Here is a 144179-nt window from a genome sequence, read left to right on the forward strand (position 1 = left end):
CCTCATAGCTTGCAATATTTACGTAAAATGAATGCTACTTGCAGTTTTTTTTGTGTGCTTTTAACCAAGAATCGAGACTGTTTTACATCTATATAAAGAATTCAGGAATTTAAGCATTTATTCACAAGAATTTTCAAAGGTAAACATGCCCATTAGTAGCATTAACTAAAGTAAATGCCATTGGAAATGAATGGGAAATTTGGACCTCCATGGCCGTCAATGGCAGCGCCCTCCATAAGCGTCAATGGAAACGGGGACATTTGAGGGACACGTCCCATTGATATCTGGTCATTTCTTTTTGATTTGGGGACATTGGATTTTTTGCCATTGAAAATGAATGGGAAAAAAATTGGCATTTATACATCACCTTCTGTTGAATTTTTGGGTCACCTACAGGTCACTTCCTGTTGATCGTTCGTTCATTTATAGGTCACTTTTTGTTGAGTTTTGGGGGGAATTACAGGTCACCTCCTATTGGATTTGGGGGCCATTTACTGATCACTTCCTGTTGAGTTGTGGGGAATTTACAGGTCACTTCCTGTTGCTTGTTGGGGCATTTATAGTTCACTATCTGTTGAGTTTTGGGGCAATTACAGATCACTTCCTATTGGATTTGGGGGGCATTTACAGGTCACTTCCTGTTGATTTTGGGGACACATACAGGTCACTTCCTGTTGATTTTTTTTTTGGGCATATACAGATCACTTCCTGTAGGATTTTTGGGCCATTTACAGGTCACTTTCTGTTGGATTTTTGGGGCACTTACAGGTCACTTCTTGTTGGATTTTTTTTTTGGTCATGTACAGGTCACTTTCTGTTGATTTTTTTGGGGTCATATACAGGTCACTTCCTGTTGATTTTTTGTACATATACAGGTCACCTCCTGTTGGATTTTAGGGCCATTTACAAGTCACTTCCTGTTGATTTTTCGGTCATTTTCACGTCACTTTCCGTTGATTTTTTTTGGCCATGTACAGGTCACTTTCTGTTGTTTACACATGGCGGCTGCTAATTTCCTTACTGACTAGCCTCATAGTTTGCGATATTTACGTAAAATAAATGCTACCTGCACGTTTTTTTCTTCTTTCAACCAAGAATCGAGACTGTTTTACGTCTATATCTATAAAGAATTCAGGAATTTAAGCATTTATTCACAAGAATTTTCAACGGTAAAAGCTCTTTGTTTACACTTGGCGGACGCTAATTTCCATACAGACTAGCCTCATAGTTTGCAAGATCTACGTAAAATAAATGCTACCTGCACGTTTTTTTCTTTCTTTTAACCAAGAATCGAGACTGTTTTATGTCTAAATCCATAAAGAATTCAGGAATTTAAGCATTTATTCACAAGAATTTTCAACGCAAAAAGCTCTTTGTGTTTCCACTCGGTCAGCTTTGACGGAGATAGCCCCCCCCCCCACCCCCCTATGAATCGGGCCCCCGTCCTGTCAATACGTTATGAAGTCTATGGTGAAAACTTCAGACCCCTCCATGATTTTGAAGTTGGACAACATGCAAAATAGCAGTTTTCTTCAGGCAGTCATCTTTGTAAATCTCACTGGAACAGCACCAAACAAATGTTCCAGCCTTGTCCGATGCAGATATTTGACTCTTGACACCTTTTCCAATGCAGAATCTTGACTCTTGACAAGGAGATGATGCTGGAACTTTTGTTTGGTGCTGTTCCAGTGAGATTTACAACGATGACTGCCTGAAGAAAACATCAAAATTCCCCCAGTCCTTGATGATATGGGTCTGCATGTCAGGCAAAGGTACTGGGGAGGTGGCTGTGGTTAAATCTTCAATAAATGCACAAGTTTACGTTGAAATTTTAGACAGCTTTCTTATCCCTTCAATTGAAAATATGTTTTCCGAGATGACAATGCATCATGCCACAGGGCTAAAACTGGTAAAGCATTCCTTGGAGAAAGACTCATCCAATCAGTGTCATGGCCTGCAAATAGCTCAGCTCTCACCGCTATTGAAAATCTGTGGTGGAAATTGAAAAAAATGATGATGAAAAATGATCTGGCAACTGGAATCAAAGAGAGATGGAACCAAATTGATGAAAAATACTAATCAAGTTGATGGGGGAAAATATTACATTATGCCTTGGTGATGTACGATTGCTTCTGTGACCTAGATTGTAACAACTTCTATTGTTTTTTCGTCATTGGACGGGGCCGCGCCACCTGGGAGCGGAGGTTGGCTGTCTCCGCCCCCGTGTGCCGCGTTCCTACAAAAACCGGGCATTTCCGGGCGACCAGTGATGTCCGCCAGCCGGTCACGTACGGATCGCCTGGCTTTGTTCCTTCGCCGCCTTACCGGGGCGTTGGCTCCCGCTTATTTGTCACGGTAAGCGATTTTCATTGCTAAGGGACACCTGGTTGTGCTGTAACGTAGCGCGGGGAATCTGGGATTGACAAACTCAAATCTAGCGTCATCGTTACCCTTGTTATGCTTGTTGCTTGCTCTTGTGGGATTTATTCTGCATTTTCTAATCAATAAACATTTTCTATTGAGCAAAAGTGTGCCTATTACTAATTCACCGCGAACCTAGAAATTTCGGAAAACATAAGTCCATGCCCCAGAGACTTCAAGCTGTCATAAAAGCCAGAGGTGACGCTACTAAATACTAGAAATATGCTTTGATTATTATTTGTTTGTTTCTCATGATTCCATATTTTTTTCCTCAGAATGGAGTGATTCCATATATACGGGTGACCCAAAAAAAACGGGCCCCACTCTCTCCTTTATTTATTCACCGATTGCCCTTATTTTACAGGACATGGCAGAATCAACGACCGTGAGTACACCAAGACCCCAGTGGGAGCTGGGACAAAGAACACACTGTGTTAAATTTTACTACAAGACAGGCTCGTTTAATAAAACCCAGGACAGTTTCATGCGTCAGTTCGAATGTGAAAAGGCCCCATCCAAAAGCAGAATTCAGAACTGGGTGGACCACTTCGAGAAGTATGGGACCGTGGAGAACCTCAACGCTGCCAGTGAGAACCGTCCAAGCCACTAAGGACGTCCCAAGAAGTGAACAGCCTAGCTGGTTGAAAGAGTGAGAGAGTCTCTCCAGCAGAGTCCGAAACGCTCTGTGCGTAAGCGAAGTCAGTCCCTCGGTATGAGACTTGCAGGAGAGTGCTGGTGAACGATATCAGGGCTTACCCATACAGAATACAGACGCTGCAGACCCTTACAGCCTCAGACAAGAAGCAGAGGAGGGCTATGGCAGTCAAGATCCTCGAGAAGATCGAGGAGACACCAAGTTTCCTTAACCTCCTTTGGACCTCAGATGAAGCCCACTTCCATCTTGATGGAAAGGCGAACTCCAAGACAAATGTCTTCTGGGGGTCCTCCAGATCCAATGAAGTAGCCACCAAGCCCCTGCACTCTCCTAAGTGCACAGTGTGGGCTGCAATCTTGGCCAGAGGCATCATTGGACCAATCTTCATCGAAGAATCTGGCGCAGCAGTGACAGTCACCAAGGAGCGGTATGTGGAGGTCCTCAAAACCTTCAAGAATGAGCTCCAGACCATCTACCCGTCGCTCATGAGCAAGTTCTGGTTCCAGCAAGACGGAGCAAGTTCTCACACCTCAAACCTGTCCCGAGATTGGCTGAAAGAGAACTTCGGAGGCTGAGTGATCAGTCTCAAGACTGATTTTTATGGGGCACCCCATAGCCCGGACCTAAGCCCCCCAGATTTTTTTCTTTGGGGCTATCTTAAGGACAGAGTATGTGCAGGGAAACCCAGAACCATCACGGAACTCAAGAAAGCCATCAGGGAGGAGATGAGAGCCATTACCAATTCAGTCTGTAAGAATGTCATGGACAACTTCGTGCTGCGCCTCAAGAAATGCATGGAGCTAAATGGAGGTCATCTAGAACATATGCTGTAGAACGGAGATTAAAAAAAGGCCAAAGATCCTAGTGTTTTGATATGATGTTTTGAATATAATAAACTAGTTATGACCAAAGTTTCATTTCATTCGGACAAAACACTAAGAAACGGGGCCTAATTAGAGTTGGGTCCCATTTTTTTTGTGTCACCCCATATTTCCCTGCACTTGCTTTATAAAGCTAACATTTACTGACCACCACAATATTTTGTATTCATTTCTTTTAGTGTTCCCGAATGCTAAAGAGTTGCACTTTTGAACTAATTCATTATTTTTTCAAGCTTTTTATCTGAGTTTGTTCTACATAACAAAATCTCTCGTCCGAGATTGGTAATTCCATACTTTTTGCTCGTGCTTGTAGCCGCACAAACGAAACTTTTTATAGCACAAACCTAGCACAAACAATTGACGTCATTTTAATACAAATCGGCGTCTGATTAGGGGGCCAACTTCACGGAGGTATATTCACAGTATTACTCCTATAAATTCCTGGGATTTTAACATCTGTGTACTTTGTGTGCTAGCTTGCGTAAATCGAGGATGATTTACAGCAGTTTTTTCCTTCATAAGCAACATGTAATTAGATTTCTGTTTTTGAACTTTTGGGCAAGTACCAGTACTCCTATCGTAACCTGCACTCCATTTTTTTTTTTTTTTTTTTTTTTTTTTAATACAAGTAACAACACGTGTGCTGAATGATGTTATTCTCACAAATACATTTTTGTACATGACTAAAACTTTTAGCGGACATTAGCTTATTAGCTTAATCTCCTATGTTACCACAGCCATCCGTCACTTCCTCTCAATTCTTCTTCTTCTCAACGCACACCGCGAGCTCTTCTGCCGCCATTTCTCCCGCCGAGCAAGAAAATAAAACACACTTATTGCTGCGTTTCGGACTTCTCTCTGCTTCTAGAAAATATATATGTATATTATATATATAGTATATATATGAATGTATCTGTAACAACCGCTCGCTTTTTTCCACTTGACCTCCCGAGGCGGCGCACAGAGAGAACGACGTCACGATAGAAACCGAAAAGAAAGAACACGAGACACGCGAGACGAGGCGCCTCATTGGCTCGCCGGCTGTCCAGCAGTGGCGCACGCACACAGAAACGGGGGTGTCGGGGGTCACCGGTGCGGTTCAATGCCAACACAATGTTAGCTCGCCGCGCCGGTGCCCGAATTTCACTCGAGCCGAAAAGACACGGTCGCGTGAGTTTCGTACCCGCGCCGGGACCGTCTAACTTCAGTTTTTTTAGGGAGTCCCCACTAGAGGGCGACTACGGAAAGCTCTCTGTGGTCACTGGTAAGACAATTCCGTCAAAGACTAGTAAGCTGGATATGAAGGACATGAAATAAATGCTCAACTGGATCTCCAAACAAACGTAGAGAAGAGAAACATGCGTCCAACACACACGATTTATGGCGCTAACGTGTTAATATTTTATAGCGTCGGCTCTAACGGCGTCTTTTTACGGTTTGTGTATGTTTTCATTCGAGAATGACGTTTCCCTACGAGTTTTACGCGACGCCGATCACAAGATTCGCGGTGCCGAGCGGTCGTTGGAGACGGTTTTGCGGAGTCGAACTCCTCTTCTGATGGTGGTCAGCATGTCGCCGGATGATCCCTCCGCACCCTCGAGGGCGTCGCCCGGCCCCGCGCCGGAAGGCGTCGGATCATCCGAGAGGGTGGGGAAAGGGAACTGGCCTTCGCCCAGGGCGTGGGCGCCGGCCACCAGCTCGCCGATCTTTTCCACCAGGCTGTGCCGGTTAGCGGCGATCATCTTTTCCTCTTCGGTCCCGTGTTGCTGGGCGTAGACCTCCAGAGCCGCCCCTGAACCCCATGCGGTGTTGGGGAGGCTGAGGCGTTTGGGCGACGCCTTCACGTAATCCAGTGCACCCTGGGCGTCGTCCACCATGAAGACGCACTCCTCGCTTCCCACTCGAACCGGCGCCCCGGCAGCCCCGAGCGAGTGGGAGTCCCCAGGAATGGTGGGCGTCTTGACAGGCACAATGGGGGGTCGGATAGGAATTGGGCCGGCGCTGGAAAGGGTGCGCCTCACGCCCGGTTTGGTGGACGGCGTTCTACGGATGGTGGCGGTTCCCGGGGTGCCTGATGCTCCGGGGGTTAGGACGTGACCCCCGGGGCCCAGGACCCCGCTCGGTAAACCGGCCGTGCTGGCGGGCCGCTTGGTCTGAATCATGCGACGGTAATTCTGGGCGATGTTGGAGTGGCGGGGGATGGTGGACGACTTGTCAAAGTCCGCCTGACCGTCAGGGCCTTCCGTGTCGCCGTTCACTGAGTAGCAGTCATAATCAGAACCTGATGTAACACAAACAAAAGGTATTGGAAACAGCATGTTTTGAGTAATACTACGAAAGGTAATCTTGCAATTTGATCCATGCAATTTGAGAACATTTTGTTTTTTGTAAAAGTATGAGATTTGTCATCCTGTTTTATTGAATACAACTTTGTAACTAAGGGTTCCATTTTTTGCTTGGAAACTTTGGGTGCTGTCACGGAGATAGACGTTGTGGCTTCCCAGTGCTACATGGGTTCAGCACCATGGACAGCGACACACCTGGGAAGTGACCACCACACCGGCAGGCAATCGCCACCTGATGGGCCACAACTGCGCAGCGTGTTGTTAAACTGGTCTGCCTGTCCTCCTTGGGAAACAGGTATTTTACAACTTCCATGTCACTATACGTTCATTTGCCCCTCCCAGATCGAACGCATTGGAGAGATTGCGCTGTCAATGGTGGTCAATGAGTTAACAAGGACATTTTCATTGGCATGATTTTGGCGTTCAGGGGAGATGTGTCCTGATGACGGTGTCCTGCATGTGTTTTGCGGACAAGTCAACAGCGCTGGCACAAGACGTTTTGTCGCGCTGCCGCAAGTCGGGACATGCAAACCCTCAACCCTTTCGGCTGGCACTGGCTGGCCGGGTTGACAGGATAGGACACCGAGCAAGTAGGCCCTTGGTTTCAGGTGGCTGACTGGCAAGTGGGATGCGTGTTTGGCCAGGTGCGGCACAGGCACGCCGGAAAACGAGGTAACATGCGCGCTGTAGCGGCGCAATGGCTCTTTGACGCCACCAGGTGTTGACCATTTTTCTCGTAAAATTGCAAAGATAAAATACTACCAATAGTCCCTCAAAAGCATGATCAGTAAAATCTAGGATATTTAAAAATCCCTCATAAATATTGTAGTGAGACTTGATTAAGAATACCAAAAAACTGAATTCACAGTCATTGATTTTTTTCTTTTTAGAGTCAGACAACCAGACAATTGAACTGTGATCCAAGTGACAAGGAAGTTGGGCAGGTCGAGTCGAGTCCAGTCTTAAGGTTATGTCGAGTCAAGTTGAGTCTCGAGGTCGGGTCGGGTCTCATGTTCCGGTCGAGTCGGGTTTGAGGTCTGGTCAGGTCGAGTCTCGATGTCGGGTTTTGAGGTTTCGAGGTTGACTCTTAAGGTCTGGTCGAGTCGGGTCGAATCTGGCTGGGTCTCAAGGTCGGATCTCGAGGTCTGGTAGAGTCGGGTCAAATCTTGCTAGGTCTCATGCTGGGGTCAGGTCTCGAGGTCCGGTTGAGTCTTAAGGTTATATCGAGTCAAGTTGAGTCTCGGGGTCGGGTCTCGAGGTCCAGTCGAGTCAGGTTTGAGGTCGGCTCGGGTCTCCAGGTCGGGTATTGAGGTCGGGTCGAGTTTTGAGGCTGGGTTTCAAGGTCGGGTCGTGTTGGGTGTCAAGGTCGGGCAGAGTCGGGTCGTGTCTCGAGGTCCGGTCGAGTCAGGTCGAATCTGGCTGGGTCTCAAGGTCGGGTCTCGAGGTCTGGTCGAGTCGGGTCGAATCTTGCTGGGTCTCAAGGTAAGGTCAGGTCTCGAGGTCCGGTTGAGTCTTAAGGTTATATCGAGTCAAGTTGAGTCTCGGGGTCGGGTCTCGAGGTCCAGTCGAGTCGGGTTTGAGGTCGGGTCGGGTCTCGAGGTCGGGTTTTGAGGTCGGGTCGAGTTTTGAGGCTGGGTTTCAGGGTCGGATCGTGTTGGGTCTCAAGGTCGGGCCGAGTCGGGTCGTGTTTCGAGGTCCAGTCGAGTTGGGGCTCGAGGTCAGGTCGAGTCTGATCTTGAGGTCGAGGTCGAGTCGGGTCGAGTTGAGTCTCGAGGTCGGGTCACGGGTCAAGTCTCAGGTCTCAAGGTTGGGTCGTGTTGGGTCTCAAGGTCGGGCCGAGTCGGATCGTGTCTCGAGGTTGTGTCGGGTCTCGAGGTCCGGTCGAGTTGGTTCTCGAGGTCAGGTCGAGTCTGATCTTGAGGTCATGTCTCGAGGTCAAGTCGGCTCGAGTCGAGTCTTGGGGTCGGGTCAGGTCTTGAGGTCGAGTCTAGAGGTCGAGTCAGGTCGAGTCGAGTCTCGAGGTTGGGTTACGGGTCAAGTCTCGGGTCTCAAGGTCGGGTCTCGAGGTCGGGTTAAGTCTCGAGGTCGGGTCGAGTCTCAAGGTCCGGTCGAGTCGGGTTTGAGGTCTGGTCAAGTCGGGTCGAATCTGGCTGGGTCTCAAGGGTGGGTCTCGAGGTCTGGTCGAGTCGGGTCGAATCTTGCTGGGTCTCAAGGTGGGGTCAGGTCTCGAGGTCCGGTTGAGTTTTCAGGTTATATCGAGTCAAGTTGAGTCTCGGGGTCGGGTCTCGAGGTCCAGTCGAGTCGGGTTTGAGGTCGAGTCTCGAGGTCGGGTTTTGAGGTCGGGTCGAGTTTTGAGGCTGGGTTTCAGGGTCGGGTCGTGTTGGGTCTCAAGGTCGGGTCGTGTTGGGTCTCAAGGTCGGGCCGAGTCGGCTCGTGTCTCGAGGCCCGGTCGAGTTGGGTCTCGAGGTCAGGTCGAGTCTGATTTTGAGGTTGAGTCTCGAGGTCAAGTCGGCTTGAGTCGAGTCTCGAGGTCGGGTCAGGTCTTGAGGTCAGGTCAAGTTTAGTCTCGAGGTCAGGTCGAGTCCGATCTTGAGGTCGAGTCCAGAGGTCGAGTCGGGTCGAGTTGAGTCTCGAGGTTGGGTCATGGGTCAAGTCTCAGGTCTCAAGGTTGGGTCGTGTTGTGTCTCAAGGTCGGGCCGAGTCGGGTCGTGTCTCGAGGTTGGGTCGGGTCTCGAGGTCCGGTCGAGTTGGTTCTCGAGGTCAGGTCGAGTCTAATCTTGAGGTCAAGTCTCGAGGTCGAGTCGGCTCGAGTCGAGTCTCGGGGTCGGGTCAGGTCTTGAGGTCGAGTCTAGAGGTCGAGTCAGGTCGAGTCGAGTCTCGAGGTTGGGTTACGGCTCGAGGTTGGGTTACGGGTCAAGTCGCGGGTCTCAAGGTCGGGTCTCGAGGTCGGGTTAAGTCTCGAGGTCGGGTCGAGTCCTGAGGTTGGATCGAGTCAGGTGGAGGGTCCATTCTCGAGGTTGGGTTGAATCTCGAGGTCGTGTTGAGTCTTGAGGTCAGGTCACAAGGTTGTAAAGATGAGTTGTGTCAAGTCGAGTCAAGTATCGAGGTCATGTCGAGCTGAGCCAAGTCACAAGGTTGTAAAGATGAGTCGTGTCGAGTCGAGACTCGAGTTATTGCCTGTTGAGTCGAGTCCCTCCTAGCTCAAGCAAGTTGACTAAAGTCCAAGTTCCTGTAACTCGAGTCCAATTGTCTGCAGATGACACCTTAAAATGATCATCACTAAGTCCCGGGACAAGAAATATACAGGTCATCCATACCTTTTGTGCGTTCATATTTGGTGATGTGCGGTGAGATTTTTATAAACTAAACCTTAGGAAACACTGTTTTAGGATCAAGGCCCACCCTGAGAAGGAATGGTGTCCTCAGAGCAGGAAGGAGTGGTGGTCTCGGTGCTGTAGCCGCTGGAGTACTGCAGACTGTCCCTGCTGCTTTTCTGCTGCTCGTTGCTCAGGCCTCGGGTCAGAACCATGGCCAGGTCGCTCGCGGCCGGAGTCGCCTCGTCTCCGTACTGCGCATTTCAGAAAATATGAACAAACGTTAAATTCTGCCGGAATGCCCCATTGAGACCATGTTCTCCGTTACCTTGGCAGTAGAAGACACCCTGGCTCTGGCGTCGTCGCCGTGGGACGGGCCGGCGTACCCTTGCGCGACGGGCGAACCCTCGCTTTCCCTTAGCCTATCGAGCGGCGGCTCCTTCCTCCTCTGGACGACCGCGCCGGAACTCGCGGGACCCACGGCGGCCGCCGCGGGCTGCTCGTAAGAACCTGCTTTGGACCAATCCTGAAGAGTGCGCATTGTTATTATTAGCATACATTCATGTAAAACGTTTGCGGTTATCCAGCAGTTTGACTTCTCGACTGGTCAGTTCGCCTGTATTCTATTGGGATTTACACAACCTCCAGGCGGGGGCGGACACTTTGGGTGCGTTCACACTCGAGTGGGTTTACCCTCTTATACCGCTTTTCCACCAAATGAACTAGATTTTCCATTCAGTGCTAGTGCTCGTGCTTTGGTAATTCTAATAATCACAAGAACGGATTTGGTTTTTCCAAGTTCAAGCCCTTTTGTCACTGTAAAGTTTCAGTACGCCATTACATAAGCTATATGTAGCAGTTAGGGTTGTTCCGATCATGTTTTTTTACTCCCGATTGTTTTAGTTTGAGTATCTGCCGATCCCGATATTTCCCGATTTTTTTCCCGCTCCCGATTCAATTCCAATCATTCCCGATAATTTTTCCCGATCATATACATTTTGGCAATGCATTTAGAAAAAAATGAATAAAACTCGGACGAATAATAAGTACTTTATTTGTGTATTATGACAATAAATCCTCAAGATGGCATTTACATTATTAACATTCTTTCTGTCAGAGGGATCCACGGACAGAAAGACTTGTAATTCTTAAAGGATAAATGTGACTTTGTATATTGTGACTAAATATTGCGTTCAGTGTATTTGTTGAGCTTTCAGTAAATGATACTGTAGCCATTTAACTTCTCCCCAAATGCATGATGGGAAGTGCAACCATGACTGTGCGTAGTGGTACCAATTGATATATCTTCTCTGCGTTGGGAAAGAACATAGGGTGTTAAGAAAATGATCAACTACCACCTTTCTTCCACACATTGCCTCCCACGTTAATTTCAATTGCTGAGAAAGTGAATGAAAGGCTTTAGCCAAATAAAAAAAGGTTCCAAAGGCTGTCAAAATTTTCTCTACTCATTATACGCTGCGTTTAGTTCTATATATTGGTAAAACGGCACCTTTATAGATTGAACGCGACAATGCGTGAGTGAGCCGTGCAGTGCATGCATTAATTATTTAACGTGATTAATTACGAAAAAATAATTACCGCCGTTAACGCAATAAATTTGATAGCCCTACTTTAAGCCAAAACTACTCTGGATGAGTGTAAGACATTTTGCATTTTGTCTGTAGCGTTATATACAATTAGAAAACGATTTAAATAAAAGAATTGGGGCTGTCAAAATTACCGTGTAATTAATTTTTTTAATTAAACACGTTAAAATATTTGACGCAATTAACGCACATGTCCCGCTCAGACAGTATTCTGCCTTTCGGTAAGTTTTACAGCAAGGCTTTTTGTGTTTCGCTGTTAGACATAACAGCGAACTCTTGTGGTCGCTTTGCGAAATGGTTTATTGTTTTCTTGCTAGTTCAATATGGCTGCACGATGTCTCAGGCTGACGCCTACATTGTAATGTTGTGCTTATATGATCCTTGGACAAGATTTGTCCGCAAGTATGGTTGTTGTAAAGAATGTACATATTATGTCAGTAAGCGAAATGTTATGTTTTTTGTATGAGACGCTTTTTATGTTTAGTGAACCTGTATAGCGTGTTAAGCTAACGTTGTTGCTAATGCAATGCTTGTGTACTTTTTTTTGTAGTTTTACGACGGTCTAAAGAAGACAATGGTTTGAGGCCATTTTATTAATAAATCAGATGAAAAAGGAAGAAGTCTGATTATTAAGGCGTCGTTCACTAGCTGCCTAGCTTTGGAAAAAGTAGACGCTTCAGAGTGAGGACAGCATAGACAGATTTAAATGACAGGAGAGTGAAATGCCCACTACGGTCCTTATGTACCGTATGTTGAATGTAAATATCCATCTTGTGTCTTATCTTTCCATTCCAACAATTTATTTTACAGAATATATATATAATTTACAGAAAAATATGGCATATTTTATAGATGGTTTGAATTGCGATGAATTGCGATTAATTATGATTAATTAATTTTTAAGCTGTAATTAACTCGATTAAAAATTTTAATCGTTTGACAGCCCTAAAAAGAATGTATATATAAATTAAAAAAAAAGGCATGTCCGATATTTTTATGCCGATTCCGATACTTTGAAAATGACGTGATCGGACCCCATCGATCGGCATCTCGATCGATTGGGACATCTTTAGTAGCAGTATGGGTTAGGGTTTATTATTAGTCTTTATTATTGTTTATTGTCATCATCATCGGTATCATTGACAGTTACAAGATAGCATTGTGATACGAGTGATAAACCCAATATTTTTTTTTTACACATGAATTATCTTCCCAGTAGTCATTGATTTGATGTGGCACTAGGGTAATTCAGTCAATCATCCGTTAGCTCATTGATTTGGTAAGAATCGATCGGTTATGAAATCTTCCAGTTGATGGAGGACAGCCAAGGGAGACACGGAAGCCCTCGTCACTCCTCGTCAGTCCTAGCCTGATTCACACGAACAAGCCTCTCTTGGTCCCGAATCTCCGTGATGATTTTCGTCACCATTTGAGCTGTGGTCCATCTTCAGCCTTGTTGAGGCTGGCTTGCCCCGCATTGATAGCATCGCCGATATTGCGAGCAAGCTCCATTGCTTCTCTATGGTGTCGCACCACTTTCACTGAGAAACGGAGCATCCAAAGGGCACCAAGACCCAGCAGGGGAGCGAGAACCAACAGTGTGCTGAACACGTAAATATCTTCGACATCCTCAATGTCAAGCGCGGTCAAACATACAGTGCCTTGCAAAAGTATTCGGCCCCCTTGAATCTTGCAACCTTTCGCCACATTTCAGGCTTCAAACATAAAGATATGAAATTTAATTTTTTTGTCAAGAATCAACAACAAGTGGGACACAATCGTGAAGTGGAACAACATTTATTGGATAATTTAAACTTTTTTAACAAATAAAAAACTGAAAAGTGGGGCGTGCAATATTATTTGGCCCCTTTACTTTCAGTGCAGTAAACTCACTCCAGAAGTTCAGTGAGGATCTCTGAATGATCCAATGTTGTCCTAAATGACCGATGATGATAAACAGAATCCACCTGTGTGTAATCAAGTCTCCGTATAAATGCACCTGCTCTGTGATAGTCTCAGGGTTCTGTTTAAAGTGCAGAGAGCATTATGTAAACCGAGGAACACACCAGGCAGGTCCGAGATACTGTTGTGGAGAAGATTAAAGCCGGATTTGGATACAAAAAGATTTCCCAAGCTTTAAACATCTCAAGGAGCACTGTGCAAGCCATCATATTGAAATGGAAGGAGCATCAGACCACTGCAAATCTACCAAGACCCGGCCGTCCTTCCAAACTTTCTTCTCAAACAAGGAGAAAACTGATCAGAGATGCAGCCAAGAGGCCCATGATCACTCTGGATGAACTGCAGAGATCTACAGCTGAGGTGGGAGAGTCTGTCCATAGGACAACAATCAGTCGTACACTGCACAAATCTGGCCTTTATGGACGAGTGGCAAGAAGAAAGCCATTTCTCAAAGATATCCATAAAAAGTCTCGTTTAAAGTTTGCCACAAGCCACCTGGGAGACACACCAAACATGTGGAAGAAGGTGCTCTGGTCAGATGAAACCAAATTTGAACTTTTTGGCCACAATGCAAAACGATATGTTTGGCGTAAAAGCAACACAGCTCATCACCCTGAACACACCATCCCCACTGTCAAACATGGTGGTGGCAGCATCATGGTTTGGGCCTGCTTTTCTTCAGCAGGGACAGGGAAGATGGTTAAAATTGACGGGAAGATGGATGCAGCTAAATACAGGAACATTCTGGAAGAAAACCTGTTGGTATCTGCACAAGACCTGAGACTGGGACGGAGATTTATCTTCCAACAGGACAATGATCCAAAACATAAAGCCAAATCTACAATGGAATAGTTAAAAAATAAACGTATCCAGGTGTTAGAATGGCCAAGTCAAAGTCCAGACCTGAATCCAATCGAGAATCTGTGGAAAGAGCTGAAGACTGCTATTCACAAACACTCTCCATCCAACCTCACTGAGCTCGAGCTGTTTTGCAAGGAAGAATGGGCAAGAATGTCAGTCTCTCGATGTGCAAAACTGATAGAAACATACCCCGAGCGACTTGCAGCTGTAATTGGAGCAAAAGGTGGCGCTACAAAATATTAACGCAAGGGGGCCGAATAATATTGCACGCCCCACTTTTCAGTTTTTTATTCGTTAAAAAAGTTTAAATTATCCAATAAATTTTGTTCCACTTCACGATTGTGTCCCATTTGTTGTTGATTCTTGACAAAAAATTAAAATTTTATATCTTTATGTTTGAAGCCTGAAATGTGGCGAAAGGTTGCAAGGTTCAAGGGGGCCGTATACTTTTGCAAGGCACTGTATGGGCCTCCGTCTCCCCCAGCTATCCTCCTTAAATCCAGACGTGAAAGTGTTGGCCGGAAATGGGCGTTGGCTCGATGTAGGTCGCATTGTTGAGAAGATCTTGACCAAGGTACTTAGAGACCAATTGACCAGTTCCATGACGCAAAAGATTGGTACAGAATTAGGGTTAGGAGGTAGTTCGGGGTAGTTGGTAGTGCAGCGTAAGAATTTGATATCAACACTTCGGATCAGCCATGACGAAAATGTGACTAGAGTGTTACTGCTGTGAGGTAGACATGTCTTACGTGACAGCAATTATTCACTTGGACTGGTGGCTGCAAGTGGAGTTGGAGTCGGGGAGCACTTCTGCGTTTGTGCTCATCACAATATCTCCGCCCCCTGACATAGTTAGTGCTTCGCTAGTCCTTGCTTGGGCCAGAAAGGTTGGTGTCTGCTAAGCATATGTTCTCTTGGACGTCAGTTGGAGCTAGTTCTTGGTTTGTTGAAACGGAAAGAACCAGTGCTAACATAAGCATAAGCCCATAACGAGCGCGAGCACCAGCTCTAGTGGAAAAGGGACCCTGGGTGCGGTTGAATTGGACCACTACGACTTTTCGCTTAGTCATAAATCGGTGTGAAGGCACTCTCGGGAAGCAAAATGATGGAGAAATGAAGTGAGTTGAAATCAAAGAAAGAATGATGTTTTGAAGCCAGTGGGGGTGAACAAACCGAGGCAGAGATGAGCAGGCAACGATGGGGAACAAACCTTCCAGACGGGAACCTTGTAGGAGGTAGGAGAAGAGGAGCAGGAGCCGGACGGCCGGCTAAAGGGTGGGGGCGCGGTGACAGGAAGTGTGACAGAGTGAGGCCTGGGCGAGCCTGAGTGAGAGAGAGCGGGGCGGAAGGTAGCGAAGGAGGAGCCAAACTGCGGGGCGAGAGACAAGGTCACATGATCATCGGCCAAGGAGGAAGAGGAGGAGAACGGCGGGGCCTGGGTGGGTTGGGGGCAACAGGCTCCTCGCCCCACATGAAGACAGCATACTATTTACTGATCATGCACTACAATGAAACAAAGTAGCAGCTACTTTGTGTAAGCATGACATGAGTTAAAGCAGCCCCGCACATTGAAATTAATACTCTGTTGCTTTCATAGTATTGTTCATACTTCCTTCTAATACAGAATTTAACTCTTTCAGTGCCAGCTACATGAAAAGTCGTCAACTCGAACCCCGACTTCACGTACTAACAACGTGGCAAATATCGAGAAAATTATAGATTGATTGATTGATTTTTGTCCTGCAAAACGATGGAAGTGTGTTGCTGCCACCCAAAACAAAACAAAAAAAAAGTCCAACATCAAGTTTTTACATGATAGTATGTAAATATGTGATAACTATCATGTAAAAATGCTATAATTATCATTCATAAGCATAATACTATCATTTATAAACATTACTACAGTATCATCTAAAAACGTGATAATTATCACGAAAAAATTTGGAAGCTATCGTGTAAAAATGTGCGAATTATCATGTAAAAACCTGAAACTATCACAAAGAAACGTGATAATTGTCATTTATAAATGTGATAACCACTATGTATAAACTGATAATGATCATTTAAAAACTTGATCCTATCATGCAAAAACGTCACACGATCATGAAAAGTGTGATAATTATTAAATTGAAATGTGATAACTATAATGTAAAAGTGTGATACTACCATATAAAAATGTGATACTATCATGTAGAAACATAATCATCATTTAAAAACATGATATGTAAAAATGTGATACTACAACATACAATATTCTAAAAATGTGATAACTATCATGTAAAATCGTGATACTACCATATAAAAATTTGATAATATCATGTAAAAACATAATTATCATTTAAAAACGTGATACTATCATGTAAAAACATGATACTATCGTTTGAGAAAGTGATTCTATAATGTAAAAACATGATTCTATTAAGTAAAACCTTATATCATTTAAAAACGTGATATTCATCACATAAAACCGTGATAATTATCATGTAAAATTGTGATAATTATCATGTAAAAATATGATAATGATCATGTCAAAAAGTAATACTATAATGTAAAAACATGATAACTATCATGTAAATACGTGACATGTAAAAACGTCATACAATCATGTAAAACGTGATAATTAACATGTAAAATTATCGTGACAATTACAGGTAAACGTGATAATTATCATGTCTAACCATAATACTGTCAAGTAAAAATCTGGTGGCTGTCATGTAAATAAATGAGATGTAAAAATGTCACGCTATCATGAAAAAACGTGTACTTATTATTTAAAAATGTGATAATTATCATATAGAATTGTGATAATTATCAATATGTAATATTATCATGTAAAGAAGTAATACGACAAATGTGATAATTATCATGCAAAGGTATGATACTACCGTGTCAAAACATGACACTATCATCTAAAAACATGTTACTATTATGTAAAAACATGATACTATCATGTTAGTTAGTTAGTTAGTCGTTAGTTAGTGAAAATACAGTGTAAAATTGTGATAATTATCATGTAAATATATGATGATTATCATGTAAAGAAGTTATACAAATGGGATAATTATCATAATAATGTGATAACTAACATGTAAAAGTGATATGACCAATTAATTATTAATTTATAATTATGTAAAACACATGATAATTATCATGTAAATACATAACTATAATGTAAAAAGAAATATTTAAAATGTTACATAATCATGTAAAAAACGTGATAATTATTATGTAAAAATATGATAATTATCATGTAAACAAGTTACGCTATAAACATGATCATTATCATAACATAATACATGATAATTGATAACTGTTAATTAGCATGTATAAGTGTGATACGTTTAAAATGTCCTACTATCGTGTAAAAACGTCATAATTATGATGTAAAAATATGATAAAATGTAAATACATAACTATCATGTAAAAAGAATTTTTTTACCTAAAAACACACTATCATGTAAATACGTGACACGTTTAAAACGTCACACTATCATGTAAAAAAAAACGTGATAATTATGTAAAAATATGTTAATGATCATGTAAAGTTATGCTATAAACATGATCATTATCATAATATAATACATGATAATTGGTAACTGATAACTATCATGTAAAAGTGTGATACGTTTAAAACGTCACACTATCATGTAAAAACATGATAATTATCATGTAAAAATATGATAAAAATATGATTAATAATTATCATGTAAATACATAACTCATATAAATAGAAATTTTGTCATCTAAAAATGCACTACCATGTAAACATGCGACACGTTTAAAACGTCACACTATCATGTAAAAAACGTGATAATTATGTAAAAATATGATAATTATCATGTAAATAAGTTATGCTATAAACATGATCATTATCATAATATAATACATGATAATTGGTAACAGATAACTATCATGTAAAAGTGTGAAATGTTTAAAACGTCACACTATCATGTAAAAACGTGATAATTATCATGTAAAAAATGATAAAAATATGATTAATAATTATCATGTAAATACATAACTATCATGAAAATAGAAATGTTGTCATCTAAAAATGCACTCTCATGTAAACACGCGACACGTTTAAAACGTCACACTATCATGTAAAAAACGTGATAATTATGAAAAAATATGATAATTATCATGTAAATAAGTTATGCTATAAACATGATCATTATCATAATATAATACATGATAATTGGTAACTGATAACTATCATGTAAAAGTGTGAAATGTTTAAAACGTCACACTATCATGTAAAAACGTGATAATTATCATGTAAAAAATGATAAAAATATGATTAATAATTATCATGTAAATACATAACTATCATGAAAATAGAAATGTTGTCATCTAAAAATGCACTCTCATATAAACACGCGACACGTTTAAAACGTCACACTATCATGTAAAAAACGTGATAATTATGAAAAAATATGATAATTATCATGTAAACAAGTTATGCTATAAACATGATCATTATCATAATATAATACATGCTCATTGATCATTGATAACTATCATGTAAAAGTGATACTACCACGTAAAAACATGACACTGTCATGTAAAAACATGTTCACTATCATGTAAAAACATGATGTTGATCATGTAAAAATGTGATAAATATCATTTAAAAACTTCAAACGTATCATGTAAAAATGTGATGCTATCATGTAACAATATGAAAATTACCTTTTAAAAACATGATAATGATCATGTAAAACGAATGATTATCATGTAAAATTCTGATAATTATCATGTATAAACATAATACTATGATGTAAAAACAAAAGCTATCATATGAAAACGGACACTGGACTTTTTTGCAGGTGGTGGGGGTGGCAGCAATATGCTTCCGTACAGAACATTTTATATTGTATAATTATCCTTAATTTTTAATGTACGCCATTGCCATTGACAGCAATGTACGTCGATTGTATCGATGCTAATGTACGTGGATTCCATTGACAGCTATGTACGTCCATGCCATTGACGCTCCTGTATGTGGATTCTATTGTTGCCAATGTATAATAAGTCTCCATGTTAACATTGTAGAATAATCAATCAAAATGCTGAACATCCTGTGGCTCTGTTTGACACTGAAAGAGTTAAACACTGCTTTTTACGTTCCATAACAATAATTTTTTATTCCGGTTGCCTGATACTAAATATTAATTAATTTGCTGCAATTGACATCGCCGTCAATGTCACTGAAACATTCAGGAAATCATATTGTGTGAGCAATAAGGACTTACAGTAGTGGGCGAGTTGCATTCGCTGACCGACTGACACGTTTCGGAGGCCTCCGACGACGCCGAACTGGACGATTTCTGACGTCCGAAAGAACAAAAACGGAAATTTACAAACTAGCAAAGAAGCGGGTTTTCGGACGTGGAGTCCTACCTGACTGGTGATGTCTGAGGGCATGGGCGAGGGCGGCTTGGAGTAGATGTTAGCGTCCTGAGACACGAAGCCCGAGTCGTGCGAGGAGACGCTGCTGAGGCGGTGGGCGGCGATCCCCGCCGCCGGCTGGCACGGCGGCCCGCTGCGGTAGCGATACGAGGACGAGGAAGAGGAAGTGGGTGAGTGGGGCAGCGAGCCCCCTCCGCCGCCCGGGCCCCCGGACGAGCGGGAGGCGCTACTGTGGGCGCTGTTGACGCTGCTGCGCGTCGGTTGAAGACGATGAGGTTAGAGAGCGGTCGGGCGCCGTTTTAGAAGGGTAACGAGCCAGAAAGAGGGCGACGCACACAATAGAGACGCCAAGCAAAAACACGTGGAATGGAGAGAGTTGAAGGTTGCGTGGGGAGGGGGAAGGAGAGGGGAGAAAACAAGACGGAGAGTATCAGGACGGGGTCACGCACAGCACCTCTTTCAACAAATCGAGATGTGGATATTCATTTAGGCTCAATTGGTTCAGAACTATTTCAAATTTGAGTTACATAGCCTAATCCACCGTCAAATTAAAATAAATATAATAAATAAATGATAAAATAAATATATGATAATGATCATGTCAAAAAGTAATACAATAATGTAAAAACATGATAACTATCATGTAAATACGTGACATATAAAAACGTCATACAATCATGTAAAACGTGATAATTAACATGCAAAATCATGACAATTCTCAGGTAAACATGTGATATTATCATGTAAAGAAGTAATACAACAAATGTGATAATTATCATGCAAAATGATACTACCATGTCAAAACATGACACTATCATCTAAAAACATGTTACTATTATGTAAAAACATGATGTTATCATGTTAGTCAGTTAGTGATTAATACCATGTAAAATTGTGATAATCATAATGTAAATGTATGATGATTATCATGTAAAGAAGTGATACTATAAATAGGATAATTATCATAATATAATGTGATAACTAACATGTAAAAGTGTGATACAACCAATTAATTATTAATAATTATGTAAAACACATGATAATTATCATGTAAATACATGATAACTATCATGTAAAAATAAATGTTATCATCTAAAATCGCGCTATAATGTAAATACGTGACACATTTAAAATGTCACACTATCATGTAAAAACGATAATTATCATGTAAAAATATAATTATGTAAAGATTATGCTATAAACATCATAATATATAATATATATAATATAATGATAATTGATAACTGATAACTATCATGTAAAAGTGTGATACTACCATGTAAAAACATGACACTATCATCTAAAAACATGATACTATTATGTAAAAACATAATTACCATGTAAAGAACTTCTATAAAAATTACCATAATACATAATAATTGATAACCGATAACTATCATGTAAAAGTGTGATACGACCATGTACAGTAAAAACATGAAACTATCATCTAAAAACATGATACTATTATGTAAAAACATGACACTATAATGTAAAATAGTGATGAATATCATGTACAATTGTGATAATTATCATGTAAATATGGGATGATTTTCGTGTAAATAAATTATACTATAAATGGCATAATTATCATAATATAATGTGATAACATGTAAAAGTGTGACACGACCAATTAATTATTAAATAATCATAAAACACATGATAATTATCATGTAAATATATGATACTATCATTTAAAAGAAATTCTATCATCTAAAAACGCACTATCATGTAAATACGTGACACGTTTAAAACGTCACACTATCATGTAAAAAACGTGACAATTATTATATAAAAATATGATAATGATCATGTAAACAAGTTATGCTATAAACATGATCATTATGATAATATAATACATGATAATTGATAACTGATAACTATCATGTAAAAGTGTGATACGTTTAAAACGTCTCACTATCATGTAAAAACGTGATAATTATCATGTAAAAATATATAATTATCACGTAAATAAGTTATGCGATAAACATGATCATTATCATAATATAATACATGATAATTTATCATTGATAACTATCATGTAAAAGTGTGATACTACCACGTAAAAACATGACAGTCATGTAAAAACATGTTCACTATCATGTTAAATGGGATAATTATCATGTAAAATGTGATAATTATCATGTAAAAGTGTGACACGACCAATTAATTATTAAATAATTATATAAAACACATGATAATTATCATGTAAATACATAACTATCATGTAAAAAGAATTTTTATCTAAAAACGCAGCATCATGTAAATACATGACACATTTAAAACGTCACACTATCATGTAAAATACGTGATAATTATTATGTAAAAATATGATAATTATCATGTAAACAAGTTATGCCATAAACATGATCATTATCTTAATATAATACGTGATAACTGATAACTAGTTAACTCATTTAGCCTGGATTGGTTCAGAACTATTTCAAATTTGAGTTACATAGCCTAATCTGCCATCAAATTATCACAAAATTCTTTTCTGACCTGTGTCACCTTTGACCTCTTGACCCCAAAATGTAATCAACTCTTCTGTTTCATATTAGAAACTGTGTCAGAAAAAAAAATACTCCTCCATGTGTGTTTTTGTACCTGCACATGCTGCTCTTGCGTGAGCTAGAACTGCTGGGCGAGGAGGGCGGAGTCTGATAGGACCAACTGTAATCGGACCCTTTAAGGTCTTTGATGACCTGGAAACACATTAGGGGTGGGACAAAATATCCAAATGACGATATATCAACATGTTCCGCGAGAATAGCCAATATGTATGTTTACGGTTTGTGCTGTAAAATTTATTTAGACTGGATTGGACATCTGGCGCTGTCAATGGCACAATGTAAAATAAATAGCACTTATACCATAGTTTAAGGAAACCAAGCAGAATATATTTGCCGTTGAGCATAAGAGATACATGACACCTTATTATCACGGAAACCCTACGTGTGCGTGATGCAACTGACTGAGCAAGATTGACACTGACGAGGCAAGACATCTACAAGCCCACGTCTGCACAACTAATTCCCGCAATCAGTTCTCCCGGGCTGTCCAGAAAATTTGGCGGGACGTCCTGCCCCAACACTAGGAACTCCGAAGAATGCCCGATATCAAACTGAAAACACGACTGATAAGACTCCAAGAGACCCTTTGACGCTGAGGTGGCAAAATCCACAACCCTAGCTGCCCTGTCAACAGTAACTCCCGAATCCTCCTGTCCAATCCACAAACAGAATATAATCCTAAAGAACGCCCAAGCACATCCTTCTTCTGCCCACAGCCCGCCCCGCGAGAGCCTTGAAAAAAATGTTTAACTAATTGTTGTCATTTTTCTCAAGAACCTTTTGTTGACTTGTGATATGGTGACCTTAGAACGAGTCTGCCATTTGATCGCTGTCGACCTGATTAAATTGTCATTTGTGCTTGGAAGCCTTTTTCCAGTTTTCAAAATGGAGTCAGTACAAAGGGTTAAGACTACAGATGTCCCGATCATGCCCCGATCATGCCGCTCGATCGGGTCCGATCACGTCATTTTCAAAGTATCGGAATTGGCAAAAAAATATCCGACATGCCTTTTCTTTGATATATATATCTTTTAAATAAATTGTTTTCTAATTGTATTTAACGTTAAAAACATAATATGTTACACTCATCCAGAGTCTTTAGTTTTGGCTTAAGGTAGGGTTATCAAATTTATCCTGATAATGGCGGTAATTAATTTTTCAAAAATTGTATCACGTTAAAATATTTAACGCAATTAATGCATGCGCTGCACGACCCACTCACGCATTGTCGTGCTCAACCTGTAATGGCACCGTTTTACGTATATATAGAGCTAAAAGGCAACGTAAAATGAGCAGAGAGAATTTTGGCAGCCTTTGAAGCCTTTTTTAATTGGATAAAGCCTCACAATCCCTCTCTCAACAATTAGAAATATTGTGGGAAGCAAAGTGGGGAAGAAAGGTAGTGGTTGATATTTTTCTTAACACCCTATGTTATTTCCCAACGCAGAGAAGATATATCAATTGGTAGCACTACGCACAGTCATGGTTCCACTTCCCATCATGCATTTGGGCATGGCTACAGTATCATTTACTGAAAGCTCAACAAATCCACTAGATGACAATATTTAGTCACGATATACAAAGTCACATTTGTCCTTTAAGAATTATAAGTCTTTCAAGCCGTGGATCCCTCTCACAGAAAGAATGTTAACAATGTAAATGCCATCTTGAGGATTTATTGTCATAATAAACAAATACAGTACTTATGTACTGTATGCTGAATGTATATTTTCGTCCGAGTTTTATTCATTTTTTTCTTAATGCATTGCCAAAATGTATATGATGGGGGAAAATTATCGGGAATGATTGGAATTGAATCGGGAGCAAAAAAAAAAGAAAAAAAAAAAAGTAATCGGATCGGGAAATATCGGGATCGGCAGATACTCAAACTAAAATGATCGGGATCGGATCGGGAGCAAAAAAACATGATCGGAACAACCCTAGTTAAGACTAAGGTGAACCCTAGAGTTTGGCCTTTTGGCCGGGTTGTCGAGTCTCGCCAGCCCGGGTGAGTGGAGCTGCACCAGTGAGGGTCCTGCGGTTCAGATTCCTTCTTTACCCGGAAATTCCCCAAAAGGACTCAAAATGCACAGGAAGTAAGGCGAAATAGGAAGTGACCAACAAATAGGAAGTGACATGAAAATGCTCCAAAATAAACAGCAAATTACCTAAAATGTACAGGAAGTGAGCTGAAATCAACAGGAAGTGACTCGTAAATACCCTGAACTCAACAGGAAGTGACCAATGAAAAGGAAGTGTCATGGAAATGCCCCAAAATCCAAAGCAAATGACCTAAAATGTACAGGAAGTGAGCTGAAATCAATAGGAAGTGACTCATAAATACCATGAACTCAACAGGAAGTGACCGATGAACAGGGAGTGACCTGGAAATGCCTCACATCAATAGAAATCAACAGAAAATGTACAGAAAGTGAGCCAAAATCAATAGGAAGTGACTAATAAATACCCCAAAATCAATGGGAAGTGATCGCTGAACAGGAAGTGACCCGGAAATGCCCCAAAATCAAACGGAAATGACCTAAAATGTACAGGAAATGAGCCGAAATCACTAGGGAGTGACTCCTATATACCGAAATATAAAAAAGAAGTGGCCGATCAACAGGAATTGACCCGGAAATGCCGAAAATCAACAGAAAGTTACCAAAGATGTACAAGAAGGGAGCCAAAATCAATAGGAAGTGGCTCGTAAATATACCAAAATAAACAGGAAGTGACTTATAAACAGGAAGTGACCTGAAAATGCTTCAAAACAAACAGGAAATGATCTAAAATGTACAGGAAGTGAGCCGAAATCAATAGGAAGTGACTTGTAAATATCCCCTAATCAATAGGAAGTGACTGATGAACAGGAAGTGACCTGGAAATGCTCCAAAACAAACAGGAAATGATCTAAAATGTACACGAATTGAGCCGAAATCAATAGGAAGTGACTTGTAAATATTCCAAAATCAACAGGAAGTGATCGATGAACAGGAAGTGACCTGGAAATGCTCCAAAATAAACAGGAAATGACCTAACATGTACAAGAAGTTAGTTGAAATCAATAGGAAGTGACACATAAATATTGTGGATTCAACAGGAAGTGACCAATGAACAGGAAGTGATATGGAAATGCCCCAAAATAAACAGGAAACGACCTGAAATGTACAGGAAGTGAGCCGAAATCAATAGGAAGTGACGTGTAAATACACTGAACTCAACAGGAACTGACCGATGAACAGGAAGTGACCCGGAAATGCTCCAAAATAAACAGGAAATGACCTAAATTATACAGGAAGTGAGCCAAAATGAATAGGAAGTGACTCGTAAATACCCTGAACTCAACATGAAGTGACCCAATGAACAGGAAGAGACCTGAAAATGCCCCAAAATCAACAGGAAGTGACTGAAAATCAACAGAAAATGACCTGAAATGCCCCAAAATTAAACTTATTGGTTGCCTGTGACTACAATAGACATCAAAAACATACAGGAAACATACAGTATCTTCACTGTTCTGTAAGGGTGCGCCATTGACGGCAATAGACGTCAAATCCGCCTGGATGCGCGTCTGTCACCTGTTCACTGGCGGCGGGCAGCTTGTGCGGGTCCGTGGTGAGCACGGTGAGGTCGTCGATGATGGCCTGCAGGTGTGTTATCTCGCCCAACATGGCGATTTCGCCGTTCTGACAACCCAAACATTGCAGTTTCCATGACAACACACTGAGAGCGATGTAAACAAATCAAAAATTCTGACCACAACAGGCTGTAGGAATGCGCTAAAGGTGCAGAATCTTCCCCGTTCCTCCACCAGCGCCCGCCGCACGGCCTGCTTCTCCATCTCCTCCATGAGCAGGCACATGTCGGTCACGTCCTGCATGGCGCTGTCCAGCTGAGGCTGAAGATCACCGCGCCCTGACAAACGCATGTAAAGATGACAACCAATCACATTAGAGCGCAGGGACTTTGAGGCTAAAGTGGAAATGCTAATGGTTGCCACTAACAGTGGAAGCTCCAAAGTTAAAACCGATTCAAACCGGTTGAAAGTGTCATCAACGCTTGAGATTTTAGGAACTTTGGAGGTCCCAACGTACTGGATGATGATGTTTCAGTGCCATTGGCAGTGGCAGACAATGAGTTAAGATGGCAGAGATCCATGCATAGGGGAAATTGTGTTATTCGACGTGAACGTGTTTGTGCGTGCATGTGTGAGAGAGGGTGCTTGAACGTGTATTAGGGCTGGCTGATATTAGGAGTGGGAACCTCTGGGTAGGCCATCACTGGCAGCAAATGAGTTCATTGAACATCATTTCCTGTTGATTTTTAGGTCACTTCCTGTTGATCTGGGGCTTTTAACAAGTCACTTCATGTTGATTTGGGGGCATTTACAGGTCAATTCCTGTGGAATTTGGTGCATATTTAGGTTGCTTCCTTTTGATTTGGGGAATCAACAGGTCACTTCCTGTTGATTTGGGGGCATTTAAATGTCCATTCCTGTTGCTTTTGGGACATTTACAAGTCACTTCCTATTGATTTACAGTATGTATCAGTTACTTCCTGACGATTTTGAGCATTTATTGTCCTTTTTGTTGATTTTGTTGCATTTACAGGTCACTTCCTGTTGATTTGGGGGCATTTATAGGTCACTTCCTGTTGATTTGGGGCATATACTGGTCACTTACTGTTGTTTTGTGCATTTACAGGTCACTTCCTGTTGATTTTGAGCATTTACAGGTCACTTCCTGTTGGTTTTGGGCATTTATAAGTTACTTCCTGTTGATTTGGGGCATTTACAGGTCACTTCCTCTTGATTTTCAGCATTTACAGGTCACTTCCTGTTGTTTTTGCGCATTTGCAGGTCACTTCCTGTTGATTTTGTGCATTTACTGGTCACTTCCTGTTGATTTTGGGGAATATACATGTCATTTCCAATTGATTTGGGGCATTTACAGGTCACTTCCTGTTGATTTTGAGCATTTACAGGTCACTTCCTGTTGATTTTTAGGAATTTACAGATCACTTCTTTTTGATTTTGGGAATTTACAGATAAATCCCTTTTTATTTGGGGCATATACTGGTCACTTTCCTGTTGATTTTGAGCATTTACAGGTCACTTCCTGTTGTTTTTGCGCATTTGCAGGTCACTTCCTGTTGATTTTGGGGAATATACATGTCATTTCCAATTGATTTGGGGCATTTACAGGTCACTTCCTGTTGATTTTGAGCATTTACAGGTCACTTCCTGTTGATTTTTGGGAATTTACAAATCACTTCCTTTTGATTTTGGGGAATTTACAGATCAATCCCTGTTTATTTGGGGCATGTACTGGTCACTTTCTGTTGATTTTGAGCATTTACAGGTCACTTCCTGTTGTGTTTGCGCATTTACAGGTCACTTCCTGTTGATTTTGCGCATTTACTGGTCACTTCCTGTTGATTTTGGGGAATATACATGTCACTTCCAATTGATTTGGGGCATTTACAGGTCACTTCCTGTTGATTTTTGGGAATTTACAGATCATTTCCTTTTGATTTTGGGGAATTTACAGATCAATCCCTGTTTATTTGGGGCATGTACTGGTCACTTTCTGTTGATTTTGAGCAGTTACAGGTCACTTCCTGTTGTTTTTGTGCATTTACAGGTCACTTCCTGTTGATTTTGCGCATTTACTGGTCACTTCCTGTTGATTTTGGGGAATATACATGTCACTTCCAATTGATTTGGGGCATTTACAGGTAGGTTCTTGTTGGTTTTTTTAGCATTTACAGGTCACTTCCTGTTGATATTTGTTGCATATACAGGTCATTTCCTGTTAATCTTGGCGCAGTTTCAGGTCATTTTGGGGCATATATAGGGTCAACTGCTGTTTATATCGGGTTACTTCCTGTTGATATTGGGTAATTTACAGGTCACTTCCTATTGATTTTGGTCATGTACAAGTGGCTTTCTGTTGCTTCAGGGTATATACTGGTCACTTTCTTTTGAATTTACGGCATTTACAGGTCACTTCCTGTTGATATGGGGCATATACTGGTCACTTCCTGTTTATATGGGGCTATGTTTATATGACTGGTCACTTCCTGTTGATTTTGGCGCATTTACAGGTAGCTTCCTGTTGATTCAGAGCATTTACAGTTTACTTCCTGTTGATTTGGGGGCATTTTACGGGTCACCTCCTGTTGATTTGGTGCATATACTGGTCACTTCCTGTTGATTTTGGCACATTTACAGGTCGCTTCCTGTGGATTTTGAGCATTTACATTTCACTTCCTGTTGATTTTGGGCATTCATGGGTCACTTCCTGTCGACTTTGCGGCATTTTAGGTGACTTCCTATGCAGCATTTTAGGTGACTTCCTGTTGATTTAGGGCATTTAATAGTCGCTTCCGGTTGATTTTGGCCATTTATGGGTCACTTCCTGTTGATTTGGGGCATATACTTGTCACTTCCTGTTGATTTTGGCACATTTACAGGTAGCTTCCCGTTGATTTTCAACATTTACGGTTCACTTCCCTTTCGATTTTGGGCATTCACGGTTCACTTCCTGTCGACTTTGCGGCATTTGAGGTGACTTCCTGTTTATTTAGGGCATTTAGTTGTCACTTCCGGTTGATTTTGGGCATTTACGGGTTACTTCTTGTTGATTTGGGAGCATTTCCAGGTCACTTTCTGTTAGTTTTGGGGCCCCAGTGTAAATATTTTCTGATCTATCCTAATATTCTTTTCTTTTCCTCTAATTTTTTTTTCTTTTTAATTCATTCTTACATGTTTATCCTAATTCCGTTGTTTTACAATGTTTACGTGACTATTCTATTCTGTTCCTGATGATTTGGGGTAATTTACAGGTCACTTCCTGTTTATATGGGGCTATGTTTATATGACTCGTCACTTCCTGTTGATTTTGTCGCATTTACAGGTAGCTTCCTGTTGATTCAGAGCATTTACAGTTTACTTCCTGTTGATCTGGGGCATATACTGGTCACTTCCTGTTAATTTTGGCACATTTACAGGTCGCTTCCTGTGGATTTTAAGCATTTACATTCCACTTCCTGTTGATTTTGGGCATTCACGGGTCATTTCCTATTGACTTTGTGGCATTTTAGGTGACTTCCTGTTCATTTAGGGCATTTAGTTGTCACTTCCTGTTGATTTTGGGCATTTACGGGTTACTTCTTGTTGATTTGGGGGCATTTCCAGGTCACTTTCTGTATATTTTGGGGCCCCAGTGTAAATATTTTCTAATCAATCGTAATATTCCTTTTTTTTCCTCTAATATTTATATTTTTTTAATTCATTCTTATATGTTTATACTAATTTCGTTGTTTTACAATGTTTACGTGACTATTCTATTCTGTTCCTTATGATTTGGGGTAATTTACAGGTCATTTCCTGTTTATATGGGGCTATGTTTATATTACTGGTCACTTACTGTTATTTTTGGCGCATTTACAGGCAGCTTCCTGTTGATTCAGAGCATTTACAGTTGACTTCCTGTTGATTTGGGGACATTTACGGGTCACCTCCTGTTGATTTGGGGTAATTTACAGGTCACTTCCTGTTGATTTTGGCACATTTACAGGTCGCTTCCTGTGGATTTTGAGCATTTACATTTCACTTCCTGTTGAGTTTGGGCATTCATGGATCACTTCCTGTCGACTTTGCGGCATTTTAGGTGACTTCCTGTTGATTTAGGGCATTTAATTGTCGCTTCCAGTTGATTTTGGGCATTTACGGGTTACTTCTTGTTGTTTTGGGGGCACTTCCAGGTCACTTTCTGTATATTTTGAAGCCCCATTGTAAAAAATTTGTAATCTATCCTAATATTCCTTTGTTTTTCTGTAATATTTAGTCTTTTTAATTGATTGTTATATGTTCATCTTAATTTCATTGTTTCACAATGTTTACGTGACTATTCAATTCTGTTCCTGATGATATGGGGTTATTTACAGGTCACTTCCTGTTGATTTACAGGTAGCTTCCTGTGGATTTTGAGCATTTACAATTCACTTCCTGTTGATTTTGGGCATTCACGGGTCATTTCCTATTGACTTTGTGGCATTTTAGCTGACTTCCATTTCATTTAGGGCATCTAGTTGTCACTTCCTTTTGATTTGGGGCATATACTGGTCACTTCCTGTTGATTTTGGCACATTTACAGATAGCTTGGTGTGGATTTTGAGCATTTACAGTTTACTTCCTGTTGATTTTGGGGCTTTTACAGCTAGCTTCCTGTGGATTTTGAACATTTACATTTCACTTCCTGTTGATTTTGGGCATTCACGGGTCACTTCCTCTTGATTTGGGGCATGTACTGGTCACTTCCATTTTGATTTTGGCTCATTTACAGGTAGCTTCCTTTTGGTTTTAAGCATTTGCAGCTCACTTCCTGTTGATTTTTGGGGCATTTCCAGTTCACTTTCTGTATATTTTGGGGCCACAGTGTAAATATTTTCTAATGAAACCTAATGTTCCTTTTTTCTGTCTTATCCTTCCCTTTTGAAATAATTCTTATTTGTTTATCTTGGAGAGCCACGTCAAATTTCGTTGTTTCACAATGTTTACTTATTCTATTCTATTGTATTCCTGTTGATTTTGGGTAATTTACAGGTCACTTCCTGTTGATTTTGGGGTGACTGAACAGGAATTGACTAAAAATTGTCCCAAAACAGACTCAAAATCAACAGAAACTAACCTTCAAATGCCAAAAAATGAACAGAAAATAACCTGTTAATGGCCACAAAAGACAGGAAATCATTCTATGATATTCTACAGCTTCGGTTTGTTCGTTTGCTGACATCCCAAGGTCAATGAGTTTATTTGGTGGCATGAAAAAATTGAATTTTTGTGTTCAAAATGCTGAATTTCTTTTAACCGTGATTGACTTGGGAATGCAATAAAAGGGGAAAACATCCAAGGGGGTGAATGCTTATGATCGGCAATGTATGAAAGTATCTTGGTGTGAACGTGTCAGTATTTGTGAGAGAATGTGATGGTTAGAGAGTAGAGTCAGTAAGTGTCTTCATTATGAATTGACTATTGTGAGAGAGTATGTGCATGAATGTTTTGCTTGTGAATGTGTGAAAGGAGGCCCACGGACTTACCCTGGATCTCTATTAGAGGCCAGCCACAAGGGGTGTGAGTGTGTTTTGGGGTTGGGGGAGAAGCAAAGTGAGAGAAAACGTGAGCAAAAACTGTCATTAAGGGTTAGTTAGCCATAAGTGCAAGTAAGAGATAGCAAAAATCCAAAATCCATCATTCAAATAACATAATTTACATGTGTATCAATTTGGTAGGTGTTGTTTTCTGCCTGGCAACCGACAACAGTACTAAAGAGAAACAGCACCTAAAATGGCCAGCAGATGTCGCCATTGACCTTCGTCTTCCAATACGTCTCAGACAACTCGGATGACTCATGCTACCCAAGGGCATTGTTTGATAGAGGGAAGGCCTTCTTAACATGTTTTTATTTAATCAGGTTTTAGCCAATGATATGTTTAATCAATGAAAAACACGATTTGGCTTTTGCATCCTCACCTTTGCGAGCTTTCTTCTGGAGCTTGATGGTGTCTGACGACTTCTTCTTGATCTCGTGTCGCGAACGCTTGTACTCTGGCCAACATGTCAGTCACATTCCTTGCAAAACACCAGTTCGGGTACTCTATGCTTGAACCTACCTTTGGCGTGGTCCTTATCCAGCTGGTTGGCCGTCTTCTTCCAGTCCTCGATCTTGTCCTGCAGAGGCGTGATCAGGCTCTCCATCAACGCGCTGCGAGCAAGAAGAACATAGGCGGTCTGGTTTCAAGTAAGCATTGGTTAACTTGGGACGGGGCGGGAAGTCGTCAACTTACTTGGTGAACTGTCGCAGTTTGGCCTCGATGCTGCGATGCCTCATGCACATCCTGGTCAAGGCCGAGCCGATGTCTCGGGTCGCCCCTGGAGAACGTAGTCATATAAATTGTGTGCAAAGTCACAAGAGCCGCTTTGGCACTGTAGGAATTATCAGCAGTTCGTAAAACCTTTTTGGGGATGTCATTTGAGTACTCGCACATGTACGAACTAGGGACCTTAGTTTCTATAGTTATAGGAACTACAGTGGGGCAAATAAGTATTTAGTCAACCACTAATTGTGCAAGTTCTCCCACTTAAAATATTGGAGAGGCCTGTAATTGGCAACATGGGTAAATCTCAACCATGAGAGACAGAATGTGGGTAAAAAAAAACAGAAAATCACATTGTTTGATTTTTAAAGAATTTATTTGCAAATCATGGTGGAAAATAAGTATTTGGTCTGTACCAAAAGTTCATCTCGATACTTTGTTATGTACCCTGTGTTGCCAATAACAGAGGCCAAACGTTTTCTGTAACTCTTCATAAGCTTTTCACACACTGTTGCTAGTATTTTGGCCCATTCCTCCATGCAGATCTCCTCTAGAGAATGTGATATTTTGGGGCTGTCGTTGGACAACACCGACTTTCAACTCCCTCTTCACCCCGTGGCGTCAAAATGATAAGAACGGGGAGCAAAAATCCCAGAACCACACGGGGGGGGATCTAGTGAATGACCTACAGAGAGGTGAGACCACAGTAACAAAGGCTACTATCAGTAACACAATGCGCCACCAGGAACTCAAATCCTGCACTGCCAGACATGTCCCCCTGCTGAAGAAAGTACATGTCCAGGCCCGTCTGCGGTTCACCAGAGAGCATTTGGATGATCCAGAACAGGACTGGGAGAATGTGTTATGGTCAGATGAAACCAAAATAGAACTCTTTGGTAGAAACACAGGTTGTTTTGTTTGGAGGAAAAAGAATACTGAATTGCACCATACCCACTGTGAAGCATGGGGGTGGAAACATCATGCTTTGGGGCTGTTTTTCTGCAAAGGGACCAGGACGACTGATCTGTGTAAAGGAAAGAATTAATGGGGCCATGTATCGAGAGATTTTGAGTGAAAATCTCCTTGCGTCAGCAAGGGCATTGAAGATGAGACGTGGCTGGGTTTTTCAGCATGACAATGATCCCAAACACACAGCGAGGGCAACAAAGGAGTGGCTTCATAAGAAGCATTTCAAGGTCCTGGAGTGGCCTAGCCAGTCTTCAGATCTCAACCCCATAGAAAATCCGCGGAGGGAGTTGAAAGTCCTTGTTGGCCAACTACAGCCCCAAAACATCACTGCTCTAGAGGAGATCTGCATGGAGGAATGGGCCAAAAAACCAGCAACAGTGTGTGAAAAGCTTGTGAAGAGTTACAGAAAACGTTTGGCCTCCATTATTGCCAACAAAGGGTACATAACAAAGTAATGAGAAGAACTTTTGGTATTGACCAAATACTTATTTTCCACCATGATTTGCAAATAAATTCTTCAAAAATCAAACAATGTGATTTTCTGGATTTTTTTTTCCACATTCTGTCTCTCATGGTTGAGGTTTAACCATGTTGACAATTACAGGCCTCTGTAATATTTTCAAGTGGGAGAACTTGCACAATTAGTGGTGGACTAAATACTTATTTGCCCCACTGTGGGTCATTTTTTTTTCTTCCGGAAATACACTAAATTTCCTCATTAAAAGAAGGGCAAAGAAAAGCTTTTTTGACGGGAAACAATGTTTTTGCTCATATGAGAAACGATACGTCAAACTGTAGCTTCATGTGGATTGATCACTTTCTGATGGAGAGCCAATCAGGTGAAAGACGTGAATACTATGTCAGAGTGCAAAGTGGCTCATGTCGAAAGTAGGGAGTGGAACTCATGGAGGTGCTTGGGGATCAACCATATCCGGGCCCAAGGGCAAACAGTGGGCATGGTTGTTGGATGAAGTGAGCGTCAAACAGAAAGGTAAGATGATAATCTGTCGGACGGTCCAATTTGGGGTCCCATTTGTGCTAAATTGATGCGTAGAGCAGAGGGGTCCGCAAAAGTGTCCCGCCACTAATTGTCCGTTTGCAACCGTTTTGACTGATTTTGCAAGGCCCACAGAAGATTCTGTTCTATTGCTATATAAACATGGAACACACCAAAAGAATAGACTCTCTTCTTTCAGCGGGAAAAAAAAAGTTAGTTCATGTCTTCATAGGCAAATATACTATTCAGGCGAAGTAGGCGATCGCCTAGGCCCCCAACCAGTAGGGGCCCCCAACAAGCTGCCCTTGCCCCAACGAGCAAGAGCTTGGGCTGCCGGAGCCAGCAGCACCCCCAACTGTTCGTCATGTGTAATTATTAGGGATGTTCCGATCATGTTTTTTTGCTCCCGATCCGATCCCGATCGTTTTAGTTTGAGTATCTGCCGATCCCAATATTTCCCAATCCGATTGCTTTTTTTTGCTCCCGATTCAATTCCAATCATTCCCGATAATTTTTCCCAATCATATACATTTTGGCAATGCATTAAGAAAAAAATGAATAAAACTCGGACAAATATATACATTCAACATACAGTACATAAGTACTATATTTGTTTATTATGACAATAAATCCTCAAGATGGCATTTACATTATTAACATTCTTTCTGTGAGAGGGATCCACGGATAGAAAGACTTGTAATTCTTAAAGGATAAATATGACTTTGTATATTGTGACTAAATATTGCCATCTAGTGTATTTGTTGAGCTTTCAGTAAATGATACTGTAGCCATTTAACTTCTGCCCAAATGCATGATGGGAAGTGCAACGTAGTGGTACCAATTGATATATCTTCTCTGCGTTGGGAAATAACATAGGGTGTTAAGAAAAATATCAACCACTGCCTTTCTTCCCCACTTTGCTTCCCACAATATTTCTAATTGTTGAGAGAGGGATTTTAAGGCTTTAGCCAATTAAAAAGAGGCTCCAAAGACTGCCAAAATTCTCTCTGCTCATTTTACGTTGCCTTTTAGCTCTATATATACGTAAAACGGTGCCATTATAGATTGAACGCGACAATACGTGAATGGGAAGTGCAGCGCATGCGTTAATTGCGTTAAATATTATAATGTTATTACCGCCGTTAAGGTGATATAATTGATAGCCCTACTTTGAGCCAAATCTAAACACTCTGGATGAGTGTAAGACATTTTGTCTGTAACGTTCAATACAATTAGAAAACGATTTAATTAAAAAATATATATATATATATGTATATATTAAAAAAGGCATTTTTTGCCGATTCCGATACCCTGAAAATGACGTGATCGGACCCGATGTTATAGTATTTAATATTGAAGCAGAAGTCGTAAAGTAAAAGCAGTAGTACAAGAGTGAGTAGTATAAACTATCATTACACATTTATTTCCTACAAAGCTAGCTTCAATGCTACCATTCTGCTAGGCTAACAATAATTGATAGGACACACAACCACCCCCCTCAAAAACAGCTATTCCAACCACAGTGGAAGTGGAAGTCAAGTGTCCTGCAATGCTCCATGAGGTTCACTTGTAATTTTGTCTGTTAGCATCTAACCTGCTAACATAAACACAGCGCTCTATTTCTGGAAGCAGCCTGGAAAAAGTGGACCGTCGCGCTTTGAGCGATGGCTGGCAAGTGCGCGCTTTTGCCAAACAAGCTGCTGCGAGTCCATAAAAGGCCTAGCAGAACTGAGTCATTGCTACCACTGCTGCTAATGTACAAAGTGGGGAGGGAAATCAGGTTTCAATTAAGGGTGGGAAAACCTGGGTAGCTCACGATACAATACGATTTGCAATAAAAGGCTAACCATACAGGTGATCTCACGATATGGTGATACAACAATTACCAATATATGGGTCAGGAAATCGTTCTTAAATATATTGTAATGCCAAGCAATGAGTCACTTCTTGCAGATTTTGGGCATTTACAAGACACAAGGTTGTTAAGACGAGTCGAGTCAGAGGTTGAGTCGAGTCGAGTTGAGTCAAGAGGTTATGTCGAATCAAGTCACGTCAAGTCACGGCGTTATGCCCAGTCGACCCGAGACACGAGGTTGTAAAGACGAGTCGAGTCACAAGGTTATGTCGAGTCGAGTTAAGTCAAGAGGTTATCTCGAGTCCAGTCGAGTCTAGTAACGCTGTTATGTCGGGTCAGGTCAGCAGGTTTTGTCGAGTCGAGTCACGATTTTATGTCGAGTCAGGAAGTTCTGTCGAGTCAAGTCGAGGAGAGTCCCGAGGTCATGTCGAGTCGACCCGTGACACAAGGTTTTAAAGATGAGTGAAAGTAATGGGTTTATGTCGAGTCGAGTCGAGTCGAGGCGATACTGGAGGCTATGTTGAGTCGAGTCACGTGGTGCATGTACAGACACAAGGTTGTTAAGACGAGTCGAATCACGAGGTTAAGTCAAGTTCAGTTGAGTCAAGAGGGGATGTCGAGTCGAGTCGAGTAATGAGGTTATGTCAAATCAAGTCGAGTTGAGTCACAGCGTTATGCCCAGTCGACCTGAGACACAAGGTTGTAAAGACGAGTCGAGTCACGAGGTTATGTCGGGTCAAGTCAAGAGGTTTTGTCGAGTCGAGTCACGAGTCTATGTCAAGTCAAGTCGGGTTTTGTCACGAGGTTATGTCGAGTCGACCCGAGACACAAGGTTGTAAAGACCAGTCCAGTCACGGGTTATGTCGAGTCCAGTCACGAGGTTCTGTCAAGTCGAGTCGAGTCGAGCCGTAACACAAGGTTTTAAAGACAAGTCAAGTCACGGATTTATGTCGAGTCAGGAGGTTCTGTCAAGTCGAGTCACGGGTTTATGTCGAGTCAGGAGGTTCTGTCGAGTCAAGTCGAGGAGAGTCCTGAGGTCATGTCGAGTCGACCCGTGACACAAGGTTTTAAAGACAAGTTAAAGTCACGAGTCAAGTCGAGGCGAGTCTGGAGTCTATGTTGGGTCGAGTCACGTGGCACATGTACAGACACCAGGTTGTTAAGACGAGTCGAGTCACGAGGTTAAGTCAAGTTGAGTTGAGTCAAGAGGTTATGTCGAGTCAAATCACCAGGTTATGTCAAATCAAGTCACGTCAAGTCATGGCGTTATGCCCAGTAAACCCGAGACACAAGGTTGTAAAGACGAGTCGAGTCATAAGGTTATGTCGAGTCGAGTTGAGTCAAGAGGTAATGTCGAGTCGAGTCCCGCTGTTATGTCGGGTCAAGTCAGGAGGTTTTGTCAAGTTGAGTCAGGTCACGAGTTTATGTCGAGTTTTGTCACGAGGTTATGTCGAGTCGACCCGAGAAACAAGGTTTTAAAAACCAGTCCAGTCACAGGTTATGTCGAGTCGAGTCATGAGGTCACTTCGAGTGAGCCGTGACACAAGGTTTTAAAGACGAGTCGAGTCACAGGTTTATGTCGAGTCAGGAGGTTCTGTCGAGTCAAGCCGAGGAGAGTCCCGAGGTCATGTCGAGTCGACCCGTGACACAAGGTTTTAAAGATGAGTGAAAATCATGGGTTTATGTCGAGTTGAGGCGAAGCGAGTCTGGAGGCTATGTCGAGTCGAGTCACGAGGTGCATGAACAGGTCACTTCCCGCAGATTTTTGGCATTTACGAGACACAAGGTTGTTAAGACAATCAAGTCAAGAGGTTTTGATGAGTCGAGTCGAGTCCAGTCACAGGTTTATGTCGAGTCCAGTCACGAGGTTCTGTCAAGTCGAGCCGTGACGCAAGGTTTTAAAGAAGAGTCAAGTCGAGGGTTTATGTCGAGTCAAGTCGAGGCAAGTCTGGAGGATATGTTGAGTCGAGTCACAAGGCGCATGTACAGGTCACTTCCTGCAGATTTTGGGCATTTACCAGACACAAGGTTGTTAAGTTGAGGGAAGAGGTGATGTCGAGTCCAGTCAAGTCGAGTCACGAGGTTATATCAAATCAAGTCGAGTCGAGTCACGGCGTTATGCCCATTTGACCCGAGTCACAGGTTTATGTCGAGTCAGGAGGTTCTGTCGAGTCAAGCCGAGGAGAGTCCCGAGGTCATGTCGAGTCCACCCGTGACACAAGGTTTTAAAGATGAGTGAAAATCATGGGTTTATGTCGAGTCGAGTCCAGTCGAGTCACGCTGTTACGTTGTGAGTTGAGTCACGAGGTCATGTCAAGTCGAGCCATGACACAAGGTTTTAAAGACGAGTTGAGTCACGGGTTTATGTCGAGTCGAGAGGTTATGTCGAGTCCAGTCGAGTCAAGTCACGCTGTTATGTCGGGTCAAGTCAGGAGGTTTTGTCGAGTTGAGTCAGGTCACGAGTTTATGTCAAGTCAAGTCGAGTTTTGTAACGAGGTTATGTCGATTTGACCCGAGACACAAGCTTGTAAAGACCAGTCCAGTCACGGGTTTATGTCGAGTCCAGTCACGAGGTTCTGTCAAGTCGAGTCGAGTCAAGCCGTGACACAAGGTTTTAAGGACGAGTCGAGTCACGGGTTTATGTCGAGTCACAAAGTTCTTTCGAGTCAAGTCAAGGCGAGTCCCAAGGTCATGTCGAGTCGACCCGTGACACAAGGTTTTAAAGACAAGTCAGGTCATTGGTTTATGTCAAGTCGAGTGAAGTCAAGTTTTGGCGAGTCTGGAGGCTATGTTGAGTCGAGTCACGAGGCGCATGTACAAGTCACTTCCTGCAGATTTTGGGCTTTTACAGGTCACCTCATGTTGATTTTGGCTGTGAATGCTATGGTTTCAGTGCCTTTGACGGTGCTTAATGTTCATTCTCGTCAAAATGAACTGGATGTCTAGCACCATCCATGGTAGCCAGTGAGCTAACATTGTCACTATACTAATGGACGATTTTGGTAAGAACCTGTTTGTTCCTTTTGTTTTTTAAACAGTGTCACCTTTTTTAAAACGGTAAATAGATTCCTGGTGGGAACATATTGATAACCTTTTGTGCTCGAAAGTATCGCGATATGTCACCTTTTCGATATTGTCACACCCCAAGGTTTAAGTGAGCTTTCTTGACTGAGCAATAAACAGCGTTTTACTTCATTGTTAACTAAAAACAACATTTGTGTGTTATTGATTCATTGACGCTGTGTATCAGTATCACTTTAACACACACCCACACACACACAGCGTTGTGATCTCCAGAAAAGTGCTCCATTCATAATTAACAAATTCCTCCCTCGCGCCTCTCGTTCTACCCGGCAACCATTCAATAAAGTCGAGCCACCTTCTCACACACATGCATGCCAATCAGGCTTGTTCAAGTATTTGCTATGGAAGCCGGACCGTAATAACGATGATCATAATGATGATGATGTCAGCGTACATTTAAAAAAAGGGTAACTGGGAAAGAAGAAAACAACCAACAGCAAAAAAAAAGGAGAAATGAAGACGGAGCGGAAACCACTGAGGAGGAAACGAGAGGGCTTGTCTCACACATTTTAATGAGCTCGGGAAAAAAAAAACAAGCATGGCACTGCAGCGACTGCCAAGTGCGTGCGCGTTCGTGCGGGTGCGTTTGATCTCGCTCTCGTTTATGATGGTCCTCTTCCTGTTTGGCTGCCATTAACATGCCTTTCAAAGTCAGCAGGAGATCAACAACAAGATGAAGAAACACACAAATCGACACATTACATCTGGAATACAGGACTGTGTGGATGTGTGTAGACTCTATGAGTGACAAGATGAATCAGAAGTGCTTTAAATAATACTTCTATCTTGACTTGACTTTATATAAGACAGTCACACTCCAATCTCCACTATGGCCAAGACCAAAGAGCTTTCAAAGGATCCCAGGACCAAAATTGTAAACCTGCAACAGGCTGGGAAGACGTCATTTGCGATAGGGAAGCAGCTTGGTGTGAAGAAATCTACTGTGTTAGCAATTATTAGAAAATAGAAAACATACAAGACCGCTGATAATCTCCTTCGATCTGGTTCTCCGCGCAAGAGCTCACTCCATGAGGTCAAAATGATCATGAGAACAGTGCACAAAAAAGGCTATTGTCAGGGAAGCTCAAGTTTGAACTCCAAGACAAGTGTCAACTCGATAGCTCGATGAGGAATGAATCAGACCCCAACCATGGATTGCTTTGCTTCGAAGGCTTTATGAACAAGAGCCCTCGGGTACAGACGCGGAGCCACGCAGAAAGCGTCCTCTCCGCATGTGGACAAAAGAGAAATGCAGGGCATGCCTCTATTTATGGGTTGACATCATCGAAACAAAACCGAAACTAACTATAGCATATCTTGGTAAAAACACCTCAAGTTATGATCTTGAATACCGACCCTGGCTAGAACGATGATAAGCTCAGTCTGATAAGCCACATATTGGAAAACACAGGAACATAACAGTCCATATTTGGGCACATTGTGATATAGTCTACAATAGTCAAGGCTATGGGAAGGCACACTCAAACAGGTTAATATAACAATGATGCTCTATGCTACAATGTTCTCATGCAAGCATAACAAAAGCATACAAAATATAATGTATAATAGTTGTGTTTTAAGCATGAATAAATTTCTCTCACAGCTACTATCAGTAATTCACAACGGCACCAGGGACTCAAAGCCTGCAGTTTCAGACGTCAAAGTAAAGGTCAGCTTTATTGTCATCGTCTTCATATGCACTGGTAATACAAAGAAAGCAAAATTGTGTTTTTCTCTTTCGATCCCATATCACACAACACAGGACAAACATAAGTGAGACATACATATGTCCCCCTGCTTATGCCAGTACATGTCCAGGCCCGTCTGAAGTTTGTCAGAGAGCATTTGAATGATCCAGAAGAGGACTCTGAGAATGTCACAAAAAATTGCACGGGTCACTATGATCAGAGTCACAAGTAAGTCCCGAGTCTGACCTAAGCGGGCGAGTTGAGTTGAGGCATGAGGGTGTGTCGAGTCGAGTCGAATCACGAGGTTATGTCAAAGTCAAGTTGAGTTGAGTCATGAGGGTATGTCGAGCCACGAGGTTATGTCGAGTCACAAGGTTAGGTGGAGTCGAGTCACGAGGTTGTGTTGAGTCCAGAGGTTATGTCAAGTCAGATCGAGTTGAGTCACAAGGTTATGTCGAGTCAAGTCACAAGGTTACGTCAATTTGCAAGTTTTTCGAGTCAAATCGAGTCGAGTCACAACGTTATGCCAAGTCGACCCGAGACACAAGTTTGAAAAGACGAGTCGAGTCAAGGTTTTATGTCGAGTCAAGTCGAATCACGGGGTTATGTCGAATCAAGTTGAGTCTGCTCACGAGGTTTTGTCAAAGTCAGGTTATGCAGAGTCACGAGGTTTTGTCGTGTCATGAGGTTATGATGAGTCCAGAGGTTATGTCAAGTCAAATCGAGTCGAGTCAAGATGTTATGTCGGGTCGACCCCAGACGCAAGGTTGAAAAGACGAGTCGAGTCAAGGGTTTATGTTGAGTCAAGTCGAATCACGAGGTTATGTCGAGTCAAGTCAGGAGGTTATGTCAAGTCACAAGGTTAGGTGGATTCGAGTCGAGTCACGAGGTTATGTCGAGTCAAGTTGAGTCTACTCACGGGGTTATGTCAAAGTCAGTTTATGCAGAGTCACGAGGTTTTGTGGAGTCATGAGGTTATGATGAGTCCAGAGGTTATGTCAAGTCAAATCGAGTCGAGTTACGAAGTTATATCGAGTCGACTCATGAAGTTATGTCAAAATCAAGTCGCGTCACGAGGTTATGTCAAGTCGAATCACGAGGTTATATCAAGTTGAGTCACAAGGTTGTGTTGAGTCCAGAGGTTATGTCAAGTCAAATCGAGTTGAGTCACAAGGTTATGTCGAGTCAAGTCACAAGGTTACGTCAATCCGCAAGTTTATGTCCAGTCAAATCGAGTTGAGTCACGAGGTTATGTCAAGTCGCGAGGTTATGTTGAGTCAAATCGAGTCGAGTCACAACGTTATGCCAAGTCGATCCGAGACACAAGGTTGAAAAGACGAGTCGTGTCAAGGTTTTATGTCGAGTCAAGTCGAATCACGAGGTTATGTCGAGTCAAGTCAGGAGGTTATCTCGAGTTACAAGGTTAGGTGGAGTCGAGTTGAGTCACGAGGTTATGTCAAGTCGAGTCGACTCACGAGGTTATGTCAAAGTCAGGTTATGCAGAGTCACGAGGTTTTCTCGAGTCATGGGGTTATGATGAGTCCAGAGGTTATGTCAAGTCAAATCGAGTCGAGTCACGAGGTTATGTCAAGTCGAGTCACAACATTATGTGGAGTTAAGACTAGTCGAGTTATTAGGTTATGTTGAGTTAAGTCGAGTCAAGTCACGAGGTTATATGGAATTAAGGTGAGTCACGAAGCTTTGTCGAGTCACGAGGTTATTGGAGTTAAGCCGAGTCATGAGGTTATGTGGAGTTAAGTCAAGTCGAGTCCCGAGGTTATGTCGTGTCACGAGGTTATGTCGAGTCAGGGGGTTATGTCAAGTCAAATTGAGTTGAGTCACGATGTTATGTCGAGTCGAGTCACAAGGTTATATGGAGTTAAGACGAGTCGAGTCATTAGGTTATGTCGAGTCAAGTTGAGTTGACTCACGAGGTTATGTCAAAGTCAAGTTGAGTCACGAGGTTATGTCGAGTCAGGGGGTTATGTCAAGTCAAATTGAGTCGAGTCACGAGGTTATGTCGAGTCAAGTCACAAGGTTATGTCGAGTCAAGTCACGAAGTTATGTGGAGTTAAGACGAGTCAAGTCACGGGGTTATACGGAGTTAAGTCGAGTCACGAGGTTATGTGGAGTCAAGCCGAGTCGAGTCCCGAGGTTATATCGTGTCACGAGGTTATGTCGAGTCAGGGGGTTATGTCAAGTCAAATTGAGTCGAGTCGCGAGGTTATGTCGAGTCGAGTCACGAGGTTATGTGGAGTTAAGACGAGTCGAGTCATTAGGTTATGTGGAGTTGAGTCGAGTCACGAGGTTATGTGGAGTTGAGTCGGGTCACGAGGTTATGTCGAGTTGAGTCGAGTCACGAGGTTATGTGGAGTCAAGCCGAGTCATGAGGTTATGTTGAGTCAAATCGAGTCAAGTCATGACGTTATGCCAAGTTGACCCGAGACACGAGGTTGTAAAGACGAGTCAAGTCAAGGGTTTATGTCGAGTCAAGTCATGAGGCTACGTCGAGTCGAGGCGAGTCTCGAGGTCATGTCGAGTCGACCCATGACACAAGGTTTTAAAGACGAGTCGCGACAAATCAAAGGTTGTAAAGAGGGGTCTTGACAAGTCAAAAGGTTGTCGAGTCGAGTCAAGTCAAGTCACAGGTTTGTCAATGCCTTCACCACTGTTCCCCAGCCCACGCACAAGCCACTCAGGTTTATCTCTGAGGGAAACCTGACTGTCAATGTTGAAACAAAAAATCTATGCGTGGAATAAACCAGCATTAAGGTGTTCCAAGCGGATCATTGGCAAGTGGGAACAAATCTACGATCCAAGTTTCCGCGTGAGCTTGTCGAGTCTCGAGTCATTGTCTCACAAGTCAAATCGGAGGCTGCATTTTTTTTTTCTCTGAGTCCGATTTGGGTTGCGAGTCAACAAATTTGCAACTCAAGTCCGAGTCCCTGTCACTCCAGTCCAATTGCCTGGAATCACCTCCTTGAAAATGGCCCCCCAATTTATGTAAAAATGATTTAGATGTTCGTGCTACGTTTGTGCTGTAAAAAGTTTCGTTTGTGCTGCTATCGTTTTATGGATATTGAGATATTCATAGTGTACCAACTCTCCCAAGAACAAAAGGGTGTCCCAACAACTAGTGCAAACCCAATTTAATTCCATATTATTATTGTGTGTCAAATCAAATTCTATTTTATTCTATTATAATTTAATCTAACTTTGATAGATTCTTTAAAACTGGTTTCTATTTCAGTTTTGCTTAGCTGATTGACAGCAGCAACTAGAGCCAAAACAATGAAATAACGCAACATTTCATAACATCATAGTTCTAATTGACCATGTTGGCATAAAATCCCGATGTGAATCATGCTGTGCTGCCCTCTTACATGCACACACTGAAACACTGACTCCAGGCTGAGGGGTCATGGCGCGGTCACTTCCTGTCACTTCGCATCCCTCCACCCAAGCTGCTGTTGCCATGGTAACGAGAAGCCCGCCCACTCCGCGCCCAAAAACACAATCGTCCCATTCCTAGTGTGTCATTGAGGTTGCTTCATTACAGCCTCGATAAGAACAAAAAGGCCAACCAATCAACTTGTAATGATGCTAAATACAGTATTTAAAATTTATTTGATTTGGTAAATTAGCATTAGCGTGTACATATATATATATATGTATATATACAGTATATATATATATATATATATATATATATATATATATATATATATATATATATATATATATATGTATATATATATATATATATGTATATTAGGACTCTCAAAATTATCGCGTTAACGGGCGGTAATTAATTTTTTAAATTAATCACGTTAAAATATTTGACGCAATTAACGCACAAATGCCCCGCTCAAACAGATTAAAATGAAAGCAAAGTGAAATGTGTACTTGTTGTGTTTTTTGGAGTTTTATCGCCCTCTGTTGGCGCTTGGGTGCGACTGATTTTATAGGCTTCAGCACCCATGAGCATTGTGTAAGTAATTATTGACATCAACAATGGCGGGCTACTAGTTTATTTTTTGATTGAAAATTTTACAAATTTTGTTAAAACGAAAACATGAAGAGGGGTTTTGATATAAAATTTCTATAACTTGTACTAACATTTATCTTTTAAGAACTACAAGTCTTTCTATCCATGGATCGCTTTAACAGAATGTTAATAATGGTAATGCCATCTTGTTGATTTATTGCTATAATAAACAAATACAGTCCTTATGTACCGTATGTTGAATGTATATATCCATCTTGTGTCTTATCTTTCCATTCCAACAATAATTTACAGAAAAATGTGGCATATTTTATAGATGGTTTGAATTGCGATTAATTACGATTAATTAATTTTTAAGCTGTAATTAACTCGATTAAAAATTTTAATCGTTTGACACCCCTAATATACGGTTGTGGTCAAAAGTTTACATAAACTTGTGAAGAACATAATGTCATGGCTCTCATGAGTTTCCAGTTATTTCTACAACTCTGATTTTTCTCCGATAGAGTGATTGGAACAAATGCTTCTTTGTCACAAAAACATTCATGAAGTTTGGTTCTTTTATGACTTTATTATGGGTTAACAGAAAAAGTGATCAAATATGCTGGGTCAAAAATATACATACAGCAACACGAATTAGCAATTTCTAGTGAGTGATTATTGACTTAAACAATCATTGACTTGAACAAGTCAGGAAAGTCACTTCAAAAAGCCATTTCAAAGCAGCTGCAGGTCCCAAGAGCAACAGTGCAAACAATTGTTTGTAAGTATGAAGTGCATGGCACTGTTTTGTCACTGCCACGATCAGGAAGAAAACGCAAGCTATCACCTGCTACTGAGAGAAAATTGGTCAGGAGGGTGAACCGAGAATCACCAAAAAGCAGATCTGCCAAGAATTAGAAGCTGCTGGAACACAGGTGTCAGTGTCCACAGTCAAGCGGGTTAGGGTTATCTCCATGGACTGAGAGGCTCCCGTGCAAGAAGGAAGCCCTTGCTCCAAAAGCGGCACCTTAAGGCTCGACTGAAGTTTGCTGCTGATCACATGGACAAAGATAAGACCTTCTGGAGGAAAGTTCTGTGGTCAGACGAAACAAAAATTGAGCTGTTTGGCCACAATGCCCAGCAATATGTTGGAGGAGAAAAGGTGAGGCCTTTAACCCCAAGTACACCATGCCTACCGTGAAGCACGGTGGTGGTAGTAATGTGCTGTGGGGCTGTTTTGCTGCCAATGGAACTGGTGCTTTACAGAGAGTAAATGGGATAATGAAGAAGGAGGATTACCTTCAAATTCTTCAAGATAACCTAACGTCATCAGTCCGAAGATTGGGTCTTGGGCGCAGTTGGGTGTTCCAACAGGACAATGACCCCAAATCCACATCAAAAGTGGTAATGGAATGGCTAAATCAGGCTAGAATTAAGGTTCCCAAAGTCCTGACTTAAACCCCATTGAGAACTTGTGGACAATGCTGAAGAAACAAGTCCATGTCAGAAAGCCATCAAATTTAACTGAACTGCACCAATTCTGTCAAGAGTCCGTCACTTCTTCACAAGTGTATGCAAACTTTTGACCACAACTGTATATACATATACATATATATCATTCCAAGCCCTCCAAAATTCAGACATAAATCTTTTATAATGCATAAAAAACGCATCAAAACATGTAAAAACAATTTTTTTAAACATATAAACATATTACAGTTATAGCACAATAAACATAAAGGCACTGTGCCTCCACAATGACACACACAAAAAGCACACCATACTAAACGTATACTCAAACACACACATACACACCATCAGTGTACATACTACAACACAGATACATGATCAGACACACACGTAAAATCAAAGATAGTCACACAAACACACACCAATTTGATCTCTTTTCACACGCACACACATACATGATCGCACACATACATGCGAATTTGACCTACTCATTGTGAGGAATCGCACAGACGGGCAATAATGCTGACATCATCATCGGCCTCCAGCGAGGCAGCGCTGAGTCACACTGCAGTGCTCTAAATATAGAATTGTGGGTAACGTAGTCTGGGCTAAACAAGACTCTGTACGTGACACACAAACGCATGGTCAACTCCCTCAATCTATGAACTTGTCGGCTGCCATTGACGGAGATAGACATCCAATCCATTTGAATGGACATTGCTGGTATTGAATCACATTTACTACAGAGCCCCTAAAGGGACATCGACAGAAATGAAATAAATTTAAACCATCTGGTGTGCATGAGAAAGAATCTGGTGCGCACCAGATAGTGTGAGGTATGCACAAGATCGTATGTCGTGCGCACAAGAAAAAAATCTGGCGTGCACCAGATTGTTTCTCGTGCACACCAGATAGTTTCTGGTACGCACCACATATTACCCGAGACGCACAGTTAATTTTTTGTGCGCACCAGATAGTTTCTAGTACGCACCATATACAATCTGGTGCGTACCAGATAGTATATGGTGCACACTAGAAACAATGTGGTGCGCACCAGATTGTTTCACGTGCACACCAGAGGGTTTCTAGTGCTGGTGCGCACCAGATAATATGTTGTGCGCACTAGAAACTATCTGGTAAGCAGTAGACACCCTTTGGTGCGCACCAGAAACTATCTGTAGTATGTGGTGCGAACTATAAACTATCTGGTGTGCACTTGATTGTTTCTAGTGGATACAACATACTATCTGGTGCGCACCAGATAGTTTATAGTTCGCACCACATACCACAAATAGTTTCTGGTGCGCACCAGAGGGTTTCTAGTGCTCATCAGATAGTTTCAAGTGTGCAGCAGATACTATCTTGTGCGCCCCAGATTGTTTCTAGTACGCACCACATATTAACTGGGGCGCACCGAGTTGTTTTTCGTGCGCACCAGATAGTTTCTAGTGTGCATCACATAGTATCTGGTGTGCACCAGATTGTTTCTAGTGGATACAACATACTATCTGGTGCGCACCAGATAGTTTATAGTTCGCACCATATACCACAAATAGTTTTTGGTGCGCACCAGAGAGTTTCTAGAGCTCATCAGATAGTTTCAAGTGTGCAGCACATACTAACTTGTGCGCCCCAGATTGTTTCTAGTACGCACCACATATTATCTGGGGCGCACCAAGTTGTTTTTCGTGCGCACCAGATAGTTTCTAATGTGCACCACATAGTTTCCAGTGTGCATCACATAGTATCTGCTCCGCACCAAGTTGTTTCTCGTGCCTACCAGAGGGTTTTTAGTGCTAGTGCGCACCAGATAATATGTCGTGCGCACTAGAAACTATCTGGTAGGCAATAGAAACTCTCTGGTGCACACCAGAAACTATCTGTAGTATGTGGTACGAACTATAGACTATATGGTGCGCACCAGATTGTTTCTAGTTCTCATCAGATAGTTTCAAGTGTGCAGCACATACTATCTGGTGCACCCCAGATTGTTTCTAGTGCGCACGACACACTATGTGGTGTGCATCAGAGATTTTCTAGTTCACACCACATACTACAGATAGTTTCTGGTGCGCAACAGATAGTTTATAATGTGCACCACATACTATCAGCTGCGCAACAGAGTTTCTAGTGTGCATATAAACTATATGGTGCGCACCAGCTGGTTTCTAGTGCACACCAGATAGTGTCTAGTGTGCACCACATACTATCTGGTGCGTAACAGATCGTTTCTAGTGTGCTCAATATACTATCTGGTGCGCATCAGAGGGTTTCTAGTTCTGGTGCGCACCAGATAATCTGGCGTGCTTACCAGATACTATCTGGTAAGCAATAGAAACCCTCTGGTGCGCACTAAACTATCTGTAGTATGTGGTGCGAACTATAATTTATCTGGTGTGCACCAGATTGTTTCTAGTGGATACAACATACTATCTGGTGCGCACCAGATAGTTTATAGTTCGCACCACATACTACAGATAGTTTCTGGTGCGCACCAGAAACTATTTGTAGTATGTGGTGCAAACTATAAACTATCTGGTGTGCACCAGATTGTTTCTAGTGGATACAACATACTATCTGGTGCACACCAGATAGTTTATAGTTTTCACCACATACTACAAATAGTTTCTGGTGCGCACCAAAGTGTTTCTAGTGCTCATCAGATAGTTTCAAGTGTGTAGCACATACTATCTGGAGCGCCCCCGATTGTTTTTCGTGCACACCACATACAACCTGGTGTGCACTAGATTGTTTCTGGTGCGCACAACACACTATCTGGTGTGCATCAGATAGTTTATAGTTTGCACCACATACTACAGATAGTTTCTGCTGCGCACCAAAGGGTTTCTATTGCACATCAGATAGTTTCTAGCGTGCACCACATACTATCTGGTGTACACCAGATAGTTTCTAGCGTGCACCACATACTATCTGGTGTGCAACAGATAGTTTCTAGTGTGCACCACATACTATCTGGTGCGCATGAGAGGGTTTCTAGTGATTACCAGATAGTTTCTAGTGCGCACAGCATATTATCTGGTGCGCACCAGCACTAGAAACCCTCCGTTAAGCAATAGAAACCCCTCTGGTGCGCACCAGAAACTATCTGTAGTATGTGGTGCGAACTACAAACTATCTGGTGCGCATCAGATAGTATGTTGTATGTACTTTAAACAATCTGGTGCACACCAGAAACTATCGGTAGGATGTGGTGCGAACTATAAACTATCTGGTGCGCACCAGATTGTTTATAGTGCATACAACACATTATCTGGTGCGCACCAGATAGTTTCTAGTTCGCACCACCTACTACAAATAGTTTCTGGTCTGCACCAGAGGGTTTCTAGTGCTCACAAGATAGTTTCAAGTGTGCAGCACATGCTATCTGGTGCACCCCAGATTGTTTTTTGTGCGCACCAGATAGTTTCTAGTGCGCACGACACACTATCTGGTGTGCATCAGATAGTTTGTAGTTCGCACCACATAATACAGATAGTATCTGATGGGCACCAGAGGGTTTCTAGTGCACACCATATAGTTTCTAGCGTGCACACTATCTGCTTCACAACAGATTTTTTCTGTTGTGCACCAGATAGTTTCTGGTGCGCACCAGAGGGTTTCTAGCAGTGACGTGCGGTCATGTGAGGCAGGTGAGGCTCTCATCATGACAAAAAAATAATTATAGCATCAAATTTATATTAATATTTGTCCATTGCTCTTAATGTATGACTCATTTCAAACAGTTTTTCAGTCAAAATCGCTGAATTTGCCCATTTCCTGTTCAAATAACGAAATGAAACGAGAAGTGCGGCAGCAACGAGTAAAGCCTCACCTCTGATTGCGCAATCCATAACAAACTGGGTTGATACATGGAATTGGAGCGTGCTGGTTGCAGTGCATCTGCATGTCGCCATTATAATGTTTCCAGATATGTTTATTTGACCTGATTTTCCACAGTCTGGCTAATGTCTTTAACCATTAAAGTTTAATGTTTGCTAGCGACATATTTAGTTTTGCTGATGGGAAATAAAACCGCAGTGAAAAGGCACAGGTTGCGGCAGATAGTACTCTGCCGCACTGAAAGGGGGCGTACGTGAAACTGGACTTTCCGTCAAAAGTGGACGCGATTAACAACACCGGAGCTAAAAGGTTTGCTTCAAACTACGGGACAGAAGATAACTCGCGCTTTTCAAACGGACTGGTACACCCGAAAAGACTGGCTATGTGGCTGTCCTTCGAAAAATCGCCCTTGCTGCTTTCCCTGCCTTTTCTTCTCAACTTGTGCCAATGTCTGGATTAACACGAGATATTGTGACATTAAAAAACTACCACGAAGGCTTAGCAAACATGAGAGCTCGACCACTCACATTTAAAGCCTGATTGCTTTAAAAACTTTTGGAAGCTCAAGGATCGATTTGGCTTTGACGAACAGCGGAAGCTCAACGGTAGCATCCAGAAAGCTAAGGTAAAGAGTTTGAAATACCTCATTAATGCAACCTGCATCCTAGCTAAACAGGAGTTAACATTTCGTGGTAATGATGAGCGTGTAAGCTCTTCTAAACGTGGCATATATGTAGAACGATTACATGGTTTTGCTGAGAAAGATGAAAGGTTAGCTAGATATTTGGACACATCCACTGTGTTTTCTAGCTTGTCAAATAGAACACAGAACCATCTAATTGAAGCAATCCTCTCCATTGAGGCGGAGAGATTTTTTTTTAAAGTAAAGGAAAATAAGGAGGACTTTTACAAAAAGGGCGTAGGTTTGCATAGGGACGGTAGGGACATAACACTACCAACTTTTCAGGAAGCTAAAATTGTCCCCACCAACTTTTAAGCAACCTTACCGTTTTTTGCTTGATATAATGTTCAGTTATATAGAGCAGGGGTTCCCAACCTATTCCACTAAGGCACACTGTGGGTGCAGGATTTCATTCTTACCAAACAAGATGACAACACTTTTTCCCCAATCTGGTGTTTTACAAGTGCAATCAGTTGATTGCAGTCAGGTGTGGCTTGTTTTAGCAGAAGCCTCATTGGTTCAACTGTCTCTGCTGGATCGGCTGGAACAAAAACCAGGACCCACAGTGTGCCTTGAGGACTGGGTTGAAAACCCCTGATATAGAGAATTTAGATCTTTCAATAGTTCCATATGTTGTAAGGATAGAATTGACCCTACTATTATTAAGTGAATTATTTTCATTATGTTTATGTTTGCTATTAAAAACCAGACATTTATTCAGGAAGTTTTCAAAATGTTTCTTTAGTATTTTTTGAAAACAAAGGTTTGAATCGAACATCTGAACCAATGCACGTAAAAGTTATTATCAGTAGATAAGGATTTATTTTGCATTGATCATTTTTGCCTATTAAATAATTAGGTTCATATACATGAGAAAGGTGGCCCTTTGCCCCCTTCATCCAATCTGTTTGGTCTTATTAATGTCCCGTCCCCCGCAAAAAGTGTACCTACATGCAGGTTATGTTGTTATATCGTCCCTACGAATGTTGAGACCAAACCTATGCCCTTCCAAAGTAACGGCGGTTTTTGTGGTGAAGGACAGGCGCAAGACCACAAACAGTTTTCATTTCAATCTAATTTAAAAAAAAAAAAAAAAAAAAAAAAAAAAAAGCTTAGACTAAGAAAAATACAATAGAATATTTAAAAACTAAATTTTGGACTTAAATAAAATATCCTTTGTTTTTGTTTTCACACTTTTTGTTTAGAAATCTGTAATAAATTGATTAAATTATCAGAATTAAAAGTTTTGAAAACAACTGAATATTTCACTAAAGGTCAGAATTGAATTCTGTGGTTTTGTACACCACTCTTTACTCTCATTTATGTTGCATGAATTATAGAATTGCGACGGCCAACACATTGAGGGTGTAGAGCAAATGCATGTTATTTTCTTACTTTTACGTATCGATAATATGTACCGTGTGCGCGTGTTTTGTGAAGAATGCTGATGAGATATGAAATAACCAGTAGCCAATTGAATAAGCTACCCTTTTTGGTTTATATATTAGGAAATCTGACACTAAAGGAGTCAGTGCCTCACCAACCATGAACCTTACCGTACGTCACTGGTTTCTAGTGCACACCATATAGTTTCTTGTGTACACAACATACTGTCTGGTGCGCACCAGATAGTTTCTAGTGCCCACCACATACTAGCTGATGCACATCAGATTGTTTCTGGTGCACACCAGGTAGTTTTTAGCGTGCACCACACACTATCTGGTGCGCACCAGATGGTTTAAATTTATTTTATTTCTGTCGAGGTACCTTTACAGGATTGGATGTCTATCTCCATCAATGAATTCTGGACATGAAGGAAGGGACGTGTTTTTTTTTTCTTCATTACCAAATAAATCCACCATTTTATGTTTACGTGGGTTCTATTTGTTTGTTATTTCTTCCTTTTTGATGGTCATTAATGTACTAAAATGTTGATGTGAAAGTAAAGTATTTGAAGGGTTGGTTCCGTTTCTACATGCTCTCGTGTTTCCACCGAATTGGTACAAGTTGATCAACACGCGTGCAGTCACGCAGCCTCTCAACTCAGTGAACGCAACTGGTCCTCGGAGCAGAACAACTCGCTCAGCTTTCCCCTTCCCATACTCACTAAATGCCCTGGATGTACTGTATGCTGGCGTGTGTGTAACAGAGCACGTCTTGTGCGGTTACCCCGCAGGACAATGCGGGATTGTGACACTGGGAAATGTCCTTCCAGCGCTACGAGTTTTTAAGTGACTGTTGCTTTTTCAAAGGAGAGTACTTATTATTCGTTGAACACTTTCTTTACAGTAAAACTTGTTGGGAAGCAGTGACGTCACTAGACGTCCAATCCATTATGTCCGGAAGCATTAATCGGCAGTATTGTCAATGTCACTAAAACATGAAAATACACAGCCATTCCTCCCAGTTTGAGTTGATTGGACATCTATTGTTGTCAATGGCAGGCAATGAGTTAAATACTATAAAATAGAAAAAAAAAATATGACTGAACGAATAAATTTTATAGTATTAATAATAAAGAATTGGAGGACATATCCAGAGCTGATTTCTGTTTCTTTATATTTTTTAATAAATATTTATTAATAATTTAAATTGTTATTTTTATTTATTTATTTTTTCATTTATTTTATTTTTATTTCATTGTTATTTTTAATGTTATTTTAGCAACATTTTATTCATTTATGGATTTATTTACTCATTAAAAATATAGATTTAAAACATAAATATAATGTTAAAAATTAAATTTTAAAAAATCCAAAACATTTAGATTTTAAAATTACATTTGAAAAAATGATATGCATAAACATAACTGAAATTAAAACTGAAACAAAAATAAAACTACCGAAAAAAGTGTACATGTTTTTATATATTATTAATAAATATTTATTAAAAATGTATTTTGCTTTCTTTTAATGTTGTTAATTTTGTTTGATTACCATTTCATGTATGTGTAGTTATATTTATTCATTAAAAAAAAGATTCAAATATATAAATGCAATGTTAAAAATTCAATTCGAAAAATAAAAAATAAAATAACTTTAAAAATAATATACATAAATGTACATCATTTATATATCTTTTTAAAAAAGTATAACTGAAAACCTAATCAAAACTACTAAAAAAATACATTTATTTCTTTTCAGACATAACCAAAGTGTATTTCCATTTTTATATATTATGAATAAATATTTATTCATAATTTAATTATTATTATTTGTCATTTTTAATGTAATTGATTTTGTGGTTACATTTATGGTTGCATTTATACATAAAATATATAGATTCAAATATATTTACAACAGTAAAAATTAAATTTAAAAAATTTAAAATATGTAAAAATACATTTTAAAAAAGGATATGCATATATTTAACTGAAATTAGAACTGAAACGAAACTAAATAAAATCAGGGGGAAAAAATATGAAAAATGATTTAAATATATAAATAAATAAATATATATATATTTTTTTAAATAGTAAAAATTTTAAAAAATGAATTTAAATGTGTACATTTTATTCCAGATAATGGCTGTGCACTAATATTTTTAAAAATAATAATAATAAAAAAGAAATTAAAATTATGAATAAATATGAGAAACGCATCTACAGATTCTGGAGAAAATAATCATAATAAAAAAAATAAATAAAGCAACACGATCAAAGATTCTTAAATGGATTTCTTTTAAACATGTGCTTAGAATAATAAAGATATAAAAATTGAAATCACCCTTAGCGAACCAAAACAGCAGCACCTACAGAAACACTCCCCTGGCCAGCTTGCGTGTGTGTACTATGCGTGTTGGCGTTCACACGTGTGTGTCATCCGTGTCCAAACAGCTGAGTGAATCGACACGGGACCTCTCGCACGTCTTTCCTGCTCCGCTCTCAGCAACAAGGCTATTTTTTTCCTCACTTCACTTGTTGCCCGGCAACCGGGCAGGCGCGTGATTGGCCTAGGCCGCCGTGTCGTTTCAGATGCAGAGACGTGTCTTCTTTTATATTACGAATCAAGGATGCTCGCTGTATGTACTAAATGTAAACTGCAAAATCCACACAGTAAAAATAATGTGGCACCTCTAGTGTTGGTCGCCATGTCCGCCACCTTCTGGAAAGCATCCAGGAAAGCCACCGCTGCCAAAACCGTAGTTCTGCAAAGAGACATGTTCATATTTTAACACGATAGTGAACATTAAATGAGGTTGAAGTGCATTTTCTTTGACAGTGGGTTTGTAAGACTTCGTAAGAACGTCATAATTATGACATGACATTGTCATGAGTAGTCATGAATGCCTTGTCACTTTTGGTGTCAGTGTCATGACGCCAGTTGTCATGACAACTTGACATATGTCACTTTAGATGCAAAGTTGACACTGTTTCTGTGATGACAAACTGACATACTAATATGTAACTACCCCATGAAATAAAGTTATGACCAGTGTTGTTAATTTTACTTTAAAAAAGTAATTAATTACAGTTACAAATTACTTCTCCCAAAAAGTAATTGCGTTAGTAACTCAGTTACCTGAATGTAAGAGTAATTAGTTACTTGGCAAAGTAACTAGTGATATGTTTTTTTCTTTCTCAAAAAAAAAAAACACACACACAGGTCACACAATGTGAAGCTTAAAGTGTTTGGGGGACAATTGGCCCTAGCCCAATTCTTTACCCTCCACTTAACTAGACACAAGGGTATTGCGATAACTAGCTAGTAACCTTTGCTATGTGTGGAAGTCATTTAAAGTTGTGAATCAATCGTTAAAGTTGTTAAAAATTTCTCCCGTTATTGCATTAGTTCCCTTCTGTCTACTTTAAACATGTGTAAGTTTTAAAACTGTTTCATCATTTAAAGATAGATTTAAGTTAAGATTTTGCCGATTTAGGAGCATTTTAGATTTTAAAAAATTACTTAGGTTCGCTAGGAAGGATCTCTACATCAGGGCCTTCCTGAGAGGTCTACTGCTTTAAGATGGCGGCTGTTTACAAACGCATGTAGTCCTTAAAACATGTTGGCAGTGCAGCAGTGTCTATCATTTGCATCTAGTTCTATAATATGATATCTACCGTGTCATGTGGGCGTAGTTTGTCGGCTATGGCTGCAGTCAGGTATTATTGGAGCCACCTAGCATCGCGGTTGCAACGGCGTCTTCCCCACTCCTGCTCTGCTCTCGTCCACGTGAGTCCGTTTCTCTCAGACTTTTTTTTATTCAACCAACTTAGTAACGCATAGTAACGCACGCCTTTCCCGCCTCAGTAACGGTAACGGCGTTGCCAAGATGAGAAAAGTAATTAATTAGATTACTCATTACTGAAAAAAATAACGCCGTTAGTAACGCCGTTATATTGTAACGCCGTTATTAACAACACTGGTTATGACAGTGTCACGACTGAATTCTCTGAGTTCAAATCACGTGGAAACATTTAAACCCTTCATTAAGATGGCATTAAGTGAAATTATACCGTCATATGAGTTAATGACAGTGTCACGACTGTCTGTCATGATGTCACGGTCTGCTAATTCATGCTAACGACAAGTTGTCATGACAGATGTCAGCTAAGATTCAAAACTGACATAATTTGTATGTCAACTTGTCATGACAGATGTCATAAGGTGTCATTCGGCAAATTATGTCACTTTTGGTGTCATTGTTATGACAACTTAACGTATAAATGTGTAATTACACCATTATATCAGTTCATGACAGTGACATGACTGTCTGTCATAATGTCACGGTCTGCTATTTCATGCTAATGACAAGTTGTCATGACAGGTGTCAAATTGGCATCAAAAGTGACACAATTTGTATGTTAAGTTGTCATTACATATGTTAGTAAGTTTCATCCAGTGAATTACGTCGATTTTTGGGTCACTTTTATGACATTTAAATGTGTAATTACACCGTCAAATCAGGTTATAACTGTGTTATGACTGTTTTCCAGGAGTAAGGGTTTCAAATCAAGTGGAAATATTTGAACTTTTCATTAAGATGCCATTAAGTGTCATTTCACTCTAAATTCAGTTTATGACAGTGTCATGACAGTCTGTCATGATGTCACGGTCTGCTATGTCATTCTTACGACAGGTCATTTTGTCATGGCCTTTGTCAAGTTGTCATGGCAGAAATATTGTATACATCATCAAATTTGCAAAAAGTGACATAATTTGTATGTCAAGTTGACATAACAGATGTAATGAAATGTCATCCACTGATTTTGGCAACACCTTTATTTGACAGTGTCATAAGACCGTCATAATTATGACATGACTCTGCCATGAGCATTAATGAATGCTTACGACAGATGTCATTAAGTGTCATCCAGCGAATTATGTCATTTTTGTTGTCATTCTCATGACAACTTGACGTATGTCACTTATTGCAAACCTGAAATTATTTCTGTCATGACATGACGTAAAAGTGGTGTCATTTTTTATGCAAATTGACACGCTTTTGGTCATGACAACTTGACTTACTAATGTGTAATTACACTGTCAAATCAAGTTATGACCAAGTCACAACGGATTTCTCAGAGTTCAAAGTTAAATCTTTCATTAAGGTGTCATCAGGTGGAATTACACCGTCATATTAGTTCATGACAGTCTCATGACTGTCCGTCATAATGTCACGGTCTGCTATTTCATGCTAACGACAAGTTGTCATGACAGATGTCATCTTAGCAACAAAAGTGACATAATTTGTATGTAAACTTGTCATGACAGATGTCATTAGGTGTCATTCGGCGAATTATGTCACTTTTGGTGTCATTGTTATTACAACTTGACATGTAAATGTGTAATTACACCATTAGATCAGTTTATGACAGTGTCATGACTGTCTGTCATGATTTCACAGTCATGCTAACGACAAGTTGTCATGACAGATTTCAACTTGCCATCAAAGGTAACATAATTTGTAATGCAAGTGTCATGACAGATGTCATTAAGTGTCATTCGATAAATTATGTCGTTTTGGTGTCATTGTCATGACAACTGGTACTGTCATGAGAACTTGTCCTTTGAATTTGGTCACTTTTGATGCAAAGTGAACACCGTTTCTGTCATTGGAATGTGACTTACCAATGTGAAATTACACCAGGTTATGACGGTGTCATAACTGATTTTTCTGAGTTCCAATCAAGTGGAAACATTTGAACCTTACTTTAAAATTTCATGAAGTGTAATTACACCGTCACATCAGTTTATGACAGTGTCATGACTGTCATGATTTCTTGTTCTGCTATGTCATGCTGACAACAGGTCATTTTGTCTTGGCTTTTGTTGTTGTTATAACAGATGTCAACTTAGCATCAAAGTGACATAACTTGTATGTCAGGTTGTCATGACAGATGTCATTAAGTGTAATTCGATAAATTATGTCCCTTTTTGGTGTCATTGTCATGCAATTTGACTTACAAATATGTAATTACACAGTCAAATCAGGTTATGACCGTGTCATGACTGATTCTTCCGAGTTCAAATCAAATGGAAATCTTTCATTCAGATGTGATTAAATGGAATTACACCGTCATATTAGTTTATGACAGTGTCATGACTTTCTGTCATGATTTCTTGGCCTGATATGTCATGCTAACAACAGGTCATTTTGTCTTGTCTTTTGTCACGTTGTCATAACTGATGTCAACTTGGCATCAAAGTGACATAATTTGTTTGTCAAGTTGTCAAGACGGACGCAGGGTGAATTTTGCATCAAAAATGATATATGTCAAGTTGTCATGACACTAGTTACGACAATGACAATAAAAGTGGTGCCATTTGTTGGATGACACTTAATGACATCTGTCATAAGCACTCATTGATGCTCATGACAGTGTCATGTCATAGTTATGACGGTCTTATGACAGTGTTATGACGCCACTGTCAAATGAAACGTTATCCTGATTTAGAAAATATATATATCATGATATATAATAAACAACTAATCGATAATCAAATGAACCCATTGACTGCCATTGAAGTGGGAGGGTTTGGCTAGCCCTCCCGGTTCAGATACAGTGCCTTGCAAAAGTATTCGGCCCCCTTGAACCTTGCAACCTTTCGCCACATTTCAGGCTTCAAACATAAAGATATAAAATTTTAATTTTTTGTCAAGAATCAACAACTAGTGTGACACAATCGTGAAGTGCAACAAAATCTATTGTATAAATTAAACTTTTTTAACAAATAAAAAACTGAAAAGTGGGGCGTGCAATATTATTCGGCCCCCTTGCGTTAATACTTTGTAGCGCCACCTTTTGCTCCAGTTACAGCTGCAAGTTGCTTGGGGTATGTTTCTATCAGTTTCGCACATCGAGAGACTGACATTCTTGCCCATTCTTCCTTGCAAAACAGCTGGAGCTCAGTGAGGTTGGATGGAGAGTGTTTGTGAACAGCAGTCTTCAGCTCTTTCCACAGATTCTCCATTGGGTTCAGGTCTGGACTTTGACTTGGCCATTCTAACACCTGGATACGTTTATTTTTGAACCATTCTATTGTAGATTTGGCTTTATGTTTTGGATCATTGTCCTGTTGGAAGATAAATCTCCATCCCAGTCTCAGGTCTTGTGCAGATACCAACAGGTTTTCTTCCAGAATGTTCCTGTATTTGGCTGCATCCATCTTCCCGTCAATTTGAACCATCTTCCCTGTCCCTGCTGAAGAAAAGCAGGCCCAAACCATGATGCTGCCACCACCATGTTTGACAGTGGGGATGGTGTGCTCAGGGTGATGAGCTGTGTTGCTTTTACGCCAAACATATCGTTTTGCATTGTGGCCAAAAAGTTCAATTTTGGTTTCATCTGACCAGAGCACCTTCTTCCACATATTTGGTGGCTTGTGGCAAACTTTAAACGAGACTTTTTATGGATATCTTTGAGAAATGGCTTTCTTCTTGCCACTCTTCCATAAAGGCCAGATTTGTGCAGTGTACGACTGATTGTTGTCCTATGGACAGACTCTCCCACCTCAGCTGTAGATCTCTGCAGTTCATCAAGAGTGATCATGGGCCTCTTGGCTGCATCTCTGATCAGTTTTCTCCTTGTTTGAGAAGAAAGTTTGGAAGGACGGCCGGGTCTTGGTAGATTTGCAATGGTCTGATGCTCCTTCCATTTCAATATGATGGCTTGCACAGTGCTCCTTGAGATGTTTAAAGCTTAGGAAATCTTTTTGTATCCAAATCCGGCTTTAAACTTCTCCACAACAGTATCTCGGACCTGCCTGGTGTGTTCCTTGGTTTTCATAATGCTCTCTGCACTTTAAACAGAACCCTGAGACTATCACAGAGCAGGTGCATTTATACGGAGACTTGATTACACACAGGTGGATTCTATTTATCATCATTGGTCATTTAGGACAACATTGGATCATTCAGAGATCCTCACTGAACTTCTGGAGTGAGTTTGCTGCACTGAAAGTAAAGGGGCCGAATAATATTGCATGCCGCACATTTCAGTTTTTTATTTGTTAAAAAAGTTGAAATTATCCAATAAATGTTGTTCCACTTCACGATTGTGTCCCACTCGTTGTTGATTCTTGACAAAAAAATTCAATTTCATATCTTTATGTTTGAAGCCTGAAATGTGGCGAAAGGTTGCAAGATTCAAGGGGGCCGAATACTTTTGCAAGGCACTGTATATCGGACGTCTTCTCGTGACAAACTCATTAAAATTTGACTGAACACGATTGAACATCTGTCAATGTCATTGGCCCCAAAGTTGTTAATCGTCAACATTTCTGATAGACCAGTGATCGTTTTTATCGTTAATCTAAAACTATTCAAATCCAATTTTTCGAGCCTCTTAATAGAAAATTTTAACATATTTGATCAAACTGTAGTTGACAGTGGGTTCATAACACTGTCATAACACCGTCATAATCACGATATCATTAAGTGTCATCAGGCAATTATATCACTAACTCCATTAATGTCTAGTCCGCTTCTTTTTACAGCCATTCAAAAGTGAGATAAAGTGGCATAATCAACAGTTTTCCGACTTGATCTGTAAACTGACCTGAGCTGTGAATGGAGCTTGGTGGCCTTTGCACTGAAGTCCTCCCACACTGGATAGGAACACTGGTAACACACAAACAGAGCCATGTTAATATCATGTGAAGTAGCTGCTCTACGTAAAAAAAAATGTGTAAAACTGAATATTGTTTTCATTGTCTGCCATTGATGGAGCTAGACATCCAATCCATTTAAAGTGGGTGGGTTAGACACAGTTAACTCAAACTAACACACCCCAACTCGTATATAACGTCCAAATAACACACCTCGGGGCCGGATGTATGGGTGGGCCGAGGTGGGCACGGCCCACCCAGACGTGAGTCGTGCCCACCCAATCAAAATGTCGGGAATATCTATTGTAGCGTCGCACTGGATATAGAGAACGCACGGAGAGTTGGTCTCAGCTACTTTTTTACAGCAGGATTAACGGTTACTGTTGGCCGCAACAACGCCGAACAAGCAATCACCTAAACAAGCTGTTTTTCCAACCTCGTTTGTTATCCGCGCGCTTCCTCTCTCTCCTCCAGGCACCTACCTCCGCTCGCCCCACCCACTCCTACTCATCCAACCACACACACCCATCCGTACCAGAGGCGTTCGCTGACGGTAGGAAGCTGATAGAACAGCAATAATACTGTGGGGTCGTTACACTAAATATTCGGTCAAAGAAAGTAAAAAGATATCACAATATCTCTACCAATACCATATTATTGGGTGGGCAGCCGTTTTCCTCCCGACAGAACATAAAAAAGTGTTTTTGCCAGCGATGCAGAGTCGCTGTAAAAGCTGTAGTAGTACCAAGTAGCTCTACCGATTTCACCAATGAGACGTCGCAAAAATAATCACATGACTCCATTATACAAATCAGACGCAAGCTTGCCGTCCTAGCTTCACGCCAGCCTGCTCAATCATGTGGTCTTTAGTCCCGTAAAAAAATGAAGTATTTTATATTGAGCGCTGCTCTCAACAGGACTCAAAAGTGCGGATTTCAACCTCTATACCAGTTTTTATTTGGCATTGATTGACCAAGGATAACCGGATATATGCTCCTTTTAATTTCTAAATAGTAATATGGAAGAAACTCTTCACTATTCAAACGAGGAACTATTTTTTTCCACCAGAGGGCACTCATGCTCTTTGGACGAAGAATGCCTCGTTTATGTTTTTTTTTCTCTCATTGGAATACATTTTTATTGTATTTCTTTGGCTTTATGCGGTTATGTAATGTGTTATTGTCCAGTATCATTATAACAACGGTTCATATACCATTGTAAAAAAAAAAAATAAGCAGCTACTCAAAATGTCACTCTTAATTGAGTATTCTTTTCACTGCATACTTTTTTATTTGTACTTGAGTATATTTTTTGGATGACTACTTTTACTTGAGTAATATTAGTTTGAAGTAACACTACTCTTAGTTGAGTAAAAATGTTGGCTGCTCTACCTACCTCTGCGTTTAAATATTGCAATTTAAATTTGCTTATAAAATCCAGACACTTATTCTGGAAGTTTTCAAAATGTTTCTTAAGTAGTTTTTAAAAACAAAGGTTTAATCAAACAGTGTACCAATGAAACCATTACATATGCACTGCAAAACCCAAACCAAAAAAAAAAAAAAAGAAAAGCTTCCCTTGTTTTCAGTGTAAATATACTAGAAATAAGTGAAATTATCTGCGAGTGCTTCAATTAAATTTACTCATTTAGATTTCTTGAAATAAGAAAAAGCTAGCTGAAAATAAGCTTAAAAACTTGTCAGAAATGTTTTTAAATTCAAGAATAGATATTGTTCAAAACATTATTTTAAAGCATTTTTCTCTTGATTTAGGTGAAAAATGACCAACTTGTAGTTGTATGGCCTTAATAAGAACAAATACCGTAGCAATAGTAATATTTACTTAAAGTAAGTGGAAGAATCTGATGCATTAATCTGTTAACCAGCCGTTAACACTCAGAACAAGATGGAGAAAATTATTCGACTAAATTTAAGAAAAATTAAAGAAATGCAGAGGGTAAAAAAAAGCCTGCATTGGGGGTGCCCCCTCAAGATTTCTTAGTGCCCACTCAGGTGGGTAAACCTAGATCTGGGCCTGACACACCTCCGTGAACATTTAACACACACACATTTATGTAACGCACACACATGGCCCAATATCACCAACAAACACATGCACAAATAACACAAAAATGTACACAAAACCAGTGGCGGAACAAAAATAAATAGGCCCCGGGTGCAATAAGTGTAAATGGGCCCCACGAGGTGAACATCCGGCGTCTGTTTGAACCCCCCCCCCCCCATGCCGCCCCGCCTCGTGGCCAAAAAACGTCATTTATTTTCCGATACAAGTAGTCCCGGGTTACGAACGAGTTCCGTTCCTATGCTGGCAACGTAACCCGAATTTCCGCGAAAGTCGATTTTAACCCAATAAAATTTCAAAATAACTACCCAAAAAGTCCAAAAGTATGGAAGGATACACTTCCCTCTAGTGGAGTGGTTCTTAACCTGGGTTCGATCAAACCCCAGGGGTTCGGTGAGCCAGTCTAAGAGGTTCGGTGAAGGTTAGGGAACGCAGAGCGTTATTTTTGGAGGCTGACCAAATCCAGTGTCATTTTCAACCAGGTTTTGGACTGGTTAGTCCCCAATTTACAGGCTTTATTCCGATTCTTTTAACTGCTAGTCCTCTATCTGATTGGAGGAGAAACTGGTTTGCTAAGTGGAATGTAGACTCTCACTTGTTAGGGGGAAGTACAGCAGAGCTACTATTTATCTAATAGGTGCCAATTTGTCAATGTAACTCAGCAATCATCACCGTATTCCAGAGTCAGTTATGGTGTACCACTTGGGTCGGTCCTCGTGCCCATCTTGTTTGCACTGTATAGGCTGCCTTTAGGCAATATCATCAGAAAACATAGCATTAATTTTCACTCTTATGCTGACGACACACAATTGTATTTATCAATTAAACCTGATCAGATCAGGCAAGTGGATAAACTAAGTACCTGCGTCCGAGATGTAAATACATATTTATGTAAAATAAACGCTTTTTTTTTTTTAAACGTTTATATCTACAGAATAAAGAATTTGGGGATTTAAGCATTTATTCACAAGAATTTTCAACAAAAAAAGCTCTTTGTCTGTGATTCCACTCGGTCAGCTTTGACTGGCTCGCCAACAATGCAGGCCCCCTATTTATCGACCCTGCGCACCGTGTCCTGTCAATAGATTATGAAGTCTACAGTGGAAATATATCAATAATTTTTTAGGCTACAAAGCATCGCGATGTATCACTTTTTCAAAAACTTTTTACGTGACATGTTTTTCGCACTAAAACCTGAGCTTTGATGTCAGAAAAACTGCCCCCTCCTTTGCCATTTTCTTGTACACCAGTATTATCAACATACAGTGGGGCAAATAAGTATTTAGTCAACCACTAATTTTGCAAATTCTCCCACTTGAAAATATTAGCGATGCCTGTAATTGTCAACATGGGTAAACCTCAACCATGAGAGACAGAATGAGGTAAAAAAAAACAGAAAATCACATTGTTTGATTTTTATAGAATTTATTTGCAGATCATAGTAGAAAATAAGTGTTTGGTCAATACCAAAAGTTCATCTCAATACATATGTACCCTTTGTTGGCAATAACGGAGGCCAAACGTTTTCTGTAACTCTTCACAAGCTTTTCACACACTGTTGCTGGTATTTTGGCCCATTCCTCCATGCAGATCTCCTCTAGAGCAGTGAAGTTTTGGGGCTGTCGTTAGTAGTTTTAACTCCTTCCATGGATTTTCTATGGAGTTCAGATCTGGAGAGTGGCTAGGCCACTCCAGGACCTTGAAATGCTTCTTACGAAGCCACTCCTTTGTTGCCCTGGCTGTGTGTTTGGGATCATTGTCATGCTGAAAGACCCAGCCACGTCTCATCTTCAATGCCCTTGCTGATGGAACATTTCCACTCAAAATCTCTCGATACGTGGCCCCATTCATTCTTTCCTTTACACAAATCAGTCGTCCTGGTCCCTTTGCAGAAAAACAGACCCAAAGCATGATGTTTCCACCCCCATGCTTCACAGTGGGTATGGTGCAATTCAGAATTCTTTTTCCTCCAAACACGAGGACCTGTGTTTCTACCAAAAAGTTCTATTTTGGTTTCATCTGACCATAACACGTTCTCCCAGTCCTCTTCTGGATCATCCAAATGATCTCTAGTGAACCGCAGATGGACCTGGACGTGTACTTTCTTCAGCAGGGGGACACGTCTGGCTGTGCAGGATTTGAGTCCCTGGCGGCGCATTGTGTTACTGATAGTAGCCTTTGTTACTGTGGTCCCAGCTCTCTGTAGGTCATTCTCTAGCTCCCCCAGTTTGGTTCTGGGATTTTTGCCCCCCCCCCCTCCGTTCTTGTTATAATTTTGACACCACGGGGTGATGAGGGAGTTGAAAGTCCATGTTGCCCAACGACAGCCCCAAAACATCACTGCTCTAGAGGAGATCTGCATGGAAGAATGGGCCACAATACCAGCAACAGTGTGTGAAAAGCTTGTGAAGAGTTACAGAAAACGTTTGGCCACCGTTAATGCCAACAAATGGTACGTAACAAAGTATTGAGATGAACTATTGGTATTGACTAAATACTTATTTTCCACCATGATTTGCAAATAAATTCTTTAAAAATCAAACAATGTAATTTTCTGTTTTTTTCCACATTCTGTCTCTCATGGTTGAGGTTTACCATTGTTGTCTAATATTTTCAAGTGGGAGAACTTGCACAACTAGCGGATGACTAAATACTTATTTGCCCCACTGTACACTTAGAACATATGTGCACATGTACTTTACATACGGAACACATATTCAAACATGTATACATAGACATTAACACTAAGATATAAGCCACTGAAACACACACACATAGGCTGCCTGCAGGATCAAAGCGTCGCTAATGAAATCCGCCCCCCGCCCTATGCTGCTATCTCAGCCCTCAGCTGCATCACAGATTACATTACACTTGATCCAAGTTGACCTGTGAACTCCCATAAAACGCCTGCAAATTGACTGTGTGTGCGTGCGCATCAGACGGTGTCATCCACCTCCATCCCCCCCCACAAAAAAAGACCCAAACAATGCGATGGAACAATGTTGAGAGGGGTTGAATGATGATGTCACAGACAGCAAAACACTTTGATCAGGCCCATTTGATGTGGCATCATTTGGGCTGGAATCCGAGATCTCCCTCGGTAGCATAACGCACGCCTCCTCCCCCACTTCTGCTCGTTTGAAGTGCAAGCTCGAGATGAAGTCGTGTAGACGGGAGATAACGTACAGCGACGCCCTCGTCTTGGGACATACACACATGCACAAACGCCTCCCTGCATCTCGTTGGCTTAGTTCACCATACAATACAATAAAACTTGATTTTTAACTCATTATATCCACCACGAATATGTTGCACATAACAATGTGGTAAAGATCTAATTGAGACCTTTTTCGTGGGAGGAACCTTCAAAAAAATACATTGCTGCTGATTGGACGACTTTCATTTTTTAATGCAGACTTCAAATTTTTGGTGGACCTCCTCCCTTCCTGCTTTCGTCTCTCAAGGACACTTGACTTACTTCCTGTGAACATTTTGCACCAACCCTGAGCCTTTGCTGACTGTTTCACACCATGATTTTGAAATACGCTAGATCGAAGCAGCTCACTTGATTTAAATGGAACCATTGATAGAAAGATATGTCGTTCTTAAAAGATAAATGTTAGCGCATAGACTTCATAATCTGGGGTGAAAGTGGCTAGAATTTCTTGCCGGAACGCCCTGACTCCATTTTTTATTTTTATTTTTTTATGGGGGGGATCAAACCTCGTAAAACCACCGAAATGCAAAAAATCAAGGGTTCAATCCCGGGCTCCGGCCTTCCTGTGTGGTGTTTGCATGCTAACCCTGTGCCTGCGTGGGTTTTCTCGGGGTACTCCGTTTTCCCTCCACATCACAAAAACATTCGTGGTAAGCTGATCGAACGCTCTAAATTGTCCCTAAAGTATGACTGTGTGCACGAATGGTTGTTCGTCTCCTTGTGCCCTGCGATTGGCTGGCAACCGATTCAGGGTGTACCCCGCATATTGCCCATAGTTAGCTGGGATTGGCTCCAGCGCCCCCGTGACCCTCGTGAGGATTAGCGGCTCAGAAAATGAATGAATGAAAGGATTCAGGAAATACATCAACATCTTTCCACGCTTGCTCCCACCTGCTCATTTAGTGATTCTCATATCAAGTGCCATTGCCTCTACATAGTTATGCCTGTTGCCAAGTTGTATTAAAAGTGGAAAAGACCAACTCCACTCCTTGTGTTCTAACTGACACCCCGAGGCGAATGAACCATGCTTAACCATGACAAAGCAGCGAACAGGAAGGGATTATGGGGGGACAGAAGAAAAGAAATACAAGAGAAGAAAGAAAAGAAACACATACACAAACAAAAACAAGAAATACATTGAACATCTAAACTAGTTACTAATATGCTGGTGCTATCGTCAGCGAGCTGTATTTCTGGTTTACACCATGTGGGGGCCTATTGGCCAGTGAAAGAGGGGGATAGGGGTGTCTATAAGCCTATAAGCCAAGTGATTGAAAGGGGTAGACTGTACACAAATCAGTTTTGTGATCTAGAACCCAGTAATCGTGTGAATCTCTTATGAGTGTGAGCCCGTTGGCGACCAACCCTACGCCGCCGCATCGCCGATCCCGGCACCCCCAACCCGAGCATGCCCTACCACATCCAGCAGCACGCAAGCCCCACCGGGCGCGCGACAGGCGGAGAAGCCGCGCAAGCGCCAACCCAGGGCCACGGCCCCCACCCAGCCAGCCCGGGGACGGAGGGCGCACGGGGGTGTGGGGGGCCAAGCGCAGCCCATCCCTCCTCCCGCAGCCCAGCAGAGGAGCCATCGTCCCCCCCCCCGCCCCCCCGGGACCCAGGGTGGTCCCCCGGGCCATCCGCGCACCCATCAACCGGCCTTCAGGGATGGCCGGAGGGGACGCACCACCAACCCCACGCCTACCCCCACCCCCGTCCGCCCACCCGGGCCACGAGCCGCAGCCCCCCAACTGGCACGGCACACCACGGGACCCCCAGCGGCCCACCAAGCCCCAGGCAAGGCAGGGTCCCCCGCCGGTGCAGGCGACACCCCGCTGATACACCGGCGTCCAGCCAGCGACCCGCGACAGAGCGCAGGGCGGATGCCCAGCCAGAGAAGAGAGGGGAAGGCAGAGGCAGGAGAACGCCCAGGAACTGCCACGGGGCGATTCAAGATCGGAGCCCCGAACCCCCAACCCACTCCCGCGGCTGGCAGCCCAGGCAGAGGGGAGGCCACACCCCAGGAGCCATGCCATATGGAAAAAGTGTGGGACCCACCTACCACCCTATAACCATAAAACATATTGAACCCAGAACCTCATACAGTCCATTAGTCCAAATTAGAATCAATAAAGAATCGAATCGTTAAGCAATATCGATTATGGAATTGGAATTGTAAAAATCTTATCAATTCCCACCCCTATATACAACTACAGGATAGGAGGTCGTCATAGAAATGCATTGACTGGACAGTTAGCACTACATCTTGTTTTGTATATCTATGTGCGCTTGTCCTCGATAATATTGCATGACGTAGGCGCGGGCGCATCACATTTGTTTCTGGAAATAATTAGCCTCTATACGAGAATGACAGAAAAACAGACGTCTTTTGACAGTTTTTTTTACGGGGAAAAGGGCACCTGAAGAGCCAGAAGATGAGCCTACAACCTCGAAGAAAATGAACTACTACTAAATGAAGCTACTTCCCAATCACTAAAGACCCACGAACTGCGACGGAGTGGATTCGTGACCCATTTGTGAATAAACCGAGTGATTCGAGCATGTCTGTGCAACAGGAGGATCAACTTGTAGAGATGGCAAATGACGGCGACCTTAAACGTTGTAAGATATGCTTGATTGTATGACCATTATACTCTGCGGGTTATACAAGTTTGCTCTCCCACAGCTATTATACGCGCTCTTCCAAGCTATTATGAAGAATACAGTTTTAACCCATAATCATGTGCTTACATTTTTATCACCGGCAATTGCTCACATTCTGCTGATAAATAGATACACACACATATGTTGATTCATCACACAACATCTCAGTACTTTTCCACCAAGCTACTTCAAGTGCAAATGTATGTTCAAAATAAAGTTATCTTGCTCGCTCAAGAGTGTGACTGTTAATTTAATCAATGAGTGTGACTGTTAATTTAATCAATGACTAAAATAAGGAACTTGCCCGATCGAAACTGTGTTGTAACCATATTCTGCCCAGCAACAAGCCTTCAATAAAAGTCAGCAGCGCGGGGAGCTCTAAGAGAGACTTGGATGAGACGCTCTTAGTCACGTTGCCCGATCTCAGACCTCTCCCCAAACTGCAGTTGGTAAAAAAGTCTACTTTCTGACTCCTGCCTCCTTGTGTCCTGCCTTTGTCACCTCGCTCTGGGTCAACAGCTAAATTGAAGGTGTTTTAGACCCAACAAACGTACATTTGAGACAACAGCTCTACCGGAGTTCTGGATTAAATTCATTCCTGAATATCCTGACATTGCTAGGAGAGCACTGAAAACCCTGCTACAATTTCCAACATCGCATCTTTGTGAAGCAGGTTTCTCGCACTCTCCCAAAACAAGCTCAGGCCCCCCACTGATTCAGCGGGTTAGTTATATTTTCCCAGCACCTAACATTTGTTTTTAGCCCCGTCGTGTTATTTTATATTTGCTGTATTTTTCTGCCGCACATTGCTCGACCGTGAGAAATGTACTGAATTCTGCTGGAAACTATAGAACTAAAAAACATGAGCAGGAAGCTGCTTAGAGAGAGAGGGTTGCTGCATAACCTCATATGTTGCTAAAACAACACAACCATAGTTAGCTATATACTCTAATTTTCGCACTATAAGGCGCAGCCCACCAAATTTGGCACGAAAACGGCATTTGTTCATAGATAAGCCGCACTGGACTATAAACCGCAGCCGTCCTCACTGTATCATGGGATATTTACACCAAAAGATATTAACCGGTACAACCTTATTTGACAGTGGCATCATACGACCAACTGTCATAAAACCAAATGAACCATCATTAAACTTTGAACTAATTAGTGCAAAGCTTTATTGCATCAAGAAGCTTCATTTGGCCATCACTGCTCACTTGGGGGAGACAGTCAACCTCTGCTGCCACTTGCTGTTAACTGTTGTCATCCAACATGCCTCTTAGCATGCATTGCGGCACCACAGATGTAAATAATCAAAAATTATGTTCTGTGCTACATGTTTCTTCAGTTACTGTTCCAATTGTTTCATCAATTGCTAGTTATGGTATTTGCTAAAACTTTATTTGACAGTGGTGCCATAAGACTGTCATTACACAATCATAATTTTGACATGTCTCTGTCCTGAGCATTCATGAATGCTTATAACAGATGTCATTAAGTGTTATCCGGCAAATGATCTCACTTTTGAATGCATGCAAAAGATCCACGATGGACAAAAATTGAGTTAGTGACATAATTTGCCAAATGACACTTAATGACATAAGCATTCAGTAATGTCCATGATAGTGTAATGTCATAATTTTGATGATCTTATGACAGTCTTATGACATCGCTGTCACATAAAGTGTTACCTAAAAAAAAATCAACAAATAAGCCGCACTGGACTATAAGCCACAGGTATCAAAATGAAGGAAAAAAGTAGCGGTTTATAGTCCGAAAATTACTGTACATTTTTTTTTTTTTGATGCCGTGAGCTACCCACACTAGCATTGCGATCGACTAATCGATCGTGATCGAAGTAATGAGCACCCCTGATTTAGATTATCAAATAATTAGGTTCATATTCGTAAGAAATGTAGTCCTGATCCCTGTTCACCCAATCTGTTTGGTCTTATTAATGTCCCATCCCGAGCGTCATAGTTTACCTATCAATGTTGATACCGAACCTACGCCCTTGGATTGCGAATAAGGGTTTATTGAATACACACAAAAAACACGCGATCGTGAAAAGGGAGACAAAGAAAGGGTCCGTGACTGCAAATCAGGGGGCGGCGAACAAATGAAGAAACCAAGGCAAGAATGCAAGGAGCAACGAAGACAACAAACTGTCAAATGGCAGCAAGTCAATATCTCGGCAAGCCGCCTAGGATCGGTTTAAAGATACAGTTGGAATTGAATGCAAGTACGATATCAGTTGATAACTCATTCCACAGCTTTGTGACAAAAAAAAAATCTGACTAGCAGCAGAATGTGACAAAATCATGCCAGTCGTCTTTCTAGCTTCGCTAGTATAGAGCACAGCTATTATGCCAGATCACCCCCATCATGCATTGCACGTGTAAAACATGGCATTTTTGTTTGCAGCCAATGCAGACATTTTTTTTTTTTCAGATAATCATACATTAGTCATAATTGAGGTAAAAATTTTAATTAGTCCCAATTTAGATGTTTTTCACCCAATTTGTTTGGTCTTATTTTAATGTCCCATCCCCTGCAAAAAGTGTACATGCAGGTTATGCTGTTATTTCGTCCCTACCAATGTTGAGACCAAACCTACGGCCTTGGTGTCAACTGATGTCCGGAGTTGTTTTCTCCTTCAGATTTTGAATTGCGCATGCTAAAATGAATGATCAAGCGACCGGAGTCTGGAAGTTCGCCACGTTCTCCATCTCACGCCACCGAAAGCAACATTTTTTGATAAACGGGATTAAAATTCAAGTCAGTTTCCTGAGAAGTATTTGTGAGAAGAGCTTTTTTTTTCTTGGACCTGCGACACAAAAGCTCAGCAAGCGGAAGTAAGAGAAGATCACGGTCATCATCGGCTCGTTAAAATGTTTGGCTCGTTAAGAGCAGAGGATGCTGGGAGCCGGCCAAGATGGCCTCTTCTTCTCCCCCTCTGACCGCCTTTGTGCGGCCTGTCAAAGCTTCTCGCATCAATATTGCTTTTGTTTGTCTCCACAAGGAAGGGACTTCCGGACCGACGTCAACATTCGGGGCTCTTAGCATGATTACCATTGACAGATACAGATCCAATCTGTCTGAACTGGAAAGTGCTGGGAGAAGAATTTTGTAATAATAAATAATAATAAATTTAATTTGTTGTTAATTCAGTTGTTATGTATTTCATGAATACATAGATAGCTAGATAGACATGCAGATGATAGATAAAGACACTGCTAGCTAGATAGATATACAGATGATAAAGAGAGATGACTAGCTAAATATACAGATGATAAATAAAGAGACAGATAGCTAGCTAGATATACAGATGATAGATTAAAAAATATAGCTAGCTAGATATAAAGATGATAGCACGTTAGCTATACAGGTGATATCTAGCTAGCAAGATAGAAACACAGATGGTAGCTAGCTAGTTAGAGATACATATGATAGCTAGCTAGATAGATATAGAGATGACAAAGAGACAGATAGCTAGCTAGCTAGCTAGATATATATATATATATATATATATATATATATATATATATAGATGATAGCTAGCTAGCAAGATATAGACGTGATAGCTAGCTAACAAGATAGCTAGCTACTATCTGTGTATCTAGCTAGCTAGATATACAGATAATAGACAGATAGCTAGCTGAATATACAGATGATAAAAAAAAAGAGATAGCTAGCTAGACATACAGAAGGTAACTATCTAGATACACAGGTGATAGGTAGCTAACAACAAAGCTAGCTACCATCTGTGTATCTAGCTAGCTAGATATACAGATGGTAGACAGATAGCTAGCTGAATATACAGATGATAAAAAAAAGAGATAGCTAGCTAGACATACAGAAGGTAACTATCTAGATACACAGGTGATAGGTAGCTAACAACAAAGCTAGCTACCATCTGTGTATCTAGCTAGCTAGATATACAGATGGTAGACAGATAGCTAGCTGAATATACAGATGATAAAAAAAAAGAGAGCGAGATAGCTAGACATACAGAAGATAACTATCTAGATAAACAGGTTATAGGTAGCTAACAAGAAAGCTAACTACCATCTGTGTATCTAGCAAGCTATATATACAGATGATAAATAAAGAGTCAGATAGCTAGCTAGATATAAAGATGATAGCTAGCTAACAGGATAGATAAACAGATGGTCGCTAGCTAGCTAGAGATATACAGATGATAGCTAGCTAGATATACAGATGATAGCTAGCTATATATACAGATGATAGCATGCTAGCTATACAGATGATAGCATGCTAGCTATACAGGTGATATATAGCTAGCAAGAGAGAAACACAGATGGTTGCTAGCTAGCTAGAGATACATATAATAGCGAGCTAGATAGATATACGGATGATAGAGACAGATAGCTAGCTAGATATATAGATGATACCTAGCTAACAAGACAGCTAGCTACCATCTGTGTATCTAGCTAGCTAGATATACAGATTACAGTCAGATAGCTACCTGACTATACAGATGACAAAGAAAGAGACAGATAGCTTGCTGAATTTACAGATGATAAATAAAGAGACAGATAGCTAGCTAGATGTACAGAAGATAGCTATCTAGATACACGGGTGATAGCTAGCTAACAAGATGGCTAGCTACTATCTATGTATCTAGCTAACAAGATAGCTAGCTAACATCTGTGTATCTAGCTAGCTAGATATACAGATGATAGATAGATAGATAGCTAAATATACAGATTATATATAAAGAGACAGATAGCTAGCTAGAGATATAGATGATAGCTACCTAACAAGATAGATACACAGATGGTCGCTAGCAAGCTAGCCAGAGATATACAGATGATAGCTAGCTAGATAGATATACAGATGATAGAGCGGTAGCTAGCTAAATATCACAGATGATAGATAGCTAGTTAGATACATAGATGAAAACAGATAACTAGATAGATATACAGGTGATAGCTAGCTAGCAAGATAAAAACACAGATGGTAGCTGGCTAGATATTTGATGATTAAAGAGAGATGGCTAGAAATATATACAGATGATAAAGAGAACGATAGCAAGCTAAATATACAGATGAGCACTAGAGACAGATAGCGAGCTAGATATATAGATGATAGATAAAAACACAGCTAGACAGATAATCGCTAACAAGGTAGATATACAGGTGAAAGAGAGACAGATAGCTAGCTCGATATATAGATGATAGATTAAAAATAGATAGCTAGTGAAGAGTGTATGCATCTCGCCTAATGCAATCTTCTGATATGCTTGCAAGCATGACCATGAATGGAGTTGTTTTTCACTGAAACTGCTGATAGTTCGTTTTGTCTCAGATAATCCTGGACTTTTAACTGCCAATGCAGCGAGGTTCATGAACTATTTTGCAAGATCTGCAAGAAAAGAGATAATCACCAAACGTCCCAGACACACCTTCTTATCTGTTCAGTATATTTGGAAGGCCGAGCTCTCTGTTTAGTGTGCATTTCTCTACACGTCTTGTTCTGTAACTAAATGCACCCAGAAATTTCTGTAATTTAAAACTGCGCAGTATTGATTTCTTGCCTCCAGTCTTCATTTAACAACCCAGTCTAGCCGTCTCACCTGAATTGAAAACGAACACGCGGAGGACCTGAAAAACTGCTAGTGAAAGACACTAGAGAGATATACAGAATATAGGTTGTTAGCTACAGAGATATACAGATGATAGCTAGCTAGCAAGCTATGCCCCAATATCAACAGGAAGGTACCTGTAAATGCCACAAAATCAACATGTAGTGAGCATAAATGACCCAAAATAAACAGGAAATGACCTGTAAATGCCTGAAAACCAACAGAAAGTGGCCTGTAAATACCTCAGAATTAACAGGAAGTGACCCCATAATGCCCCCAAATCAGCAGGAAGTGACCCAATATGAGCAGGAAATGAATTCAAAATAAACAGGAAGTGATATATTTGTGTCTGATGGGGGGCAACTTCACAGATGTGTGTGGTTGAGGGAATATTTCACTCATTTAATACAAGTGACAACGATAGACGAGAGGGAGATGGAATGATCGCAATGGATCGGACGTCCGTTGCAGTCGATGTCACCGAATCGCCCCGACGAGGAGATTCTCGCGCTCTCGGCGGCCCGCTTCCTGCGGAGGACGAGGAGCTTAGCGTCTCCTCGCTCTGCTCTTTTGTTTCCTTTGTTTGGCCCGCGGCCGGCAAGCCAAACAGAGGAAATCCAGCAAAGAGCTACAGAGAGAGAGATGGAGGGATTAGCCCCGTTTTCCCCTTTTTCTGTGGGCTAATCGAGCCAATTCACATGTGAAAAAGAAGGTCGTTTCACTGCGCTTGTATTTGATCAAGAAAACCTCCATTTTTGCGTACATATAAGTCGACTTCAACTGCGTTTTAGGCTCACAAATAGGGGTTTTTGAGCATTTCAAGTTCACTTTTGGGGAGTTTAAAGGTCACTTCCTACTTATTTTGGGTCATTTATGGTCACTTCCTGTAGATTTTGGGGCATTTAAGGTCTTTTCCTTTTATGGCATTAACAGGTCACTTCCTATTGGTTTTGTGCATTTACAGTTAATTTCCTGTTGATTTGGGGTCATTTACAAGTCATTTTCTATTGATTTTATGGCATTAAAGGTCACTTCCTGTTGGCTAGCTAGCAGTTGTAGCTGGCTAAATATACAGGTGATAGCTAGCTCAGGGTGACCATATTTTGATTTCCGAAAAAGAGGACACTTTGCCCAGCCTCGAGATACTTGAATTTTACTCGAAGTTCACTCAAAGATGCCTGTATCACTTTAATAAATTTAAAGTGTGCCTCCTCCATCTGGACAGAAAAATTCAGTTTTATTTAAAAGAAAAAAAAAAAAAAAAAGCCCAATAGTATATATTATATACTATATGGAAATAAGTTTTTTTTGCTCAACAGGCTTTATTTTTACTAAAACATAAACAAAAAAAACGCAAAAAAAGACCAAAAAAAATCATGAAGACCCGTGGAAATATAGTACAGTCAATACAGCCACACAGTAGGCTTGTGCCACATAAATATTTTTATAAATTATTATCACGACAATTGTCATTGAGAAATTGTTATTCCCACTCAATTTTTATTCTCATTCAATGTTCTAGATTGCATGCAAACAATAACTTAAATAAACTGACAAATTATTCAACCGGCATGTTTCCAAACGCAGCAGTTCAAAACTACGTTTCCCATAATGCGTAGTGCGGCTTAGTTAGCTCACTGATAGCTACCCTATTAGCGAGTACCTGGAGACGAGGCAAAATCAAACTTTGCTATATAAGTTCACAATCATCTGTAGCACAACGATGCGACACCAAATGTGATTTTACAGATCACGCTTGTACAAAACTCCGACAGAAGTCAACCGTTGTCATTATATACGTATTTATTGTAAAAAACTTAACAACTGTGCAGGCGCTCCCACTTAGAATATAATACTAACATTCAACCAAATACACGAATGCAGAACAATTGATACAAGACTAATACAACATACTGCATCTCTTTGTACCCATATATTGTATAATATATAACAGAAGACACATGAGCGACATTAACAGAAGATAAACTTACAGAAAGGTGTACGGAGCACTATAAACGTCTCTTACAACTACTCCTTATTGTAGTCTGTAACTGCCTGTTTTCTTGCCAAACCGTCAACCTAGTAGATGGTGGTAATGCCCCATAATAAAAGGGGTAAACTGTACTCCTTCTCCCGCCCCTACTAGTAGGAGCCACGACGACGCAGGCAAGCGCTGCCCCCCAGCGGCCGGAGGGATTCTCTTCAAATTGGTCCCGTGGAAGACAGTAAAAACCGGACATTTTCATGAATTTATAAAACCCGGCCGGATGACGAGGACACGACGTGAAAGGTGGACATGTCCGGGCAAAAGAGGACGTTTGGTCACCCTAAGCTAGCTAGCAAGATAGATATACAGATGATAAAGATGGCTAGCTAAATATACAGATGATAGATTGAAAAAAACAGCTAAATAGCTACCTATCATCTGTATTTCAAACTAGAGATATACAGATGATAGCTAGCTAGCTAGATACACAAATGATAGCGAGCTAGCTAGATATACAGGTGATAGCTAGCTAGCAAGATAGATATTCAGATGATTAAGAGATGGATGGCTAGCTAAATATACAGATGATGGATAAAAAAAAAACATAGCTAGATAGCTAGCTGTCATCTGTATTTCTAACTAGAGATATACAGATGATAGCTAGCTAGCTAGATACACAGATGATAGCTAGCTAGCTTGATATCCAGGTGATATCCAGGTCCAGATACACAGATGATAAAGGGAGAGATAGCAAGCTAAATATACAGGTGATAAAAAGACATAGCTAGTTAGATACATATGATAGATTAAAAAAAAAAAACATTGCTAGATATATATACAGATGATATCTAGCTAGCTCGCTAGATACACAGATGATAAAATGACATAGCTAGCTAGGTATACATATATATATATATATATATATATATATATCTGGGGCATTTAGAGTTCACTTCCTGTTGGTTTTGGCCATTTACAGTTCATTTCCTTTTGATTTTGGGGCATTTACAGGTCACTTCCTGCTTATTTGGTGTCATTTATGGGCATTTCCAGTTGATTTGGGGTATTTATAGGTCACTTTCTGTTGGTTTGCGGCATTTACAGCTCATTTCCTGTTGATTTTGAGCATTTACAGGTCACTTTCCTTTTGATATTGGGGTATTTACAGTTTACTTCCTGTTGGTTTTGGAGAATTTACAGGTCACTTCCTGCCTATTTGGGGTCATTTATGGTCGCTTACTGTTGATTTGAGGGTATTGATGGTCACTTACTGTTGATATTGGGGCATTTCAGTTCATTTTCTTTTAATTTGGGGGCATTTACAGGTCACTTCCAGTTGGTTTTGGGCTTTGACGGGTCACTTTCTGTTGATTTTTTTTTTTACATTTAAAGGTCACTTCCTGTTGGTTTGGGGCATTTACAGTTGGTTTTTTTTTCCTTCTGTCGCATTTACAGGACACTTCCTGTTAATTTTGGGCATTTGGAAATGAGTTCCTTTTAATTTGGGGCATTTAAAGGTCACTTCCTCATGGTTTGGGGCTATTAGAGTTCACTTCCTGTTGGATTTGGGCATTTAGCGATAGATAGATAGATAGATAGATAGATAGATAGATAGATAGATAGATAGATAGATAGATAGATAGATAGATAGATAGATAGATAGATAGATAGATAGATAGATAGATAGATAGATAGATAGATAGATAGATAGATAGATAGATAGATAAAAATAAACATAGATAGATAGATATACAGATGATAGCTAGCTAGCTAAATGTACAGATGACAGATAGTTAGCTAGATAAACAGGTGATAGCTAGCTAGCAAGATAGATAAAGGGTCATGTAATGTCAGGCGCTGTCAATAGCAGTCATTGGGTTAAATAAGTGCCCTACAAAAGATTAAGAGATCTTTATATTCATTTCTTTTCTATCAGAGACGACTTTCTCTCCGAGCCCTTTCACACACATGCATAGAGGATACAGTACATACACAAGGCATCTTCAGTGACATGACAGTAAATCCGACAATTGGGAACAAGCAATGACAGTGAGAAGAAACAGGCCTATTCTTCACGTCTCCAAATGGAATCAACCACTTCCACTGAGGAAGAATACTGACTCCATTTTGCTCTTTTGTGCCACCCAAAACAACTACAGTCAGACATCATTTCTATTCTACCGGCATCTCTTTTCTGACGCTGCGGACCGACCGTCACTATTGTTGATTGATGAACCGATCGTGTACATCCGATGGGGTCCCCTGTTTTGATATCTGTCTTAGCTGCCTTTTTTTTTTCATGATCGTTTAGAATTGTGTGGTTTTTAACTTGAGTTGAGTGTTTTATGCTGCCTTTATATGGTGTTGTAGTTATGGTAAATACTACAGATCGATCGGGTCCGATCACGTCATTTCAAAAACATCAAAAAAATATCGGACATGCCTTTTTTAAATATATATTTATTTTTTAATTAAATCTTTTTCTAATTATATTTAACGTTACAGACATAATATGTTACACTCATCCAAAGTCTTTAGTTTAGGCTTAAGGTAGGGTTGTCAAATTTATCCCGTTAACAGCGGTAATTAATTTTTTTTTTTTTTTTTTTATTTATCACGTTAAAATGTTTAACACAATTAATGCATGCGCTGCATGACCCACTCACGCATTGTCGCGTTCAATCTGTAATGGCGCCGTTTTACCTATATATTGAGCTAAATGGCAGCGTAAAATGAGTAGAGTGAATTTTGGCAGCCTTTGGAGCCTTTTTTTAATTACCTGGTCTTCCTTTGGAAAGATCAGGTAGTGTGATTCTACAACTTTAGCCTCCCTATATGTTATCCTGTTTTTTTTTTTTGAATGGGAATCCTTCGGCGCGCTGCGCAGCCCGAACCGCTTGACCGATCGGCACCATTCAAGTACCGACACGTCCGGAATTTTTGCGCGACGCAGGGACTTTTTCAAAAGTCCCCGAAAAATTTTCCGTTTGCCCGTAAACGGCAATTTTCCGAAAAAAAAAAAAAGCAATTTTCAAAATGTATCTAGTCCTACAATTTTTTTACCAAATTACATAATTTAGGTATCAAACATTCCGGGACGGTGAGAGGCATCAAATTTGTATACAGAATTTGGAAAAAATTTACGGTTCCCCAGAAATTTGACAAAAACTTGCCCATTAATTTTTAATGAGAAAAAAAAAGGTTTCAAAATGTATCTAGTTGGCTAAAGCCTTACAATCCCTCTCACTACGATTAGAAATATTGTGGGAAGCAACATGGGGAAGAATGACAGGAATTGATCTTTTTCTTAACACCATGTATTGCACCCAACGCATAGAATATATAGCATTTGCAGCCACCACACACAGTCATAGTTGCACCACTTCCCATCATGCATTTGGGCAGAACAGTTAAGACGCTACAGTATCATTTACTGAAAGCTCAACAAATACACTAGATGGCAATATTTAGTCACAATATACAAAGTCACATTTATATTTTAAGAATTACAAGTCTTTCTATCCGTGGATCCCTCTCACAGGAAGAATGTTAATAATGTAAATGCCATCTTGAGGATTTATTGTCATAATAAACAAATACAGTAGTTATGTACTGTATGTTGAATGTATACATTCGTTTGAGTTTTATTCATTTTTGTCTTAATGCATTGAAAAAATGTATACAATCGGGAAAAATTATCGGGAATGATTGGAATTGAATCGGGAGAAGAAAAAAAAAAGCAATCGGATCGGGAAATATCGGGATCGGCAGATACTCAAACTAAAACGATCGGGATCGGATCGGGAGCAAAAAAACATGATCGGAACAACCCTAGTAAATACCACTTCTTGAGTGGAAAATTGCACGTGAACGCCCCCTCCAGCCGTATTTCGTTCTGGAAAACGTTGGAATTTATGGTAATTCCCAAGTTGCCGAGATGGGACAACCTCTTACTATTAAAAATGGCGGCGCACGAACAAGTTGTCAATGGTAAGAATCTATAGTTTTTTTAAATTAAGATTTTTCGTAAATGTGCACGTCGTTTTTGTGGGGTGGGCGGGGGTGCGACAACATAATAATGTAGTGTAAACATTTATAAAACTTTATTACTTAGCAAAAAAGTCCAAGATTAGCATTTGGTTGGCAGTCTCTGAGTAGAACACTCACAAATGGTAAGGAAGGGTGTGAGGAGAACTTTCCTTCGTGTGCATCCGTGACCAAATGTAAATACAAATTCTAGATTTGTCCGATATTTTTCGGGTAGCCCATAATATTGGCCTATAAAAGCATTTTAAAATGATGTCGGCGTAGACTTCATAATATATTGACGGGGCGCGGGACCGTTAAACAGGGGGCCTGCATTATTGGCGTGGCCGTCAAAGCTGACCCAGTAGAGTCATTGACAAATAGCTTTTTTCGTTGAATTCTTGTGAAGAAATGCTTAAATCCCCGAATTATTTTTAGATATGGACGTAAAACAGTCACCATTCATGATTAAAAGTAACAACAACAAACAAGCGGCCGCCATATGTTAATGTAAATTCTTGTGAATAAATGCTTAAATCCCTGAATTCTTTATAGATATGGATGTGAAACAGTCTCGACTCTTTGTTAAAAGAGCAAAAAACTGGGCAGTTAGCATTTATTTGACGTAAATATTCCAAACTATAATGCTAGTCAGTAAACTGGGCAGTTAGCATTTATTTGACATAAATATGTCGAAGTACGATGCTAGTCTGTCAGTAAATTAGCTAAAAACTGGGCAGTTAGCATTTATTTGACGTAAATATTCCAAACTATAATGCTAGTCAGTAAGCAAATTAGCGGCCGCCATATGTAAACAAAGAGCTGTTTCTGTTGTAAATTCTTGTGAATAAATGCTTAAATCCCTGAATTCTTTCTAGATATGAACGTAAAACAGTCTCGATTCTTTGTTCAAAGAGCAAAAAACTGGGCAGTTAGCATTTATTTGACGTAAATATGTCGAAGTACGATGCTAGTCTGTTAGTAAATGCATCGGCCGCCTGATGTAAACAGAGCTTTTCTGGTGAAAAGTCTTGTGAATAAATGCCTAAATCCCTGAATTGTTTATAAATATGAATGTAAAACGGTCTCGATTCTTTGTTAAATGAGCAAAAAAACTGGGCAGTTATAAATATGTCGAAGTACGATGCTAGTCTGTTCGTGAATGTCGCTAGGGGCCACCTGATTTTCAGGTTTTTTTTTTTTTCCACATTCTGTCTCTCATGGTTGAGGTTTACCCATGTTGACAGTTACAGGCATCTCTAATATTTTCAAGTGGGAGAATTTGCACAATTAGTGGTTGACTAAATACTTTTTTGCCCCACTGTATGTTGATAATACTGGTGTACAAGAAAATGGCAAAGGAAGGGGCAGATTTTCTGACATCACAGCTCAGGTTTTAGTGCAAAAACATGTCAGGAAAAAAGTTATTGAAAAAGTCATATATCGCGATGCTTTTTAGCCCAAAACATTATCGATATAGCTCCATCATAGACCTCATAATCTGTTGAAGAGACACGGGGCGCAGGGTCAATAAATAGGGGGCCTACATTGTTAGCGAGGCCTTCAAAGCTGACTGAGTGCAATCACAGACAAAGAGCTTTTTTTGTTGAAAATTCTTGTGAATAAATTGCTGAAATCCCCAAATTCTTTATAGAGATGGAAGTAAAACAGTGTGGGTTCTTGGTTAGAAGCAAAAAAAAAAAAAAGTGCAGTTAGCGTTTATTTTATGTAAATATGTCGAAATACAATGTTAGTCTGTTAGTCAATGTCGCGGCCGCCATATGTAAACAGCTTTTCCGGTGAAAATTCTTGTGAATACATGTTTGAATCCATCAATTCTTTACAAATATGGACATAAAACGGTCTCGATTCTTGGTTAAAAGCAACAAAAAAAAAGTGAAGTTAGCGTATATTTTACGTAAATATGTCGAAGTACAATGCTACTCTTTTAGCGAATGAGAATAGCGTCCGCCTGACGTAAACAGAGCTTTTCTGTTGAAAATTCTTGTGAATAAATGCTTAATTCTCTGAATTCTTTATAGATAAGGACGTAAAACAGTCTCGATTCTTGGTTAAAAGCAAAAAAAAAAAAAAGTGCAGTTCGCGTTTATTTTACGTAAATATGTTAAAAAACTATTCTAGTCTGTTAGTCAATGTAGCGGCCGCCATATGTAAATAGCTGTTCCGGTGAAAGTTCTTGTGAATACATGCTTAAATCTCCGAATTATTTATAGATATGGACTTAAAACGGTCTAGATTCTTGGTTATAAGCAAAAAAAAAAAAAAAAAAATGTGGAGTTAGCGTTTATTTTACGTAAATATGTCAAAGTACAATGCTAGTACGTTAGTGAATGTAGCTAGCAGCTGCCTGACGTAAACAGAGCCTTTCCAGTGAAAATTCTTGTGAATAAATGCTTAAATCCCCAAATTCTTTATAGATATGGATATAAAATAGTCTCGATTCTTGGTTAAAAGCAAAAAAAACATGCAGTTAAGATTTATCGTACGTAAATATGTTGAAGTACGATGCTTGTGTCTCAGTAAATGTAGCAGCCACCTTATGTAAACAAAGCTTTTCCGGTGAAAATTCCTGTGAAGAAATGCTTAAATCCCTGAATTCTTTATAGATATGGACGTAAACAAGTCTCGATTCTTGGTAAAAAGCAACAACAACAACAACAAAAAATCATGCAGTGAGCATTTATTTGACATAAATATTCCAAACTATGATGCTAGTCAGTAAGCAAATTAGCGGCCGCCATATGTAAACAAAGAGCTGTTTCTGTTGTAAACTATTGTGAATAAATGCTTAAATCCCCAAATAATTTATAGATATGGACGTAAAACAGTCTCGATTCTTGGTAAAAAGCAAAAAAAAAAAAATATTTTTAAATCGTGCAGTTAGCATTTATTTGACGTAAATATTCCGAACTATGATGCTAGTAAGGAAGCAAATTAGCGGCCGCCATATGTAAACAAAGAGCGGTTTCTGTTGTAAATTCTTGTAAACAAATGCTTAAATCCCTGAATTCTTTCTAGATATGAACGTAAAACAGTCTCGATTCTTTGTTAAATGAGCAAAAAACTGAGCAGTTAGCATTTATTTGACGTAAATATGTCGAAGTACGATGCTAGTCGGTCAGTAAATTAATTGGCCGCCTTATGTAAACAGAGCTTTTCTGGTGAAAATTCTTGTGGATAAATGCCTAAATCCCTGAATTCTTTATAAATATGGACGTAAAACGGTCTTGATTCTTGGTTAAGAGCAAAAAAAAAACAAAAACGTGCAGTTAAAATGTATCTTATGTAAATATGTCGAAGTACGATGCTAGTGTGTCAGTAAATTTAGCAGCCACCTTATGTAAACAAAGCTTTTCATTTAAAAATTCCTGTGAAGAAATGCTTAAATCCCTGAATTCTTTAGAGATATGGACGTAAAAAAGTCTCGTTTTTTTGTTAAAAGATCAAATAAAATGGGCAGTGAAGATTTATTTGACATACAGTATATATGTCGAAGTACGATGCTTGTCTGTTCATGAATGTAGCTCGTGGCAAAAAAAGCAACAAATCCCTGAGTTTTTCATAGATATGGGCGTAAAACAGTCTCCATTCATGGTTAAAAGCAAAAAAAAAAAAGTGAAGTTATAGATATTCATCCATTCATTTTCCATGCCGCTTTTCCTCACGAGGGTCGCGGAGGTGCTGGAGCCTATCCCAGCTAACCACGGGCAGTAGCCAGGGGACACCCTAAACTGGTTGCCAGCCAATCGCAGAGCACAAGGAGACATACAACCACTCATGCACACACTCATACCTACGGACAATTTAGAGTGTTCAATCAGCCTACCATGCATGTTTTTGGGATGTGGGAGGAAACCGGAGTTCCCGGAGGAAACCCACACAGGCACGGGGAGAACATGCAAACTCCACACAGGAAGGCCGAAGCCCGGGATTGAACCCTTGATCTCAGAACTGTGAGGCAGATGTGCTAACCACTCAGCCACCGTGCCAAGTTATAGTTAATTTTACGTAAATATGTTAAAGTGCAATGCTACTCCGTTAGCGAATGAGGCTAGCGGCCGCCTGACGTAAACAGAGCTTTTCTGGTGAAAATTCTTGTGAATAAATGCTTAAATCCCTGAATTCTTTATAGATGTGGACATAAAACAGTCTTGATTCTGGGTTAAAAGCAAAAAAAAAAAAAAGTGCAGTTTCCGTTTATTTTACGTAAATATGTTTAAATACGATGCTAGTCTGTTAGCCAATGTAGCGGCCGCCATAAGTAAACAGCTGTTCCGGTGAAAATTCTTGTGAAAACATGCTTAAATCCCTGAATTATTTATAGATATGGACAGAAAACGGTCTCGATTCTTGGTTGCAAGAAAGAAAAGAAAAAAACGTGAAGTTAGCTTTTATTTTAGGAAAATATGTCAAAGTACAATGCTAGTACGTTAGTGAATGTAGCTAGCAGCCGCCTTACGTAAGCAGAGCCTTTCCGGTGAGAATTCTTGTGAATAAAAGCTTAAATCCCCGAATTCTTTATAGATATGAACGTAAAACAGTCTTGATTCTTTGTTAAATGAGCAAAAAACTGGGCAGTTAGCTTTTATTTGACGTAAATATTCTGAACTATAATGCTCGTCTGTTAGTCAATGTAGCTAGCGGCCGTCTGATGTAAACAGAGCTTTTCCGGTGTGGGTGTTTTTGTCATTTGTAGTCTTTTTCTAATAGTGGAGCTCTTAAAAGAACCCTTACACCCTTGTGTGAGAAGTAGTCGAGCAGTTTTTAATTCACAGAAATCGTTTTTTCTTTCTTCCGTGGCATCGGCCCACTGACCGTGACTGTGACCCTGAGTGCGTGTGTGTCGGGGAGGGGGGGTGTAATTCAGCAGCGATAAAGCCTGGCCTCTAGGGACGTACATTGGCAGACATAGATTGCACCATTGTGAAAACACACACATACACCAGGGTAAGATTTACAAGCAAAACGGAAGGGAGCTAGTTTGCATGTTTGTTAAAACACGCGTGTTTATCGGGTGGAGCGCGTGAAAAGAGGAAGGGAGGATTGCGGCGGGAGGTAGAGAGGAAGTAAAAGCAGCGTTTTAGACACAGTGCACACCCTGGACGCTGACGTGACATTTCGGGCTCCGAGCAGACTCGAGGGCGGGGCTTGGAGGTCGACGAGTCACATGAACACAAAGAAAAAGTTGCGGTTTCGGGGTCTAACTGTTGAAGGCTTAGCCCGATTGGTTCAAAGAGAAGAGTGAAAATGAAAATGGACTATTTGCAAGGATTCATTTAGCATCTATTTTTACTAAAGATGTCCCGATTGATCGGCATCGATCGGGTCCGATCACGTCATTTTCAAAGTATCGGAATCGGCAAAAAAAATATCGGACATGCCCTTTTGTAATATATATATATTTTGTATTAAATCATTTTCTAATTGTATTTAACGTAACAGACAAAATGTCTTACATTCATCCAGAGTCTTTAGTTTTGGCTTAAAGTAGGGCTATCAAATTTATCGCGTAAACGGCTGTAATTATTTTTTTTTTTAATTAATCACGTTAAAATATTTAATGCAATTAACGCATGCGCTGCACGACCCACTCACGCATTGTCGCGTTCAATCTATAACGGCGCTGTTTTACCTATATATAGAGCTATAAGGCAGTGTAAAATGAGTAGAGAGAATTTTGGCAGTCTTTGGAGCCTCTTTTTAATTGGCTAAAGCCTTAAAATCCCTCTCTCAACAATTAGAAATATCGTAGGAAGAACGGTAGTGGTTGATCTTTTCCTTAACACCCTATGTTACTTCCCAACGCAGAGAAGATATATCAAATGGTGCCACTACGCACAGTCATGGTTGCACTTCCCATCATGCATTTGGGCAGAACAGTTAAATGGCTACAGTATCATTTACTGAAAGCTGAACAAATACACTAGATGGCAATATTTAGTCACAATATACAAAGTCACATTTATCCTTTAAGAATTACAAGTCTTTCTATCCGTGGATCCCTCTCACAGAAAGAATGTTAATAATGTAAATGCCATCTTGAGGATTTATTGTCATAATAAACAAATACAGTACTTATGTACTGTATGTTGAATGTATGTCTTTGTCCGAGTTTTATTCATTTTTTTCTTAATGCATTGCCAAAATGTATATGATCGGGAAAATTTATCGGGAATGATTGGAATTGAATCGGGAGCAAAAAAAAAAAAAAAAAAAGCAATCGGATCGGGAAATATCGGGATCGGCAGATACTCAAACTAAAACGATCGGGAGCAAAAAACATGATCGGAACTACCCTAATTTCTACTATAGGTTTGAATTACGGCTGTCAAATTTATCGCGTTAACGGGCGGTAATTAATTTTTTTAATGAATCACGTTAAAATATCTAACGCAGTGAACGCATGCGCGGCACGACCCACTCACGCATTGCCACAAACAGCCTACAACGGCGCCGTTTTACTTATAAACAGAGCTATGAGGCAGCGTCAAGTGAGTGGTGTAGATACAAGCATTCATTTGGGCCGTGCTTTTAATTGGCAAAAGCTTCAACATCTCCCCCACAACTACTATAAGTATTGTGGGGAGCAACGTAGGGAAGAATGACAGGAATTGATGTTTTTCTCAACACCATGTATTTCACCCACGTATAGAAGATATAGCATTTGCAGCCACCACACACAGTCATAGTTGCACCACTTTCCATCATGCATTTGGGCAGAACAGTTAAGTCGCTACAGTATCATTTACTGAAAGCTCAACAAATACACTAGATGGCAATATTTAGTCACAATATACAAGCTCAGATTTTTCCTTTAAGAATTACAAGTCTTTCTATCCGTGGATCCCTTTCACAGGAAGAATGTTGATGCCATCTTGTGGATTTATTGTTATAATAAACAAATACAGTACTTATGTACAGTATGTTAAATTTATATATCTGTCTTGTCTTATCTTTCCATTCCAACAATAATTTACAGCAAAATATGGCATTTTTAGAGATGGTTTGAATTGCGATTAATTACGATTAACTGATTTTTAAGCTGTGATTAACTCGATTAAAAATTTTAATTGTTTGACAGCCCTAGTTTGAATATATATATATTCTTATTGACGATGCTAGGCGTCCAATCATGAATCTATCAATGAGTTCATGGCTAGTAAACATCCAATCCATTTGAAGTGGCTAATCATCCCATTTCAAATGGAGTGGGCGTCTACTCTGGCAATGGTAGCAAAAGAGTTAACAAATATGCATCAAGTGTTGGAAGAGTATATAAAAAATGGTATTGATTAGGAGTGGCAACTTCTGGGTAGCTCGCAATACAATGCTCACAATAATGATGCCTGAAAATCAACAGGAAATGACCTGTAAATGCCCCATAAAATCAACAGGAAGGGGCAGAGAATGCTCCAAAACCAATAGGTAGTGACCCATAAATGCCCGGAAAACAACGGGAAGGTGTCGTGAATGCCCCAAAATCAAGAGGAAGTGACAATTGAACAGGAAGTGACCCTTGAATGCCCCAAAATTCATATAAAGTTCTCCAAAATCAACAGGAATTGACCCATAAATGCCCCAAAAACAACAGAAGTCACTGTTGAAAAGGAAATGACCAGGAAGTGCCCCAAAATTCAGAAAAGTGACCAGAAAATCAACCAGAAGTGACCCTTAAGTTTGCCAAAATAAACAGGAATTGACCCATAAATGCCCCAAAAACAACAAGGAAGTGACCACTGAAAAGGAAATGACCAGGAAATGCCCAAAAATTCAGAAAATTGACCCAAAATCAACCAAAAGTGACCCTTAAGTTCTCCAAAATCAACAGGAATTGACCCATAAATGCCCCAAAAACAATAGGAAGTGGTTGTGAATTCCCCACAATCAAGAGGACATGACCGTTGAACAGGAAGTGACCAAAAATTCATATCAAGTGACCCAAAATCAATAAGAAGTAACCTGTATATGTTCCAAAATCAACTGGAATTGACCCATAAACGCCCCAAAATCAACAGGAAGTGACCAATGAACAGGGAGTGACCCGTTATTGACCATAAATACATATAAAGTAACCCAAGATCACTAGGAAGTGACCTGTAAATGTCCCAATATCAACAGGAAGTGACTGATGAACAGGAAGTGAACCGGAAATGCCTGAAAATACATATGAAGTGACCCAAAATCAACATGAAGTGACCCATAAATGCCACAAAATCAACAGGAAGTGACCGCTAAAAAGGAAATGACCAGGAAATGCCCAAAAATTCTGAAAAGTGACCCAAAATCAACCAGAAGTGACCCTTAAGTTCTCCAAAATCAACAGGAATTGACCCATAACGCCCCCCTAAAAACAGGAAGTGACCGTTGAACAGGAAGTGACCAGGAAATGCCCAAAAATTTATATAAAGTGACCCAAAATCAATAAGAAGTGACTCTTAAGTTCTCCAAAATAAACAGGAATTGACCCATAAATGCCCCAAAAACAACAGGAAGTGACCAATGAAAAGGAAATGACCAGGAAATGCCCCAAAAATTAGAAAAGTGACCCAAAATCAACCAGAAGTGACCCTTCAGTTCTCCAAAATCAACAGGAATTGACCCATAAATGCCCCAAAAACAACAGGAAGTGGTTGTGAATTCCACACAATCAAGAGGAAGTGACCGTTGAACAGTAAGAGACCAAAAATTCATATCAAGTGACCCAAAATCGATAAGTAACCCGTATATGTTCCAAAATCAACTGGAATTGATCCATAAATACCCCAAAATCAACAGGAAGTGACCGTTGAACAGGAAGGGACCAGGAAATGCCCAAAATTTTATATAAAGTGACCCAAAATAAACCGGAAGTGACCCGCAAGTGCTCCAAAATGCTCCGTAAATGCCCCCAAATCAACAGCAACGAAATGTAAATGCCCGGAAATGAACAGGAAGTGACCAATGAACAGGGAGTGACCCATTATTGCCCAAAAATACATATAAAAGTAACCCAATATCACTAAGAAGTGACCAGTAAATGCTCTAAAATCAACAGGATGTGACCCGTAAATGCCCCAAAATAAAGAGGAAGGGGCCCTGAATGCACCAAAATTAACAGAAAGTGACCAGGAAATGCCCAAAAATTCATTTAAAGTGACCCAAAATCCAACGGAAGGGACCCGTAAATGCCCCCAAATCAACAGGAAGTGACCAATGAACAGGAAGTGACCAGGAAATGCCCCCAAATTCATATAAAGTGACCCATAATCAACAAGAAGTGACCTATAAATGACCCAATATCTAAAGGAAGGGGTCGTGAATGCCCAAAAATCAACAGGAAGTGACCATTGAACAGGAAGTGACCAGGAAATGCCCAAAAATGTATATAAAGTGACCCAAAATCAGTAAGAAGTGACCCTTATATGTTCTAAAATCAACAGGACGTAAATGCCCCAAAATCAACTGGAAGTTACCTGTAAATGCCCCAAAATCAAAAGGAAGGGGTCGTGAATGCCAAAAAATCTAGAGGAAGTGACCGTTGAACAGGAAGTGACCAAGAAATTTCCCTAATTTCATATAAAGTGATCCACAATCAATAGGAAGTGACACGTAAATGCCTCAAAATCAACCGAAAGTGACCCTGTAAATGCCTCCAAATCAACAGGAACGAAACGTAAATGCTCCGAAATGAAGTGACCTATAAATGCCCCAATATCTAAAGGAAGGGGGTCGTGAATGCCCAAAAATCAACAGGAAGTGACCATTGAACAGGAAGTGACCAGGAAATGCCCAAAAACTTATATAAAGTGACCCAAAATCAATAAGAAGTGACTCTTAAGTTCTCCAAAATAAACAGGAATTGACCCATAAATGCCCCAAAAACAACAGGAAGTGACCAATGAAAAGGAAATGACCAGGAAATGCCCCCAAAATTAGAAAAGTGACCCAAAATCAACCAGAAGTGACCCTTCAGTTCTCCAAAATCAACAGGAATTGACCCATAAATGCCCCAAAAACAACAGGAAGTGGTTGTGAATTCCACACAATCAAGAGGAAGTGACCGTTGAACAGGAAGTGACCAAAAATTCGTATCAAGTGACCCAAAATCAATAAGAAGTAACCCGTATATGTTCCAAAATCAACTGGAATTGACCCATAAATGCCCCAAAATCAACAGGAAGTGACCGTTGAACAGGAAGGTAACAGGAAATGCCCAAAATTTGATATAGAGTGACCCAAAATAAACCGGAAGTGACCTGCAAGTGCTCCAAAATCAACAGGAAGTGACCGTAAATGCCCCCAAATCAACAGCAACGAAACATAAATGCCCGGAAATCAACAGGAAATGACCTGTAAATGTCCCATAAAATCAACAGGAAGGGGTAGAGAATGCTGCAAAACCAATAGGTAGTGACCCCTAAATGCCCCGAAAACAACGGGAAGGTGTCCTGAATGCCCAAAAATCAACAGGAAGTGACCATTGAACAGGAAGTGACCAGGAAATGCCCAAAAATGTATATAAAGTGACCCAAAATCAGTAAGAAGTGACCCTTATATGTTCCAAAATCAACTGGAATTGACCCATAAATGCCCCAAAATCAACAGGAAGTGACCGTTGAACAGGAAGGTAGCAGGAAATGCCCAAAATTTTATATAAAGTGACCCAAAATAAACCGGAAGTGACTCGCAGGTGCTCCAAAATGCTCCGTAAATGCCCCCAAATAAACAGCAACGAGACGTAAATACCCAGAAATCAACAGTAAGTAACCAATGAACAGGAATTGACCCGTAATTGCCCAAAAATACATATAAACTAACTCAATATCAATAGGAAGTGACTAGTAAATGCTCCAAAATCAACAGGAGTTGACCCATAAATGCCCCAAAATCAACAGCAAGTGACCGTTAAACAAGAAGTGACCAAGAAATGCTCTAAAATTCATATAAAGTGACCCCAAATCAATAAGAAGTGACCCTTATATGTTCCAAAATCAACTGGAATTGACCCGTAAAAGCCCCAAAATCAATAGTAAGTGACTGTTGAACAGGAAATGACCAGGAAAGCCCCCCCCAAAAATCAACATAAAGTGACCCATAATCAGCAAGATGTGACCCATAAATGCCCCAAAATCAACTGGTAGTGACCCGTAAATGCCCCAAACATAAAAAGGAAGGGGTCGCGAATGCCCAAAAATCAAGAGGAGGTGACCGTTGAACAGGAAGTGACCAGGAAATGCCCAAAATTCATTTAAAGTGACCCAAGATCAACAGGAAGTGACCTGTAAATGCTCCAACATCAACCGGAAGTGACCTGTAAATGCCCCCAAATCAACACGAACGAAACGTAAATGCCACAAAATCAACAGGAAGTGACCTGCCAATGCCCCAAAATCAACATCAACTGAGCTGTAAATGCCACAAAACCAACAGGAAATTAACTGTAAATACCCAAAACCAACAAGAAGTGACCAGTAAATGCCTCAAACATTAGGAACTGACCTGTCATTACCCAAAAGCAAAGGAAGTGACCTGTAAATGCCCCAAAATCAACATCAACTAAGCTGTAAATGCCCCCAAAACAACAGGAAGTGACCTGTAAAAGCCCAAACTCAACGGGAAGTGATCTATAAATGCCTAAAATCAGCAGGAAGAGACCTGTAAGTGCCCAAAATCAACAGGAACTCCCCTGTAAATACCCAAAATACACAGGAAGTATCCTGTAAATGCCCAATTTCACCAGGAAGTGACCTGTAATTACCCAAAAGCAAAGGAAGTGACCTGTAAATGCCCCAAAATCAACATCAACTAAGCTGTGAATGCCCCAGAAACAACAAGAGGTGACCTGTAAAAGCCCGGAACTAAACAGGAAGTGACCTATAAATGCCCAAAATCAGCAGGAAGTGACCTGTAAGTGCCCAAAATCAACAGGAACTCCCCTGTAAATGCCCCAAAAACAACACGAAGTGACCTCTAAATGCCCCAAAATCAACAGAAAGCGACATGTAAATGCCCCAAATCAACAGAAAGTGACCTGTAAGTGCCCAAAATCAACATCAACTGGGCTGTAAATGCCCAAAATCAACAGGAAGTGACCTGTAAATGCCACAAAACCAACAAGAAATTAACTGTAAATACCCAAAACCAACAAGAAGTGACCAGTAAATGCCCCAAACATCAGGAACCGACCTTTAATTACCCAAAAGCAAAGGAAGTGACTTGTAAATGCCCCCAAATCAACATCAACTAAGCTGTAAATGCCCCAAAAACAACAGGAAGTGACCTGTAAAAGGCCAAACTCAACAGGAAGTGATCTATAAATGCCTAAAATCAACAGGAACTCCCCTGTAAATACCCAAAATACACAGGAAGTGACCTGTAATTACCCAAAAGCAAAGGAAGTGACCTGTAAATGCCCCAAAATCAACAGGAAGTGACCTGTAAGTGCCCAAAATCAACAGGAAGTGACCTGTAAATGCCCCAAAATCAACAGGAAGTGACCTGTAAATGCCCCAAAATCAACAGGAAGTGACCTGTAAATGCCCCAAAATGAACATAAAGTGAACAGAAAGTGACATGTAAATGCCCCAAAATCAAAAGGAAGTGACCTATAAATGCCCAAAATCAGCAGGAAGTGACATGTAAATGCCCCAAAATCAACAGGAAGTGACCAATGAACAGGAAGTGACCCTGAAATGCCTGAAAATATGTATCAAGTGATCCAAAATCAACAAGAAGTGACCTGTAAATGCTCCAGAATGCAACAGGAAGTGACCCGTCAATGCCCCAAATGCAGTTAGTCTGCATTAAAAACGAACTGAATTGAAGAAAAGATTTGGCATCCCTGATAATATGTCTGCTTCTTTCCCAGACGCTGTGTCACAGGTGCTGACGTTGCTTAGCAACCGGGCCACAAATGACTCCGCGAGTCTCAAAATGGTGGCGGAGAGTCGGGGGGCAAGACAAGGATGAGTGCGATGCTTCACGCTCGCGGCGTGTCACCGTGACGACCATTTATAGCGTATACAGCTGGACAAAAGTATTGGGACGTCCGGACATTCCTGTGTCATTAGAGTACCATACATTTTTTCCAACAGTTTGGGAGTCCACACTAAGAGGTTTTCAGTCAAATCAGATGAAGATTTGATTGTTTTGGTGTATAACACAATTCTGTTTTGCATGATTGACACTTTTATCCCCGTTTTTTTATGCTTTACCATTCAGAAATGATCTTAAATTCGCCTGGGAATTGATGCTATAAACCAATGCTAGCATGTTGTTGTCCGGGAAATGGTCGTTTTGCTAACATGCTAATCGATAAACACAGACATTCCTGCTTCGATTATACCAGTACGTAATGAAATGATCTATAAATGCCGAAAATCAGCAGGAAGTGACCTGTAAGTGCCCAAAATCAACAGGAACTCCCCTGTAAATGCCCAAAATACACAGGAAGTACCCTGTAAATGCCCAAAATCAACATCAACTGATCTGTAAATGCCCCAAAATCAACAGGAAGGGACCTATAAATTCCCGAAATCAACAGGAGGTGACCTGTAAGTGCCCAAAATCAACAGTAACTCCCCTGTAAATACCCAAAATACACAGGAAGTACCCTGTAAATGCCCCAAATCAACAGGAAGTGACCTGTAAATGACCCAAAATCAACAGGAAGGGACCTATAAATTCCCGAAATCAACAGGAAGTACCCTGTAAATGCCCAAAATCAACATCAACTGATCTGTAAATGCCCCAAAATCAACAGGAAGGGACCTATAAATTCCCGAAATCAACAGGAGGTGACCTGTAAATGCCCCCAAAACAACAGGAAGTGACCTGTAAGTGCCCAAAATCAACAGTAACTCCCCTGTAAATACCCAAAATACACAGGAAGTACCCTGCAAATGCCCCAAATCAACAGGAAGTGACCTGTAAATGACCCAAAATCAACAGGAAGGGACCTATAAATTCCCGAAATCAACAGGAAGTGACCTGTAAATACCCCCAAAACAACAGGACGTGATCTGTAAATGCCCCAAAATCAACAGGAAGGGATTGTAAATGTCCTCAAAAAAGCAGGAAGTGACCTCTAAATGCCCAAAATCAACGGAAAGGGGCCTATAAATTCCCCAAATCAACAGGAAGTGACCTGTAAATGCCCCAAAAACAACAGGAAGTGACCTGTAAGTGCCCAAAATCAACAGTAACTCCCCTGTAAATACCCAAAATACACAGGAAGTACCATGTAAATGCCCCAAATCAACAGGAAGTGACCTGTAAATGCCCGAAAATCAACAACAACTGGGCTGTAAATGCCCCAAAATCACCAGCGAGTGACCTTAAGTGCCCAAAACCAGCAGGAGGTGACCTGTAAATGCCCAAAATCAACATCAACTGATCTGTAAATGCCCCAAAATCAACAGGAAGGGATTGTAAATGCTCTCAAAAAAGCAGGAAGTGACCTGTAAATGCCCCAAAATCAACATCAACTGGGCTGTAAATGCCCCAAAATCACCAGTGAGTGACCTTAAGTGCCCAAAACCAGCAGGAGGTGACCTGTAAATGCCCAAAATCAACATCAACTGATCTGTAAATGCCCCAAAATCAACAGGAAGGGATTGTAAATGCCCTCAAAAAAGCAGGAAGTGACCTCCAAATGCCCAAAATCAACAGGAAGGGACCTATAAATTCCCGAAATCAACAGGAAGTGACCTGTAAATGCCCCAAAAACAACAGGAAGTGACCTGTAAGTGCCCAAAACCAGCAGGAGGTGACCTGTAAATGCCCAAAATCAACATCAACTGATCTGTAAATGCCCCAAAATCAACAGGAAGGGATCATAAATGCCCTCAAAAAAGCAGGAAGTGACCTCTAAATGCCCAAAATCAACAGGAAGTGACCTGTAAATGCCACAAAACCAACAGGAAATTAACTGTAAATACCCAAAAGCAATAAGAAGTGACCTGTAAATGCCCCAAACATCAGGAACTGACCTGTAATTACCCAAAAGCAAAGGAAGTGACCTGTCAATGCCCAAAATACACAGGAAGTGACCTGTAAAAGCCCATACTCAACAGGAAGTGAACTATATATGCCCAAAATCAGCAGGAAGTGACCTGTAAGTGCCCAAAATCAACAGGAACTCCCCTGTAAATACCCAAAATACACCGGAAGTACTCTGTAAATGCCCAAAATCAACAGTAAGTGACCGGTAAATGCCCAGAAGCAACATCAACTGATCTGTAAACGCCCCAAAATCAACAGGAAGTGACCTCTAAATGGCCAAACTCAACAGGAAGTGACCTATAAATGCCCAAAATACACAGGAAGTGACCTGTAAAAGCCCAAACTCAACAGGAAGTGACCTATAAATGCCCAAAATCAGCAGGAAGTGACCTGTAAGTGCCCAAATTCAACAGGAACTCCCATGTAAATACCCAAAATACACAGGAGGTACCCTGTAAATGCCCAAAATCAACAGGAAGTGACCTGTAATTACCCAGGAGCAAAGGAAGTGACTTGTATATGCCCCAAAAACAACAGGAAGTGACCTGTAAATGCCCCCAAAACAACAGGAAGTGACCTGTAAATGCCCAAAATCAACAGGAAGTCCCCTGTAAATACCCGAAATTTACAGGAAGTACCCTGTAAATGCCCAAAATCAACAGGAAGTGACCTGTAAATGCCTAAACTCATCATTAACTGATCTGTAAATGCCCCAAAATCAACAGGAAGTGACCTGTAAATGCCAAAATCAACAGGTAGTGACCTGTTAATGCCCCAAAAATCAGGAACTGACCTGTAATTACCCAAAAGAAAAGGAAATGACTTGTAAATGCCCAAAATCAACAGGAAGTGATCTGTAATTACCCAAAAGCAAAGGAAGTGACCTGTAAATGCCCCAAAATCAACATCAACTGAGCTGTAAATGCCCCAAAAACAACAGGAAGTGATCTGTAAATGCCCAAAATCAACAGGAAGTCACCTGTAAATACCCGAAATTTACAGGAAGTACCCTGTAAATGCCCAAAATCAACAGGAAGTGACCTGTAAATGCCCGAAAATCAACAACAACTGGGCTGTAAATGCCCCAAAATCACCAGCGAGTGACCTTAAGTGCCCAAAACCAGCAGGAGGTGACCTGTAAATGCCCAAAATCAACATCAACTGATCTGTAAATGCCCCAAAATCAATAGGAAGGGATCATAAATGCCCTCAAAAAAGCAGGAAGTGACCTCTAAATGCCCAAAATCAACAGGAAGTGACCTGTAAATGCGCAAAACCAACAGGAAATTAACTGTAAATACCCAAAACCAACAAGAAGTGACCTGTATATGCCCAAAATACACAGGAAGTGACCTGTAAAAGCCCAAACTCAACAGGAAGTGAACTATAAATGCCCCAAATCAGCAGGAAGTGACCTGCAAGTGCCCAAAATCAACAGGAACTCCCCTGTAAATACCCAAAATACACTGGAAGTACCCTATAAATGCCTAAAATCAACATCAACTGATCTGTAAATGCCCCAAAATCAACAGGAAGGGATCGTAAATGCCCTCAAAAAAGCAGGAAGTGACCTCTAAATGCCAAAACTCAACAGGAAGTGACCGGTAAATGCCCAAAATACACAGGTAGTGACCTGTAAAAGCCCACACTTAACAGGAAGTGACCTAGAAATGCCCAAAATCAGCAGGAAGTGACCTGTAAGTGCCTAAAATCAACAGGAACTCCCCTGTAAATACCCAAAATACACAGGAGGTACCCTGTAAATGGCCAAAATCAACAGGAACTCCCCTGTAAATGCCTCAATGTCACCATCAACTGACCTGTAAATGCTCCAAAATCAATTGAAAGTGACCGTAAATGCCCCGAAAACGACCCTTTAAATACCCAAAATAGACAGGAACTAGCCAGTAATTACCCAAAAGCAAAGGAAGTGACGCCCCAAAATCAACATCAGCTGAGCTGTAAATGCCTAAAAAACAACAGGAAGTGACCTGTAAATGCTCAAAATCAACAGGAAGGGATCATAAATGCCCTAAAAAAAACAGGAAGTGACCTCTAAATGCCCAAAATCAACAGGAAGTGACCTGTAAATACCCAAAACCAACAAGAAGGCTACGTTTATACTACAGGTCTTAATGCACAAATCCAATTTTTTCATGTTTTTCCGATTCGAGTGAGGCATTAACTTGACGGTCTGAACGTGACAAGTAACATAGAACTGGACCATTTCAAATCCGATCTGGGCCACATTTTTCCAGACTGTCGCGCTGGTCTGTACTGTCCAGTCTCTCAAATCGGAATTCATGCAGCAATTACGTCATCAAAAAGCGAGAGAGACGCTACGGTAGCGGTGCAGCTGTGCGTTATTAGCACCTAGCTTGCCTTGAACACGGCTTTTTCGGAAGAGTCGGACTTGACAACAGTCATAAAAAAAATTAAAATGGGTTGAGGATAAGCCTGAGAATGATCGGTTTTTCGGGCAAAATTCCACACTCTGAAACTGTCAATGATTCTGATGATGATGATGATGACAATGACAATAAATTCATTCATTCATTCATTCATTTTCTGTCTTCTCCATATAAGCAATGTTTCAACATTGCTTACATGCACGGACAGTGCGTGAATGCTATTGATCCATATACTTTGAATACAAACCTAAACTAGGATTATTTATGTCTGTTTTGCTTAAACTGGGATTATTTATGTCTGTTATTTGTGTCCTCTTTTTAAAAAGCAAAATATGATATCCCTGGAATGACGGATGACAGCCAGCATGTGTGGTCATTTGTTTTGATGCTTCTGCGCATGCGGGTCGTCTTGCTCAGCGCGTGTCGGACTGCGAATTAGTGCGCATGCGTAATACTTGAATGGTCTCAATGGACAAAGGCAGTCTGAACGGGCACGCCCAAAAAACAGATATGACAAAAAAATCGGATTTGTGCATTAAGACCCGGAGTATGAACCTAGCCGAAGTGACCTGTAAATGCCCCAAACATCAGGAACTGGCCTGTAATTACCCAAAAGCAAAGGAATTGGCCTGTAAATGCCCCCAAATCAACATCAACTAAGCTGTAAATGCCCCAAAAACAACAGGAAGTGACCTGTAAAAGCCCAAACTCAACAGGAAGTGACCTATAAATGGCCAAAATCAGCAGGAAGTGACCTGTAAGTGCCCAAAATCGACAGGAACTCCCCTGTAAATACCTAAAATACACAGGAAGTGACCTGTAAATGCCCCCAAAAAGCCAAATCAACATCAACTGGGATGTAAATGCCCCAAAACAACAGGAAGTGATCTGTAAATGCCCCCAAAACAACAGGAACTGGCCTGTAAATGCCCCAAAATCAACATCAACTAAGCTGTAAATGCCCCAAAAACAACAGGAAGTGACCTGTAAATGCCCAAAATACACAGGAAGTGACCTGTAAAAGCCCAAACTCAACAGGAAGTGACCATAAATGGCCAAAATCAGCAGGAAGTGACCTGTAAGTGCCCAAAATCAACAGAAACTCCCCTGTAAATACCCAAAATACACTGGAAGTGACCTGTAAATGCCCCAAAAATGCCAAATCAACATCAACTGGGATGTAAATGCCCCAAAACAACAGGAAGTGATCTGTAAATGCCCCCAAAACAACAGGAAGTGGCCCGTAAATGCCCAAAATCAACAGGAAGTGGCCCGTAAATGCCCAAAATCAACAGGAATTGACCTGTAAATCCCCAAACTCAACATTAACTGATCTGTAAATGCCCTGAAATCAACAGGAAGTGACCTGCAAATGCCAAAATCAACATGAAGTGATCTATAAATGCCCAAAATCAGCAGGAAGTGACCTGTAAGTGCCCAAAATCAACAGAAACTCCCCTGTAAATACCCAAAATACACTGGAAGTGACCTGTAAATGCCCCAAAAATGCCAAATCAACATCAACTGGGATGTAAATGCCCCAAAACAACAGGAAATGATCTGTAAATGCCCCCAAAACAACAGGAAGTGGCCCGTAAATGCCCAAAATCAACAGGAATTGACCTGTAAATGCCCAAACTCAACATTAACTGATCTGTAAATGCCCTGAAATCAACAGGAAGTGACCTGCAAATGCCAAAATCAACAGGAAGTGATCTATAAATGCCCAAAATCAGCAGGAAGTGACCTGTAAATGCCCCAAAAATGCCAAATCAACATCAACTGGGACGTAAATGCCTCAAAACAACAGGAAGTGATCTGTAAATGCCCCCAAAACAACAGAAAGTGACCTGTAAGTGCCCAAAATCAACAAAAATTCCCCTGTAAATACCCAAAATACACAGGAAGTGACCTGTAAATACCCCAAAATCAACAGGAAGTGACGTGAGATGCCCAAAATTAACTTATTGCCTAGCTTTGCCAGTCCAATACATTTTGACTGGGCGGACAGGGTTAGATGGAGACAACTTATTGGCTTTGGCGACTCCTAAGGGGCAAATGAACATTCATTCATTGACCTGAAATAGCCCAAAAAAGGAAACCTCATCAGTTTCTATTGACCGCCATAGAAGCCTCCCAGTTCAAATGGATTGACTTCTACGAGTGATGAACTCATTTAAAATTGGCAGCAGAATAATCTAGAAGAGTCACACGATAGGACGACTATCATCATCAATAGCACTGAAAGACTGGAAAACAACTTTCAAGTCGTGGAACCAAGAATACAGCCGCTTAGACACTAATCCACATATCGAGTGTGTGTGTTTGCAAAGATCATGTATCACCTTTTACGACTCAGGAAAATGCATCCTATCGGATCAGTGCCGTCTTAAAGCACTTAGAACTTAAGTGCTTTTAAATCAAAAGGTAGATGAAGACAAACAATCGACTGGTCGTCAGTCCAAATTTTTAGAACTTTTTAGAACTGACCAATTTGTAATTATGGGTGGGACAATATTTCGAAACTTCGTAGCCCACAAAGTTATTGATATGCTACCACCAAGAATGGACGTATCGTTTAAAAAAGGTGTCATTGATTAACTCATTTGCTCCCAAAAAACGTATAAATACGTTCTATTTTTAATTGCTTCAGTGTCCCAAAAACGTATTTATACTAGGGCTGTCAAAATTATCGCGTTAACGGGCGGTAATTAATTTTTTAAATTAATCACGTTAAAATATTTCACGCAATTAACGCACATGCCCCGCTCAAACAGATTAAAATGACAGCACAGGGTCATATGCACTTGTTACTTGTGTTTTTGGGAGTTTTGTCGCCCTCTGCTGGCGCTTGGGTGCGACTGATTTTATGGGTTCAGCAACATGAGAATTGTGTAATTATTGACATCAACAATGGCGAGCTACTAGATTATTTTCTGATTCGAAATTATACAAATTTTAGTAAAACGAAAACATTGAGAGGAGTTTTAATATAAAATTTCTATAACTTGTACTAACATTTATCTTTTAAGAACTACAAGTCTTTCTATCCATGGATCACTTTAAGAGAATGTTTATAATGTTAATGCCATCCTGTTGATTTATTGTTATAATAAACAAATACAGTACTTATGTACCATATGTTGAATGTATATAACCGTCTTGTGTCTTATCTTTTCATTCCAACAATAATTTACAGAAAAATATAGCATATTTTATAGATTGTTTTATATTGTGATTAATTACGATTAAATAATTTTTAAGCTGTGATTAATTCGATTAAAAAGCCCTAATTTATACGTCGTTTGTGTTTTTTTTGTTTTGTTTTTTTTTTGTTTTTTTTTTTGACAAAAGGCATCTATAGGTTCCAATGTATCTAAGATACAATGCACAACGCTCAAAACCCATTTCAAAGCAATAAAACTGGACACTGGAGGGCATGTTGGAGCATGTTTGGGATGTAACTAAAGCAAAAAAATAGCTGTGTTAAAGTCAAAGTGATGTTTGAAATGTATGCTTTTACAAAAAGCTCAATATCTCCGTTTTTCTTTCGAAATTGGAAAATTGCTCAAACTAAAATTTTTTCTAATGCTGATTACTAAAGAATGGAAAAAGATATGAACTTACTTTTTCTCTGCTGAAAGAAGAGTCTAATCTTTCTTTTGGCGGGTTCCATGTTTATATAGCAATACAACAGAATTTTCTGTGGGCCTTGCAAAATCAGTCCAAATCCAGTAAAACGGCCGGGAGCTAAGGGCCTTACTCCGGTGAAAATGGCTGGGAGTGAATCAGTTAATAATAACAAAGAAGCAAAATCTTAATCATAATGTCTAGGTTAGCTCTCTGGCTGCCATCGACAGCGCTAGATGTCCAATTCATTTCGACCGGATTGGACGTCTAACGCTGTCAATGGCAATGAAGCCAGAGCATTCACAGCCAGTTTTTTGTGGGCATCAATAGGTCACTTCCTGTTCGTTTTAAGGCATTTACGGGTTACTTCCTGTTGATTTTGAGTCACTTCCAATTCATTTCCTTTACAAAAACCTAATATCAACAGGACGTGACCTGTAAATGTGGAAGAATCAACAGGAAGTGACCATTAAATGCTCCAAAAGGAAAAGAAAGTGACTCATAAATGCCCCAAAATCAACAGAAAGTGACCATAAATAAACCAATATCAACAGGAAAGGAACTGTAAATGCCAAAAAATCAAGTTGAAGGGAACTCTAAATGCTCAAAATCAACAGCAAGGGACCGTATATGCCCATTTATCTAGCTAGCTAGCTAGCTGTCATCTGTATATTTAGAGACAGATGATAGCTGTCATCTGTATATTTAGCTAGCTAGCTAGCTAGCTAGCTGTCATCTGTATATTTAGAGACAGATGATAGCTGTCATCTGTATATTTAGCTAGCTAGCTAGCTATCTGTCATCTGGATATTCATCCAGATGACAGATAACTAGCTAGATAAAAGGGCATATACGGTATATACGTACACTAGCTAGCTATCCGTCATCTGTATATCTATCTATCTATCTATCTATCTATCTATCTATCTATCTATCTATCTATCTATCTATCTATCTATCTATCTATCTATCTATCTATCTATCTATCTATCTATCTATCTATCTATCTATCTATCTATCTTTTGGGCATTTAGCTAGATAAACGGGCATATATGGTATATACGCTAGCTAGCTATCTGTCATCTGTATATTTAGCTAGCTTGCTAGCTATCTGTCATCTGTATATTTAGCTAGCTTGCTAGCTATCTGTCATCTGTATATCTATATCTATCTATCTATCTATCTATAGTATCTATCTATCTATCATCTGTATATTTAGCTATCTACAGTATCTATCTATCTATCTACAGTATCTATCTATCTATCTATCTATCTATCTATCTATCTATCTATCTATCTATCATCTGTATATTTAGCTATCTATCTATCTATCTATCTTTTGGCCATTTAGCTAGCTAGCTAGCTATCTGTCATCTGTATATTTAGATATTCAGATGACAGATAAATAGCTAGAAAAACGGGAATATACGGTATATACGCTAGCTAGCTATCTGTCATCTGTATATTTAGCTAGCTAGCTAGCTATCTGTCATCTGTATATCTATCTATCTATCTATCTATCTATTTATCTATCTATCTATCTTTTGGGCATTTAGCTAGCTAGCTAGCTAGCTAGCTAGCTAAATGCCAACAGGAAGTGAACTCTAATAGCCCCAAACCAAGAGGAAGTGACCTTTAAATGTCCAAAAATCAACAGAAAGTGACCCGTCAAAGCCCAAAACCAACCAGAAGTGACCTGTAAATGCTCCCAAATTAGGGCTGTCAAACGATTAAAATTTTTAATCGAGTTAATTGCAGCTTGAAAATGAATTAATCCTAATTAATCGCAATTCACGCCATCTATAACATATGCCATATGGAAAGATAAGACACAAGACAGGTATATACATTCAACATACGGTACATAAGTACTGTATTTGTTTATTATAACAATAAATCAACAAGATGGCATTAACATTATTAACATTCTCTTAAAGCGATCCATGGATAGAAAGACTTGTAGTTCTTAAAATATAAATGTTAGTACAAGTTATAGAAATTTTATATTAAAACCCTTCTTAATGTTTTCAATTTATTAAAATTTATAAAATTTTCTATCAAAAAATAAACTAGTAGCTCGCCATTGTTGATGTCAATAATTACACCATGCTCACTCATGGTACTAACCCATAAAATCCGTTGGACCCAAGTGCCAGCAGAGGGCGAGAAACACAAAAAACAAGTAACAAGCGGATAGCATCATACTGTACTGTCATTTTAATCTGTTTGAGCGGGGCATCTGCGTTAATTGCGTCAAACATTTTAACATGATTAATTTAAAAAATTTATTACCGCCCGTTAACGCCATATTTTTGACAGCCCTACCAATAACATAAGGAAGTGATCTGTAAATGCCCCAAAAATCAACAGGAAGTAACTAATAAATGCCCCAAAATCAAAAGAAAGTGACGGTAGGTGAACCAAAATCAACGGGAGGTTACCTGTAAATGCCCAAAATTACCAGAAAGTGACATGTAAATGCTCCAAATCAGGGGTCCCCAAACTACGGCCCGCGGGGCCACATGTGGTCCGGCCCCCTGAACATTTTTTTTTTTTTTTTTTTTTTCTCAATACGGTCCTTTATATCCTGGCTTTTTTTCCGTGAAGAACCCAGAGAGGGTTATATTATATTATATTATATTATATTATTATTTTATTTTATTTACTTTTGTTCCGTGAAGAATCCAGAAAGGGTTATTTGATTGTGGCTTTCTGAAAATTAATACATTTTTACATTTAGGCAATTGTCACACTTTTTCTGTTACAAACTGACTCGGTCCCTCATCAGCGAAGGGAAAAGTTATGTGGCCCCTCACAGGAAAAGGGGCCCCTGCTCCAAATCAACAGGAAGTGACACAAATTCGCCAGTATCAACAAGAAGGGACCTATAAATCCCCCAAAATCAACAGGAAGTGACCTGTAAATGCCTCCAAAGTAAAAGGAAGTGACCGAAAAATCAACGGGAAATGCCGCAAAATGTATCTCATTGATATTATTTATTCATTGTTTGTTGTTGTTGTTAGTCATGTACCAGTTTTACTTTTATTATTTCTTTTCTATTGTAATAATGTAGTTATAATTTGCTGTTGAAAATATCAGAAATCGCAATTTAATAGCTTACATTTATTTACTTATTCATTTTTGTAATGTTAATAAGATATTACTTGATATTTTTATTCATTGATTACTGTTTTTATTATTGTATCAGTTTTGTTGTCTTACTATTTTTTATTAAATTTGATGATTATTATTATTATCCATAATTTTCTATTCAAAATTTAAGGAACAGCAATTCCAGAACTTATTTTTATTTATTTTTTCTTCGGTAATTATTATTAATATATATTTTTTTAATTTTCTATTCTTGAAATTTTACTGCTTTTTTTTTTTTTTTTTTTAACAATTATATCACTGTTTTTGCTCATAGTAGTATTGAGTCATTAAGTATTTTTGATTCATGTATCAGTTTTAATGTCCTCGTATTTCTTTTTTATTGTATTATTGTAATTATCTATAATTTGCTACTGAAAATATTTAGAACAGCAATTTCAGACTATATATACATTTTTAATATTCGTCATTATGATTAGATATTAACATATTAATAGAAATCATGAGAGGTATTATTAATTGATTATTGTTTTCATTAATGTACTATCAGTCTTACAGATTTTATTGGATTGTTATTATTATTATTATTATTATCATCCATAAATTGCTGTTCAAAATATTAGACACAGCAATTTCAGAGCTTTTTTTTTTTTTTTTTTTATTTTAATTCATTTATCTATTTCTTTTACTTTTGTGATAAATGTATATATTTATTATCATTGTATTTATTGTTTTTGTTTTTATTAATTTTATCAATATCCATATTGATTTATTACTGTTGTCATTAATGTATCAGTTTTACTGTCTTAATTTTTTTTTTTTTTTAATGTTTATTATCGAAAATTGGCTATTTAAAATATATGGAGCAGCAATTTCAGCTTATTTTTTTATTGATTTTACTTCGGTTATTAATTTATTTCTTAAATTTCCTATTCATTATTTTTAATTTTAATAAATTATATGACTATTTTTGCTAATAATATTATTTAGTTCTCGTGTATTTTTATGAATGTCTGTTTTATTGTCCTGTTGTTTCTATTGTAAAGAGCGATATAAATAAGTATGATTGATTTTATTGTGCACAAAATATTAGGAACAACATTTTTTTTGGTAATATTATTTATTATTATTATGATTATATTACTTAATATTATAATTAGAAATATTTATTCAGTGATTATTTCGGTATCAGTTTTATTGTCTTGTTATTTCTATTTTATTGTATTATTTTTATTATCCGTAATTTGCCATTCAAAATATTAGGAACAGCAATTTCAGAACTTTTTTTTGGAATATTATTTATTAAAGATGTCGCGATCGATCGGGATGCCAATCGATCAGGTCCGATCACGTCATTTTCAAAGTATCGGAATCGGCAAAAAATTATCGGACATGCTTTTTTTTTTTGTATATATTTTTTTTAATCAAATCGTTTTCTAATTGTATTTAACGTTACAGACAAAATGTCTTACATTCATCCAGAGTCTTTAGTTTTGGCTTAAAGTCGGGCTATCAAATTTATCGCGTAAATGGCGGTAATTAATTTTCAAAAAATTAATCACGTTAAAATATGTAATGCAATTAATGCATGCGCTGCACGACCCACTCACGCATTGTCGCGTTCAATCTATAATGGTGCCGTTTTACCTATATGTAGAGCTAACAGGCAGCGTAAAATGAGTAGAGAGAATTTTGGCAGTCTTTGGAGCCTCTTTTTAATTGGCCAGAGCATTAAAATCCCTCTCTCAACAATTAGAAATATCGTGGGAAACAATGTGGGGAAGAACGGTAGTGGTTGATCTTTTCCTTAACACCCTATGTTACTTCCCAACGCAGAGAAGATATATCAATTGGTACCACTACGCAAAGTCATAGTTGCACTTCCCATCATGCATTTGGGCAGAACAGTTAAATGGCTACAGTATCATTTACTGAAAGCTCAACAAATACACTAGATGGCAATATTTAGTCACAATATAGAAAGTTATCCTTTAAGAATTACAAGTCTTTCTATCCGTGGATCCCTCTCACAGAAAGAATGTTAATGCCATCTTGAGGACTTTTTGTCATAATAAACAAAAACAGTACTTATGTACTGTATGTTGAATGTATATATTCGTCCGAGTTTTATTCATTTTTTTCTTAATGCATTGCCAAAATGTAGATGATCGGTAAAAATTATCGGGAATGAGTGGAATTGAATCGGGAGCAAAAAAAAAAAAGCAATCGGATCGGGAAATATCGGGATCGGCAGATACTCAAACTAAAACGATCGGGATCGGATCGGGAGCAAAAAAACATGATCGGAACAAGCCTATTATTTATTATTATTATGATTATATGACTTAATATTATCATTAGAAATATTTATTCATTGATTATTTCTGTATCAGTTTTATTGTCTTGTTATTTCTACTGGATTGTAATATTTTTATTATCTGTAATTTGGCATTCCAAATATTAGTCACAGCAATTTCAGAGCTTCTATTCATTTCACTTTGGTTATTAATTTTTCCTCTATTCATTATTTTTATTGCAATTTTTTTTCAATTATATTTTATATATTACACTATTTCCTAATAGTATCATTTAGTCTTTACTATAATGAATTGTTTAAAAATATATATATCTAGGATGCTGCGGGATGATCACTCACGTCCACACACACGCACACACACACAAAGGATGCTGAGGAATGACACTCACGCAGCCTATAGCAGACAGATCGACTGCCTGTTCTCTTTTTTTGGGAGGGGGCGTCTGAATGACGGCTGGGGGTCTTCTAACGCGGTCATAGATCCTGACAGAAAATCAATTAGGTTGAAAGCTGAATGAATGAACGGGGGTTTAAAATTTAAAAAATCGGGGCGTCCTTCCAATGAACGTTAAAAGGCAACGTCCGATAATGGATGCAGAGAAAAAAAAAAAGATCTCATCAAACCAACGTGTCAATAAAAATCCGATTCTGGGTTCGACTCCCCCCCGAGGGAACGGTTCTAACATACACGCACTTGTATTTACCTTCATGTCGTTGACAATGGCCTGGAAAAGACCCCCGAGGGCCCCGCATTCCTTTTCCACCGTCTCCATGTTGGCCAAGTCCACCATTCACGCACACACGCACGCGCGCGCCCCGAAAGCGCGCGACCAAAAATATGAGAAGAAAAAAAAATGAAAAGCAAAAAAATAGATATTTCCAAGGAGATCTTCGCTCCCTCGAGCAGCGACGCGCACACGCGGAGGAAGAAGAGGAGGAAGAAGAAGAAGAAGGTCGAGTGATGCTTTCTCTCTCTCTCTCTCTCTCTCTCTCTCTCATCAGCGTTCACACGGTACCGGAACGCGCACGCGCATTGGCGCAACGTGGATTCGCATCGATAGCGACGGATGGACGGCGTGCGCGTGACTGTGCGTGCGCGCAGACGCCGGCTGTGATTGGTCGCGGTCGAGGGGGTGTTTTGCGAATTGAGTCACGTGCTTATGAGCAGACACTTTGTATGGTCTGTCTGTGTGCATGTGAGAATTCATTGACGGCGATGGACGTCCAACTGGGAGAAAGCCAGACTATATGACCTATAATAACCTCACGTTCTGCTGAGGAGTGGAAATGAACCACTGAAATAATGTTGCACAACTGCACACCCCTTTTTTTTTTTGCTTGTTCGGAATTAACCAATCACATTGAATCTCACATTAGGCGCTTTCGGTGCCATCGACGATGATAGACGTCCAATCACGCGGCTCTTTTTTTAATGTGCATTTAAATGAGGTTGTCGCCAACGCTGAGGTGAACGTGGACAATGTCGCAACAAAGACTTGACAAAAAATGGGGAGCTTATATACACACACGGACAAAGGGTAACGAGACAATGAGGAACAGGTTGGAGGATACACAAGGAGCAAGCAAAACAGGTGAAATCAATGGGCTATCAGAGGGACAAGTCACACTAGTAGGAAACAAACACAAAACCTAACAATTTCAGGTCACGTCCTGTTGATTTGGGGAATTTACAGGTCACTTCCTGTTGATTTGTTGGCATTTGCAGGTCACTTTCTGTTGATTTTGTGCATTTTAAGGTCATTTCCTGTTGATTTTGGGGCATTTGAGGTCAGTTTCTTGCTTATTTTGGACATTTAAAGTTCACTTCCTGTTGATTTTGGGGCATTTGAGGTCAGTTTCTTGCATATTTTGGAGATTTAAAGTTCACTTCCTGTTGATTTTGGGGCATATGCTGGTCACTTCCGTTGATTTTGGGGCATTTACAGGTCACTTCCTGTTGATTTTGTGCATTTAAATGTCATTCCCTGTTGATTTTGGGGCATTTGCAGGTCACTTCCTTTGATTTTGGACATTTACAGTTCATTTCCTGTTGGTTTTGGGGCATTTACAGGTGACTTCCTGTTGATTTGGGGACATTTTCAGGTCACTTCCCTTGATTTGTGCATTTACAGTTCATTTCCTGTTGGTTTTGGGCATTCATAGGTCACTTCATTTTGATTTTAGGACATTTTCAGGTCATTTCCTTTGATTTTGGACATTTACAAGTCACTTCTTACTGATTTGGGGCATTTACAGTTCACTTCCTGCTGATTTTGGGCATTTACAGGTCACTTCCTGTTCATTTTGGGCAGTTACAGGTTGATTTTTGGGCATTTGCAGGGGACTTCCTGTTGATTTTGTGCATTTTAAGGTCACTTCCTGCATGTTGACTTTGGCGCATTTCAGGTCCATTCTTGCTTATTTTGGGGATTTAAAGTTCACTTACATTGATTTTGGGGCATTTACAGGTCACTTTCTGTTGATTTTGTGCATTTACAGTTAATTTGCTGTTGGCTTGGGGCATTTATAGGTCATTTCCTGTTGATTTGGGGAAAGTTACAGGTCCCTTCTTGTTGATTTTGGACCTTTACGGGTCACTTTTGGACATTTGCAGGTCACTTCTTACTGATTTTTGGCATTTACAGATCACTTCCTGTTGATTTTGGGGCTCTTTTTTGCTGATTTTGGACATTTACAGGTCACTTCCTGTTCATTTTGGGCATTTACAGGTCACCTCTTGTTGATTTTGGGGTAGTTACAGGTTATTTCCTGTTGATTTTGCATGGGGCATTTGAAGGTCACTTTTCGCATATTTTGGGCACTTAAAGTTCACTTCCTGTTGATTTTGGGGCATTTATAGGTCAATTCCTGTTAATTTTGCGGCATTTGCAAGTCACTTCTTGGTGATTGTGGGCATTCACAGGTCACTTCCTGTTGATTTTGGGAATTCACAGGTACCTTCATGTTGGTTTTGTGGCATTTGCAGGTCACTTCTTGCTGATTTGGGGCATTTGCAGTTCACTTCTTGTTGATTTTGGGGCATTTACAAGTCACTTCCTGTAGATTTTGGGCATTGACACATAACTTCCTGTTGATTTTGGGGCATTTATAGGTCACTTCTTGCTGATCGGTTGCATTTACAGGTCACTTCCTGTTGATTTTGAACCTTTATGGGTCACTTCCTGTTGATTTTGGGGCATTTATAGGTCAATTCCTGTTAATTTTGCAGCATTTGCAAGTCACTTATTGGTGATTTGGGGCATTTACAGGTCACTTCCTGTTTATTTTGGCCATTCACGGGTCACTTCCTGTTGATTTTGGGAATTCACAGGTCACTTCATGTTGGTTTTGGGGCATTTGCAGGTCATTTCTTGCTGATTTGGGGCATTTACAAGTCACTTCCTTTGATTTTGGGCATTGACACATTACTTCCTTTTGATTTTGGGTCATTTACAGGTCACATCTTGCTGATTGTGGGCATTTACAGGTCACTTCCTGTTGATATTGGGGGATTTACAGGTCCCTTCCTTTTGATTTTGGACCTTTACGGGTCACTTCCTGTTGATTTTGGGCATTTGCAGGTCATTTCTTACTGACTTTGAGCATTTACGGGTCACTTGCTGTTGATTTTGGGAATTCACAGGTAACCTCTTGTTGGTTTGGGGCATTTACGGGTCACTTCCTTTTGATTTTGGGCATTCACAGGTCACTTCCTGTTGATTTTGAGAATTCACAGGTCATTTCTTGTTGATTTTGGGGCATTTACATTTCACTTTCTGTCCTATTTTGGATCTTTGCAGGTCACTTCTTTTGATTATGTGCATTTTCAGGTCACTTCTTGCTAATTTGGGGCATTTACAAGTGACTTCCTGTAGAGTTTAGGCATTAACACGTAACATCCTGTTAATATTGGGGGTATTTATAAGTCACTTCTTGCTGATTTTGGGCATTTACAGGTCAATATATGTTGATTTGGGGCAAACAGGTCACCTCCTGTTGATTTTGGGGAATTTAAAGGTCGTTTCTTGCTTATTTCGGGCATTTAAAGTTCAGTCTCAGATGATTTTGGGGCATTTGCAGTTCACATCTTTCACTTCACTTTCACAAGTCACTTCCGCTTGATTTTTAGTCACTTTCTGTTGATTTCGAAGCGTTTACGGGTAACTTCCAGTTGATTGGGGGGATATTTTCAGGTTACTTCCAGTTGATTTTGGGGCATTTCCAGGTCACTTCCTGTTCACCGGTTCAACTCAGAATAACGGAATGAAATTAGAGAAAGTGCCTCCTGCGGATGTCAATTGTCACCGATTGGCTGATTTTGCCGTCGATCAAAAAGGGAAACAGCCTCAGACAGATCATCCAAAATTTTCGTGCAGAAGGCCCACCCACTGCTCATAGACCCCCAGAGATGCACGGCGTCCGATGGGCGGGATACAACCAGCACTGCTCAGAAAGTGTCTTTCTTTGCCGACTCAGCACTGACAAGTGAGAGTAGGGGAGTAACCCTAAAACGAGTCCAGACTGGTCAAAGCGCACTCGGACTAGGGAGGGGGACCCTAATATCCCTCCCGTTGATGCGTACGGCAGCCGAATGTAGGTCTGCGCTCGCCTACAGCCATCAGCAACAATCAGTTCTGCCCCAGTTACTGACGCATCTAATACACTCACGTCAAAACACACGCACGCACACGCCGAGATGCTCACAATATGCTGACACGCACGCAGAAATGGCAAACACCGATCAGGATCACATTTTGACCTGATGAGATTACACTGTAGTTTTGAGATTTAATACTAGAATAAATGCTCGCTCATAAGCACATATTCTGGATACACAGTCCCTAAAAAAGTCTTGTCGCTTATCCATTTTGTAGAAACAATAATAACCTGACTTTTAATGACTCAGAAATGGCTCATATGAGAGCTAAGACCCTCCCAAATGATGTTGAATGTACAAAAATATATTTGTTTCACTGAAAAAAGATTGATCATTTCATGAAGACATAAGGGTCAAATTTTGGCAAGACAAAAGTTTTGTCGCCGACAGAAAGTAGTGTGAAAATTGAACAAAAAATGTACTTCAAATTAGGGCTGTAAATTAGGGCTGTCAAATGATTAAAATTTTTAATTGAATTAATCACAGCTTCAAACGGGGCCGGATATGTGGGGGGGCCGGGGTGGGCACGGCCCACCCAGACGTGAGTCGTGCCCACCCAATCAAAATGTCTAAAATATCTATTGTAGAGTCGCACTGGATATACAGTGCCTTGCAAAAGTATTCGGCCCCCTTGAACCTTGCAACCTTTCGCCACATTTCAGGCTTCAAACATAAAGATATAAAATTTTAATTTTTTGTCAAGAATCAACATCAAGTGGGACACAATCGTGAAGTGGAACAAAATTTATTGGATAATTTCAACTTTTTTAACAAATACAAAACTGAAAAGTGGGGCGTGCAATATTATTCGGCCCCCTTGCGTTAATACTTTGTAGCGCCACCTTTTGCTCCAATTACAGCTGCAAGTCGCTTGGGGTATGTTTCTATCAGTTTTGCACATCGAGAGACTGACATTCCTGACCATTCTTCCTTGCAAAACAGCTCGAGCTCAGTGAGGTTGGATGGAGAGTGTTTGTGAACAGCAGTCTTCAGCTCTTTCCACAGATTCTCGATTGGATTCAGGTCTGGACTTTGACTTGGCCATTCTAACACCTGAACGCTTATTTTTGAACCATTCCATTGTAGATTTGGCTTTATGTTTTGGATCATTGTCCTGTTGGAAGATAAATCTCCGTCCCAGTCTCAGGTCTTGTGCAGATACCAACAGGTTTTCTTCCAGAATGTTCCTGTATTTGACTGCATCCATCTTCCCGTCAATTTTAACCATCTTCCCTGTCCCTGCTGAAGAAAAGCAGGCCCAAACCATGATGCTGCCACCACCATGTTTGACAGTGGGGATGGTGTGTTCAGGGTGATGAGCTGTGTTGCTTTTACGCCAAACATATCGTTTTGCATTGTGGCCAAAAAGTTCAATTTTGGTTTCATCTGACCAGAGCACCTTCTTCCACATGTTCGGTGTGTCTCCCAGGTGGCTTGTGGCAAACTTTAAACGAGACTTTTTATGGATATCTTTGAGAAATGGCTTTCTTCTTGCCACTCTTCCATAAAGGCCAGATTTGTGCAGTGTACGACTGATTGTTTTCCTATGGACAGAGTCTCCCACCTCAGCTGTAGATCTCTGCGGTTCATCCAGAGTGATCATGGGCCTCTTGGCTGCATCTCTGATCAGTTTTCTCCTTGTTTGAGGAGAAAGTTTGGAAGGACGGCCGGGTCTTGGTAGATTTGCAGTGGTCTGATGCTCCTTCCATTTCAATATGATGGCTTGCACAGTGCTCCTTGAGATGTTTAAAGCTTGGGAAATCTTTTTGTATCCAAATCCGGCTTTAAACTTCTCCACAACAGTATCTCGGACCTGCCTGGTGTGTTCCTTGGTTTTCATAATGCTCTCTGCACTTTAAACAGAACCCTGAGACTATCACAGAGCAGGTGCATTTATACGGAGACTTGATTACACACAGGTGGATTCTATTTATCCTCATCGGTCATTTAGGACAACATTGGATCATTCAGAGATCCTCACTGAACTTCTGGAGTGAGTTTGCTGCACTGAAAGTAAAGGGGCCGAATAATGTTGCACGCCCCACTTTTCAGTTTTTTATTTGTTAATAAAGTTTAAATTATCCAATAAATGTTGTTCCACTTCACGATTGTGTCCCACTTGTTGTTGATTCTTGACAAAATTAAATTAAAAATTAAATTTCATATCTTTATGTTTGAAGCCTGAAATGTGGAGAAAGGTTGCAAGATTCAAGGGGGCCGAATACTTTTGCAAGGCACTGTACATTCAACATACGGTACATAAGCACTGTATTTGTTTATTATAACAATAAATCAACAAGATGGCATTAACATTAACCCTTTAAGGTCTGGGCCTATTTTGTCTGATTTTGCATGCCTTTGAAGTTGCCTTTATATTTCAAAGACAGAATTGTTTACGATGGCCTGGTTTGGTCCCTTTTTTGTGACACCTTGAACTTCATGTCCAAACTGTTGTTTCCTTCACTGACCAATTATAAATCATAATTTTGGGCCCAAAAAGACCAAAAATTCCAAAATCGTTTTGTCAAAATTTTTAATATTGCCCGTAGTTAGCTGGGATAGGCTCCAGCACCTCCGCGACCCTCGTGAGGAAAAGCGGCATGGTAAATGAATGAATGAATGAATGTCCAATTGACAACCAAACATGCGTAACGAACCGTTTTGAAACTTTGTAATATTTATTCAACATGTTAGGATGAACATTCAACCAAAAAAAATTAGAATAAATAGTCTTTTATTTGACAATTCAACATAAACAACAGGTATAGCCATAGGCGTTTTTTGCATTTATACATGCTCTAGTCAAAACAGGTTATATACAGCAGACCAAACAGTGAAGAACAGTGAAAAAATATACCATCTAACACAAAAAGTGTTTAGAGGCCATCTCTTTATGAGTTTAGGTATTGCGGCCCATCACCTGATGAAAACTATGTACACACAATCAAGCTTCTTGAACACACATTTATATACACAAATTGAGAAGACTGATTGTGGGAAAAAAAATATATATATAACATTGGGGAAAAATGTATTTTCAAAAATATTTACAATAAACAAGTTAATTTTTTTTCAGGCATGCCACTCCGAAAAGCTGTTTCGTCCTGGAATTAGACACAGGGCTACATCACAGCCCACACTTCCATGGGGTGTCGGTCCTCTTTCCACCCTTCCATTTTCATTTCACTTTACTTTCATTGTCACTATAAATGTACATGAAACAAAAGTCAGTATTTATGAAAATAATAAAGTATAAAATAAAAATATATACAGCAATAAATAATAATGGAAATCTATATGTATGACAATAGAAAGAATACCGTAGCTGAATATGTGCTACATCCCTAATCTTCATATAGAAAGAAGACCACAAATTATACTTTGATCTGATATGCACATTTTATTATTACATACACAAACACGCACTTATATTGCATCAAAATTAACTTTGTCTTGCAATATCAAAAGAAACTTTTACAGCATTAAAAAAAAAAAAAAAAAAAAAAAAAAAGTGAGTTGGCTTACCTCTGCTCGTCGATGGCGTCACCCACGTGTTCAAATCCGTCACTATCTTCACTCGAGGACTCTTCCGAAGAAGACGATGATGACGAATTTGGACCACCCTCTTCCTCAAGTTGATCAAAAAGCACAATTGCTTGCGCTAAATTTAGTTTTCCGTTCATCCTCAAAGTCACACAAAGTCGCTCGCCCGCTCGCTTGATTCAAACGGCCGTCGCTCGCCCCCTCGCTGCTTCAGATTCACTCCTCCCTCTCGTTCGGTGGAACCTCGCGCGGCAGTTATATTTATTTAAAAAAAAAAAAAAAAACGCATTTTGTGCTTCCACTGTGACTTCGAAAGGGTTCGTTTGATTTGTGTTTTTTTCATGGAGCTTCCGTTTTGAAAAAGGACAAGAAATGATGGAAATATAGACATAAACAAATGATCCATGCAGCGTTTTAATGTTTTTTTGAGAGGACAATAAAACTATAAAACTTAAATGACAATATCTCACGTTTTAGTTGGTCGATTGACTTCAAATAACAACGAGAGTAAACCGCAACTTCCGCACTTTAAAACGAGACCAACCAACGGCATGTGGGTGACGTAATTAAAACGCGAGGGTGCTTCAAAGACGACGTGCGCTGAGGACGCGCCGGCGCGTCCTTCGACTCTCAAGGGTTAACATTCTGTTAAAGCGATCCATGGATAGAAAGACTTCTAAAGTGATCCTCTAATTTAAATACATGTAGGCTCTAATAAACCACAATTGTTCTCTCGTACTAAAATATGTTGTTAGAAACACATAAAATGTTAAATCAATGGCAATATTTTATCATATTTAGTCCATATTTTGACCGTTAGTTAGCGCCATGGTGTGGGGGCTCGCAGAGATGACATCATTGGGATTTTTCCAAATGTGTAGGGTGTTCAACAATTGCTTATTGCTGCCTAAACTCGCAAAGTAAAATGCCATGATGTGCTGCTTTTGGATGCAATTTCCAGTCAAATGGAAGCAAGTGGAGTAAAGTGAGTGGTCAAGGTGGAATTATTATTTTTAGTGAATAAATGTGCATAAGTGGAAGCTTCCCCCCCTTTTTGGTCCCTGTATGCACGTACCCTACCCACTGCACATTACAACTGGCGCCCGAACATTTGTCCTGGATCCTCAGTCAAGTAAGGGATCCGTCTATTTTCTGGATCCGACGGTCCCACCACGTCTGCAATATTGGCTTCGGATCTGTCCATTTTTTTTATTCATCAGTCCCACAGCGGCTTTTCGGATCAGTCAATTTTGTGGAATCGACGGCCTGATCGCGGCTGCGACTTTGCCATGGGATCGGTCTAATTCCTGGATATTTGAGTGAGTAAAAAACGCGGATTTGGATTACTATTGCTATCTTTTATGTTGACTATTCTTCGTGGGAGTTTTCCCCAAGTCATACTAAATAATTAAAGCACGATGGCACGCTACAGTGACGACAGTGACTCTGACGTGGACCTCACAACATTGTTGGAGTTCATCAGGGAACGCGTGTTTGCTTAATGCTGAGCTCCCGAGTGAAGAGTGGTCAAGGTGGAAATATTATTTTTTGTGAATAAATGTGCATAGTGGAAGTTTCTCCCCTTTCTGGTACTTTTATACACGTATCATAGCTAGCACGCGTTACAATGTACAAGACATTGATTACACAAGGTGTGCTCTTTGACCTGTACTGTATGTAAAGCACACGACAGCCATGGATGCTAACAATCTACATAATTATATTGGGATAAGTTTGAAAACGCAACATGCTTACCTTGAATATCTGCTAATAAAACCAGAGTTCCAAACAGCATACACTCACGCATCACCAGTTTTGCCCAACTTTTGTTTTATCAGGTATTTGCTGCAGGCATTTTTCCCTGAAGCTCATCTTGTGAACGACCGACAGTGCTGTCCCGCTCTTCACTTTTCAGATCTGGTTCAAATAGGAAGGGTAGAACTGACGACATGTTGGGAAAGCTAACGAGTGACACGCTGGAATTTCGGCAACGGGACTGGTGACGTCACGCACTGCGACGTAACAAGAATGGCGACCTATCACTTAAAATAATTTTACAAACTTTAATAAATTTAGAGGGGTTTTAATATCAAGTGATTATAACTCATACCAACATTTATCTTTTAAGAATTACTTATCTTAAGAATAGAGGATCTCTTTAAAAGATAAATGTTAGTGCAAGTTATAGAAATTTTGTATTAAAACCCCTCTTAATGTTTTCGTTTTCATAAAATTTGTAAAATTTTCAAACAAGTAGCTCGCCATTGTTGATGTCAATAATTATACAATGCTCATGGTGCTGATACCCATAAAATCAGTCACACCCAAGCGCCAGCAGAGGATGACAAAACACCAAAAAACACAAGTAACAAATGGACATGACACTGTGCTGTCATTTTAATCTGTTTAATCGGGGCATTTGCGTTAAATGCGTGAGATATTTTAACGTGATTAATTTTAAAAAATTAATTACCACCCGCTAATGCGATAATTTTGACAGCCCTACTTGAAATACAAAAATATGTTACATAACATAAGCGAATTAAGTAGTGGTGCTGTGAGATCCAAATTGAATATTTTGTATGACTTCCATGGACTTCGGCAAGGATTCCTACAATTTATTGATGAAGTCATCAGGAACATCAAAGAAAGCAGTCTTGCATGCCTCCCAGAGTTCATCAACATTCTTGGGTTTCGTCTTCCATGCTTCCTCTTTCATCCTGTTCATGTCTGGTGACTTGGCTGGCCAGTCCTGGAGGCTCTTGATCTTCTTTGCCTTGTGGAACTTTGAGGTAGAGATTCAAGTATGCAACGGAGCACCAGCCTGCTGCAGAATTTGTCCCTTTTTATGGTTAGGAATGTAAGAAGCAGCTAAGATTTGTTGATATTTCAGACTATTTATGTTGCGTTCCACCCTGCAGATCTCTTGCACACCCCCATACTGGATGTAATGATTTTGCCACCACCAAACTTGTAAAGCAAAGTTGTAAAGCAATAAAACTGCAACACAAATGAATTAAATTAACAAAAAAAAATATTTTCATAATGGGTCAAAATTATTCGAACAGATCATGTGACTTGGACCTTAGAAGGTCATTTGCTTTGCATATAATTTTCAACAACAACAACAAAAAAATTAGGGGGGGCAACTTTTTTTTTTCAAATGATTTTTTTCTTCTATTGAAAATATTTTTAGGGTTAGGAAGCAACTATTTTTGTGATTGAATGATTTAGACACAAATTTCTTACCCATGCTATGGCCCAAACACAAAAACAATTGTTTCAATCAAAGAATATTTTTCAATGAAAAATTAAGTGTTCAAATGCAAATTTTGCGATCTCAAATAAGGTGTGTATTAAATTAGCACATTTATATTTTGCATTTTGTTTTCTTACTGTACCGAAAATTAACCGAACTGTGACCTCAAAACTGAGGTACGTACCGAACCAAGATTTTTGTGTACCGTTACACCCCTAATATGTATACATTTATAAATTTATATATACAGTTGTGGTCAAAAGTTTGCATACACTTGTGAAGAACATAATGTCATGGCTCTCTTGAGTTTCCAGTTATTTCTACAACTCTGATTTTTCTCCGATAGAGTAATTGGAACAAATACTTCTTTGTCGCAAAAAACATTCATGAATTTTGGTTCTTTTATGACTTTATTATGGGTTAACAGAAAAAGTTATCAAATCTGCTGGGTCAAAAATATACATTCAGCAACACGAATTAGCAATTTCTTGTGAGTGATTATTGACTTGAACAAGTCAGGAAAGTCACTTGGAGCCATTTCAAAGCAGCTGCAGGTCCCAAGAGCAACAGTGCAAAAAATTGTTTGTAAGTATAAAATGCATGGCACTGTTTTGTCACTGCCACGATCAGGAGGAAAACGCAAGCTATCACCTGCTGCTGAGAGAAAATTGGTCAGGAGGGTGAAGATTCAACCGAGAATCACCAAAAAGCAGATCTGCCAAGAATTAGAAGCTGCTGGAACACAGGTGTAAGTGTCCACAGTCAACCGTGTTTTGCATCTCCATGGACTGAGAGGCTGCCGTGCAAGAAGGAAGCCCTTGCTCCAAAAGCGGCACCTTAAGGCTCGACTGAAGTTTGCTGCTGATCACATGGACAAAGATAAGACCTTCTGGAGGAAAGTTCTGTGGTCAGACGAAACAAAAATCGAGCTGTTTGGCCTCAGTGCCCAGCAATATGTTTGAAAGAGAAAAGGTGAGGCCTTTAACCCCAAGTACACCATGCCAACTGTCAAACACGTTGGTGGTAGTATTATACGGTGGGGCTGTTTTGCTGCCAATGGAACTGGTGCTTTACAGAGAGTAAATGGGATAATGAAGAAGGAGGATTACCTTCAAATTCTTCAAGATAACCTAACGTCATCAGCCCGAAGATTGGGTCTTGGGCGCAGTTGTGTGTTCCAACAGGACAATGACCCCAAACACACATCAAAAGTGGTAATGGAATGGCTAAATCAGGCTAGAATTAAGGTTTTCGAATGGCCTTCCCAAAGTCCCATTGAGAACTTGTGGACAATGCTGAAGAAACAAGTCCATGTCAGAAAGCCATCAAATTTAACTGAACTGCACCAATTCTGTCAAGAGGAGTGGTCAAAGATTCAACCAGAAGCTTGTGGATGGCTACCAAAAGCGCCTAATTGAAGTGAAAACGGCCAAGGGACATGTTACCAAATATTAGCGCTGCTGTATGTATATTTTTGACCCAGCAGATTTGATCACTTTTTTCTGTTCACCCATAATAAAGTCATAAAAGAACCAAACTTCATGAATGTTTTTTGTGACAAAGAAGTATCTGTTCCAATCACTCTATCAGAGAAAAATCAGAGTTGTAGAAATAACTGGAAACTCAAGAGAGCCATGACATTATGTTCTTCACAAGTGTATGTAAACTTTTGACCACAACTGTATATAGCCAAGCAATGATCTCTTCTTCATCTCCCAAACAGGAAATGCAAACAATTCAACTTCCAGGTGACGTTCTCACGTCGCAAAGCTAGCAAGTCTAAACATTCCCACGCTGCGTTTATTTGCTTTTAATGTGTCCGTTTATCATTGTCGGTAAGCGTGATCATTGTGTTTATTGACCGTGGGTGTGGAAGGATAGACCCAACAGAGGCGAGCATCCACTCGCATCAATATTCATCCTTGCTAAATTATTAAAGAGACGACGTTGCCCTGTTCGTCCAACAAAAGCGCTTGTGATCACATGTACGCGCACCCGTCGCAAATTTGAATATTTCACACGTGCGTCATCCCGGGGGAGCTGATTAGTGGTAGATTTGTCAGGCGTCCCAACCCCCCTACCTGCCTTCATATCAAATATCTGGAGTATAATCATTGTTGAGGATAAAGAAGATGCATGTCTGGTAGTATTTTTATATTGCCTCTCTACATTTTTGTGTTTGTTCTATGGTTAAAACCGCTGTAAGATTGATGCTATTTTTGCTAGGGTCTTTTTTCACTGTGTGTTAGCATTTAGCTAGCAGGTTTAGTTTATTCCGGCGCTCATGGCAATAAATTTTGGGAGCGATTATTGGCTGCCAGCTCTACTACGGGTGTGACATATCAAAAAGGTGATACAGTGGGGCAAATAAGTATTTAGTCAACCACCAATTGTGCAAGTTCTCCTACTTAAAAAGATTAAAGAGGCCTGTATTTGTCAACATGGGTAAACCTCAACCATGAGAGACAAAAAAATCACATTGTTTGATTTTTAAAGAATTTATTTGCAAATCATGGTGGAAAATAAGTATTTGGTCAATACCAATAGTTCATCTCTATACTTTGTTATGTACCCTTTGTTGGCAATAACGGAGGCCAAACGTTTTCTGTAACTCTTCACTTGGTGTATAGATATCAACTGTGGGAGCAATTATTAGAAAATGGAAGACTGTCAGGAAATGCTGGGCGGGCAGGTGTGTGTGGACCCAAACGCAGGAAAAGTGAAGCGAGGCAAAAAAGGTGGTGCAAAAAAATGATTTAATTAAGGCTGACAGAAAAAAAGTACAAACCAAAACTGAGGTGATCCCAAAAAACACAGTAGCAAGCAAAACTCAGGTTACTAACAAAAGGCTGGGTATCAAAAAACTTACTTGGAACATGAGGGCTTGGATAGACATCGACTTTGACACTGATATATAGATTGACGATGATGCAACAAGGACTGAAAAGAAACTGGGAGCTTATATACACACACGCAGACAAAGGGTAACGAGACAATGAGGAACGGATGGGTGACACAGGTGGACGCAAACCTGAAGGATACACAAGGAGCGGTACACCAGGTGAAATCAATGGCAATTACAAGGACACACTAGGAGGGAATCAACACAAAATTTAACAAAGACATACAAGACCACTGATAATCTCCCTCAATCTGGGGCTCCATGTAAGATCTCACCCCGTGGCGTCAAAATGATAACAAGAACGGTGAGCAAAAATCCCAGAATCACACGGGGGGACCTAGTGAATGACCTACAGAGAGCTGGTACCACAGTAACAAAGGCTACTATCAGCAACACAATGCGCCGCCAGGGACTCGAATCCTGCACTGCCTGACGTGTCCCCCTGCTGAAGCCAGTACACGTCCAAGCCCGTCTGCGGTTCCCTAGAGAGCATTTAGATGATCCAGAAGAGGACTGGGAGAATGTGTTATGGTCAGATGAAACCAAAATAAAACTTTTAGGTAGAAACACAGGTTCTCGTGTTTGGAGGAGAAAGAATACTGAATTGCATCCGAAGAACACCATACCCACTGTGAGGCACGGGTTGGAAACGTCATGCTTTGGGGCTCTTTTTCTGCAAAGGGACTAGGACGACTGATCTGTGTAAAGGAAAGAATGAATTGGGCCATGTATCGAGAGATCTTGAGTGAAAATCTCCTTCCATCAGCAAGGGCATTAAACATGAGACGTGGCTGGGTCTTTCAGCATGACAATGATTCCAAACACACAGCCAGGGCAACAAAGGAGTGGCTTCATAAGAAGCATTTCAAGGTCCTGGAGTGGTCTAGCCAGTCTCCAGATGTCAACCCCATAGAAAATCTGTGGAGGGAGTTGAAAGTCCGTGTTGCCCAACGTCAGCCCCAAAACATCATGGCTCTAGAGGAGCTCTGCATAGAGGAATGGGCCAAAATACCAGCAACAGTGTGCGAAAAGCTTGTGAAGAGTTTGGCCTCCATTATTGCCAACAAAGGGTACATAACAAAGTATTGAGATGAACTTTTGGTATTGACCAAATACGTATTTCCCACCGTGATCTGCAAATAAATTCTTTAAAAATCAAACACTGATTTTCTGTTTTTTTCCCCATTCTGTCTCTCATGGTTGAGGTTTACCATTGTTGACAATTACAGGCCTCTCTAATATTTTCAAGTGGGAGAACTTGCACAATTAGTGGTTGACTAAATACTTATTTGCCCCACTGTATATCGCGATCCTTGGTAGACCAAAAAGTTTTCGATATACTTTGACAAAGAATCGATGTATGGTTTTAAACAAGTGTAACTGTTTCTATAGAAAAACGATAAAAACTAGGCCTGCAAGCAGGACTGAACGAGCCCTCTCACTCATACGCAACTCGGACGGCACGCAGGTCAGGGTGGTGGCAGATCGTCTGCCTCTCATCATATCCTGAGAACCTAACTTGCTCGGAACTCGCCTCTTTTTTTGGGATTAGAAATACATTCACACACTTAGGTAAAAACGCCCCTATTGAAGAGTGTCCTACAAAAAAGGAGACGCAAGTGAGCTGTGCAGCCACGCCCATATTCAAAACCTAAATGAATCTTCTAACTGGGCCAATTCAACCAAGTGTGCCAAATTATGTGGGTATATAAACTGCCTAAATCCCTGCAAAAAAATATACTTCCTTTTAATAACGAGCAAAGGGTCGTGTGAGCATGGTGAGAATTAATTACATTAATATCTAAACCCCTGGCAACAAAAATGAGTACACCCCTTTGAAAAAACGTTCATCCCAAAATGTCCAAATTGAGTACTGCTTGTCATTTTCCCCTCCAAAATGTCATGTGACTCATTACAGGAGTGCTGTCAGCATTGTTGCAGAGATTGAAGAGGTGGGGGTCAACCTGTTAGTGCTCACACCATACGCCCCTACTCTACATCAAATGCGCATGGCTGTCACCCCAGGAGGAAGCCCAACCGTCTCATCAGACCATAGGACATGGTTCCAGTCATCCATGTGCTTTGTTGAGATGTCTTCAGCAAACTGTTTGTGAGCTGTCTTGTGTACTGTCTTCAGAAGAGCCTAACTATGACCTCATATGACCAGGCCACGCCCCCCAAAAGTCCCCAAATGACCTGTTATGACCAGGCCATGCTCCCCAAAAGTCCCCAAATGACCTGATATGACCAGACCACTCCCCAAATGTTCCTAAATGACCTGATATGATTAGGCCACGCCCCCAACATGTCCTTAAATGCCCTGATATGATTAAGCCACGCCCCCAATATGTCCTTAAATGACCTGATATGACCAGGCCCCGCCCCCCAAAAGTCCCCAAATGACCTGATATGACCCGGCCACGCCCCCAAATATTCCCAAATGACCTCATATGACCAGGCCACGCCCCCCAAATGTTCCCAAATGACCTGAAATGATCAGGCCACGCCCCCAACATGTCCTTAAATGACCTGATATGACCAGGCCACGCTCCCTAAATGTCCCCAAATTACCTGATATGACCAGGCCACGCCCCCAATTGTTCCCAAATGACCTGATATGATTAGGCCACGCCCCCAATATGTCCTTAAATGACTGATATGACCAGGCCACGCCCCCCAAAAGTCCCCAAATGACCCGACACGACCAGACCACGCTCCCTAAATGTCCCCAAATGACCTGATATGACCAGGATATATTCCCCAAAATGTCCCCAAACAACCTGGGCGGGGCTCAGGTCTGTATCTCCACACAGCAAAGACCTAGAGTAATTTCTCTAGAAATTGCAGTTTCTGGTTATATACAGTATACAGTATATATTTTTTGGTGAATGGCGTTTCCTCAGCCAAAACTGTTTGACCGATTGGCACGGTTCAAAAATCGAAAAGACCGGAGACTTTTTCCTACGACACCCAAAAATTTTTCGTTCGTCCCTTAACTCCGATTTTCCGAGAAATGACCACAAATCAATAGGACCTGTCTCCCAAATGTCTCCGATTCTATCGAGGCATATGGCAGTCGATGCCATTGACGGCCATGGACGTCCAAATTTCCCATTCATTTCCAATGGCGAGTACATTTTTTGTTCAATTTTCACACTACTTTCTGTAGGCGACAAAACTTTTGTCTTGCCAAAATTTGACCTTCATGTCGTCATTAAATAATAAATCTTTTTTCAGTAAAACAAATATATTTTTGTACATTCAGCATCATTTGGGAGGGTCTTAGCTTTCATATGAGCCATTTCTGAAACCAATTGAATAATTAAAAGTCAGGTTATTAGCAATTGTTTCTACAAAATGGATAAGCGACAACACTTTTGTCAGGGACTGTAGTTGAAATGGATTGGACGCCTATCAAAGTCCATTCCAGCTAAGGTTAGTGATTTTTTTTGTTTTGTTTTGTTTTGTGAAAAATAGCATTTAAAATGCCACTTGAAGTCTCTCATACATTTTAGCATTTATCTTAAAATGTTTCAACCTTTTTTTTTTAATGGTGTATGTCAAATGGCGTAAAGTCTTAAAACTTTCTTTCTTTCTTTGATTTTTTTTTAAAACTTCTGCTAGGTAGGTTGAAGAAGTGCAAACAAGTTGGATACCGTGCATACAAACGTGTTGCAGTTGGCCCAGATATTACCGAATATCACACAGCCTGCAGACAGCATAGCAACCAGACAAGTCTGATCACTGTCTGGACTGGAGCACCAAAAAGTAGGTGGAAGAGAGATAGCAGACTATCACTGTAGACTGAGTGAAGATAGAAGGCGGGGTGATGGACATCATATTTGGACATCTCAAAATGTCCATCATTCAATTTGCTTAATGATCAATTCTTTTTTTCTCAAGGAGGTCCAATTGTGTGTCATCAATTGACTGACGCAGATGAAGCTCAGCAGCCATTTTGTTGAAGTCTCGTACTGTTAATCCGTGGCTCAGATGATTTCAAAATGCTGTAAGCGTCTGTGTTTTGTGTTCAAAAATCGAATTGATAATGAGGTCGTGCCTGGTCTAGGCTATGTCTGTCTGTCACAGAGAAACAGCGTCATTCAGTGGCTGAAAGGTGCATGTGCATTTAGAGTCAACTAAACTTTTTTTGAAAAATAACAACAAAAAGTTTTTTTTTTAAAAAAGAATCTGGAGAATTAATTGTAAAGTGTTCAGTTTTAACTGTCTTCATGATAAAATATATATATGGCGGAAAACAGACAAGGCTGAAAAAGCAGTTTCTGCTCTTGCACTCCTCTTTAAAATAAACTACTGCCAAAATGTGTTTGACAGAACAATATATGCTGCCATCGCAGATTCATGGCGCATTAAGCCCCCGAACTATTTTTAATTTGCCCGTTTTACCCCGAAAACCCCCGTTTACAGACGTCGCGCAACCGCTTTTGTTTCAACCCAGCCATAAAACGATGGTGATTAATCATATTTATTATTCAAAATGGCTGTCATTTTTTGCTTAGAATCATTAATTGATGTCTAATATTTCATAAAAAAACAATAAAATTAAAAAAAAAAACAACAAAAAAAATGATTCACTCGCATATTTTAAACTTTTAAACAAATGACGTCACAATGAAAAAAATTGGCGTCCGTAAAAAAGTCACGGATATCTACCTCACAACTATCGCTTAATTGTAGAGTCGTTCCGATCAAGTTTTTTTTGCTCCAGATCCGATCCCGATCATTTTAGTATGAGTATCTGCCAATCCTGATATTTCCCGATCCACTTGGTTTTTTTTTTGCTCCCGATTCAATTCCAATCATTCCCGATAATTTTTCCCGATCATATACATTTTGGCAATGCATTAAGAAAAAAATGAATACAACTCGGACGAATATATACATTCAACATACAGTACATAAGTACTGTATTTGTTTATTATGACAATAAATCCTCAAGATGGCATTTACATTATTAACATTCTTTCTGTGAGAGGGATCCACAGATAGGAAGACTTGTGACTTTGTATATTGTGACTAAATATTGCCATCTAGTGTATTTGTTGAGCTTTCAGTAAATGATACTGTAGCCATGCCCAAATGTATGATGGGAAGTGGAACCATGACTGTGCGTAGTTCTACCAATTGATATATATTCTCTACGTTGGGAAATAACATAGGGTGTTAAGAAAATGATCAATTACTACCTTGCTTCCCTACATTGCTTCCCACGATAGCTCTAATCATAGGGAGAGGGATTGTAAGGCTTTAGCCAATTAAAATAAGGCTCCAAAGGCTTCCAAAATTCACTCTACTCATTGTACGCTGCCTTTTAGCTCTGTATATAGGTGAAACGGCGCTATTACAGATTGAGCGCGACAATGCGTGAGTGGGTCGTGCAGCGCATGCATTAATTGCGTTAAATATTTTAAAGTGATACAATTTTTAAAAAAAAAATAATTACCGCTATTATCGGGATAAATTTGATAACCCTACCTTATGCCTAAACTAAAGACTCTGGATGAGTGTAACATATTATGTCTGTAACGTTAAATACAATTAGAAAACGATTCATTTAAAAAACATATATATTTAAAAAAAGGCATGTCCGATATTTTTTTGCCGATTCCGATACTTTGAAAATGACGTGATCGGACCCGATGCCGATCGATCGGGACATCTCTACTTAATTGTATTTTTTTTGTTACTGTCGCATTTTCTCCAATATGTTAGATGATGAATAATCGATCCAAAAAAAGAACATTGGAAAAAAAAAACATTTAAAAAGGTAAATATATGAAAAAGAAAGAGCAGAATTAAAGACGCCATGACTTTAACAAGATATTATCGCGTACTTACCTTGTTTCTATCCAAAAACTCCACGTAGCATGTATCACCGAGTGTCAAGACACAGCTGTGAATGGCCACAGCTGGATTTTTTGGAATTTTATGGGTGAAAAATGGTAATATAACAAGGGTCGCGATGCAGAAATCACAGACATCAAGGAAAGGTCGAGATTTTCTTTTTCATATATTTACCCTTTTTTTTTAACTTTTTTTGTCTGGATCAATTATTTAACATCTAACATATTGGAAAAAATGTGACAGTAATAAAAAAAATACAATTAAGCGAGAGTTATGAGGTAGATATCCGTGACGTTTTACAGACGCCATTTTTTTCATTGTGACATAATTTGTTTAAAAGTTTAAAATACGTGAGTGAATATTTTTTACAGTTGTTGTTTTTTTTTTAATGAAATGATTTTTAATGAAAATCGGTTTTTGTATGTGTTATGGAAATAACTGCTAAAACAGTTTTCTTTGCATTTCAGTATTTTAAGAGGAGTTCCGGCAAGAAATTCTTGCCTATATTTTTAAGCATTCAAAAACTTTTTTTCTATGATTTTTTTTGTATGAAGCAACTTAATTTTTGATTGAATAATAAAGACACAAATGTCCTCGCCAAAATGTGGCCCAAAAACAAAACAAAAAAACAAAAAAAATTGACTTAAATTTAAAAAAAAAATCAAATAAAAATAGCTTTCAAAATGATTTTTTTTTAGTTTCAAATTTATTTTTGCATTCAAACACATTTTTTTAATTGAAAATAAATTTTTGGACTGAACTTTTTTTTTTTGGATTGAATAATGAAGACACAAATCTACCTTCCTAACGGCTCCGCCCAGGGGATACAATTTTTGACTGAGGTAACTACATTGGCACGACACTGGCGGTCGTACCCTATTCAATGGATGATGATCTTGGTGACAAGTAGAACCTAAGGACCCTAATTTTAGAATTCCCCTCAAGAATGAATGGATACAAAAAAAAAAAAAAAAAAAAAAAAGCTAATTTTCAAATCATCATTATATTCTTGTAAGTTAATTTTATTGCTGACACTGCTTTTCGGGTTATAACAACATATTTTTCGGCACAACAAGAAATTCTAGCCACTTTCACCCCTGCCTATAATCCCATTTTCAAGTCATTTTTACGTGGAATTAATCACAAAAAATATGGAATACGCATGTTCTTTGTTCATGCGAACAGAGCCATTGAGACTGGCGAAAAGGCGTCAGGCGCTTGTGGCTTCAGCGACTCCCGGCCAATCAGCGTACAGCGTTGCTAAATGGTTCCGCCTTCATTTCAACCCCTCTAACCGCTCATTGGCTGATCTTCAGGGACCTGACACATGAGGGGGCGCGGCTGTTCCATAACGGTGAGGTGGACCCAAAAGGTGCGAGGAAGAAAACACGCGAGGAGAGTTCCGTGTGGATCATCACGGTTGTACCGCAAGAACTGCGGTGCTGTTAACCCCCTTTAAAACGCTCAGGTAAGCTTGATTAATGTTTTTCTCACAAATGCTAGACTTCGGGCGGACTTACATCACATTTCGTGACGTAACCAGCGTTCTGTTTACCAGCATTGTAACAATAAAGTCAATTACCTATTTATTTCATGATAGTTAGCCAGACATGACCTTTCACAGTGGAGGCTTGCTGACATAACGTGTCAATCAACTACTCGATCAATAATGAATCAAGTTTATGACACAGTAACAAGATGGATGTGAAGTACAGCGTGTGCTGCAAAATGTTGAGTTTCGTTTTTGAAATGCTTTAACCGTCCAAAATGTTAAAAGTAGGAGTGGGAACCTCAGGGTTCAACTACAAATAAACGATTGAATAGTTATCAGGAAATCTTTCTAGGATATTCAACAACAACAAAACTAAGAAACATGAAAACAAGCGTTTTTCCGTCTTTTGCTGTGAATTGGAATGAGTTTATCACTCGTAGACGTCCAAACCATTTCAACTGGAAGCAAGGGCGTATGTTTGGTCTCAACGTACAGTGTATCACAAAAGTGAGTACACCCCTCGCATTTCTGCAGATATTTAAGTAATCTTTTCATGGGACAACACTGACAAATTGACACAATGAAAAGTAGTCTGTGTGCAGCTTATATAATAGAGTTCATTTATTTCCCCCTCAAAATAAAAACAAAAAGTGAGTACACCCCTTAGAAACGACATCCCTAAATGTCCAAATTGAGTACTGCTTTTCATTTTTCCTCCAAAATGTCATGTGACTCGTTAGTGTTAAAGATGTCCCGATCGATCGGGATGCCGATTGATCGGGTCCGTTCACGTCATTTTCAAAGTATGGGAATCGGCAAAAAAATATCGGACATGCCTTTTTTAACATATATACAGTATATAAATTCTTTTAATTAAATCGTTTTCTAATTGTATTTAACGTTACAGACAAAATGTCTTACGCTCATCCAGAGTCTTTAGTTTTGGCTTAAAGTAGGGCCGTCAAATTTATCGCGTCAACGACAGTAATAACATTAAAATATTTAACGCAATTAACGCATGTGCTGCACTACCCACTCACGCATTGTCGCGTTCAATCAATAATGGCACCGTATTACATATACATAGAGCTAAAAGGCAACGTAAAATGAGTAGAGAGAATTTTGGCAGCCTTTGAAGCCTTTTTTTAATGGGCTAAAGCCTTACAATCCCTCTCTCAATGATTAGAAATATCGTGGGAAGCAATGTGGGGATGAAAGGTAGTAGTTGATCTTTTTCTTAACACCCTATTTTATTTCCCAACGCTGAGAAGATATATCAATTGGTACCATCACGCACAGTCATGGTTGCACTTCCCACTATGCATTTGGGCAGAAGTTAAATGGCTGCAGTATCATTTACTGAAAGCTCATAAAAATCCACTAGATGGCAATATTTAGTCACAATATACAAAGTCACATTTATCCTTTAAGAATTACAAGTCTTTCTATCAATTGGTAGCACCACGCATAGTCATGGTTCCACTTCCCACCATGCATTGGGGCATGGCTACAGTATCATTTACTGAAAGCTCAACAAATACACTAGATGGCAATATTTAGTCACAGTATACAAAGTCACAAGTCTTTCTATCTGTGGATCCCTCTCACAGAAAGAATGTTAATAAAGTAAATGCCATCTTGAGGATTTATTGTCATAATAAACAAATACAGTACTTATGTACTGTATGTTGAATGTTTATATTCGTCCGAGTTTTATTCATTTTTTTCTTGATGCATTGCCAAAATGTATATGATCGGGAAAAATTATCGGGAATGATTGGAATTGAATCGGGAGCAAAAAAAAAAAGCAATCGGATCGGGAAATATCGGGATCGGCAGATACTCAAACTAAAACGATCTGGATCGGATCAGGAGCAAAAAACATGATCGGAACAACCCTACTTTTAACAAATCATTAAAACACATACTCCCACAAAAACGGCCAAATACACTTATAAGCTAGATTACGAATGCATAAAAAATATTAGCTCAAGCAAAAACTTACCTTGTGTTGGTCTTAACAGGGAGCAGCTGGATTCAGCCATGTTAAACGTGTTATGTCATATTCACAGTTGCCACTTGAGGGCAGTGTATCCACTCAAATCAACAAGACTATCATTGGACAGGTCATTGCCACTAGCTGTACAATTGGGTTCCAATGGTATACTTAGTATTGGCCTGATATACAGTTTGCTAATATGTCAGTATAGAGAATAATGTATTCTCTTTAAAGTCCAAAATAAATAACGTGAAGCTTAGTGGACTTAAGTTGACAATTGGAAGGCATCGCCTTAGGGAACCTTGATAACCAGTCAAGTAACAATATAACACCGACTGTCTTGTTTACAATTCAAGTTGATGTTTATACGATTAACTGATTCGCTGCCGCCCTCCCACTTCAAATGGATAGAACATCTACATCTTTAAAAGGGCGTAAGTGCAACTGATCGAAACACACTCAATACTTACGTTAATACAGACATGAACGGTGCTACGGAAGTCACCAGGAGGCGGGTCCAAAATGGCAGCCACGGCGGGTCGGCGGCTGAAAAGACTACAGAACCCGCGCAGTGGGGGAGAGCCTGGTAAGTTGGTAGTTCAAATAAATTTTCACGACACCCTCTGAAACTCTTGGTTTGGCTGGTTTTCAGGGAGGTGGATTGGTTCTCCCTGCTAAGCGTGGTAGCGCTGCTGTGCTTCGCGCCGTTCATCGTCTTTTTCTTCGTCATGGCCTGCGACCAGTACCAGTGTTCCGTCACGCAACCCTTCCTGGAGCTCTACAGCGGCGAGAGCACCCTGTTCTCCATCTGGGCCCGGGTACCCTTCGTCACTTGGTCGGCAGTAAAGATCTACGCAGTATGGGTCGTCTTCCAGGTACGGCAGGACAGAAGGTCTGCTTTCAAGCTAACGTTCTTTTAGCCTACACCGGTTGTCTGATCGAAAGGAAATTGGACAGAGGTGTCTGCCCATTTTGGTTTGAAGCAGCAGAATTTTAACAATAACTAGATTTGGGACAAATTATCGTCTGGCGAAATATTGCGATACAACTCATATGCATCGAGTTTGATCGAGATAATTAGACTAGCTGCATTGCCAACCGATTTGAGCCAAGCAATCCATCAATAGATTAGTCAAATTGTTTTACTGGGTTTGTACGGCTGCTTGAAATTTCTGAAAATGCTCAGATTTTAAAGTTGTGTTTCCAAGGTTTGAAAAATGCTTGAATTTTGCGTGAAGTACTCGAAAATGCGTTAGGCCCGCCAGGTCTTCTCAGCACTCTTGTCTTAAAAGATCAAGTATTAAATGAAGGAATATAAAGTAACTTTCCTTCATCACCGCTTCCGCTTTGTTTTCTGTTGAGCCACTGAATTTGATGGTTGTCACACGTCACATCGTCCCAAAAAACATTTTTGATGCTATATTGTATTGTAACCCTGCCATATTGAAGTGATTTATGTCCAGAACCTAAGAGTATCTTTTCATCCCTACTAGTTTGTACACCAAATCTTGGTTCAGGACAAATTGCAAAGATCTTGGTCTTTACCTGAGAAGCCTACTAGCAGTCAATTGCACGAGTCACTATGATCAAGGTCACAAGTACGTCCTGAATCTTAACTGTTGCGGGCAAGTCAAGTCACGAAGTTATGTCGAGTAAAGTCAAGTCACGAGGTTATGTCGAGTCACGTCGAGTTGAGTCAAGTCAAGAGGTTGAGTCGAGCTGAGTCACGAATTCGAATCGAGTCCCAAGTTTTAGACCCTACCAGTGCAAGCGAGTCAAGTCTGAGTCTACGTTTTTTCTTCTTCAAGTCCGAGTCAAGTCACGAGCTTATGTCAAGTCAAGTCTCGAGCTTATGTCAAGTCGAGTCACGAGGTCATGTCGAGTCAGGTCACGAGGTCATGTCGAGTAAAGTCAAGTCGAGTCACGAGGTTATGTTGAGTCACGTCGAGTTGAGTCAAGAGGTTAAGTTGAGTCACGAAGTCGAGTCAAGTCTCAGGTCTCGGACCCTACCAGTGCAAGCGAGTGAAGTCTGAGTCTCGTTTTTTTGTTCTTCAAGTCTGAGTCGAGTCACGAGGTTTTGTCAAGTCGAGTCATGAGGTTATGTCAAGTCGAGTCACGAGGTCATGTCAAGTCAAGTCACGAGGTCATGTCGAGTCAAGTCACGAGGTCATGTCGAATAAAGTCAAGTCGATTCACGAGGTTATGTTGAGTCACGTCGAGTTGTGTCAAGAGGTTTAGTTGAGTCATGAAGTCGAGTCAAGTCTCAAGTCTCGGACCCTACCAGTGCAAGCGAGTGAAGTCTGAGTCTCATTTTTTCGTTCTTCAAGTCACAGTCGAGTCACGAGGTTTTGTCAAGTCGAGTCATGACGTTATTTCGAGTCACAAGGTTATGTTTAGTTGAGTCACAAGGTTATGTCGAGTCCAGTCTCGGCCCCTCCCAGCTGAAGCAAGTGAAGTCTGAGTCTTTTTTTTCTTCAAGTTCGAGTCAAGTCACGAGGTTATGTTGAGTCAAGTCACGAGGTTATGTCGAGTCACAAGGTTGAGTCGAGTCAAGAGTCTACGTCCAGTCAAGTCGAGTCATGAAGTTATGCCAAGTCGAGTCACGAGGTTATGTTGAGTCGAGTCACGAGGTTATGTCGAGTCGAGTCTTGAGTCTCGGACCCTCCCAGCAAGCAAGTGAAGTCTGAGTCTGGTTTTTTTTCTTCAAGTCCGAGTCAAGTCACGAGGTTATGTCGAGTCAAGTCACGAGGTTATGTCCAGTCAAGTCCAGTCACGAGGTTTTGTCAAGTCGAGTCATGACGTTATTTTGAGTCACAAGGTTATGTTTAGTTGAGTCACAAGGTTATGTCGAGTCGAGTCTCGGACCCTCCCAGCTGAAGCAAGTGAAGTCTGAGTCTGTTTTTTTTTTCTTCAAGTCCGAGTCAAGTCACGAGGTTATGTCGAGTCAAGTCACGAGGTTATGTCCAGTCAAGTCCAGTCACGAGGTTATGTTGAGTCGAGTCACGAGGTTTATGTCGAGTCGAGTCTTGAGCCTCGGACCTTCCCAGCACAAGCGAGTGAAGTCTGAGTGTTTTTTTTCTTCAAGTCACGTGGTTATGTCCAGTCAAGTCGAGTCATAAGGTTATGTTGAGTCGAGTCACAAGATAATGTCCAGTCAAGTCCAGTCACGAGGTTATGTTGAGTCAAGTCACGAGGTTATGTCGAGTCGAGTTTTGAGCCTCGGACCCTCCCAGCACAAGTGAGTGAAGTCTGAGTGTTTTTTTTCAAGTCAGAGTCAAGTCACGAGGTTATGTCGAGTCAAGTCAAGTCACGAGGTTATGTCAAGTCGAGTCATAAGGTTATCTTGAGTCAAGTCACAAGGTTATGTCCAGTCAAGTCCAGTCACAAGGTTATGTTGAGTCTAGACTCGAGGTTATGTCAAGTTGAGTCTTGAGTCTCGGACCCTCCCAGCACAAGCGAGTGAAGTCTGAGTCTGCGTTTTTTTTCTTCAAGTCCGAGTCAAGTCACGAGGTTATGTCGAGTCGAGTCTCAGACCCTCACAGCACAAGCGAGTGAAGTCCGAGTCTGCGTTTTTTTTCTTCAAGTCCGAGTCAAGTCACGAGGTTATGTCGAGTTCATTCAAGTCATGGCACGAGGTTATCGTGGGTCAAGTGATGCGGTTATGTCTAGTCGTATCGAGTCCCGGACCCTCCCAGCACAAGCGTGTCAAGTCCGAGTCGGCATTTTTTTCCTGCAAGTCCGAGTCGAGTTGCGAGTCATTAAATTAGCGACTTGAGTCCGACTCCCTGTGACTCGAATCCAATTGTTTGCGTATTAGCTCCAGTCCTAGTCTTGTTTCAGTCTTGGTCAGGATTCCCAAAAGTCTTGATCTTGGCTAAAAACCTGTGATTCCTGGTTAAAGTTTTAGGTCTTAGTCATGGTCTTAATAGCACCCACTAAAAAGTTGCAAAAATGATCACTAATTTGATCGATTGACATGTTGGCTAGCTACAAACAAAAATCAAAACGGAAAGCACAAATAAGCCTCAGAGACCCTTTGCAAGGCAACCATTTTGGTTTGAAATAGCATTTTTGTGTTAAAAAATTAATCCAAATGAGCTCCAGTGGGAACGGGGTCCTTTAGATAGTTGTGCAACGCCAAACGGCAAAGCTTTTTATCCCGACACGACTCCATTTTGGCATCCAAGTGAACTTAAGAGTCAACTGTTTACTCCTAGGGAGCATCAAAGATCACAAAAAGGATGCAAATGCATTATTTTCAGGTGGTGTTATACATGTGCGTGCCCGACATCCTGCACAAAGTCCTCCCCGGTTACGTCGGAGGAGTCCAGGAAGGCGCTCGAACCCCCGCAGGTACCGACGCACTCAACAGAATGTTGTTTTGCTAGTGTCGTCACAACAACGTGACGCTGTAACTTTCCCCCAAGGCCTCATCAACAAGTACGAGATCAACGGGCTGCAGTGCTGGCTCATCACGCATGTACTGTGGCTGGCTAACGCCCGCTACTTTCTATGGTTCTCGCCCACAATCATCTTCGACAACTGGATCCCGCTCATGTGGTGCGCTAACGTGCTGGGTTACGCCGTAGCCACCTTCGCCTTCGTGAAGGCCTACTGGTTCCCCACCAACCCGCAGGACTGGTGAGGATATTCTCATCCTCGTGTCGGAGTAGTCCCGAAACAATTTGTTTTTTTGTGTCCCCAAGTAAGTTCACGGGGAACATCTTCTACAACTACATGATGGGCATCGAGTTCAACCCGCGCGTGGGCGAGTGGTTCGACTTTAAGCTGTTTTTCAACGGGCGCCCTGGCATCGTGGCTTGGACGCTCATCAACCTTTCTTACATGGCCAAGCAGCAGGAACTTTATGGACACATCAGCAACTCCATGGTTTTGGTTAATGTCCTGCAGGTGCTGAATCACAAGTTTCAAATCTCCAGTCAAATTCCCATATTTGATCGGGATTTTTCTTCTTCCAGGCTATCTACGTGTTGGATTTCTTCTGGAACGAGGCATGGTACCTTAAGACCATCGACATTTGCCACGACCACTTCGGCTGGTACCTGGGCTGGGGGGACTGCGTTTGGCTGCCGTACCTCTACACGCTACAGGTCAGTCCTTAAATCTGGTCCAGAAAACCATTTTTACGGTCAGAAACTGAAGGTACGTATTGTCATGACCTGAGCCAGACACGGTGAAGTTTGCAATGATGTCACTAAGGGTGTCCGCTAGCTTAAATTCTATAAAATGCTATGTTTTTTTTCTTTTTTTACAATTTTATGAACAAAATGTTCTCATATTTCCACAAAAAAAAAAAACGAAATATACCTCTAAACTAAATGACGAATTCCTGAACAAACATGTTAGCTTAAACAAAAAATCACCTTCATGTTAGCTTTAACTTTTTTTAAGCTATAACAAACACATGGACAACCATGAGAAAAAAAATACACATATTTCTAATTTTAAAACACTTAACACAAGACAAATTGAATTTAAATGTCTAATTTGTATAATGTAAATTCAGTAGATCGAACTAGCCTAACTTGCATTGCAAATGTCCACTAGCTAAAATGCTGTAAAATGCTATTTTTTTCCCCTACATTTCTTTTAACAAATTGTCCTCATATTTCCACAAAAAAGTGCTAAACATACCTCCAAACTAAATGACGAATGCCTAAACAAACATTTTAGCTTAAACAAAAGCTCACCTTCATGTTAGCCTTAACCTTTTTTTAAGCTATAACAAACACATGTACAACCATGAGAAAAAAATACACATATTTCTAATTTTAAAACACTTAACACAAGATAAATTGAATTTAAATGTCTAATTTGGATAATGTAAATTCAGTAGACCGAACTAGCCTAACTTGCATTGCAAATGTCCGCTAGCTAAAATGCTATAAAATGCTAAGTTTTTTTTTCTACATTTCTTTTAACAAATTGTCCTCATATTTCCACAAAAAAGTGCATTTTTATTTGGTATGTGGCATATTTTTTGGTATGTGGCAAAATATGTGGCATCTTTTTTGGTATATGGCAAAATAGATTTTGTTGTGTGGCATTTTTAATTGGTATGTTGCTTTTTTTGTATGTAGCAAAATAGATTTTGGTATGTACCATTTTTATTTTGTATGTGGCATTTTTTTGGTCAGTGGCAAAATGGATTTTGGAATGTGGCATTTTTTTGGTATTTTGGTATTATTTTTTGGTAAATGACGAACACATAAACAAACATGTTTGCTCAACCAAAAACTTAACTTTTGTGTTTAAAGCTGTAACAAACACATGTACAACAAAATAAAAATGACTCGTTTCAAATTTTAAAACATTTGACATAAGCTAAGAAGAGTGTAATTCGTTTAATTGACATGTAAATTTAGTCGATCAAACTAGCTAGTGCTGCAACGATTAATCGATTAACCCGAGTATTTGATTAGAAAAAAAGATTCTAATTAAATTTTGCTGCTTCGAGTATTCGTTTAATTTCAGTGGCTTTGTAATGGTTTGTTTTGAAAGTGTTTGCGTTTAGTTTTATTGATTTGGGTGGATAAACGGCCCTCTATTTTACCTCATTTCACATGGCTGAATCCATCTGCTCACTGTTAAGACCAACATAAGTTAGGTTTTTGTTTGAGCTAACGTTTTTTTTTTTTTGCATTCGTAATTTAGTTTATAGGTATATTTAGCCATTTTTTTGTGGGATTATGTGTCTGAACCATTTGATAAGAGCATTGTAAAAAATGTTAGCATTTTATAGCATTTAAGCTAGAGCACTTTTGCCATGTAAGTTAGCCAACTGTTCTGTTGTTGTACATACTGTAGATCCTCATATATACCGTTTGAGGCTCAGCTCAGGTATTTTAATTTTTTATATTCCTTATCCAATTACTCGATTATTCGAACTTAATGGTTCATCGATTAATCGACTACTAAAATAATCGATAGCTGCAGCCATAAAACTAGCCTAACTAACTAAAAAGTTTTTTTTCCCCCAATTTTCCTAACAAAATCGTTCAAGCACATACAGTATTTCTACAAAAACTGTTAAATGTACAAGTTATGTCATATTCATTTTTGCCACCAGAGGCCAGTGTATCCCACAATATCATTAAATCTAAAACCATTACAGCGCCACTCTAATTCAACAAATCATCCAAGCAGTTTTTTTCTAATCGAATCACTCGATTTATTCGATTTCACGCCATTGAACTCGTGCTGTGCTGTCATCTAGGGTCTTTACCTGGTGTACCACCCGGTGCAGTTGGCCCCGATTCACGCTCTGGCCGTGCTCCTGCTGGGCTTGACGGGCTACTACATCTTCCGCGCCACTAACCAGCAGAAGGACCTGTTCCGCCGCACCGAGGGCGCCTGCACCATCTGGGGTCGGCCCCCTTCCTACATCGAGTGCTCGTACCGCTCGGCCGACGGCGGCGCGCACCGCAGCAAGCTCCTCACGTCAGGTTTCTGGGGCGTGGCCCGACACTTTAACTACACGGGCGACTTGATGGGATCGCTGGCGTACTGCGCCGCCTGCGGATTCGGACACCTTCTGCCGTACTTCTACATCGTCTACATGAGCATCCTGCTGGTGCACCGCTGCGTGCGAGATGAGCACAGGTGCGGAAGCAAGTACGGCGCCGACTGGAAGCGCTACACGGACGCCGTCCCTCACCGACTCCTGCCCGGGATCTTTTAGACCGGGCGGGTGCTTGTTCTTGAAATTTCCATTCCTTGAATCGCTTAAATTTCAATCCAATACTACTCTTTGAAAGACCAAATGTTTTGTTGCCCTACAAAACTTTGAAGCTACAACATTCCAATCTCACAAGAGACCAAACAAGTTCTTGCCACATTGTTGGAGTTCCTGAAATGATACTCCAAGTCAAATCTTGCAAAGATGACGTCTGCCGTTAAAATACATGATGTTTTTCAATTAAAGACTTATTTTTTTGGCTGACTTCCTTGGAATCCATGCGCCCTCTGCTGGTGAGATGAGGGTAAGAGATATTTTAGATCATAGGCAGAGGCGGCACACGAGGCAATTGTGATCCCACCAAGTGTGTTGTCTCGTTATTATTACTTCTAACTCCTATACAGAGGTGTCGCGTCCCATTAGGCAAACCAGGTAATTGCCTAGGGCCTCCAGCCAGCAGGGGCGCCCAGAGGGCCAACAGATTTAGCACACACAGCTTTACTGCACTGTCGTAGCGACAAGTGCAGGGAGTGTTTCAATATCATGGAATCATTTGGCAGAATATCTAACAGTTCTGTTATCAATCCCAATCAGCACTAACCAGGTCAAATTGATTATACATGTTTAAGAAAATCCAATCAGCTATTAATTAGGGCTGTCAAAATTATTGCGTTAATGGGCGGTAATTATTTTTTAAAATAAATAATGTTAAAATATTTGACACAATTAACGCACATGCCCTGCTGAACAGATTAAAATGACAGCACAGTGCAATGCCAACTTGTTACTTGTGTTTTTGGGAGTTTTGTCACCCTCTGCTGTCGCTTGTGTGCGACTGATTTTATGGGCTTCAGCACCCATGAGCATTGAGTAATTATTGACATCAAAAATAGCTGGCTACTAGTTCATTTTTTGATTGAAAATTTTACAAATTTTGTTAAAACGAAAACATTAAGCGGGATTTTAATATAAAATTTCTATAACTTCTACTAATATTTATCTTTTAAGAACTACAAGTCTTTCTATCCATGGATCGCTTAACAGAATGTTAATAATGCTAATGATCTTAATCCAGTTGATTTATTGTTATAATAAACAAATACAGTACTTATGTACCATATGTTGAATGTATATATCCATCTTGTGTATTTTTATTGCAACAATAATTTACTGAAAAATATGGCATTTTTTATAGATGGTTTGAATTGCGATTAATTATGATCAATTTTGAAGCTGTAATTAACTTGATTATAAATTTTAATTGTTTGACAGCCCTACTATTAATACTACAAGATTTTTTAGAGAGTGACTCACCAAGTACTCTTTGGAAAGTCCTTGCCAAGTTGTTTTATTTTACATTGATTTTCACAGGCCACCTCATTATTCATGTGACTACTTAAAGAAATGGTGATTTTTCCAAAAAGTCTATTAATGGCTCTATCGTATTCCTCGTTGAATACTCTATAAGAAAAATATAACATATATGCATTTAAAATAATCCTAAATAATTTTATTAGCAATTCTAATACTCCTTTGAGCAAGGTTCCTTGAGTATGCGTACGTTCCCATATGTTGAAATTCGCCCCCCCGGCCCAGACGCCCCCGGGGACAGCACCAACCAAAACAAGTGCCGCTCGGCTGACGCTGCCCCGCGCGCGCGCGCCGGGAAGGCCGAATCTTGCGTGTCCTCTTATTTTAACCCTTTGTACTGACTCCATGTTTCAAAAGCTTGAAGAACACTCACCGAAAACAGGTTGACAATTTATTCGTCGGCAATGGTAAAAACAAGGCAAAAACAGACGACGGAGGGACAATTTTGGATCCAAAACAAGGCTATATGTTTCCGAGCAGAAAAAATCAGTGTTATCTCAGTGTCCAGTCTTTTTAAAGTCTTTGCTTAGGCGGGCCTTGTCGAAGGCGTTTCTGGGCGTTGCTTTTGGGTCATCCCCTCTGTGGCCGGTTTTGGGCGGCTTAGGTCCGTGCACGGATTGGGACGCCCGCTATCAACTTTGCTGTCCGGGCTGGTTGTACTTGTTTTAGGACAAAGCGCTTTGTCCTTGGAGTTTGCTGGGAGAGCTGATTGCCAGAGTAGGTGCGTCAATCCTGTGATAAGAGGCATTGTGTATCTCTTCTATTTCTTCTCATTAAACTATGGTGTTCTATTTATTTTATATTAGTAGTGTAGTCCTACCGTAAATATGAAAATGATACTATTTCCTGATTAATTATATTACGTGTGTTAGAGTAATGCAAACAGTTAGACGGTGCCAACCTGTACAATATGTATGTTAGACTATATATGTGTTAGACTAATGCAGACAATTATATGGTGTGTGCGATGACGATATCTTTTCCCCTTTACATAGCAACCAGGACAAGCGCTGCGTATCCTGGGAGCGAGAATAGGCGTAAGGTGCGCATTTCAAGCAGAGGACGGCCACCTGTTAAAGTGATCCTCTAACTTAAATACATGTAGACTCTAATAAACCACAATTGTTCTCTTGTACTAAAATATGTTGTTAGAAACACATAAAATGTTAAATCAATGGTAATATTTTAAAATATTTAGTCCATATTTTGACCGTTAGGTGGCGCCATGGTTTGCGGGCTCACAGTGATGACGTCATTGGGATCTTTCCAAATGTGTTGTGTGTTCAACAATTGCACATTGCTGCCTAAACTCGTGAAGTAAAATGCCACGATGTGCTGCTTTTGGATGCAATTTCCAGTCAAATGGAAACAAGGGGAGTGAAGTGAGTGGTCGAGGTGGAATTATTTTTTTTTTTTAATAAATGTGCTTCTCCCCCTTTTTGGTCCCTGTATGCACATATCCTACCCATCACACGTTACAACTGGAGCCCGAACATTTTTCCTGGCTCCTCAGTCAAGTAAGGGATCCGTCTATTTTCTGGGTCCGACGGTCCCACCACGTCTGCAATGTTGGTTTCGGATCTGTCCATTTTTTTTTGATTCGTCGGTCCCACAGCGGCTGTTCGGATCAGTCTATTTTGTGGAATCGACGGCCTGATCGCGGCTGCGACATTGCCATGGGATCGGTCTAATTCCTAGATCTTCGAGTGGGTAAAAAACGTGGATTTGGATTACTATTGCTATCTTTTTTGTTGACTATTCTTCGTGGGAGTTTTCCCCAAATCATACCAAATAATCAAAGCACTATGGCATGCTACAGTGACGACAGAGACTCTTATATGGACCTTACATAGGGTGACCATATTTTGATTTCCGAAAAAGAGGACACTCAGCCCGGCCTCAAGATACTTGAATTTTACTCCAATTTCACTCAAAGAGGCCTATATCACTTTGATATATTTAAAGTGTGCCCCCTCACTCTGGATGGAAAAATGCAGTTTGAAAAAAAAAAAAATATATATATATATATATATATATATATAGAATACAGACCCATGGAAATGTAGTCCAATCAATACACATACACACAGTAGGCTATGTGCCAACCAAACATTTTTATAAATTACTATCACGACCATTGTCCTCGACGAATTGTTATTCCCATTTAATGTATATTCTCATTCAATGTTCTAGATTGCACACAAACAATAACCGAAATTAACTGACAAACAATTCAACCAGCATGTTTCCAAACGTAGCAGTCCAAAACTAGGTTTCCCATAATGCCTAGCGTGGTTTAGCTTACTGATAGCTAGCTGAGGCAAAAATCAAACTTTGCTATAAAAGTTTACAATCATCGGCAGCGCAACGATGCGACACCAAACGGGATTTTACAGTCAAAGCTCCTACAGAAGTCAACAGTTGCCATTATGTACGTATTTATCGTAAAAAACTTAGCAGCTGGGCAGGCGTTGTGGCCAAATCGTCAACCCAGTAGATGGCGATAATGCCTCATGATAGGGGTAAACTGCCAACAAAAACAAGAAGAACTACTCCTTCCCTCCCTTCTAGTAGGAGCCATGTCAACTGCTGCCACCCAGCGGCCGGAGGGATTCTCTTCAAATTGGTCCCGTGAAAAATCAAAAACCGGACATTTTTACGAATTTATAAAACCCGCCCAGACGACTAGGATACTACGTGAAAGTAGGACTTGTCCGGGCAAAAGAGGACGTTTGGTCACCCTACCTTACAACAATGTTGGAGTTCGACAGGGAACGCGTGTTTGCGTACTGCTGAGCTCCCAAGTGAAGAGTGGTCAAGGTGGAAATATTATTTTTTGTGAATAAATGTGCATAAGTGGAAGCTTCTCCACTTTTTGGTACTTTTATACACGTATCCTACCTACCACGCGTTACAATGTACAAGACATGGATTACACAAGGTGTGCTCTTTGGCTTGTACTCTATGTAGAGCACACGACAGCTCTGGATGCTAACAATCTACATGATTATATTGGGATAAGTTTGAAAACGCAATATGCTTACCTTAAAGAGCATACGACAGGAGAAAAAAAGTCTTAAATAGCATTATTATGTGAATTAGAATCATATTGAGACGATTCGACTATATTCAACAATTTAGCAAAGCGCAGATGACGAGAAATTAGTCTTTTTATCTGCCGGTTAGCCACGCCTACCGTTATAGGGCTCGAACGTCCCCAACAGGTGGGTGACGTCAGCGGGAGACTGGGCTATCGGTTTTACTATTCAGCCCATTTAGGGTGAATTATTCAGAACGAGAAAAATGCGACGAAGAGAGCCACAAAATTTCATTGTTTCAGTCTCTCTACTCCAATATTTTTACAGGATATTCTTTTTATCCAAGTATTTTTCCACAATAGCTAAATAAATGGCTTGAGAAGGACCAGTCAGCCCGTCGAGCGGGAAGTATTCACAACGAGGAAAACGCGACGAAGAGATCTGCAAAATGTCATTGTTTCTGTCTCTTTACGTCAATAAAAAAATAAAATAAAAAGTCTGTGTTGCCCAACTACAGCCCCAAAATATCACTGCTCTAGAGGAGATCTGCGTGGAGGAATGGGCCAAAATACCAGCAACAGTGTGTGAAAAGCTTGAGAAGAGTTACAGAAAACATTTGGCCTCCGTTATTGCCAACAAAGAGTACATAACAAAGTATTCAGATGAACTTTTGGTATTGACCAAATACGTATTTTTCAACATGATTTGCAAATAAATTCTTTAAAAATCAAACATTGTGATTTTTTTATTTTTTTTTTTTAACATTCTGTCTCTCATGGTTGAGGTTTACCCATGTTGACAATTACAGGACTTTCTAATATTTTTAAGTGAGAGAACTTGCACAATTAGTTGTTAACTAAATACTAATTTAGCCCCACTGTAAGTATCATAGATTTATACAAGCTGATGTCTCGTCTTTGGACGGCAGAGGGCAGCAAAGGACAAGCAGTCAAACCTAACTTTTTCACTTGCTGCTTGTGTGATTTAAAAAATTTAGCTTGGAAATAAAACAAAGTTTTATGTAACCACTTAAGTCTTAAAATTGTTATATATTTCATTGTAGGACTCTGCGACATTCCTTAATACTACACAGATGATTGCAGTGATTGACTGAAACGATTTAAAGTTTGTCACTTTTTTACTCGCAACTGCCACCTCCGGCTTGCAGGATATAGTAGAAAAGTATTTTAAATGAACTATAAAAATGCAGTGTCACCCCTTTAAAAATGATTGATTTTCAAAAAGAAAACTTTAAGTAATGATCTATCTCATCTGTCCATTTGGGAAAAAAATCAATGAACGTTGCTGTCTGAGTCATTTAAGTGCTTATATTTTTATGATTTAAAGATGGTAAAGTAAAGTTTCTACAAATGGCTCAATTGTGAAATAATAATGCAAATTATCAAAAGCTATTTGCAACATCTCTTAGTTCAGACAAACGCAAGCGGCTGCCGTCATGAATCATTTGTGATAATAAACTGTCAATAAGGCCTCCTGTCTTTGTTGCGGTATCGATCGATGATTATGATAAACGGCCACGAACTGCTCTTAATTCTCTTATCGCTTTAATGGATTCCCAAAGCAACTCTTACAAGCAGGAAACGCTGTCCGCCATGACAAACGGTTGCTGTGAACCAGACACCGTTATGAATACGTAAGTGCGCATTTGAGACAAGCGCCAGTTGCCAGTGATAACAAAATACAAATATTGTTTTTCCAGTTGAGGTATATTTTTTTCATTTTACTACTTGTAGTACGGAACCAAATTGTTG

General features: G+C 40.1%; 2 protein-coding genes across 5 annotated transcripts; one reads left to right on the forward strand and one right to left on the reverse strand.

Annotated features, from left to right (window-relative positions):
• Positions 1-579: 579 nt before the first annotated feature.
• On the reverse strand, positions 580-107579 carry mtss1lb (MTSS I-BAR domain containing 2b). Of its 4 annotated transcripts, none has more exons than XM_057832689.1 (15): positions 107287-107579; positions 60481-60542; positions 54553-54626; positions 31878-31962; positions 31704-31795; positions 31564-31638; positions 31131-31139; positions 25786-25943; positions 25607-25714; positions 22063-22160; positions 19450-19591; positions 19302-19376; positions 9945-10142; positions 9705-9870; positions 580-6238 (listed from the first exon to the last, which is right to left on the reverse strand). In XM_057832689.1, exons 1-15 carry the CDS (start codon positions 107371-107373, stop codon positions 5451-5453), a joined length of 2217 nt encoding a protein of 738 aa, XP_057688672.1. In that variant the 5' UTR covers positions 107374-107579; the 3' UTR covers positions 580-5450. The 4 variants fall into 4 exon arrangements, with proteins under 4 accessions (XP_057688672.1, XP_057688656.1, XP_057688681.1 ...); XM_057832673.1 differs by having other exon boundaries at positions 19450-19708; XM_057832698.1 differs by lacking the exon at positions 31131-31139 and having other exon boundaries at positions 107287-107578.
• Positions 107580-128146: 20567 nt separating this feature from the next.
• dhcr7 (7-dehydrocholesterol reductase) lies at positions 128147-138257 on the forward strand. The gene is made up of 8 exons (XM_057854231.1): positions 128147-128276; positions 130780-130885; positions 130952-131174; positions 134562-134652; positions 134727-134940; positions 135006-135210; positions 135279-135410; positions 137537-138257. The coding sequence occupies exons 2-8, from the start codon at positions 130782-130784 to the stop codon at positions 137999-138001; spliced, it is 1434 nt and encodes a 477-aa protein (XP_057710214.1). The 5' UTR covers positions 128147-128276; positions 130780-130781; the 3' UTR covers positions 138002-138257.
• The last annotated feature ends 5922 nt before the right edge of the window (positions 138258-144179 follow it).

This window comes from Corythoichthys intestinalis, chromosome 1 (assembly GCF_030265065.1).
Source record: "Corythoichthys intestinalis isolate RoL2023-P3 chromosome 1, ASM3026506v1, whole genome shotgun sequence".
Classification (NCBI taxonomy): Eukaryota; Metazoa; Chordata; class Actinopteri; order Syngnathiformes; family Syngnathidae; genus Corythoichthys; species Corythoichthys intestinalis.

What these genes read in the sequence shown, in the direction of transcription:
- mtss1lb (XM_057832673.1), bottom strand. Translation starts at nt 107,373, where the DNA reads ATGGTGGACTTGGCCAACATGGAGACGGTGGAAAAGGAATGCGGGGCC. An exon ending in AATGCAACTCGCCCACTACT is followed by an intron (nt 10,143 to 19,301) that starts GTAAGTCCTTAT and finishes CGCACTCTTCAG; the next exon opens with GATTGGTCCAAAGCAGGTTC. An exon ending in GGACACCATTCCTTCTCAGG is followed by an intron (nt 6,239 to 9,704) that starts GTGGGCCTTGAT and finishes GTGTTACATCAG; the next exon opens with GTTCTGATTATGACTGCTAC.
- dhcr7 (XM_057854231.1), top strand. Translation starts at nt 130,782, where the DNA reads ATGAACGGTGCTACGGAAGTCACCAGGAGGCGGGTCCAAAATGGCAGC. An exon ending in TTTTGGTTAATGTCCTGCAG is followed by an intron (nt 135,211 to 135,278) that starts GTGCTGAATCAC and finishes TTCTTCTTCCAG; the next exon opens with GCTATCTACGTGTTGGATTT. An exon ending in CGTACCTCTACACGCTACAG is followed by an intron (nt 135,411 to 137,536) that starts GTCAGTCCTTAA and finishes GCTGTCATCTAG; the next exon opens with GGTCTTTACCTGGTGTACCA.